At 42.2% G+C, this 144179-nt stretch overlaps 3 protein-coding genes across 10 annotated transcripts; 2 read left to right on the plus strand and 1 right to left on the minus strand.

The window, feature by feature from the left end:
* Window positions 1-379: 379 nt before the first annotated feature.
* cyb5r4 (cytochrome b5 reductase 4) lies at window positions 380-26539 on the plus strand. The gene is made up of 16 exons (XM_018756917.2): window positions 380-445; window positions 3733-3854; window positions 5326-5479; window positions 6916-7016; window positions 10938-11022; window positions 11462-11549; window positions 12984-13041; window positions 13243-13336; window positions 15407-15439; window positions 17644-17766; window positions 18213-18353; window positions 19762-19920; window positions 22326-22476; window positions 23372-23458; window positions 24842-25003; window positions 25355-26539. Exons 2-16 carry the CDS (start codon window positions 3780-3782, stop codon window positions 25407-25409), a joined length of 1566 nt encoding a protein of 521 aa, XP_018612433.1. The 5' UTR covers window positions 380-445; window positions 3733-3779; the 3' UTR covers window positions 25410-26539.
* Window positions 26540-32337: 5798 nt separating this feature from the next.
* Window positions 32338-82847, minus strand: cep162 (centrosomal protein 162). 7 transcript variants are annotated; one of them, XR_001966339.2, is made up of 28 exons: window positions 81903-82847; window positions 81256-81403; window positions 75608-75784; window positions 75006-75189; window positions 73684-73751; window positions 73457-73518; window positions 71901-71931; window positions 71584-71715; window positions 70870-71064; window positions 70459-70540; window positions 69497-69743; window positions 69132-69354; window positions 68906-69061; window positions 68679-68806; window positions 68253-68489; window positions 65489-65626; window positions 64704-64816; window positions 62933-63038; window positions 60593-60719; window positions 60197-60360; window positions 58574-58678; window positions 47139-47357; window positions 45623-46302; window positions 44665-44806; window positions 42666-42764; window positions 42193-42327; window positions 41428-41704; window positions 32338-32513 (listed from the first exon to the last, which is right to left on the minus strand). XR_001966339.2 is itself a non-coding variant. In XM_018757210.2 (28 exons), the coding sequence occupies exons 2-28, from the start codon at window positions 81960-81962 to the stop codon at window positions 41489-41491; spliced, it is 4374 nt and encodes a 1457-aa protein (XP_018612726.2). In that variant the 5' UTR covers window positions 81963-82039; window positions 82711-82847; the 3' UTR covers window positions 41097-41488. The 7 variants fall into 7 exon arrangements, 5 of the variants coding, with proteins under 5 accessions (XP_018612726.2, XP_029109813.1, XP_018612727.2 ...); XR_001966340.2 differs by lacking the exon at window positions 32338-32513 and adding an exon at window positions 41097-41200; XM_018757210.2 differs by lacking the exon at window positions 32338-32513 and having other exon boundaries at window positions 41097-41704; window positions 81903-82039; window positions 82711-82847.
* mrap2a (melanocortin 2 receptor accessory protein 2a) lies at window positions 34520-40682 on the plus strand. Of its 2 annotated transcripts, XM_018757213.2 has the most exons (4): window positions 34520-35894; window positions 36415-36462; window positions 37346-37445; window positions 38700-40682. In XM_018757213.2, exons 1-4 carry the CDS (start codon window positions 35771-35773, stop codon window positions 39094-39096), a joined length of 669 nt encoding a protein of 222 aa, XP_018612729.1. In that variant the 5' UTR covers window positions 34520-35770; the 3' UTR covers window positions 39097-40682. The 2 variants fall into 2 exon arrangements, with proteins under 2 accessions (XP_018612729.1, XP_018612730.1); XM_018757214.2 differs by lacking the exon at window positions 36415-36462 and having other exon boundaries at window positions 35079-35894.
* Window positions 82848-144179: the final 61332 nt, after the last annotated feature.

Genomic DNA, 144179 nt, shown 5'->3' on the forward strand with positions numbered 1-144179 from the left:
TACTGCACTTATTTAGAGCAATACTGAAGAGACACGGCAGCAGGGATTCTGTGGCTGGAAAGACTTTTACTGTGAAGCGACCTGGTGTCCGCAGCTCTGCCTCCCGGGACATTTGCCTTAAGAGGATTATACCCTGTGATTCGGGTCAGGGCGCCATCCCACTCTCCCTGGTGTAACGGAATCAGACCGCATATTATACCGATGACATCCTTTTTCCACTGATTAGACTCAATTATAAATATAAACACATTATTTTCACACACATTCATGTAAATATTAACATTTCCATGTAATAAGTTTGCCTCGTAATTTCTAATAATTACGGCAATACTTTGCAGAATGCTAGAAGATGAAAAGGAAGAAGAAGAAGAAGAAGAAGAAGAGTTTGAAAGATGGAGTGAATACCTGTCTGCTGCGGCCGACTTTTTCTCTAGCTTTGTTCCAGGTACGGCTGCTGCTTTTCATTTATAATACAAGTTGTGATACAATGACATACTGTAATGATGTAATTGTATGTTTATATAATGCTCAATTTTAAACAAAACACTTTTTGTCTTCAATTAAAAAGGCACAATGTTGTCTTGGAAAAAGGAACAGATTGATGGGGGACAGATTATCTCAGGTTTCTCGCAGTGTTTTACTCGGGTGAGGCCTGACACCTGTCACCTGGTGTTCCTTGAAGTTGGCCTAGTGATTTCAGGGAGGTCCGTCTTACATAAAAAAGACCTTCAGAATAAGTGTTTGGTGCGTCTGAGCTGTCGCAGCAGGAGAAACAACAATTTAATTAAAATATAAAAAAAATCCTGCCACAAAAAATTATGAATTGTTTCAGTTAAAAGCAGTTTTAGATTTCTAAAAACCCTTTCAGCACTTTGTGGCATGTTTACCACATTTACAATATGTGAACACAGCAGCAAAGAGTTTCGTGCACTCACTTTTTCATCAGGCTGTTTGCAGAGTCATGTGTATAGTAACATGAATTGTCAATTTCACTTATATTGACATTTTGCTTAGATATCGCAAAACATTGGCCATGTTATTTCACTGTTTATTTTTACATGTCAGCCTTTTTCTTTCTGTTCTTAGTATCATCTTTGTCGTCATAATTAATTTATTTGGAACACCTGTACACCTGCTCGTTCATGCGATTATCCATTCAGTCAATTCTGTGGGAGCAGCTCAATGCATTAAATCATGCAGACACGGGTCAAGAGCTTCAGTTAGTGTTCAGTTCAAGCATTATAAATGGGAAAACTGTGATCTAAGTGACTTTGACAATAGCAAGCAAGCATCATTTGAATACCAGAGCCTATTTGCATCTCCTTTTGGCGACAATTTACACATCTTCTAATGGCTGCTTCCAGCAGGATAATGTGTCATGCCACAAAGCGCAAGTCATCTCAAACTGGTTCCATGAACATGACAACTAGATCAGTATACTTCAGTGGTCTCCCCAGTCGCCAGATCTCAATTCAATAGAGCACCTTTGGGATGTGGAAGAACAGGAAGATTCACAGCATGAATGTGCACGAAATCTGCAGCAAATATGTGATGCAATCTTGTCAACATAAACCAGAATCTTTAAGAAATGTTTCCAGCACCTTGCTGAATCCATGCCACCAAGAATTCAGGCTGTTCTGGTCCGGCCCAGTATTAAAATAGTGTTCTTATTCAAGTGGCCTGTGAGAGTATGATGTAGCAAAAGTATTTTTCACAAAAATAAACCTGTTTCACCAGCTGTCTATATACAGAGCACATACCATGACTGAATTTATTGTTTGGGGCTGGCACCCATATAGTCATCATATTAAAAAAAGAACTGGGAAGTACCTATATCACAGGATGTCAGGTTAAATTAGCACCATGCAGCGGTTTCCAGCAGAAGTAACAGTGCAGTTATGTGCTTGTAATTAATCACGTGAAAAAATGATGTAACTCGTAAAGTCCCTGCAAGTGGCCTGTCAGCATGGAGCCCTGATGGGGAATCAATCACAGCACTTCAAAGGTGTGAGAGCATCAGTCTGGGGGATGCTCTGGGCATGTCTTCCTCATCTCTGCCAAACACAAAGAGCCAAATAATAAGGGCAATTTATGGACACTGTCATAAAATGACTTTAATGTTTGATAAATTTCGGCTGAGGCCGCTACACCAAACGCACATGGCCTCCACCTGTTGAGAAACAAAGTAGTTAAGGCATCTCCAGTAATGTCAAGCAAGGATTATTTTCTCAAATTAAAAACAAAGAAAATGACTGCAAGGAAAAATAAAACAAATAAATAATATAACTACAAATTAAAATAAAGTGTTTCATGAATTGAATGTAAACTTGCTATGAAAGTGAATGACATAAAAAACCGGCAATTTGCTTCTCAGATCAGGACACTTCCACATACTCAGCTGCTGCTATTATTATTATTATTGCTGCTGCAAAACCTTTAAACATAATTTTTCTTCAGACATGTACAAAATTATATTTGCAGTAAAAATAATAAATTTGTGTTTTATGACCAGGTTAAAGGAATAAAAATTCTGTGGGACATTCAGTGTAGAACTGCACAGTGCTTTCAGCCTTAAATGATCCATGTAACAACGACAGCAATGATAACAAACCGTCTTGGTAGTTGTGGGATTCATATTTTTTGGCCTGTTTCAGTTTTAATGTTTTCCCAGTGCTGCCTTCTAAAACACACACACACACACACACACACACACACACACACACACACACACACACACACACACTGGCATTTTCCAGGAAACTGAACTTAGATTTCTTTAGTAGAAATAAGCAGCTATTTGAATTTTACCTTCAAGTGGTAACCTGGTAAAGTCAGATACATGAAACCTTAATTTGAAATGTAGAAACTGTTAATTTATTAATAACTTTCAGGTATACATGCACAAGTTACAGCAGGTGGCGAAGTGTTTAGGGCTGAATCTTTACAGTCGGAAGGTTCTTGGGTCAAATCCCACTACTGCTGTAGAACCCACAAACAAGTACTTACCCTAAATGTATAGTCAGAATACCCTGCTGTATAAAACATTATTAATGAACAAATGTTTCGGCTAAATAAAAGTTAATAATAATGAAGCCTGTTAGTAATTCTTGAAATTGACTAAATTTCAACCTCGGTCTTGGGGTCTAGTCTTTACTCAGATGCTTAAAATTATGTTAATTCATTTTAGGCCTGGTCAACTTTTAGACCAAACACTGTTTTGCTAAGTCTGAATAATTTTTTATATTTTATTTACTGATGAAGAGGTGTACGTTACACAGTTCTATTTGCAGCGAGAAAAAAATCAGCATTGAAACTGGAGGAGGACACAAGATGTCGCCGTTGCATGTACTTGGGGTGTGTCGTCATCACTGTGCGACAACAGAGTTGCTTAAGTGAGCACAAGCCGGATTTCCTTTTTCAACCCGGAAGTGCGTTAGTGTCAATATCTTGTTAAAGTTGCTCGTAACTCGTTTACAGGTAGCGCACTTGTCAAGAACAGTTTGACTTGGAGAAGTTCTGTGGCAGCGGATTTTTTTTTTTTCCCCCTCCCCCCCTGCTCTGCACCTGAGAGAGTGCACAGTTTGCGGTGTCATTCGTATGCAGCTGAGCAGTCGCTGCTGCTGGGTAGTTAACTTAACTTAGTGAGTGGCGGTGAAGTGGAGTCGAGAAGCGGTTCCTCACCACAACGAACGAACAAGTTATGGTGGTAACTGACTGAGGCTCACCCTCCAGATTTTCTCCGCGGTTGGAGCTGTCGGAGCTGTCGGAGAGCCGTGGAGATGCTGAATGTTCCGTCCCAGGCGTTCCCTGCGGCTGCCTCGCAGCAGCGCGTTTCCCCAGCCGGCAGGAACAAGGTGAGGACCGCGGGGGCGGGGTACAAATCGTACCGGGCGTCTCTCTGGGGCTTTGCTTTTGTCCACGTGCTCAGCAAATTTTTATATCATTATGCCCATAAGGAGGGACTTATGAGCACAATAAAAAAAAAAAAAAAAAATACAGCACACTGGGTTAGCAATACCAGGCAAGTGTTCATCACCACTCAATAATGCTGGTGAAACAATCAATAACACGTACAATAACCCCACCCATCCTGATCCTCTAGTCTATTATCGCCAATAATAAACAATCTTGTCTTCTTCCCGTTTAAATCAATGCCCTCCCCAAAACCATCCTTATAACACAGCTCATGCTTCAACTCACGCATCATCATGTCATGATGAATTTCCTCAAATTCTATTTGTAGCAATTTTTTTTTGCTCTTTTTCTTTTTAATGATTGTGATGGATTTGTGAAAACTGGATTGTTACAGTGGCAAATCTTGAATTCGGAATTCCTATTGACAGTTTGCAGGGAAAGCTACTTTTACATCATGTATTTGTATAGCTGACACTTTACTTTTCTCCAAAAAGATTTGCGATGTTAGAATACTGGAAGAAGTTTTGCACAAAACCAACGTAATATAAGACAGGAGAAAGGTTCACTAGTGGTATCCTTTACTTTGGCCGAAAGGAGGGTCTCTCGTCGCAGCGGAGATCAGGGCGTCTCTCCGAGCAGCAGAAACTCTTTACGATTTATAACAAACTTCATGCATGTTCAGCGTGTCGTCACCAGTCCGTGGTATTCGTTTCGTTGGCTATAAGGTTGCTTGCTTGTTTTCTAGAGGTTCTTTGTTCACTGCTGTCAAACTTTTCAGAACTGAATGTTCTTTACCAACTAAACAAAAGGTGTTTCCGTATCAGCTGGGTTACAACTTCTTGTTTTCTGCTTTGCATCTCGTTACTATTAGCAACATATTTAGTAACAAGCTGGGCTGTGGAGTTGGTACACAAAACCTCTGACTCCACAACACTGGTAACAACACCCTGTGTCTTGTGTTACCTGCACGTAGAAATTTTGACATACATTAAGGCATCTAAGAACATCCAGTGGTACATTTTCAAACTTTTCCTCCACAGTACCTGCAATTATTTACCTATTTGTAGAGCTGGGCAATTTTTACTGAAACAATTTAAGGAAAGTACCTTGCTCAAGGTACTACAACCGGAGGTGAGTTTCAAACCTATGACCTTTGGGTCCAACGCCAGCGGGTCCAACGCCAGCAGCTCTAACTAATACGCTACCAGCTGTCCCTACAAACCTCACTACAAAATACTTATACTGGAATGCCGAACGGTTTATCGTGTTATTCCACAGCATTTCTGCAAGCACATGCCTTAGTGAGAACTTTGATATTGGTGAGGCCATATCTCATATGGAAGTGATATCTCTGATACTGCTGCTCATGTGTTTACCCCCGTGCTCTGTGGGATGTTGCCTGTGTTGAAGGTTGCGCTGAAGCCAGGCCGCAGCCTTATGGACTGGATCAGGGTGACCAAGAGTGGACGGGACTTGACGGGGCTCAAGGGGAGGCTCATTGAAGTCACAGAAGAGGAGCTGAGAAAGCACAACACGCGTGACGACTGCTGGACCTGCATACGAGGTGAACAATGTACACACCACGTGGAATATTTCCAGTTCACGCGCTTTTCTTGAAACATTCATTTAAACGCACATGTAGACGCAGGCACAGAGATGGATATAGTCATAGAGACTTAAATGCCACAACTCCTCAAGAGTACCTTTTATTCCTTACATTTGAAGATGCGAATGTAGGTCTGACAACACTACTGAGGTGGACAAACTTTTAACTAGAAATTAACTGTACACTGGGTCATAGAAATTGGCTCTGGGAGCATGGAGTAACATCACCGCTCTGGCATAAAAGGAGCCTGAGTTGGTGTGGGAGGTGGCAAAGTATCGTCTAGATATAGTTGGTAGCTTGGGCTCTGGAACCAAACTTCTCAGCCGGAGGTGATCCGTCTCTTACTCTGGAGCCCTCCTCGTGAATGACTCTGGGCAAGTGTACGGATACTCAGTTTTTCTTTAGGAAAGTGAGAAAACCTGGGGAAAATATTCTTCTGTCAGATTTTGAAATTTGAGATGCACTTAAGTGTTTCTATATTATAGCCAGTAGTTGAGAAATTTGCGTTAAAGGTTGACTCGTGTTTCTCCGTGATCTTTTCTTTTCTCTGCTGCTAAACTCTTATTAGTTCTTTGCTTCGTACTGAAAAGTCTTTTTCATTTTTAATTGCTATTAGTTAAAGGTTATGAGAAGGAGAAGTTTAACACCCACCACTGCTGCATGTCTGGTCACTACCCAAACCTGACACACCCATTCGTGCCGCAAGGTTTGCTTTTGCATAAAGCTGTTTGCTTAACAGTGTAACAATAACTCTAATAAGCAGGAAACTGAGTGGTGGATACAAAGGGGAACGTGTATGGGGATGCCATGGTAGCACAGCGAAGAGTGTTGTTGTGGTAGGAGAGGATGTGGGTTCGATCCTTGCTCAATCAGTGTGGATTTTCTGTCTTCTCCCAGTGTCTGTGTGGGGTTCCACCGGATGCTCCGGTTTCCTCCCACAGTCCAAAGACATGCTGTTCAGGTGGATTGGTGACCTTAAAATCTAGACATTGACAACATGACAATAGACCTTGAACTTGAATGTCTGTGAAATTAATAAATGTATACTAGTTGACATTTTATCCTGTTAATAATTGTTACGGATGCAGACTGCTGGGAAGTGTGATTTTGGAAGTTGCTGTTTGTGAAAAGCTGAAATGATGGTTTGCAGATACGTATATTCTTTTTTTTAAAAGGAAGTATGTTCTGTGGGGTATGTCTTGCCAGCAGGGGGCAGAGGTGTTATACACTGTAGAGTCATGGGTGTGTCCCGTCACCCAGCATGAGACAGATGGACTGAGGTCCAGACCTCGGGGAAAAAAAAATTGCAGTGTGTTAAAGATATTACATATATGTAATTGAATATTTACATATAATGCATTTGTGTGTATTATTGAGTTTGTGTCCTCTTGCAGGCATGGTTTACAATGTGAGTCCCTACATGGAATTCCACCCAGGGGGAGAGGACGAGCTCATGAAGGCAGCTGGAGTGGACGGCACTGACTTGTTTGATCAGGTGATCCAGAGATGCACAAACACACACATCTTGGTGTTTTCCTGGAGTCCTCACTACACATCTACGTACTGTTTGAGTGAGTCTTCCTGGTAATATATTAATGACGGTGATTGCTGAAAGTGCCACGTTTGCCACAGCTGCAAACGACCTTTGCAAATTTGTCCAGTGGTGATTAGGGTTAATGGCATAAATGTTGCATTATGCAGTCTGTCCTTCCTATTTGGAAGGTTTTCTATTTGGTTGATTGTCCAGATTTACTCATTGTTTTAACAGTTTTCATTATTCTTATTCTAGTACTCTGGTACACTTAATATATATGAAATGAAAAAATTATAAAAATGATCAAAATGTATAATGCAAAGAAACCACAAAATGGTACGTGCTTGCGTCATTTCTTGCTGCATGAATCCTTCAAGAGATAATTTGTTTAAAAAAAGTATGACAAAAATATCTTAGTTTATTGATGCTAGGCACTTTCAGAGTACACCATATTCAGCATGCACTATTGTATATATTTTTGGCACAGTCTGAATTATCTCTCTGGAATAGAGAAGTCATAAACTCGGAGGACGGACAATATGTGAAAGCCTGCTTTTGAAATGAAGTATCATTAATCCACTGAAATACTGATAAAGTACTGTCTTGCAAAGGTTTTAGTCTTTGTCATTTTTTGATGGCTTAATCACCCTCAAAGGAATTAAAATGGAGGGGGAACATGAAGCTGGTGAAGTTTCTTTTTTTTTTTTTTTTTTTCTTTTTTAAATTTCATATAAATATGGATTTCACTAAATCCACAAATGCTACACTTTGATTAAAAGTAAACATTTTTAGTTTAACGTACAGTAAGGGTTAAAATACTTTTATATCTTAAGTTTGAGTGCATCTGCAGATGATCTCTTTAGGATTTTGAAGTTCCTCCCTTATTTATTAAACAAGAAGACCACTGTTTGCATCACTTAGTTGAAATCAGAGTTTAGCTTAGTTTCAAAAGTTTAATAAAGTAGAAATGTTTTCAGGCTTTTGTAATCTACTGTCATTATCCACTGTGAAAGTTCAGTCCTCAGATGTTCTTCATTAGCAACCACTCTCTGCTTTTAATATAATATCCAGAAGTATTAAAAAGGCTTATTCAGTGAATTAAGTTTTTGCAGTGATGCAGCAAATTGCAGTAATGCCTCACAGCATCTGGGTTTATGCCTTCGGGCATAAGGTGTGGGTTCAGCTTCACTTTTGTCGGTGTAGTTTTCTTGTTCTCCTTGTGTTTGCGTCAGGTGTGATTTATTTCAAGTGAATTCGTGATTCTAAATATCCCTTGCTGTTTGACTGTGTATGTGGGTATGCGTGCATGCGACTACCTTGTGAAGGACTGGCATCCCATCTGAGGTATACGCTGCTTCACGCCTCATGCTTCGTGAGTATATGAGGCGTGAAGCAGTGAATACGTCAGATGGGATGCCCGTCCTTCACAGATGAGTATATGTAATATTATACATTTAAATATGCAATTGTTTTTCATACCACTGTAAAACTGTTTTATTGATCACATAATTTGCATAATGAAACAAATTGTTCTCATGTCCAAAAATAATATTTCTGAGCTATTTATTGGTTATAACACAATTTGCAAGTAGTACTTTATCTTCGTAACAATCATAGGAATGGAACTGATTATTTAACAAGTAGTATTTATTTGGAAAATATGAATGCTTGGCAAGATTGTCATATGCTCATTACTTCATGCATAAGGGTACTGATTATCTGTGACTCAGATCAGACAAATCTGGAAATTTTTCCCACCCCAAAAGAATGTCCGAACAGTTAATAGCTAAAATATTGCTGTGTAAAAGTTGGAGCTCCAGTGTTTCTCCACTTTGCCTCAGTGACTTTCAGTTAGGATTATCTTAAATTAAATATTAGTGTTCTTTCAGTTATTTCTACTTCCTTTACCGGTATAATTTCTTTGCCAATATTTGGCATGTGAGTTTGAATGGTTTGTATGTAGTTTGAGTATATGTTGAAGTGGTTGGGTGGAAATTTGAGTTGGGCACACGTATGTTAGCGTGCATTTTGTGTGAACTTCTTAATGGCTAGAATGGTTGATATATAGTTTGTGCCTGTGTATGTTAAGGTAAGAAGGTGGGGCAGTGTCAGCCTGGACTGCCTGTACTTATCTGCCATCTTGGAAGCGCTTACTTCTCAGTGTCTCATTATTACCTGCTTTAAAGAAGGCTGACATCGTGTATTGTGTCTTCCGTCTCGCACTCAGCCTTCAGGCCCTTACCGAACACATACCTCCTTGGTGCTCTGCCAATTAGTCCTTCTGCCACACTCCTCACATCTGGAGGTACAGATTTGCTTGTCTCTCATCATCAATGGGCTTTTTCAGTTCACTCCTTTAACAGTCTTTATGTTGCCTCATTTCAATTCCATGCCATCTCTCATACTGCATTTTCTGCTGTTTTCCTCTACTGCCCTCCCGGTCCTTTTGGCTGATTCTTGGATGACCTTGACATTTTGTTGAGCTCCCTGCAGAAGGGCAACTTTCTACTGATTGTCCGTGGTGACATAAATTTACATCTTTAGGACATTTATTTTTATAGTCTGTTCACCTCTCTTTGTCCCAGTCCTCTGCCATCTACAAGGCAGGCAACAATTCTGACCTTGTCTTCACTAGAAATTGTAGGTCAGTGTTTCTCTCTGCATGATAATCTCCTTGTTACCAGGTTAGGCTCCAGCTTGCCGCGACCCCACTCGGGACAAGCGATTGTAGACGTGTGTGTGTGTGTGTGTGTGTGTGTGAGAGAGAGAACACAAAAGGACAAACTCAATTTTCTCTTTAATTTTACATTTCCAGTTATTGCCATTCCATCATAATTATTTCTTTGTGTCTGGAGGGACGTTACGATGATGTACGAGTAATATCCTGTTGTCAAATATTCAGTGTTTTGTTCCAGTTTTTCCATAATTCTGTTCAAGGGAAAGTAAAGCTGGCAAATTGTTGCAAATTATTTGTGCAATGCATATTTACTTTTTGTACTTATCACAAAAGCCGTTTCTGTCTCTGAACTGAGGACACAGCAACCAGAGGGCCCAACATCCAGCGTAAAGGACTTTTGGTTGTGGGGAAAAAAGGGACAATCAACACTGAACTGTGTATACTGACATCCAGTCGTATTTCAGAAACTTCTTTTTCTCTTTGGATGACACAGTGACACAGCAGGTAGCTCTGCTCATAAGCTGTTGGTTTAGACCAACTGCAGTCAGTGGAATTTTCATAGTCTCCCTGTGTTCACATAAGTTCTTCCTGGTGCTTTGGTCTCCTCACACATGTCAAGGATCTCTTTCATTGGAATTGGTGAATCTACACTGCTTTGTGTGTGTATGCATGGATGAATGAGTGTGTGATTGGTCTTTGACCTTGCTGTACCACTGTGACTACATTGGACAAATGGTTATCGATAACTGATGAATTATCGTTCAGTGCCGCGTTTCTTATTTTATAAAATTAATTTGCTGGGTTTATGTGTTGGTCTTAACTATTCCTTATTTTTTGCAGGCAGTCATATATAGTGAATGACATGCTTATGTTACTTTTGGCATGTGCAGATAGCAGTAATTCAGTCATGATGGTGATACTTGTTGTGTTGGGTAGTTTGCCTGAATGTGAAGACAGTAATACTTTATAAATCTAATGATGATGATATTTAAATAAAGTATCACAGGTGCTAATATTTAGTTGTGCCTTAGCTCCAGGTTCAGCCACTGATGGTTTTTATAGATGATTGTGCATAATGAAGAATGATGGATGTTAATGCGTCCTTGTGATTCCTCTGCCTGCAGATACAGTTATTGTGTCTGCTTATAGACAGTCCTGCATAATGAATGTCAGTATATTCATAATTGTATTTTTACTGTGTGCAGGTCCACCGCTGGGTAAACTACGAGTCCATCTTGAAGGAGTGCCTAGTGGGTAGGATGGCAGTCAAAGGCAGCACAGTTATTAATGGTACAGATCCAGTATGTTCATGTCCTTGTGTGTGTGTGTGTGTGTGTACTACTTTGTGTTACTGCGCATATGTCGATACTTGTTTTAGTTGTACAGCGATTTCCACTTTTGCACACCTAGATACTTATAGGCACAGTCGCACACAGATTTAAATGTTGCCGTAATTTACTCCATTACTTATGCTGAAAATATTGGTACTGAAATTACTCTCATACTTTACAGAAGAACCTTGACTTAAGCGTCATCTTGCCATTACTACAAAGTCTTTGTGGATAAGCATGTAATAGATCATTGTCATGTGATGCATTAGTGTGTAATCACATTGTCTTGGTCTTCCGTTACTTCAGACTCCCCAAGAGTACATGAATTATTTTTATTATATGAGCTTGTGTGCTGTTGCACATTAATTACTGTTTCTGATGCTGTTTGTGTTTGTCAGGTTTATCCCCTGCTTCCTCTGCCAAAGGTCTTGAACCAACACCATCAGCTTCCCTGCTCCCACCTCTACCCAAAGATCCTCATCCTAGGTGAGGATATTTACATCTTAACCAACCCAAAAAGGTATTCATACACTTCATTTAAGTAACTTGTCTAACAGCAGATGTGAGGTGTGTGTGTGTGTGTGTGTGTGTGTGTCATTCAGTACATTTTCTCTAAAGGGATGTACAAGTAAAAGTGCATTTAACCAACAGACAGAGAGATGAATGCAGATGGCAATCCCGAACTGTGAGATGTTGAGTTACTACATTTGACAGAACTCAAATGGCACATGCGATTTGTTCAGATCGCCCGTGAAGCCAGTAGGTAAACTCTGTCTCAAAAGGAGGCAAATTGAGTGACAGCCCCACCCAGGAACACAGTTCATCCTACAGAAATTGAGGTATTTTCCCATCAGTGTTCTCAGGCAGTCCCATGATTTTCAAATTATTATAGCAGTTTTTATATTCCACTTTATCCAGTTTTGCTTGCTGTGAATCCACTCTATCAGAGGAGCTTGTGATTTATCAGTCTCCTCCAAATCCAGGTCTGGGATTCTGTCCCAGCATTACAAATTTCAAAGCTATTCATGTGAACAGTTAAATTAGTGAGTTTTATTTATTAACAGTAGAGGAGCGTTTCTTTAGTTCAGCTCTGAAATCAAGGAGCACTGTGAATTTAGCTTACGTACACCTTACCATAGCTTCCGTAACACATAGCTTCCATATCCCCCATTCGGTTGAACAGATCTTTCATAATACTCATGAGCTTTGTCTGACTAGATGCCATTTTGCCATTTACCTTTCACATGCCATCTCGCAAGTCTTTCATCAAAGCTATTAAATCTACTCCTGAAGATGAACTGGTATGACTGGCAATAGAATAGGAGGCAATCTCTTCTTTATCAGAGAATTCAGACGCGTCCTGACTACCTTTGTTGAGTGCGTACTCTGTCTTGTGTCTTGGGTCTCTATTTTAGAGCTTTTCTCTTTCTGAGAGTGTGTTGGAGAAAAATCTGATAATCTTTGACATTTTTGCAATGAGACATATTGAAATCTGTCATTTGTAGTAGCTGGAAACCAATAATGGGGGGGAGGCACCTCTTCACTCTAAGCCCCAGCCTTGCCCCTTTGATGATGACAGAACATGTCAAATATCATAGCTGCAGTCCACAAGCAGCTGCATTTCTTATGGTTTTATGGGTAGATCTTGTGGCTGTTATCTGTTTTATCTACTTGCACTGCATGTATGACACATGGATGGTTGACAAGTTATCACAGTTTGCCATTGCATTAATTAACCAGCTCCTAAATTGCCTCTCTGATGTTTTGTGATATGTTCTGGTGCTATGCGAAAACCTGAAGAGTTGGATGGTGTCTTTTAGGAGTTTGAGATCTTTCAATTAAAGATGTTGATTCCCTTTGTATCGATCACCTTTGGGTGCTGTGCCTAAATTAAGTAATGGGTTTTGATTTTGGTTTCAGATTTGACTGGTTCCAGACTGATTCAACAGTCAATATTGTTGTGTACACCAAACGTAAGGTAAATGATTAATCCTTCCACATCGTGACAACTTTTTTTTTTTTAATAAAACTTTGCACTCTTCATACTGATCACGTTGTTATAGTGGCCATTTCATTAATTGTTATATGCTTTGGACAAGCTATCTATGTCATCAGTCACCAGTGATATATGCTGTTAATGGCTCCATATTAAAGTGAGTATGATTTATCGCTCATCCAGATTACTAACTCGGGTATCACTGTTGTTGACCTGGTTGGTGGTGCCCTACGAGTTGAGGTGATCTTGGGAAAGATGTCCTATGTGCTCCACCTCCGTGAGTTCCCTCATCTTTTAATAATTTTTTTTTTTTTTTTTTTTTTTGCCAGAATACTGTATACTTTTCCTTCAGTTCAATTTTAAAGCAGTGCCCTCATCAAGATGCAGTTTGCCACATACTGTCATCAAGTCAGGCAACCTTGCCAAGAAGACTTGTATATATGTACAATATCTCTGTTCACTGAAGTAATGCTGGCCTGCAGGGTGAAGGAAAGCTAGTTTCTTAAATTGTTAGCAATAATAAAGGAAGGTCTTCACCCTACAAAGTCTATAAATTATTTAAAATGTAATAGCATACTCTTCTGGTTATGGAGATATACGTACAATTCCTAAGGGTGTAATAGGTCTTCCTGGGAGGTGAATTGACAGGCATCAAGTTCCAATTTTGTCCACTTGCTGCCGACAATTAGAGTTCATTTAGGAGTGAAAATGTCATTACTGACAACTTCGATAAAATCTAATAGCAAAGCTGTGCTGAGGGATAAGTGTATGTATGGCAAAAAGTCTGCGTTTTGGTCTTGGAACGTTCACTAATCAAAGTCTCATTTTCTATAGTGCTTTTTAACGTAAAAGTTGCTGAATGTGTCTAGTGTTTTGAGGAGGGGCGTCAAAAGGTGAACTGAAAATGATTCCGTGACTCGTTAGAAAAGGCAATGGACTAAATCTCACTGACTACATGTTTCACAGTGTAGCTTGTACTCAACAAATTCATGCATTTACAGTTTTCTGTAATACAAATGTGTAGATAGTCATGTTTTTCAAGACAGTTGTCCATCTATTCATTTACACAATGTAATATAGCTGACGTTGCATGAGTGTGTAGACTGGGCTTTGCCTTCAGTCTTCCTGCCATTATTTAAAATTATAGTAAACATTGTAAATGTTTTGTGGACAGATGCCCTTGTGTGAATTGTAATATTTATGTGCTTACTGCCATGTATTAAGAAAAACAGTAGTATGATTTCAGTTCAGGAGTTTGAACAGGGAAAGGGAGGTGGAGAGGTTGTTTGTCGGCAGTTTTTGTTGCTTGTTCTGTTTACTGCTTTTTTACTCTTGATTTTAAATATATGTTGGTACTAACAAATTTTCTATTTTTTTTAATATGTTCAAAGCATAAAATAGTGATGATTTTGCCAGTTGGTAATTTTTATGAGACATACTGTCACTGCAAGTAAGTTTCTTTGCAATAATTTATTCCAAACAAGGAAATGCAAAGCAGAGCCAATTATAAGGATACCCTGTGGAGATGCTCAGCTAGCCTGTAAACCTCATGAAAGTTCATGTGGTGGCGTTTGTGGCAGAAGGTGGCCGTGATGTTAGGGACCCCTTTAGGATTGTTTCCTGTTGAATTTGGTTACTAGGAATCCTGACGAGAGGATATTTCCAAGGAATGCAATTCCAGTTCATTGGAGCATATGGTATAAATGCATTATGCATATATGTTATATATTGTTTATGATTATGTGTCCAAGCATTTACTTAAACACTGGATCCTCACCTTGGAGCAGAATTGAGACCAGCAATCAGTTCGTATTTGATTTGTTCTTAAATCCAATCACTGTGTTACAATCAATAAAAGCATGGTTAAACGGATGTCTCTCTGTTGAAGGGTTCTGTAGAACCCTCAGATAAAGCTATGATGAATTAAAATTTCTATTAAGACTGTATTCAGTCAATTTTCAGCAATTGCTTGTCTGATGTAGGGATGCTGGGTACAAGAGCCTGTCCTGGAAGCATAGGATGTGAACCACGGTCCAACACAGGACCTCCGTTAACTTAAAACAACATGCGCAACATTTTTGAGCTTCTGGTCACTTTCAGTTTACTTTATTAACGGTACAGTGCACGTTCTTCCTGCAACAAACTCTATTTTGAAAATGGACAACAAAAATATAAACCGAAAAATACATCTTTGAAAATTTATACCTCAAACATTTGTAATACAAGGACTTAGTATACATATATTTGTATGTATTTCTATTTATTTTTCCATCATTACAAAACATATGTATCATTTGTTCTTACTAATTTGATTTGTTCTTACGGCAGCATATCATTCCTTTCACAGAACTGTCTCATGAAGTACAAGAGCTCGTTTCTGGTAAGTAGGAGTGTGTGAATTAGGAAGAAAATGACAGTCATTATTTCCTTTTATTTTTTTTTTTATTTTTTTTTTTGTTCAGGTCATCGTTATGTGTTTCTTTGTGTTGGTGTCACATACACGATTCCTTTTTTCAACCGAGAGCTTGTTTAATTTGAAGTGGCACCAATGCCTCAACTGATGCTACTCCACATACTGCTAAGGTTGAACAGCCTGCTGAGTTCGGCAATTGTTGTTTACATTAATGACCTTCTAAAGTGCTGTTTAAACCTCTTCTGTCTAGGAAACTATCTAGAGTATTAATTGAAGTATAATACATGATGTATGAAAATATGTACACATAATGCGCACATTTGGTAACCCACATGTGACCGCTTACCTCTTCATCAAAGAGGGTCTCTAGATCTAAATTGGTTTCAAACATTTGTTCATTACCTTCAGCCCCACTTAGTTGCATATACTCACCCCCCCCATTTGTTACCCCTAGTTGTCCTTACAGTGAGTGTGTTTGCCTGTGTGGGAGTAATGATTCCTGTGGATGTGTGGCATATACAAGACGTGACCCCACAACCTGACAATACCTGGCTGCACAAGCACTGCCCAAAGGTCACAGCTGAACTGCAGTCTTCTCGCTCGCTCTCTCTCTCTTTTGCAGTGTTGAGATCAGTTTCCCTTTGTGTTCTGCCCATCTGCGAGCATGCCCAGTGTGCTTTTTTAATTTCAGCTTAATTTTCACCACTGTTTTTCATCATCTTATGCTGAAAGGAAAATGGAATACATTGTTCAAAACTTAGTGTTAATTTTTTCAAAGAAGTTTTGATATTATGTGTTTTGCATTAATTGCTCCTTAAATTTGATATGAAAATGTGAATACCAAATTTTTTTCCTCTTGAGGTTCCTGTAGTGCAACACCTAAGACGATGGCACCATTGTGTATCAGACCATTATCAAACACCTTTTTAGCTTGTATTTTAAGTTATTTAAATGCTTTAGTAAATAAATCTTGTTTGATAGGTTCTGCTTTTTGCATTTTCTCCCTTTTCTATTGGCTATAATTCTACACAGTTATACAATTCTTTATTTTCCTAATGAAGCAGGACCCCTGTGCCAGTTTGGGAGGTGGGAGCAAACACCTCATCCAGGGACTGATTCAAGCCACATGCTTGTTCTGCATTTACGTTTATTCGCTCAGCAGACACTTGCAATGAAAACACTGTTGTAGTATAAGGCCACACCTTCTCACCCAAGGTGAACCAATGTTCAATATACTGCTTGCAATGAGTCACTCATTCATAGACTGGTGGAAAAACTCCTTGCACGCACATTTTGGAATCACCAGTTCCTGTTAGAGCGTGTCTTTAGACTGTTGGAAGAAACCAGAGTATCCGGAGGAAATCCAAGTAAGGATGAGGAGGACATACAAACTCCACGCATACTGAACTGGGATCGAACCCACGTCCTCTCACACCTCCCAGACTGCCATCTGTCTTGTGCTTTCCGAACGCATTTATTCAGATGTTGGTAGCTCTAACTGAACTTCCAACTTGCCAGAATCTCTGTGAAATTTATGTTGCATGACATGTAATATGGTTTCAAATACATCACTGGTTCTCTTTCTGTGCAGCTGATTCGCTGTATATTTGTGAGCACCTTGTATTCAGAAGACATTAAGTACAGCTAAGGCCAATATACAGTAATTCACTTGTGTTCTAGCCTTTTTTTTTTTTTTTTTTTTATTTTATTTTAATTATTTCAGAGTTTTTCTTTGTTTTGCCAATTCCCCCCCCCACCTAAGGTTGATTGAGGTTGAATTTGTAAATTTACATGGCCAATTCTAGGATAGGCTGTCAGTCCACTGGAACCCTCCTCAGGACAAACACTTATTGAAATTGGATGGATGGATATATTTTCAAAATAGCATTTACTTACACTGTGTCACAAATTCTCACGTGTTAATCCAGTAACACTAGAGAGAGTGTGTTCTGCTGATGTATGGATGAGTAACCCAGTGTAAATAGTGTAAGTCACCGCGGTGAATAAGGTGTGTGGGCTGATAACACTACATAGAGTTCATTGGAAGTCGCTTTGGAGAAAAGCGTCTGCTAAATAAATAAATGTAAATAATTAAGCAGCAGTTTTTCACAGTTACTGGAGGTTTTGTGTCCATAATTGAAAGTACAGAATTATGTGCTCCTTTATTTCAGTTCTTACTTCCTGCGCTGTTGGAAAAGTGCAAGTATGTGTGCACAAGGCGTCCAGTGGCAAGTGGGCCGAACTGGGTCAGCCCCTGGAGTCCCATGATTCCTTTCTGCGCAGGAAGAACCGTGGTGAGCCATTAGCCCTTGCATTTAGAAGCGCTCCTTTCCCTACCTTACTGTCCCTTTTCCCAATGACTTATTCATGTGCTATAAACATCATCCAGTGGTCATATTTTTGTTATTCTAAATTCATTTTGTTAAAATGCACTTTATGAACTGTTTTTTAAAACATAAGAAAGGTATGCAAGTAATGGACTGTACAAAGAAAATTGATAAATTGGTACACTGGGTTACTGAACACCTTAATGAATACGCTTTATTCTCAGTCATTTTTCTATTTTATGATGTTAGATGTTTTGTATCAGAAAATAAAATGTTCCATTAATTTAGAGATGCCAGCATATCATTCTTTTTTAAAGAACTTTGTATGTTTGCTTCTGGTATAATTTTTACACCTCTCATTTGTCTCCTAATTAATGTATTTTAGTACTTTTCTTATGCCCTGCTGTTTTTAGTGGTCTTCTACAGAGAATGTGTGTTGAAATCCAGAACGGAAGTCACGCACGACACCAGCCTATTTTGCTTCAAACTGCCACCTGCAACCCACATGCAGATGCCTGTTGGTAAACATGTCTACCTCAAAGCTCTGGTACAAGGTAACAAGCTGACTTCATGTTTGTCTTGCTTCACTTGCAGTTTTGCGTCAGGTCTCATGCAGATTGCTTATCCTTACCATCTCCAGTGTTCTGATAAATAGCATCACACTCACCATTATGCTTGACACGTGGCATGAGGGTCTTCAGCTCAGAAGCAGCAGGCATTGACTCAACTGTCCTGAAAACATTGCTGCAGAATACTGAATCATCTCTGTGCTTTGGCAGTGTGACAGTATTCTAATTTTTTGAAAGCAACAGTGTTGTCAGTGCCACCCTTCCATAAACACCATTTTGTTCAGTCTTTCTTTGTTGGCCTGAGTCATGAAAATTGCCATATGCTACTGAGATAGTGGTCTGTTGTGGTGAAACAATGGAATTTTCATCATTGGGTTTTTGTAGGCATTTCACTGAAAATGAATATTTAGTAAATGATTTGATCTGTACTCTTGTACCTGTGGGGGGGGGGGGTGCGTTCCTCTGCTTCACAGACATGCCTAAATATTTCCAGAAACAGTAACAAAAACAGTATCAATAAATGGTAATATATTAAAAAATAATCGAGAGGGAAAGTAACAGACTAAATTAGGGTAGACATTTTGTTTTAATAAAATACTGTATAGTGAGTACATGTAAACACAATAACAGACACTTCTCTTCAAAGCAACGTACATCTGAGAACAATACAAAGTGCATTACATCCACCGGAGGAGAGATTTGGATTCAGTTTGTCACATTCCACCATATGAGCCAGTGTATATTATACATAATATCTGCAGGATCCGCCCCCATCTCACAAGAGACTATGCAACTCCTGGTCTGGGTCATGCTGTTATCCCACTTGGACTACTGTTACTCTCTCTTGTCTGGCCTTCCAGCCTTTGCTAGCAAACCTTTCCAGTTGGTACAGAACGCTGCTGCATGAGTTGCGTTTGACTCGCCGAAGCACTGCCATATTTCATCCCTTCTCGTTTCTCCGCACTGGCTGCCCCGATCATGTTCAAGACTCTGGTTATGGTCTAAAAAATCATGAACAGTTCTGTTCCTAAACATCTGCAAGTTCCGATCACTCGTTAGACCCCAACCAGACTGCTGCGCTCCATCCACCTCTGTCCTCTTAGTGGTACCACACAAAAGAGGTCCAAAATCAAAAGCACAAAGGTTTCCTCTCACTCAGAAGTGCTGAATCATTGGGTACAATTTTTCTAGGGCCTTTTATACCGGAAATCTGGAAACTGCGAGTCCGTATACCTATTTAGTAAAAACTTTATGTAATTTATAATTGAGGCTTAGCGGGAGCTTTTACCCAGAATGAATTACATACTTGTGGTTTTACAAGTTACCCATTTACGGTATCTGGTGAAGGGTGCCTTTTGTTGCCCTAAATAAAGACTTATTGTCACCTATACAGGTAGTGAGGTTGTAAAACCCTACACACCAGTGGAGAGGACGTTAATGCCTGAATTGCCTGAGTCTAAGCCCGTGGAGGGTAGCAGCAACGAAGTCTTCCTCATGGTAAAGGTGTACCCTAACGGAGTGTTCACGCCTCACCTCAACAGCCTGAACATTGGTAAGCATACAAGTTTTAATGCTTTACTGGATGAGCCCCCTTAATTCCTATGTTCATGATGCTCTCAAGTGGAAGAAATGGAATCCTGTCTGGGTTCCACTCCCTAGATTTTCAAATGAATCTGAAGTAACCAGTTTTTCTCCTCACTTAAGGTAAAAGGAGAATTGATTTTAAGAACATACTCTTGTGTCCATACCCAAATCCAATGTTTTCACAAACCTCGTGTTTGCGTTAAGAGCCACGTAGGCCAGAATCTCTGTGAAACTTAATTATGTTGCATGGCATGTAGTATGGTTTAAAATGCATCACAGGCTCCCTCTCTGTTCAGCTGAATTGCTGTATATTTATGAGCTCATTGTATTTAAGAGAAAAATGGTAGAGCTAAAGCCAAGTCCCTGTATGAAAGGTACAAGGGAGCATTTTGTTCACAGCTTCGTGTCCTTAACAAAAATGCTACCCCCAGACCTTCGTTGTCTCCTGTTTCACTTTGGCCATTCTGTTTTTGTATTATTTTAATGTCTTTCTCTACCCTCTGTCTCTTCTCCATTCCCTTTCTTCCTCCAAACACACACCACCCACAAACAGCTTGATTATTTTGCTGCACACATCTAGTCTCTCTGCACATCATCTTTAAAGATGAGGTGTTCGCTGGGACATAGCAAAATGCCAGCTGCGGGGTTTGGTTTTCTTTTTTCCCTCTCTTCTCCTCCCCCTCCCTCTCTGAATTGGCGGAATTAACCAGTACCTCTGCTTTTCTGCCATTATTCTGTTAGGAACAGCTCCTTCCATTTCGTTGGACCCAGGGGATGTTATTAGGCCTGTTGGGAACACTTTGATTACTGCAGCTGTGCTTTCCACCATCACTTCTTGTCTATTCTTTTGGCTGTTTGTCACCTGTTGTTCTGAGGGTGCATTTTGCTCCACTGTAGCTTTTTTTTCACCACTTCCCTGTTCTGCACCCTCAATTATAGACTTCTGCGATCAGAGCCAGTCACACATTTGTTTGAGACGTAACATTTGTGCTGTTAGTCAGTGATGTCAGGTTGAGCTGAGTGCAGTTCATGTATGAAGTTGCCTTATCTTGCATGTGTGAGGTTAGTGGCTCACGTCACTGAGGTCATAGACAAGGACGGAACTGTGGATGAATGAGATCCGGGTGTCCCTCTCCGTCCTAACCCTCTCCTTCCCAGACATTCCGGAGTTCACTGTCCGTTCTGTGTTACCTGGACAGTTTATGTCTGTGCCTAAGGTTTGTGAGCCAAAGGCTTTGCCAAACATGCAGTGTTAATGACCATGCAATCAGGACTTGTTTTCTTCATTTCACGAAGAGACATTTTGTAGCACTCATCCCAAATCAATAGCTCATTTCTTTCGAAAAAGACGAGCAGATGAGCAGACCAGCACAATCAGATGTATATGGATATGTGAACATGATGTGGATAACTTGAAAATTTAGAGAGATTCTACAATGTGCTGCATTTTTCTACTTCAATAAGCAGACAATTTTTGTTCACGCAGCTCCTGTGGTTTTGTAGCCTAACGGAATACATTGTACAAAAAATGTGTGAAATGACTTATACTGTATGAATTAATCTGTCACACATGAATTTCTGTAAAAGTTTGTGGTTGAATTGTATTTAAATGGACACGGTTTTTTGCATGCATGACATTATCTTAGAGCCTTCCTCTGCCTTATGAAGGTTTCATTTTGGAAAAACCGTTTCTAAGGTAGATTGTCACAGATGTAATTAACATTAGTTTCAATGAATTTTTTTGTGTTTCTGACCTGCAAAATTGACACCCATTTATGCTTAAAAAAAAAAAAAAAAAACTAACCTCAAATCCCATTTAAATGGACACTATATAGTTGACATAATATTGCTTTGTCTACCTGCACTTGTTCAGCTATTTCATACTGTATGCTGAACAAACACTCAAAAACAAAATACATGTATATACAAAGTGTTTATCTAATAATCGAACCTTTAATTCAAAAAAACGATGCAAATGAATTCATACTCGCTGAACAAGTTGTGCTTTGGACAGTCCACCTTGAGGTTATGAATTATCACTAATAGAGGTCCAGAATCCAAGTCTTAACCTGTGTGTGAAAAGACCACATGGTGAATCTGGTGTTAGACGCACGCAGCTGTTAGAAGGCACGGATCTTAATGTGGTTGTTGTAAATCTGTTGAAATGCTTTGTAAACCACAGCAGGGTTAGTAAATGAAAGTCTTTGCAAGTTCTTGTAACCTTAACAGGCATATCTCAGGGTGTGATTGTACCTTGTCTTTTGCTTGTTATGTAAAGTATTGTAAGGCATATTGGCATTTGAGATGCGGGAACCAGGTCTGTAACCGGCTTGCAGCGTTCGAACATACTCTTTTCTGTCCCCGGACAATCAGGTGATTCCTTATTGATGAGCAGTCCAGAGGGTTCCTTTAGTCTCCGCCCTCTCCATGACATCACTCACCTGTACCTGTTAGCTGCTGGAACTGGCTTCACGCCCATGGCCAGGCTCATTAAATTTGCCCTGCAGAACCTCGGGACTCTCAGGTGAGACACGTTTTGAGCAAAGCCAAGGAAATCCAAATGTCTTCCTGTACTATGTCTTCTACACAGTTTTCTTTTATTTAGATTTACACGTATACATCCCTTTAAATAATTGTATAATTTCTTTAGTATCTGTTTTGTTTTCGTTAGATGTTAATCTCTTTTGGACCTTTTGAATTGGGGGGGAGACAGCACTCTGTTTTCAGCTGCACTCTTAAGTTTTTATTGTAAATCTTAACTGGTGTAAATGAAGGTTGGTTATTAAGTCAGGCGCCAGTCGGTCTTTCCTTCATGTTTAACTGTGTGATCCTTTTACGGTAAAAGGGGGGGAACTGTGTGTGGAACGATTGTTTTTGAATTATTTCTGTTTCCATGGCTGTTGATGTATCTGGTCATTATGGGGCCTAACAGAACTGACGGTGGAAAATAAGTGACGACAGCAGGAGTGCGCTGTGGAAGAAAGGGGGAGAGGCTATGTGCTCAGTAGCTGTGTACTGAGAAGTTTAGTGGTTAATTAGGGGCAGCTGGTAGCGTAGTGGTTAGCGCTACTGCCTTTGCATCCAAAGGTCACGAGTTTCATCCCCACCTCAAGCTGTAGTATCCTTGAGCAAGGTACTTACCCTAAATTGCCACAGGAAAATTACCCATCTGTATAAATGGGTGAATAATTGGAAGCTTGTGATAATTGTAACCTTAACATTGTAAGTCGCTTTGGAGAAAAGCATCAGCTAAATGAATACATTGTAGTTGGAAAATGCAGACTAGCCTGACCTGAATGGAGTGGTGGCTTTAAGCCCCTCTCACTTTGGCACGTGTCATTTTTGGTTGTAGTCTTCTGTGAGGGGAAGAACAGACACAGACCAAAGGCTTACCATTTTTGCACATGCCCTTTTCACAGAAAGGTCAGGTTGATGTTCTTCAACCGGCAGGAGAAGGATATCCTGTGGCACTTCGACCTGGATCGACTCGCTGCCCAGGAGGAGAGGTAATGGATGGGAGGACTCATTCGGAGCGTGCGTGTGTATGTTTCTCGGCCTCTGCATACATGAGTTTGTGCAAGCGTGCCTGAACGGCTTGTGCATGTATGCAGGTGTGCGTAAGTAGATGTTCGAAACCCTGTCGTCAAAGCCTTTTACCGTTAACCAGGTCCATCTCATCTCGCTCTCCCCACAAGGACAGTAAATCCTAAACAACACATTTCAACAAGAGTAAAGGCTTTTTCAAGTTTCTGAGGAAGCAAAATGCACAAAATGTTTTAAAAAATGAATTAGCTTTTTTTAATGTGAGAATTTTGGCCTTTGTTCCTTTGAATTTACTGGATTGAAACACTGGTTTTAATCAGTGGTGTGTTTTTTTTTTTTTTAAATAAATCATTTATTTTTAGTTTGCTCTCAGGCTGTATTATTAGTAGTACAGTCATGTCAAGCCTAAGGTCTTGTGAATCATTGGACTGGAAAACAAAGTACATTGTTTTCATCAGTTTATCAACATAAGCAGACCATTCTCTGGATTTATTAACTTTGCAGGTTTTATTGGCACGTACTTTTTTCTTTAAAAATTGACTTATGAAGAGCACAACAGATGTCGAGGCGTTTTTTCTGAATTCTTAGAAAAGTTGTCAAAGTGGTAGTGGAAGTTTTTCCATAGTCTGTCTCTCTCCTTTCAGGTTAGAGATGCGGTTCTTCAGCTTCAGCAAACGTTACAAGAATTGTAAAATTGTTTTGTCTACAAATTTATTTGCCTTAACAGAGCTTTTGGATGTGAATTCCTGGGTGTGTATAAATCATAGCAGACTATTTGTATTCACACCTAAGATGACTCAGAAGGAGTGAATTTATTAATAGATTAGTGTTTGACCTTCATGCAGATGCTGGTCTTTCTGCCTTCATAGCATCTCACTAACGTGTATTAAGGCTTTAAAGTTTATTCTTTGCAGGGAACTATGACAAGTTATCATGATACTTTGCAATTGTTTAGCTCATTGTTTTGTGGTGTTGAGGCCAGCCACTGGTGTAACTCAGGGATATCAGTGCAGTCAGTATAAACCCTGACCCTTATACAGAGGTGGGTAGTCAAAAATAATACTCAAGTACTGACACTTGTATATAAGCTATAACCTATACACTTTATTCATGAAATTGTTCATTTCCAATTAAAATGCAGATACACATCCAGCATGTACCAAGAGACGAGAAAAAGTGAAAAATGTACTACTGAGCTCACAAAAAGTAAAAGGGTATTTGTATATGTGATATTTGATGTCAAAGTCATTGTTTGCAGGGACAGAGATTCTATATTACGAATTTTTCACTTTTACGGTTTATATTTTTTGCACTATAGCATACTGTGGTTTTACCCTTATTCCCAGGTTTGAAGTAGACTACGTCCTCTCTGAGCCATCTGATGACTGGCCAGGCAGGCGCGGTCAAATCGAAGCATCCTTGCTGTCAGACTTCTTAACTAAGCAGGAGGAATCAAAGTGCTTTGTGTGCATCTGCGGTCCCACGGCATTCACAGAACTGGCTTTAAGGTCAGTAGCTGTCTCCACTTATTGTTTTCCCCCCCCTCAAGATGTGTGGATTTGCAGAAACTTCAAATAACTCTAAAGTCCTGTGGTATTTTATTTAATGGAATGCATTTTTGCCAGCTCTATTCAGACTGCTCCAGGTGCTTTTAAACCTGACACTCGTGTGTGGTTTTTTGTATGACTGAAGAAGCTGTGGTTATGTTGTCAGACTGGGAACTGTAGGTAGAATGTGTAATAGAAGCGGTAGGTGTGCTTGTGTTGTGAACCTGACGAGTGTTCAGTTGTAGACTTCAGTCATGGCGTGGGACAGGTGAAGAATGTGTCTTTACCAGGTCTTCTCTCGTTGCTTTCCAGGCTTGTGCAACAGATGGGTTACCTTAATGAGGAGGTCCATGCTTTTCAAGGATGAAAGACAGAAGTGCAGGAGATGTCTTCAGCCCTGTCTTCACTCTTAGAGAGGTCCCTGTTTGAGTGTGGTTTCAGTCTCTTTGAACCACTTCTTCGCTATGCACTCTGCAGGATGCCTTGACTTGCCGTCTTCGACAGCAGTGGAAGCCGGCCTGTGCGGAACGGTGGAAGAGCAGCAACAGCGGCAATCTGACTCTCTTAACAATTCAGGTTAATGTTGCTGAAACCAGCAATATGAATGCACAGGCCTAACCAGTATGCCTGGGAAAATCTTTAACTTGTTCATAACTAGAGTGACACATGCGAGATATGCATTTGTCTAAATGCAAGACCTCTAGGATAGGATATCAAGACTATAAAGACCTTACAAAGATATAAGGTACATTTCTCAAAACACAGGTGCTCATTCACGTGATCTTTTCATTGACTTACACCTCTGCTTCAAAATATATTGTTTTGACTTTACTTCCATGTATACAGAAAAATTGTAATACCCTCTGCTGTTAGTCTATGCAGAAGAAGAGAGTAAGGTGCATTTCCCTTACAGACATAATCTACTGTTACCACACAGCCCCTATCCAACTTAGTTTATGCAGTACAGTCAGGTACGAGAAGGAGTTAAGTTCAACCTTGAATATGGCCCAGTATGCAAGCTTCATGAAAACACAATCTACAAATGAATGGCACTGGTGTTCATTATTGAGAGAATGAAAAGGTATTCATCAGAGGAGCTCCGTGGACTCTCTTGCCAGCGAGTTGGGAACTCAGTTTTAGAAGCCCTAACCCTGACCTGGGTGAACATCTCGTAGGATCGCAGCGTCTTGGAAAAACATGCCGCTGCTTTTACACTGGAGGATCTTTCAAAAAGTCACTGAAAACAGGGTAGGGCACTAGGTAGACAAAGGAAATTCAGCTCAAGCAAAACTGCTTGGGTTTTCTTACCCTGTTGTCAGAAATGTTGTCATGTGTTTTTTTCAGAATTATCCACCTCAGTAAATGTCAGATTTATGCAATGTTTGCTCTTGCAATAACTCAAGCCAGCCTGTTCTCACTGCCAGAATTTGTTCTGCCCTGGAGATTGGTATACTGTAAAGAAATAAAGAAGAGCTTGAGTGACAACATTCATGAAAAGTTGTGTCTAACCACAGTTAAGTGTCAAATACTTACCTTTGTTCGTACTTTGTTTTGCTAGAACAGGTTTAAGAAAAAGATTTTGCTGCAGCCTTTTGAAAATGATTCCTCAGTTAAAAATGATTGTTCACATATGTAAGTGATTGAGGAACCCAAACTTCTGATTAGAAATCTCATGGTGTGCTTTCCTGCTATTAGGGTATAAAATTATAACTTTGATAAAGTGTCTGAAAAATAGCTTAATGATAACAGTTCCAAAGGAAATCTTAGACTTTTGGACATGCCTTATGAAAACCGTGTATTAGGCTAAATCTGAGGCTGACGGGTTGTACCACAAGGCATGCTGAGGACAGCTTTCATTCCATGAAATGAGTTCCAGATGTCACCCACATTTAGTTCAGGAGATCATACTATAGTGCGATATAGTAAAAGGAGCGTGGAGCACAGTCCGGAAAGACGGCCTGCTATTCATGGATGTCAAGGATGGCACTCTGCTCTGTGAATGGCGTTTTTAAGAAGTGACCAACTTGGTTCACTTTACTTGCCTGAAGCATCATGGAGACTGCTCTGCTCAGCTCAGCTCATCACCTAGCAACCCATCTAATCGTGTGAGGGGCTTCAAGAAAACAACATAAGCCTGGCCCTCCTGGTTGTGCATTACCAGAGGGCTGTGTCTGGCCTGTGACACAGCTAAATGACATAAATGACTGTAACTCTTACCTTCCCATTTTCAGTGCAGGAGATGTTTCTAGAAGATTAGGAGGCTGGAGTAGGAACCCAGACTCGAGCGCGAGTGTGAGAGCGAGACGGTTTTGATTTTTGGACTTCCTAGTGTTCTGCTCGCATTGATTTCAAGTCTTCTAAAGTTTGCATTTAGTAATAAAACAACTTTGTTTTTTTTTCTATTACAGATTTTCTGATATTTGTTATAATGAACATGTTTGTGTATTATGCTACACATTTTTTTGTTTGTTTCTGAATATAATCAAGTTTGGGAATGGAATGTGTCTGTCAAAGAACTGTGTGCAGAAGACAGAAGAATGGTGCGTTCTCACTATCATTGGCCTTCTCTTCCCTAACAGAATTGCGGGTGTTCTGGTCCTGGGACGAGACAACCCGGGGGAGTAGGTTACCTTTGCTAACTCAGGAAACAAGAAGAAGCTGTTGAAGTGTGTTGAGCTCATTCTGATGGACAGAGGGCAAGAATTACTAGATGTTAATTTTTATTTAGCAGATACCTTTGTCTAAGGTGGCTTAAAATGCACAATACACTGCAGTATCCTGCTTCCAAGTGTCTGGTCTACACAACAGATTATCGTAACAGTCCCACAGTAAGGACAATTTCAAGTGACCAAGTCATCAAAAACGTCTTCGGGAACAAACGCTCAGGGATAACCTGCACAAACAGCAGGAGAACATGCAAACTTCACACAGCGACAGATTTGAACTCGCCTGCTCTGCCGCCATATAGTATGTTAAAGAACAGGAATGTGATCTGGGGTAACTGCAAAATTCAACATTGTCAGCCAATTATGTCCATATTGCTTAATTACACAACCGCTTAAAGGACTGAATGGTGCGATTAAAGATGTTTGAACCAGTATGGATCAGCGGGTAGTGTAGGAGTAATCGGCACGGTCAAAGGACCAAGGGTCAAATCCCACCACCTGCTGTAATACATTTCAGCAAGAATTTTTCACTGGTACCCAGAGAACAAATCTGCAGGCACCAGCAGTACTGCTCAAATGTTTGGCTTAATTGTAATGTACATAGTAATTCAAACTTGATGAAATCCATTTCTGAAATTGTGGTTGAACAACTGCGGACTGGTTTTTTCGTCATGTGTGTTTTATTGCTCTGGTGAAGTAAGGAAGCAGATAATGAAACAACATTCAGCGCGGTATTCGGTATGGCCGATACGTGGAAGGGGCGAATCTTCAAGCACATCCACATCTGGTTTTGGTAATTTAGATGAGAGCAGGAAAGGAGTTTACTGCTTGAACCGCAGGCTTTATTAAGTCTAAAAGCTCCATGTAATTGGAGAAGCATGGAGTAGTTGTTGAGTGCTGACCTCATTTCGTAGGTATGGATTGCGTGCATGATGGAGTAGCGGTACTTTGCTGAAGTCTTGCTGGATACCATTTCGTTTGCTTACCTTCAGACGAGTCCGAAGTACATCTGTTATGCTACCCGTGGCAGCATAAGGAGAGAGCCCCCCCCCCCCAAGAAAAAAATGTTTTAACAGTCTCCAAAGTATTGTTTAACAAGCTTCATGTCATTATCAGCCAAAGAATATTTTGGTTTCTACTGTCAACTTCCCAACAGTCACAGGAGACCAGACAGTTTGAGAGCAAATGAGGTCTCTGCCATCTTCACTCACGAACCCCCAACTTTTTCTTCTTGTTCCTTCGCTCATTTGACATATTTAATAATGCATGATTGTTGCTTTCTGTGGTGTTTCAATAGAAAACTGCTGCTCTTGAGCTCTCAGTCTCCTTGTAAATCAAGAGCCCTGTTGCGTGCCGTGTCCGTCTGTCCGTCCCTCCCTCCATGGACACCCGATATTCTGCTATCGAATAATAATTATGAAAATAAATTAATGACGCATCTGACATTTTCCTTTTGTATGGTTTGGTTTTATGTCGTGTTTCTTCCTTCATATAAATGAGTGTAATTTCCATCATGTTTACCATCAGTACACTGTTTTTACTGTCACTTCAATGAATGTTTTTGTCTCCACAATTTCCTGCCATGTTCTTTCTATATTTGTATGGGTGGCCTCTGTACTCCTGACCTGCACTCCAAACACGCTGTTCAGGAACACTGGGGATTGTAAAGTGCTCTTCGTGTGTGTGTGTCCTGTATTAATCCATGAACTATCACTGGAGCATTTTTTTTAATGTGAACTATTCGGTCACCCATATGTGCCCTGTAGTTGTACAGTATAGAAGCACAAGGCAACCATCAGCACACTTAAACACCTCCTTTTTAGATTTTTTTCCCCCCGCTTAGGTCCCCTGTTATAGCATTCTTCCTAATGTCTGGATGAGTTCTATTTCTCCACAGCGCCAGTTTTCCCTGAAGTGTGAGTAGATAATGACAGCGGCTCCCTGACTCCACAGCCGCCTCCTGCTTGTGTCATCAGCTCCTCCTCTGAAAGGCAAGTGGCTTATTTTTTTTTCTTTCTTCAACATTTTACTGTTTTTATGTCTTTTTGAAGCTGCCTTTTTAGTGGTTAAAGATGTTTGTACTTTTTAATATCACTCAAAACCATAAGAGGGTCATGACAACATAGATATGTAATTTATGTTTATTCATTCAGCAAACGCTTTTCTCCACACAACAGAAGGACAGATTTGCAGATGTGATACTCGAGTCTGGTTAGTTTGTCACATAGCACCATAAAAACCAGCATACATTGCAGTAGCCCCATATAGGGTTTAATTTTTTTTTTTTTTTATTTAAATTATTAAACATAACACAGTACATGTTTTCACACATAGGGGTTGTAAGAAGTGAATCTGAAAGATGAGTTTTGAGACCCTTCTTGAATGTAGAGAGAGATTCTGCAGTTCTGAACGAGAGGGGGAGGTCATTCCACCACATCGGAGCCAGAACCGAAAACCTTCGTGCTTTTGGTTTCGTTCCTCTTTTATGCGGGATCACCAAGTGGGCAGAGGTGGAGAAGCGTAGCAGTCTGGCTGCGGTGTAGCGAGTGATCGGATCTTGTAGATGCCAGCAGCGGATCCGTCGATGGTTTTGTAGGCTGTAACCTGGGTGTTGAATTTGATTGGGGCAGCTACGGAAAGCCGGTGGGTGGAGAGAGACGAGCCGGGGGATACTTGGGCAGGTCGGACAGAACTCGGCCCTGAGTCTCCGTGCTAAGCGGCGAGTGGGTATCGAACGCGAGTCGAAGGGTTCGCCGTGCGCCGCACGCTCTTACCTGCCGAGCCGCCCAAGAGTCGAGCGGAGTGGGAAGGAGGGAAAGACGCGGCTGCGACCCGATACCCTCGCGGTGCTCAGAGCCTCTCGTTCTTTATTTGAATTACAACTGGCGAACGTGGCTGGAAAAGCACACGAACTCTTAGTTGGAAATTGCTGCCCAAGTGCTCTTTATTATATACAATGTAACTTTTATATAACTCAGTTTTCATGCTAGGTTGTGGCCATAATTACGTTAAGTGATGCAGAACTTAGCTATGTAAGAGTTGACTTTGAGAACAGCTGGTAGCTGAGCTGCCTGTAGGTGCGAAGGTTGCGGGTTCGAATGTTGAGCACACTTTGGCTGGTGAGTGTGTCCTCGTGTGAGTCGTAACCGAAAGTACTGTGGGATCCTCCGGCGCAATTGCAATGTACAGCGAGTTATGTCTTAGGGTAATTATGGGGTGAACTTCAGGTGGCTTTGGAACACATCTGAATTTTACATCTAGCAAATAGTTGTGCGAGGAAACCGTAGTGTCTCCATTTTCCAGATTGAATTATGATAAGAGTAATTAGTATTGGTAACTGGTATTTTTTGTTTATTCACTATTGCTGGGGTAGGTGAATGTAACTTCTGTGTTGAGAGTACTTTGTGTTCATCTACCTTGGGATTTGTACAGTTTATTAAATTGTGTTGTTCAGATTCTTTTAAGGTCCGTCTTCCTGAGTCTTTAATTTGATGAAGGTCGCTTTTTGGACGTGGAACAGTATTTATAACAGTATATTTTCCCCATGATAAATGATGGGAAAAGCTTATTTTGTTTACGGGGAATTCACCAGCACACACATTCAGGAACAAATCACGTCCGCTTTTAGGGGGAAGGGTGTATTGAGTTGTGAAATAAGCTTTTCTTTTCAATAACAAACCACTGAAGTGATATATTATGATGTACTGATGTAAAATAAGCCATCTAATGACCTCTGATGGTTTCAGAATTTTTGTTATTTTGCCATCATGGAGAAAAAATCACATCCCACGGGCTGTTTAAATCAGTTCTACGGTTGGCTGCACCCAGTACGGGTTTGCATGCGACAGCAGATGAATAGCAAACCTGAACAGACGAACTCAAGTGGCATTTTTTTGTTTCACTCATTTCAGCTCTACATTTACTCTCCTCTTGCCCCCATGTGAAAGTGGCGTTGTTAGATTGTTCCAATTTTGTCAGCTGTGGTAACAGCTGTTTTTCAGCAGGACTGCAGCAAAAGCAATTTTTAGGGATACTGATTTTTTTTTAATGATTAAATGCACTTCATGCTTTGGACTCACATTCTCTTATTGCTCTAGCCCAGGTGTTGGAAGCAAGTATTTCTGTAATATTATTTGTGAGAGCATGAAAATGTGAGGAAATGCTTTGTATACTTTTCCATGGTGCCTTTGCAGGATTCCTGTTTCATTTATATAATTCGCTATTACAATTTAGTTGATGCTTTGCGCCAAGGCAGCTTACAGTGCTTTGCTACTCTTTGCAATAATGTATCCATTCATATAGCTGGGCCTTCTTTTTCTTTTCTCTATGGGGGAGGATAAGTACCTTGTTCAGGGGTAAACAACAATGTGAAAATGCTTTGTGACCGTCCTGATTGGTGGATGGCTCAGTGGAGGCTGTTTTTACTTACCTAAGTTTGTAATGTCGGGGAATTCTATTAGCACTTAACACCACCCAGCAAATAACAGGAATAAAGTTTTATTCAGCAGATCACTGGACAGCAATTCAGCACTCAACCCTGCCTCCCCAGCTCTGGTTTCCCTGAACAAAAACATTACACACACAGTACACTCCTGTGACACACGACGCAAGAGACTGCCGGTGTGTGCTCATGTTTCTTTTATTTACAAATGTCGCAGACAGTGGATCGGGTCACGGGGGGAAAAGGGGGGACCGGGAAATGGTACAGAAAGGGGGGATCTTGTTGGGTGTGCGGGGCTGGGCAAGGTTTCATTTTTGCAGTGTGGGCGTCGTGCGTCCGTCTCTTCTTCCTTCTCCTTCGTTCACTGTCGGGCACAGAGGTTGAAATAGAGGTCGTTATTAGCCCCAGGTAGGGCGAGTCCCTCCTTCTGTCCTCCCTCCTCTGTATCAGCCCAGGCGTGCTGCAACTCCTTAAACACATTATGAGCTGGGTGTAAGCTACTAACGACATCTCACTGGTCAAATTTATATGCTTACATAACATGATTTAGTTATGAAAATAAAGCTAGTAGATCCCAAAACATGGTGCTCAGTATGAGGACATGGCATATTTATGAGGATAGAATAAAGATAAAATATGGACGTATTGAAAGGGAGAGGGATATTGCCGGGGGGGGGGTATGGAACCTGAGCGTCTGGCGGATGTACGTGACCGCGGTAGTCTGCAACATCAGGCATGTACATTATTCTCTTGCAGCAATTGCTGTATTATAATTACCTTGTATGATGTTTTGGGTATAAATCAATAGTCAAAAACTGATGATGAGTCCTGTAAAAAAAAAAAAAAAAAAAAAAAAACTAGGATTTTGTTTGTCCAGTACCACCATCAGAGCACTGATGTAGCTGATGCAAAAGACTGCGGTAGAGCAGCGGTCCTTGACATTGTACGGAATACATAATTATCCACCAGAAACAGCAGAAGGTGATATTGCCCATATAACAAGTTTAGTAACGCCAGTCTTAGCAGTGCAATCGCTCTGGTGGACTGACATTGGCATCCTTTTGAAGTGCCATGACAAGTGCGATACAAAACCTCCCAGCTTGAAACTAAGCCTTGCATCATGGGCTTAAAAAAGAGAAAGCAGCAATGGCTGTGCTCTTATCAGGAGAGTCCTGCAGGTTGTAGGAGATATTTTATTTAGTGTGTGATTCCCACTGGTAACACCAGTTGAGGCGTATAGCAAATGATGACTTAAATGGAACAGTTAAGAAGCGGTGGTAGAACAAAGCAGCACAAGCAACTGCAATGTTGAGGAGCTGGACTTCTGCAAGTTCTACAGTATAAAAAACCTCAGAAACACCAATGTACTTCAGTTGTCTATTTCAGTTTGATTCCTTAAGGGTGCAGAAAAATGCTTAACTTTGTTTACATTCTGAGGTGTTGATGATTCAAACATTGATATACATCATCAAATCAATGTTGGCTCTTAGCGACCATTGTGTGCTGTGACGGTTCATCACCTTCGGTGTTCTCCACGTACCGTCGTCATTAGTGATCTTTCTAATTTCATCCCAAAGATCTTCCCCTTCTTTATTATTCAGCCTCTCTGTCAATAACTGCTCATGTTCATATTTTAGAAGCTGGATGAATTTGTCTTAGCAGTTCAAATGGAATGCTTTAAGCTCTTGATTGCTAGGTCAGTATTGTTTCTTTGTGCTCCATGAGGTGATGCACAAAAGCTGCTTAAGATGTTAAGAAACCAATACCAGAAAATATGTTGTCAGGTTCACGTTGTTTTTTGGTTTTTTCTGGCACCCCTTACATGTTGCCAGGTTCAAGGAATCCTTCAGTTCCTCCTTCCATTCCATTCTAGTGTTTTGTTAGTAAAAGCTTGTGTAGCATACACAATCTGTCACTTTTGGCCTGAATGTCATGAAATCGGTTTATATCTTCATCAGCATCAGTTATGGATGCAATAACTGTCATGTTGATGCTGCAAGGCTGTCCATGTCATTATAAGAAATATGGACCGAGTCGATCGGATAGCCAGAAGCATTAGGCTCAGGATCCACCCTAACAAGTCCAAACTAATGAAGCTGTGAACAGTGAACAACAAGAAAACGATTGTCAATGGAACTGCTAGAAGAGTAAAGGACTAAGTATCTTGGCAGCTACATCTTGACTGATAGTGACATCGAGGAGGAGACTGCTTCAAGAATTGCTCCGACACTGCAAAATTTCAGTTGAATTAACATCTGGAAGTTGTCTTTGCTGCAGACCAGGACCAAACTGAAGATCTACAGGTCAAACGTGTTCTCAGTTCTGCTGTATGTTGCAGAGACTTGGAGGACCAACAAGAAGATTGACAGCAGGGTCAGAGGTTTTAAAAAACAATGCCTTCAGTGTATCCTCAGAGTCCACTGGGAGCAACAGAGAAGTGAACAGACGCACCGGTATCGACATCATCGTCGTGGAAGCGAAGTAGAGATGTTGGAGGTGTCGGGGTCGCATGCAGCGCATGAACAAAATCGGACACCTCCCGGCAAGCAAATACGGACCTGGAGGAGGACTCCGGAGGATGAGATGAAGATGGGCAAGACCTGGGATAAAGTCAGCTGGCTTGCCCAAGACCGCGAGGGCTGGAGGAGACTCATTGGCGCCTTATGCTCCACCTGGAGCGAAGAGGATTAAGCTAAGTACGTATAGCTCGTATATATAGGCAGAATGACAAAGTTGGCTTGCATTTATTCATGTGGCTGAAGCTTTTCTCCAAAGCAACTACCAACTTTTCACCGGTTAGGGTAAGTACACTGGTATATATTAGGTTATTAGGGTAAGTAGGTTGCGCCAGAGTACTAGAGCTGAAGGTGGGACGCCAACCACCAACTTCTGGCTCCAAAGGCAACAGCTCTAACTATGCTACCAATGGTCCCTATACACCCCCTCGCTCTCTCTCTCATATATATGTATAATATATATGTGCGTGTGTGTGTGTTTATTTAAATGAAGACTCCCTGAAATCGCTGTTTCGTGGCACAGACTCACTGAGCTGCACAGTTAGCTTGTCCGCGTTTACTGGGGCCATTTTGTGAAGCCAGGAGATGTAAAGACCTTGTCAGAGCCGTGTCGCAAGCCTACTTACGTCACATTTTGTCACTTAACTTCACGGTTCTCTACTAAGTTAAACAGCACACCGCATCGCTGTACCTCGCACCCGCCACCGACGTAGGGGAGCGCGTGCCCCCCCCTCACCAACGCCCAAACTCCACCCCCGTCGCGCAGTCCACGCGCCAAAGCGGTGATGTCAACGCGAGCGAGCGAGCGAGCGAGAGAGAGACCGTGCGTTTCTCTCTAGAACCGCCGGGAAAGTGGCACGAGCTCCCCGCGGAAGGGGGGAGGCAGACTCGCTTTTCCGCGATGAAAGCATGATCCTCTCCGCGCGCTGCCATACATAGATAGATATAATATTCTCAAGCCGAAACATCGGCGTCCTGCGTCTTTTCTTTCCATTCCATTCTTTTTGTGTCGGAAGTTACGTTGAGCAACAGGCGCGCTCCGTTCCTCCACCAGCTCCTCCGTCCCGGCGAAGGGGCCGCTTCGCATTGCTGTCCACGGACGGAGATGTCCCGTCTGAGCGCTGCCAACGGGAGCGCGCCCGCGGGCCGCGGTCCCGACTACGTGTGGGAGTACGAGTACTACGACGACGACGAGCCCGTGTCCTTCGAAGGACTCAAAGCTCATAGATGTGAGTTGGAACATTTTTCACTCTTTCTCTTCTGCGAGAGAAACTAAGCAAAGCGCGTTCGTTGTTGTTCTTAATGCCAGCAAGGCTTGCGCTCCTCTTTTTTACACAGTTACGAGTATAATACTGTAACTGTATGTATCGCTACTCTCTCGTCACTCGTGCTGCGAGACGGACGATGAGCGTTTGCTCGAGTTGCGTTCGGTGTTGAGCGGGACGCGCTGTGGCACAAGCCGTTAGTGGAACATGGATTCGCGGCAATTCGTAGCCTTTCGTTTCTCTCTCACACACACACTACGAAAACGCTGCAAAGTTCGCACTCGATAGCCTGCATGCGCCCTGAGAAGAACTGCTGCGTTTCTGCCAGCTCTGTGGAAACTTGTCTCGAGGAGGAGCCAAAAAATAGATACTGCACAATATGGCGCTATAAACAAATACTGGAGGAGGGGGGGGTGTTAACATTTGAGAGTTAAACGCTTTAGTGACTTCTCATCACTACTTTGTTTTGTCGTTCTGTTTGCAGTGAATGTTTCCGAAGGAAATACCCACCTGGAGTCACTGACTTACACAGGTGAACGATCGCGGTGATGTGATTTTGGGAAACATTCCTTGCTGTTAGGGGTTGAACTGTCTGCTGCAGCTCTCACTCGCTGCTCTTGTTCCTAAATGCCTTGCAAACTGTACGCGCCGCTGTTTAAAGCGCGGCTTTCCGACGGCCCCGCGAGCAGGAGGAAGCGCTGGAGAAGAGTTAGGAAGCGGAGGAAATGAGGTGCAAACCAGAGAAAGGAGCCGTCCGGAGACTTTGGCAAGGCTGAGTACCGGGATTGGAAGGTGCTGTTGCTGAAGTGTGACGTACCGGAGCCCGTGCTTGCGAGCACAGTTGTTTCGTTGCATGTGGTCCGACTGGCACTGTAGCAGGAGGCCGTGCTCCAGGCCGGAGCAGAGGTGGGGCGAAGAGAAGCTCAAATTAGGGAGGTGTTCGGTACAGCTGCGCCCTTCCTTTCCCCCGGCCGGCGCGGCGAGTCGTGCGCCGATGAATCCGCAGCTCATTATGTCCAGGCTCCGCTGGCTCTTCCAGCTCCTGGGCATCAATTATCCAGTGCTGCCGGGCTTTTGATTGCAAACCGGCCTTTTTTCTCTCTCTTGCTACAGCCCTCCGTTCACAGATGAACGTGGCCCGTTTTAATGATACGGCCTTTGCGAATCGGCGACTTGCAGCGCTCAAGTGAAGCATCATGTTGTTCTTTATATGTTTATAGCTCCTTTGGTCCTGTGAAGTGCACTTTTTTTTTTGAACGAATTAGCACTACTCTGATATCTTAAATCCATTCAGTGCTCTTCTACGATATGCATTAATCTGAAGTAATTAATCTGCCTTAACTGTAACTCAACAGAGGAAAACTGAAAGGGTGCCATCTTTGGGTCATCTGGGCTTAATTTCTGGTGTGTTTCAGATTCGATCGTGATTGGCTTCTGGGTCGGCCTAGCGGTGTTTGTCATCTTCATGTTCTTCGTTCTGACGCTGCTGACGAAGACTGGAGCGCCGCATCAGGAGTAGGAAACCTCGTTGTTGCCTGTCGAACCATGTTTTTCATGCTTCCATTCATAAGCATTACTGCCAGTAAGAAGGAAGGAGCATTTGCTGAAAAGACCAATCTCTCTTAGAGGCCTCTTGATATTTTGTAAACATTTCATATGTAGGAGACCTTTTGTAAAACTATAATGAGCACTTTGATGCACAGTCTGTGCCAAGAATGATCTTATTGTGAACAAGCTAAAATCCCCCTTTCTGTCTCTGACACCCACTGTCTTGTAGCTGTTCAATCTCAGTGCCAGTTTATTTTCATATCACATGTTTGGCAGCTTCTCCTTATGCTTTTTCCAACTCTTGGTGTTCCTGTACACTTAAGGCCTGCAATTTTAGCGGTTTTGCTATGACTATATTGAAGTTGTTAAATCAGTGTGGTTTTTTTTTTTTTTTGTAAATAATGGTGTTAAGCAAACCCAGGGCCTTTCCTACTCGATGGAGAATATTCCTCCTAATCTTAGTATGCATAACAGTAACAGTTGAAGCTTCAGTCTGTGCTAGCAAGTAAGAGCAGGGTGACCTGCTACGTGCTCTCCTGATGTTTTCGGTGCTAAGGTTTCAGCAGTGCAGGAAAACGTATTATGGCCAAACAAGCGGTTCGCTCAGTTCAGCACCAAAGACAGCTCATATATCTGACCGTGCTGATCAACCTGTTAAATGCAGCACAGCTCAGGGGAGTCAGCAACAGCCAACTGGTGACTTTGATAGTGTGTAATATGCAAAATAGAATCCAAGATTTTTTTTATAGTCCTGTTTCCACAGCCATCAGTTTCTCTTTATATTTTTACCCTGTCTAAACCACTCATGATTTGTGTGAATTGAAGGTTCATCATTAGTCAGGCACCTGACAGTTAATGTATTGCTTTACTTTAACATGAGAATGTCATCCACCATACTGGTGATAACTTAGAGTAACAACTGATGTGGGCCTCCAGGTAGGTTTACAGTAGCAATGAACAATCACTGAGTCACAGGACCTGGGTACATTCGAGCTGCTATTTTAGAATTTAAGAGACAAGGTAATCTTCGCTATAGAGTTGACTGACTTGTATTTATTATGAAATAGGAAGGTGTAACAATATTAGTTTGTGGAGGCTTTGTGAGTACTGAAGACATTCTAAAAGGTAAAATCAATTTCATAATAAATGCTGTAGACCTATATGGTAAAAGGTGAACTTTTTTCATTTGCCCCTCTCACTTGTCCCCCTTCTTGATGGCAGGAACCCAGAGCCCTGTGAAAAGCGCCCACGCCTGACTAGCTGCATGGTGGACATTGGCATTAACAAAAACCTGGGCAATAAGGTGTGCTCACAGCCCCTGATTGATGAATCTCGCTCCATTTTTCAATGCTACATCAACGAGAAGGAGCAGTGTGCAGGCAGGGTCAGCCAGGACGAGCAAGGGTGGCTAAGCAGCAGGAACTCTAGCAGCCTCCAAGTGGAGCAAACAGACCACAAAAAGGAAAAAGATGCCAACTTCCTGTCACACTTCAATATTCCTAATTTTGTGAACTCTGAGCACAGCTCCATGCTGGATGATGACGACCTGTTGCTGTGTGAGCCGCCGCTCATCGTGGACAGCGAGTCTCGGCCCAGTATCTCTCGCATCGTCAGCTGAAGCCCCTCCGTCGTCATTCTGCAGCTCAGGCCCTTCATACTTTCAAACTGATCTCCTGTTCACGTAGTGTGCGCATTCTTTCTACTGGAAATTCAAAGATATTAACACCCAAAGTGTTCCTTTTAATCTCCTCTGGTAAGTTGTCACTTGGTGAAATATTACCAGTAGAGATGTACCAAAATTTAAATCTTAAAAGGACACATGAACAATATATCAAGTATAGGTAAATGAATACAGGCTATACTTGATATATTGAGTGCCTTACTACTTAAGTCAAATGTTTCCTAGCAACCACCTTTCTGGAGATCTAAAACAAGACCCTACAGTCTACAATGCATCATTAGAGAAGAGTGAACTTTTAACCTTAAATTGAACATTCACTTTCCACAATAATCATTGTTACACGTAGTTAGTCCCTAATTCACTACACCTTTTGCTGACTTGTGTCTGATATAGAAGCAGCCTCTCTGGAGTTCAAGGAACCCATTCATCAGCTACAGTGTCTGCCCCACAGCAATGACCATGAATGCTTCCTCATCCCAGTGAACTTGATCAGCTAAATGTGCTGCTCTCCTGCCCTCCGGAGTGTAGATGACATCATTTGAGCCTGTGCCCTTCTAGGCACTTTATTAAAGCAGCACACCGCAGTGTCGTGATGTTCTTAGTGGAAAAGTCATTTTTCAAAGACTGCTACAGAAGCCTGTAAAACACTTTTAAAGCCTTTCTAGAGCATAAGCTACCTGCTCAAGAAACTTAGAAGTACACAAAATACCTTCATTTGTTTCAAACTACAGCAATGAAAGTTGGGCGATTCAAGGGGAGAAGACTAGGAAGTACCGGGGAGTCAACATTGGAGTGAGCTAACAGGAGACATGCAAGACAATAATGCTGTGCTGTGGCTGCTCCAGCCTTACTAAAAAAAATACTGGTGAACATAGTACATAACAAGCAGAAATATAGAAAGGCCTCAATTACATTTCAATGGGACCAGCTCAAAATTTCCACTAGGCAGAATAACTCACTGGCCCCCAGGGAATCCTTTCCCAGAGCAGTACTCAATCACTCTGAGAAAAGATGTAGAAGGAATTTAAGGAAAAGTACACAGCAGGTTTTTGTGATCAAGTCTCAGATTGCTGCTCATGTATCTGTGGGCAGCAGTTACCCACTTAAACATTGTTCTACACTAAACTTTCTATTATAAGCGCACACCTACTGTAAAATACCCACATTACATACGCATTAAGAGCTGGTCCAATACAACATGACTTTTGGATTTGAAATGGAAAGATAAACTAGTCCAAGTGTTGCATTTTGTTTCTTGGTATTTTTGCTTGTAACATACAATCAGATCAGCAACTTTTGTTAATACCCCAATATAAGATGAGCCTATAAAATTCACGCTGCCCTGTGTATCATGCACAGTACATGTAATAACAGCCATACTGTTTATGCCACAATCCTCTCAAGTTTTTGTAATTTAATTCAGGTCTCTAAATGTATATACCAGTCATGTGATGTACTCTAACCTTGTAAGGAAAAAATTAAACTGTCCATCTGCAACATTAATAAATGTGGCAAAACATACAGTGAAATGTCCTACTTATTGTAAATTTGAATGTGAGAGCAGAATTCCTCACTGTAATGGCTCATAACCACAGGGAGTTACAAGCTTTTATATATCTGAACAGAAGCTACAGGGAACATCTACCTTTACAGGTACGATGGCACTCTAGAAGGCAGCACAGCAGTGCAGGAGGTAGCACTAGGGCTGATGCCTGTGCTCCAGTTTTGGATACAGGTTCAAATTCCACTGCTGCCCTGCACTGGACAATGGATAAGTGAATGTTACTTTGGAGCTTAGAGACTATGATTAATTATTAAAGCATCAATACCTCCTTAGCTGAGAGCTTTCCAGTAACACGTTACCAGTTCCCGCAGGGGTTTCAACCAACGTAGCATCGTTAACCCAGACATACGGGAAACTGAACATTTATGTGGCTGTATCTCTTAATCTTTGCCTCACCAAGAGAATGATTCTATCTTGAAATAAGACAGGGTGGGGGAAAGGTTGGCGTGCACCGTGTTCCAGAACATCCCACAGGGCCTGGAAGTTGCACGATGACAATGAAAACACAAAAAGTAACCTTAACCTTTACTACAGCAACCATTCTGCTTTAATCAAACTTAAAAACAGTATCACAGCATAAACTCAGGTACTGATTGAACCCCGTAACAGTTCAATAATAATACATTTTAAAAATAAATACAACTTACTAAAAGAGAAAAATCAAGAATTTTCATGTGAAAAACTCTCCCACCCCTGTGACTTACAGCGTTCAGATGTGAAGTACCTAGATTTCTTGCACGGTACAGCAATGATGGAGGGGCCTCTTCAGGACTTTTGGGCAAAGGTAGCCGTGTGTGCAGTGCCAGGGGCGGGCAGGACCACATTTTGCCTCTGCAGCTCCCTTAGGACCTCTAGGATGGAGTCCAGCTCCACACGGAAGGCCTCCAGCTCCTGGGTTTTGGCCTGGGCCAGCCTGCGCCAAGCCTCCACTTCGTTCTGATGCTGCTCCTCGTCTGTCGCGAGCCACGTCCGAGTGATCACCTGAGAGGCAGGGACGGGCTTGGCTCCACATGTTCACCAGAAACACTTTCTGAAAAAACCTTAAGCTCTACATTTTGTCCCTGGTGCATGCAGAGGGAAAACATCCCCGATACTCTGGAACAGTCTGTTCTACTGCTACGCTATGGAACACAACCCCAGAGAGCGCCGTGTGCAGTTAATGACCCCATTAGTTAATGTTGTCACTGACATCCTGGATGGTTTCTCACCTGCAGTCATGCACTGATGCAAACGGGACTAAAGTGATGGGAACTGTGTGAGCCTCCTGCTCTGGCGTGTGTACCTTCAGTATGTGTTTGCATTTTTCACAAAATTTTATGAATCGTTTATGAATGCATGAATGCATTTTTGCGGATTATACTCTTGCCTTCTGCGTGGGTATGTGAGAGTGCCATTTAGCATGGCTTTGCTTGCATCAGCACTATGTGTGTGTTTGAAGAGGGGGGGGGGGGGTGTGTATTCCAGTTTACCTGCTGCAGCTCCCTCTCCCTCTGCATGTGCCTCAGCTCCATGTTCTTGATCTTCTTCTCCAGTGCAGTGAAATGTTTCAGGGTTGGACTGTGTTGCTCCTTGGCCTCCTTTAGCTCCTCTAGAAGTTTTGACATCTGTAACATTGCAAAAATCTCTTCAGCCAAACAGACACACATGAAGCCTGGTGTATCCCAGCACTCCCTGTAAACAATGAAATCACTACATAGGAACAGCAGGGTAAATATGGAAATGTATAATCATCTTGAAAAGAGGATGCCACTGGTTCTACATCTTGATGCGCTCATTCTGCACAGCACCCAGAAAGATTACACATAGTAAACGTGGATATATGGAACAGGAGAGAGGGATTGTGGTGTAGGTGTGGACAAACTGAGGAGAGGATGGAGAATGGTACAGACAGCTATGCCAGAGAGGTGGGTGTGGGGCAGGCAGGGAGCCAGCATGGACACACCTCATTCTGCAGTGTCTCTTCTCGCACCTGAGACACTACAAGGGCCTCCTTGCACCCCTGCAGCTCCTTCACCTGGTCCCGCAAGTGTCTCACCATGATCTGTATAGAAAACAGCAGCTCACCTTTCTGCCTACTACATATATATATATCTACATATATGAAATATATTATAGAAAAGTCACGCACTCTAATATTTTGTTGGAGCACCTTTTGCTTTGATTACGGCACGCATTCGCCATGGCATCGTTTCGATAAGCTTATGCAATGTCACAACATTTATTTCCGTCCAGAGTTGCATTAATTTCTCGCCAAGATCTCGTATTGATGGGAGAGTTGGACCGCTGCGTAAAATCTTCTCCAGCACATCCCAAAGATTCTCAATGGGGTTAAGGTCTGGACTCTGTGCTGGCCAATTCATGTGTGAAAATGTCATCTCACGCTCCCTAAATCACTTTCACAATTTGAGCCCGATGAATCCTGGCATTGTCATCTTGGAATATGCCCGTGTCATCAGGGAAGAAAAAAAATCCATTGATGGAAAAACCTGGTCATTCTGGAAGTCAGCTGACCTCATTTTTTGGGCACGTAACATTGCTGAACCTAGACCTGACCAACTGAAGCAACCCTAGATCATAACACTGCCCCCACAGGCTTGTACAGTAGGCACTAGGCATGATGGGTGCATCACTTCATCCACCTCTTTTCTTACCCTGATGCACCCATCGCTCTGGAACTGGGTAAATCTAGACTCAGACCACCTTACCTTTTTCCATTGCTCCAGACTCCAAACTTTATGCTCCCTAGCAAATTGAAGCCTTTTTTTTTTTTTTTAAAACCCTGATTAGCCTCACTGATAAATGGTTTTCTTAAGACTACAAAACTGTTTAGGCCCAATCGCTTGAGTTCTCTTTGCATTGTGCATGTGGAAATGCTCTTATTTTCACTATTAAACATAGCCGTGAGTTCTACTGTTTTTTTACGAACTGATTTCACCAAATCGTTAAGTGATCTCCAATCACGATCATTTAAGATTTTTTTTCCGACGGCATTTGTTCCTCAAAGATGATGGTTTGCCACTTTCTTTCCAGGTTTTAATAATGCGTTGGACAGTTCTCAACCCAATTTTAGTAGTTTCAGCAATCTTAGTTGTTTTCTTTGCTTGATACAGACCAATAATTTCACCCTTCTGAAACAGAGTAACAGCTTTTCCATGACCACAGGATATGTCTTCTGACATGGTTGTTTAAGAAATAAAGAGCTACTCACTGCATCAGTTAGGGTTAAATAACTTGTTGCCAGCTGAAACATATTAATCACTGCAGTAATTATCCAATGGAAGGCTCTTACCTATTTGCTTAGTTAAATCCAGGTGGTGACTTTTTTTTTTTTTTTTTTTTGCCAGGCAGTGTATAAGGCTACTTTTCTGTAGCATGTTTGAAGTATAACATGAACTTTATTTGGTTTTTAAGCTATTTATTTATTTATTTGTTTAAAAAAAAAAAAAAAAAAAAAAAAAAAGTTCTTCAGGACAATGTTTCAGTTGCAATTTGAGGCAGGTGTGGGTGTTTGAACCACAGCACTGCAAACACACTGATGAGAGGAGCTTAAATTTGGCAATATACACGAGAAGTGAGTTTACATCTTACTTTCATTTGATATAGAGTCAGAGGTTCCAGTTTGGATATTTTTAACTGCTGCCCACATTCATATCAGAGGATTTTCTTAGGTGAATTATGTTGTAACATCCCTAAATTTGAATGCCTGTAGCAATGTACTAATTAGAAAGGAGCATCTTCTCTCCCTAGGAAGGAGGTCAAAGAGATCTGAAGTGAAACACTTTTAAGTTAAGACCTCAACATGAGAACTACCTTTTATCTCCTGAAGTAACAGACTGGGCACATTTGTCATATGTGCTCCAGCTACAACATAATTAGTGAAACCAGATGTCAAACAACAGCAAAAATGTCACCTGAATGGTGGCCATGCTGTGAGCCATTACCTCCTGTGCAGACAGCTGATTGGTCAGTTCAGCCACTTTAGAGGAAGAGTGTTCCAGCGCATGGCGGGTGAGAATGTTCTCCAGCTCTCTCTGATGTTTAGTCCTCAGCGATGAAAGCTGCTCTGCAAGACTCTCTTGAACCCTGTGGGTACAACCTGAGTTACGGCACTGTCACGTATCACATGTGCCGATGAGCCTCCGCTCCACTCATTAGTATTACAGATAAGCTTCAACATTACTATCCACCACTTCTCTCGATGTAACCCTCACCACCCAAACATACCGATGAGCATCTTCGCTGTACAATCCTACTGCCGAGTCTAACGTTCAGCCACCATGGCTACTCGGAAAAAAGATGAACATTTCTTCAGTCAAAGCGCCAACTAACAGCAGCCACCTTCATTTGCCACAGGGACTGGAACATAAGCGAGACTTATCAAACTTTGCCTTACGAGCCTTTGAAGCACTCCTTGACTGAGTCCTGCAGTGGTGCATGACTAACGCAGCGGCTGATCTCTTCACCAGCCAACTGGAATTTTACAGAGGAAATAAGCTCCTCTGCTTGCTCAGATATATAAACCCTAAAGCATTCAGCTATAGGGAGACTGCTGGTGAAAAGTGGTTTCCTTGGCTACTACAGCATGAAATCAGACTCAGTCAGTGAACCTTGATACTGTCCTCCTCTCCTCGATCCTGCTTTAAGTTCCCATCAACAAACTTTTTCAGTTCTAAGGGAAACAGTTTTAAGGAAGTGCTTTTAAATTATAACAAATGCTAAGGGGGTAAATACTTTTCAAAACTGGAATTTTTCCTTTTTTTTTTAAAACAAAAAAAACAAGTGATTATGGCTCATTAGAACGGTAGGTATGTTTTGTTAACTATGAAAAAATTCCGATTCAAATATATAAAACGGTCTTAATGCAAGCAGTAGATAATTTATAAATATGCTGTAATATACCTTCGGAGCTCCCCCTCTGCTTGCGCAGTTGCTGCCTGCAGTGTCACTCTTTCATGCTCTGCCTCCAGCTCCACTTGTTCCAAACGTGCTCTCAGCTGCTCATTTTCCTGCAGCACTTCTGAGATGTGGGACCCTGAGAATTCTGATGGCTGGTAGTTCTTTTCATCCAATGTTGGAGGGAAGGTTTCAGCCACCGCCTCGCTCTTCGCCCCAATCTTTTCCCCACCCTGGAGCACAGGGGTTCCCCTAGCTGCTACTCCCTGTTTTTTGGTGTCCCCGTTACGCCCCTGAAGAGGTGGGGCTAAGAGCAGTGAGCGGCGCTCCTTCTGTAGCCGTTCTACCACACGGGTCAGCTCTTGGATTGTCTTGCTCTTTGCGGTGAGCTCTTGAGTCATCCTGTCAATTCGGACACCCTGCGCCTCTTCTGCTTGGCGTTCGTGCCGACTCGGGCTCTTCTGTGGCTTCTCCTTACACCGAGCCTGCTGAAGCTGCCCCTGGAGGGCTGTGATCTCTGCCAGCAGCTCATCCTCCCGATTTCTCTGGGTCTCTTGGAGGTGTAGCAGCTCTTTCTCCAGGGACTGAGCCTTGGACTCCCAGGCCTGGGGTGACACAGCCTGCGTCCGCTCAGCTTTCATAGCCAGCTGCTGCTCTAGCTGAGAAATCTGTTGCTCATACTGGATCTTGTGTCACAGAAACATCAAACACATACAAAATTAAATTAATTACAGCACAGCCTTAGCGTTCCCTGCCTCGCTTGCCCTGACCAGGGTTTCTGGTTATCCGAAGACTATCACAGAAGCATTGGACGAAAGACTGAGTACAGCCTGTATGGGATGCCGGTCCATTGCAGGGTAGCCACTCACACACAGTCCTTCACCCATGCACTCACTAAAGGCAATTTAGGAAAGCAGAGAATCCTGTAGGAAGACCAGGCAAACTCCGCAGAGACTGAATGGGGATCAAATCTGCGTTCTCTTGCACCACCCAGGCGCTGTGAGGGAACAGTGGTACTCACTTCAGCATTCCAATAAACTAGGATAAATCATGTTTAGACTTAGAGAAAAGGGGGTTTAAAATTTTTACTTGCAAATTTCCTGAATTTTTCATTGAGGGTCAAAGCAGGGTACACAAATATGATCAACAGGTAGCTACTTAGCATGTACAATTGAGCATGTTTATTTTTATTCTAAAAAAAACTTTCATAAAACCTTTCAAGAAGAAATTCAAGGACTTCAAGCAAACCCCTAGATTCATATTAAGAATGAGTCATCTGAAATGCTGGAACAACATAACATCCTTTATGACAATATGAATACCAAAGGTTTTCACATTCACGTAACACTTGTTTTATTTCAGAGCTATTTTCAATAACTCTGCAAAGATTGTGTGACAAAAACATATTAACATGAGTTATGAAATTACCAGGACTTCTTTTGTAGACCAACTAAAAGCAACGTATTTAATCTGTTAGAAATGTGTGAAATATACTACACCAGAGTAAACCATTTCCATTTACCTTGATCTTATGGTACTGTTGCTCCATGGCCCTCAGACTCCGTTTGGCCTCCTCATCCCGTCCCTCTAGCTCCGCTTCCAGCCTCTGCACACGGCGCTCCAAGAAAGCCACTGTCCCGGCACACTCGGGAGTCACGGGCTCCGCTGCCGCTGCAGCCAGCATCAGGGAAGGCAGGGAATTGGGATGTCTGCGCCGCAGGATCTCCTCCATCTCCTTCACCTGGGAAAGGAGGCAGATGTTGCTTTATCATGCCTGCACTGCTCTCAATAAGTGCTCTTTTGATGATTTTACACATGTATAATTTCACATTAAGTACACAATCTCTCTCCCTCCTCCTGCTCTTCTATGTTACAAGCCAAAACAAAAGATTCAATCAGCCACTACTTCTCTGCATCTACCTACTCACACCCTTGTTTTGCTCTCACTGTGGGATTTCATACTGCCTTCCACTTTAATGCAATAAATGTTCGTGATCCCCAATCCAATGGTACTTAAAAATGTTTGAAAGTTCACAACAAACACAAATGATTCAGACTGAGTTTAAACATAACTTCTTTAACTTGTTTTGTGGCAACACACTGTGATTAACTGGTGTCCTATCCAAAGACATTGCACCCTGTACTTCTGGGATAGGATCCGAACCACCCTGACCCCGATGTGGATGAACAGTCACTGACAATTAGGTCCTACACGCATTTATACAAATAAATAAACTGTATATGCAGCTACTCATGTAATGTATACTGGTTTATGTGGCGTTATGCCACAACTTAACTGCACTCCCGTTGGTGTGACGTGCTTTTTGTATTTTTCTCTGAGACGAACGTCACTTTAGAGAAAAACGTCTGGTGAATAAATAAATGGAAATGTAAATGAGAAGAACCGGGGCACCAATTTCCAACTGACAGAAGAAGCAACGCGCTTTCCAGCCATGTCCACTTGTAATTCAAAGAATAAAAAACAGAGATATCGGATCGCACCCGTGTCTTTTTCTCTCTCCTCGCTCCACTGGGCTCTCGGTCTCTTGGGTGTCTCAGGTGGTCAAAGGGCGGGGCGCATGACAAGCTCTACGCCTCAGGTTTGACACCTGGGCTGTGTCACGTGCCAACAAAATCATGGGGTCAGGAACCGCAGGGATTCTCAGCGGGGGGAGTCGGCACCTCCCAGGCAACTCGGAGAGACCTGTGTTGCCGCCCCAGTGACCTACCTCGCGAATTAACGCGGCACGCCAGCGCAGGTCAACTTCTAAGTGCAACTGGGACTGGGGGGTTTTGTACCCTAGTAAGAAGTAAATATAAGACTCTGAACAATCGTAGGGCTGCCATGAGTCAACAGCACACAGAAGGTAATCCATGAACAACATCTGCATTATAAGCGGGACTGGGGAGGTTTCGTATCGCTACCGGACACTGTGAAATGTACCCTGTGGGGACGAGGTAAGGACTCCTAAATACATATAAGAATGATGGGAAACACAAATGGTCACTAGCCGCTTTACTTAAACACGCCATAATGACAGTCCACAGCCCATATCCAGATGACACGGGGAACACTAATTATCAAAATGCAAAAAATAAACAAAAAACAAAAACTTTCCTATGATAGCATATTTGAAGATGGGTCTAAAATTGAACTGAACAAGTATTCTTTGCTAAAACAAATGCAACCTTTCATACACAAGATACAATATAAAGTATTTCACACAGAGATGTTTGTGTTCACATTTCCTGATGAGGGACTAAAGAAAAACACAGCAAATGAGGATGAACAGTACCCTTGATCAAGGCTACTGCAACAGCGGCATTTGAACTCATATTACACCAGCAACCCATCTGTAGGAACACACATTCAGACAACCTCACACACTCAGTCCATCGTGATTCAAAACACTCTTTTCAAAGAAAGAATTGTAGCATGCCTGTGCAGCAGGATGAAATGGCCTAAGTGACTTCTCACATAAAGCATCTAATTCACGCTACATGTTCAAATCACATAGCACTGCCCAGGTGCCCATCCATCACACTGCCAAGAATTAGTCTCTCTGTGCCAAGTGGAAGTCTTGCATGATAAAATGTTTTAATACAAGAGGAGGAACTGTTCATTTTTTCAAGAAATATAAACGTGGAAACTCCCTCCACAGCACTCTGTATATCTAATTCAAAAGAAACAACGCTCTGATCGTGGAACATGACACAATGCATATAATCTTAGTTCACTGAATGTTGGGATTAAAATCAGATCCAAAATAACCTGGGCTTAAAGCAAACCTTAAACATTATTCAGAGAAAAAAAGAAACACAACACTGATATACTGATAAATGATCCTGCTCCTGCCAATTTAACTCACTTTAACATCTTTTTTCCCCACAAGGAGGAGGACCTCATTTCCTGCTTTATCACTACTGCAGCACTTCCCACATATTTTCAATATCATTTTTAATTCTATTTGCTCTGCTTAGATGTATGGCTATCTCTGTGTTCTCATTGTTTGCAGCACCCCCTCAATGGCAAGAAAGTAATCTATGGCAGAACCTAGATATAAGTTCCTAAGATGGAATATAGAATAAAATGCTTACACAAAATTAAAAAAATATTTATCTTAGACAATCTGTTACACTGATTAAAATTAAATGCATAAGAACTTGATTAAGTAAAAGAGGAAAGAAATTGCTACTAATCAGCAGGGTTCAAAACATGACATGAAAAATATAACAGAAGGTATCACCACTAATCTGCCATGTATTTTTTTTTGTCTCTTTATTTCCTGTTTCCTTTAGGCTTGTGACCTACCTGTCTCTAGTTGAATTGTGGGTAAAATAGAATTAAGTGTTCAACCGCTGTGGGATCTCACAGGGAGTATAAGGGGGTGAGTGTGTTGGCTGGAAAAAGGGGCAAAAAAACAACCCCTGGGGAGTGCTCAGTATGCTAGTAAGGTTGCCTTGAGATTTAGCTGTTTCATAAAATGGGGACCTTGAACAAACAGTAGGGGTTCTTTGTATTGCTATCTAATAAACATTTGTAATAAGTGCTGTCCATACATCATAAATATGAATACAGTGCATCAGTATTTAAATGATTAAGAAACTAACCATCATTAATATTACTACAGTTATAAGACCATCAGTAAGCAAGGAGCACACCTATTAAGTTGATACCAAAAGGAGTGCCACTCTCTTTTAACTGATGGGAGGTTTCCTTTGTGTTTTTACATCATTTGTGCCTCATTATATATTTTTTTTTTATAAGTTTCCAGTAACCTGTTCACTCGTGAGAATGAAATGTAAGTAAAGTGTTGGAAAAACACTGCAAATCTGCAATGAGATTTTTCAAGTTGGGCGTTAATAGCAGTAGTTTAGGCGCTGCTTTTGCGCTACAAAACTGTGCCAATTCAGCTGGTGCCTTCAGCACTGTGTAGTATTAGTCAGTGCCTTAATAATACTTCACAAAGAGCAGCAGTTGAAGTGTTGGCTGTGTTGTGCAGCTGTTATAAAGTAGTATGTTCAAGTATAGGAGACCTGCTTGACTTCCAATACATATGAACTGAGGTGTTATAAACAGGGCTTCTTGGGTGGTACAATGGTTTTAGTATTAGTCTTGTGATCAAGAAGTCTTGGGTTTGAGCCCTTAGTATAGCTGTTTTGGAATTGCCAACAGAAAATTAGTCACTTCTTCAAATACATGAGTTGCACTTTCAGGTCTAAAAACTTAAGTGCCCCTCTGGTCAAGTGGTTGCAGAAGTAGTGTTGTGTTAAAGAAGTCAGCGGTTCAAGCCTGTTTTGTGTGGGGTGGTCTCATTTTGGCTTCCATGAAACTAAGGTCTGTCAAAGGTACATCAGATGTTTGAAGGCCTCTCTGTTTCAGTGCCAGGGAGATGGCTGAGTGGTTAGTGAGGTGCTCTTTGGGTCTGTGCACCTGCATATTGAATCCCATGTGAGCGATAGCACTCCTTTTCAAGAGCCCTGCAAAAGAGCTGTATTTCATAAAACAAGTGCTAAAAAAAAAAGCTATAAGGTACAGTTGCTTCCATGGTACATGTGTTAAAGCAGTGCCCTTTGGTGAAGCAGATGCAGTGTTCAAGTCCCAGACTGACCAACCAACCAGGAAGGAGTGGAAAATTTAAGGTAAGTGGAACAAAGAAGTTCTACCAACACATGCCTGAGGGACCTGTGCCAGGTGTGTAGCCCCAAGTCTGTGATGCATGCAGACTCTGAAGAATTAAAAACAATATCAAACTAAGACTACTAAAATATTAGTTTTGGTGAAAGAAACATGAACAAAGGGCCCCACTGGGGGCATTTTTTTTTGTCGACACATTCATTCTAAAACACCCACATACCTCCATCACTCACACCAATGGATCCTTAAGCGCTGGTACCATGGGCAGTGGCAGGCTCAGGCATATGGTCCATACTTACCTCCTTCTGGGGAACCGAACCAGGGACCTCCTGGTTAAGAGCCAAGCTCCTTACCTGTTATGCCACACCACTACCCAGAAACAACTCCTTCTAACACCTCTGTTGTTCCTACACAGCTTGATGTGTCAAACAAAAAGAAAGGTTAAGGATTAAAGAGCTCCCCTCCCAAGGCTTGAACCAGCAACTCTAGAAACTGACACACATGCACATACACACAACTCCACAGAGCTTCTCATGTTATTTTCTCTAACTTTGCACCTATTTCCAAAGGCAAGAGCCACATGACTCAAGCACTTGTTCCTTGGGTCACTGTAAAGCACATGCACTTTGACACACTGCCAGAGAGGTTATAGCTTAGTATGACACTCAGACACAAGGGTAGGTACCATACTACTTAAAAAATACCAACACCTTAAGTTGCTAAAAGAAACAAACACTACAGACTTAGCCATGAGGTCCTGAACCAGTGACATCAGCAGTACAAACATGTGCATTTTGACATCCTACTACAGGGTTTACAGCTTGGCCTAGCCCCCCCCACCCAAGGGTGGAGTCTGAAGTACTTTGTGCCACTTTGTGGACACGACCTAAGCCGTACCCATCTTTAGGAATACAAAACTTTACATTTGGGTTAAAGTTACTAAAAAGCAGGAGCCTATTAAAGCATCTATTACCAGATTCGAGCACCAGAGATTGCAAGTCATTGATCAGTAGAATGGAGATATCAGCCTCACTCAGTCTATTCAACTGCAGAGGGCCATGGGAGGAATTTTTATTCGTAAGGAGAATGATGCTGTTGGGGTAGGCCAGTTTAGGCCTATAACCCTTCTCAATGTTGAAAGGAAAATTTTGTTTAGCGTTGTGACAAGGAGGTTGATAGCATACTTGACAGAAGGTACAGGAGCATCCGTGCCACCACCAGCAGACTCTGCAACAGTTTCTTCCCTGAAGCAGTCAGATTACTCAACACCCTACTGCCTCCCAATACCTACCTGGCACAAACAGCTAACCCAGCATGACTCCATACACTATGAACTGCCTACAGTTGACAGCCCATTTTTTTGTCCTGTGTATTTATTGTTGTGTACTCCTGTTCTGTGTTGCACCATGGTCTCTGGAAAAACAACATTTTGTTCCACTGTATACAAGCTATATAGAGGAATGACAATAAAAACAACTTGAACTTGGAAAGAGAGCAGAGTAGTTAGGGTTACAGGTTGGAGATAGGTGTGTAGTGGTGGAAAATTAGTGGCAGGTGGCTGGTAATGGGAGGCAGCTGGTGGTAATTAAGGAGGTGTGGCCTTGTTAATTAAGGTAGGTGAAGTTTGTGGAGAGGGGCATTTGCAGTTCCTGTTGGCAGGTATGGAGATAATCCATGATTTGAGTTTGTGGGGGTGATGTGGTCTAAAGGTATGTATAGAGCTGTGGTTTAACTGGTTGTGGAATTACAGTATTTGTTGAGAATGAAAGGCCCCTAATGTGTGTGGGATGTTAGACTGCACTGTTGAACCTTCTGGAGGTGGTGTGGGCCTAATTCAATGAAACATTAAAGAATGGAGGTGCCCACTTGACAGCCTCCATGAAATATGTGTGTTGGTTTGGTTTGAAAAGGTGGTTAAGCTTCTTGGTCTTTACTAATGGAGATATGTTGACTATGCTGCATGTTGTTCTTGTTGGTTGGCCTGAGTCTTTATGTACAGCCACTGTATTATATACATTGGGTATGATTGTTTTTTTTCCTGTGTATCTTGAATCTCTTGTCTAGTTAAGCTAGTGGCTGGTGTGAAAAGGGCAGTTGGTAACATGGAAAAGATCATGTGACCACAGGGAAAGCTAGTTGAGAAGAGAGAACAGACCCCATCTGGGGCTGCTGTGGGCTAGCAACTCAAGGCAGCAGCATTGCTGATTGTGGAAGCCAGATGGCTTTCCCATTATGGCTACAAATGAATTGAATAGTGTGATACCCCACAAGTCAATGAGAGCAGAGGTGGCAGATGGCTCACAGGTGGATTTTATGGCTTCGAGCAGAGTTGTATGGGGGTAATCCATTTGGATAGGGATGGAAGGCACCTGCAGGTTTGTCTGCAGGTGGAGGAAAGTAACAGAGGCAAGAGGCCTGAGGATTGACCAGTGAAGGAAAAGATGCCTGGATGTGGGAGAACAGGGACCCTGCATTGATAGCTACTATGTGAGTAGTTCAAGTCCAACAGCAGGTTTCACACCAAAGTCCTCAGGATATCAGTATTCCCTGCCACTAAGGCAGAAGGACTGGGTGCTGGGTTACAGGATGATGAAAGCCAGACAGGTGAGGATGTGCAAACAGGAGGGATTAACTTGAAGAAGTCAAGGGGGCAACAGTCAAAGCTTAAGTGGCCAGTAGGTAGAGAAGCTGGGATATGGGATACTGTAATGACTTGGTTGGAATCTTTAAGTTTAAGGGGTCAGCAGAGGGTAAGTTGGATAGATTGGGGTAGATTTTATAGCTACAGGGTAGAGCAATTTGGAATAATACAGGTGAAGAATAAGGAAAAGCTGGGTGTTGTGAAGTCAAGGCAGCAGGTAGAGATACAGGCTCTTCTTGGAGAGAAGGCAGCTTAAAAGATGAGTGGTGAGCTGAGGAGGGGGGGGGGGAGGAGGGTAGTTTTACCCACAGTGTTTCACTGATGTATGAATGAGTAACCCATTGTAAGCAGTGTATTGAGCAGTGTAAGTTGCCTTGTTACCTCATGAAGATGTGAGCTAAGTGTGAAATGAAGCTTTGATTGTAAAGCTTAGCTATGCCTATATGCTTTTGTATTAGAAGTCCTAACTAGTGAAACAGCTTATGCAAGAAAGCACCACATTCCAGGCAGCAGTTTGTCATTCTGTCCATTTTTGGTGTCACGATATCCAAGGAATGCAGAGTTATGTAAAAACCCAGAGGGCTATTTCCTGTAAGAAAGGAGATAAGTTGCCAGTTTATTGCATTTTGGAAGGGATTTATGATTATTGGAATTTTTTTTTTGAGAGGATGGGAGATTAAAGGGGCACAGCTACATGGCTCGAATGTTGAAACAAACCATGTATCTTACCTATGCTTGCGAAGAGCCGCCCTAGAATGTGTATAAATATCTGCTTGCTTAGTGGTGTGACTCTAGGTGGCTCACCTGTGTGTGCCCATGAATAAATGAACTCTTCTGCAATCTGAGTGTTTTTGTGAACTGAGTCTTTTCTTCCTACCACATAAGACTAGACTACACACTTTGCTGAAAGTGGCTTTGGAAAAAAGTGTCTGCTAAATGTTTTTTTTCAGGTGGGTATAAAGAATACTAACTATGAGGAGGATGGAAGCTCTTAGGAAGAATGAGTGGGCCAGAGTGGCATTTTGCAGAGATCCTTAAGTTTTGGCAAGAAGTCTGGGTTGTTAACCATCCAGCTCCTGCTTCTCTACCTTTATCTGTAGTCTGGTCAAGAGCATGATGGTGGATATCTCCCCTGTAGGGGAAATAGAGTGGGAAATGGTTAAGTGCCCCCAAGGTGGCTAGAGGTGCAAGATGTTGTGTGGCAGGCAAGGGCCTCCTTGACAGCCGCCCTTAATGGAGTACCATACCAGGTGTACTAATCTTTGTGGAGGCTGTCTGTGTGGAAGAAGAGGGTCATTGCCAAGTTGTGGCAGAGAGTAGGAGGAATCCTTCCTAAGGAGAAGGATGGTGCTGGGGTAGGCCAGCTCAGGCCTATTCCCTTAACATTAAAGGGACTTCAGTGTTGTAGCAAGGAGGCTGGTAGTGTACTGGTAGGCTAAGAAGCTGATACCTCTATGCAGAAGGCAGGGCTTCCAGGATGCTTGGGTGCTTGAGCACACAGTATGATTTGGCATCAGATTGAGACTGCCAAGATCATCTGTGTGGTATTCTTGGAGTTGGCAAATGCTTATGGGTGGGTTCAGCACAGTTTGCTATAGGAGGAGCTCAGGTTTTTAAGGTCCCCGAAAGTGTTGCAATGCAAATATTCAGTTTTGCTTTTGTACAGAAAGCGATAAGTTTTGGCATCGGTTGGAGGTTGAAATCAAGGCTGGATGTACAATTTTGCCCTTGGCTTTCACAATGGCAATGGAAGCTATAAGGACTTCCAAATGGGATGTTGGTGGTGAGAGGCTGTAGGATAGGATGCACCAACCCCCTATTAGAGCACTTATGGATGACAAGTTATGGCTATGGCTCATTGTACTTGCCATTTGTTGTTGAAGGTTAAGCTGAGTCGATTGAGTCTTGATCGTTAGTGGGAAGGTGGTGCAGAAGTTTTATATTGAGTAATTCCACTTATTCTGGAGAAGCCAGTTAACCACTTGGGTAGGTAATAACTCCATGTTAAGTGATAAGGAGCAGGTTGTGGCACTAAGGGAGGTGGTTGTGGAAGGCTTAAAAAGCACTGTGTCCTTCCTCCAGGAGAAGTTGCATGTGGTATCTGCAGGTTGGGCTGTTGCCATGTATTAAGTGGCCACTTGTGGTATGAGTTTTCTGTCCAGGAGGTGGAAAAGCTCAAGCAGGTTTAGCTCAGTAATAAGATGGCTGGGTGTGCCATGCTATTTAACACAACCTTATGTAATGCATAAATTGTATTTTTGCTGAGATCTGTCACTTTGGACAGAAGCATCTGCCAATGAATAAATGTAAATATGGCAAAGACATGTTGGAGCTGCCAGTAACAAGTATGGTGGAGGAGTAAGTGTGTGAAGGTGGGTTTGGAGCTGACTCTAGCGGAGTCAAGATACCTTTGTGGAAAAAGGTGGTGCCTTCAGTGAGGACGGATAAGGGGTGGAACCCTGGAGATGTGGTCCAGAGTGCAAAAGGGCTGGTGATGCTGTCAGATGTGGTTAGACACATGTAGAGGGGGAAGGTATTTGGCTCTGGCCATATGTGGTGGTTGTTGAGCAGGACCAGAGGAAGGAAGAGGTGAGGTGTGCAAAGGTGGTTGCACTGGTTAAGCAGGGTCAGTGAATAAACTGGGAAGGCATGGAGAAGAGCAAGTTATGCTGACAAGATCTATGGGTTATGGAGACAAGTTGCCTTAAGTTCATTGTTGCAGCAACTTATGACGCGCTGCCAATGCCGCAGAATGTTAAGCAGTGGGCACGTGGTAATCGTTCTTGTAAATGGTGTGGTGGTGCTGAGGCACACTTTGTCAGGGTGTAAGGTTAGTTTGGGGCAAGGGTGCTATACTTGGCACTATAATCAAGTTCTTGGATGTTTAGCAGGAATTTGAGAGCAAGTGGTGAATTCTTTGTTGGCAGTAGAGCTAAAACAGTTTTGTGCAGGCAGTTGCGCTATGCAAGAATGGACGTGCCCTGGTAGATGCAGTAAAGCACGGGACTGGATGCTGTTGGCTGATGAGGGCAAACAGCTACAGGTTTCGCAGGTTATTGCAGTTACTTCATTGCGTCCAGACACGGTGTTCACAATCTGCTCACATTTTGTACTTTGTAGCGTTAAGTGCCATTCGAGGATGCTATTGCGGAAGCATATGAGCAGAAACTGTTGAAGTATGGAGAGGCAAGAGATCATTGATGGTGGGTTCCTTGCTCTCTGGTAGAGGTACGTGTTAGGGGGTTCGGCTTAATCGGCTACATTTCTGGAGGAATTCGATATTAGAGGCCGATCATTAAGGGTGGTGGTAAAGGAATTGTCTGAGGCAGCTGAGAAGGCAAGCCAGTAGCTATGGTTGAAAAGAGCAGAGTAGTTGGGGTTACAGGTTGGAAGGAGGTGTGTAATAGTGGAAAATTAGTGGCTGGTAATGGGAGGCAGTGGGTAAGGAGGTGTGGCCTTGTTAATAGGGGAGGTTAAGTTTGTGGAGTGGGGAATTTGCAGTTCCTGTCAGCAGGTAAGGAGGTAATCCATGATTTGAGTTTTGTGAAGATGGTGTTTTGAAGGCACATATGGCACTGTGGTTTAACTTATTGTAGGGTTGCAGTATTTCTTGAGGGTGAAAGGCATCTAACGGGTGGGTCTGGTGCACCGTTGAGTCTTCTGGAGGTGTCGTGGGCCTAAGTCAATGAAACACTGACAAAGGGAGGTGCCCACTTGACAACCTCAATAATATACATGTGTTGCTTTGGTTTAAAGAGGCAGTTAAGCTTCTTGGTCTTGAGTCATGGAGTGGGTAAACTGGAAGGGCCTTTTTCTGTAAGCGGATATGGCTGGAAAGTGTGATTCTTCCGATCAGTTGGAAATCGGTGCTTCTCATATTTCATCATGCTTTTTTTTTTTCTAAAGTGCAATGGCCTGCACTCATTCAAGTCTTTTAAAAGAATTGTAGCATGCTTGTGCAGCAAGATGAAATGGAAGTACCTAGATTGCCTAAGTGATCACATAAAGCATCTAATCCACACTACATGTTCAAATCGCATAGCACTGCCCAGGTGCCCATCTGCCTCACTGTGCCAAGTGGAAGTCTTGCATGACAATCTTTTAATACAAGAGGAGGAATTTATAATTTTTTCATGAAATATAAAGGTGGCAATGCCCTCCCATGGCACTCTGTATATCTAATTCAAAAAACAATTTTCTGATTGGGGAACATGACACAATGCATAGTTTTAATTCACTGAATGTTAGGAATAAAATCAGATCCCAAATAACCAGGATTTAAAGCAAACAAACATTATTCAAACACTGTACTGAAATTGGCAGGAGCCAGATCATTTAACTTTGTCTCATTAAGACATTAGGACCTCATTTCCTGCTTTATCACTACTGCAGCACTGCCCACATTTTCAATATCACTTTTAATTCCATTTGCTCTACTCAGATCTGTTACACTTTCATTGTTTGCAGAACCCAGAAGTTCCTAAGATGAATATAGAATATAATGCTTACAGAACATTCAAAAAGATTTAAGCTGCTACACATAGATGCATAACTTGATTAAGGAAAAGAAGTTGCTACTAAACAGCAGGGTTCAAAACCATGACATGAGAAATATAACAGAAGGAAACACCACTAACCTGTGGATATCCTCCCTGTTTCCTTTTGACTTGTGACCTACCTGCCTTTCAAGATCCAGAATTCTTTTGGCATCCCCTATTCTCATCTTGACTTTGTTCTGCTGTTGCCCATTTTTGTTTTTAATCTCACTTTTCAGTTTCTCCACCTGCCCAGAGAAATGAGGACATTTCATGAGTTCAGCCTGAACACTACCCCTCTCACATGGTAGCCACCTCTCGTAAGCGCTTCTCTTGACCTGAGGTGTGTAGTGTCCCTACAGTTTAGTGCCCAAGTAGAATGAGGATGGATTTCTTGAACTACAAAACAAGGTCACAAGAAGCAGAAAGAGGATGGTGAGAATGTTATGTATACAGGTATCACAGCTCAAGGGTAACAGATTACGATACTCCGCAGTTGTGGTCATGTAGCATCATGTATGACAAATTCCAAAAATGAGGCAAGTCTTTCCTAATTATGCAGATCAAATGCAAAAGTCAAATAGGACAGCCAATAGCATAGAGGTTAGCTACTGCCTTTGGCTTCAAAGGTTGCAGGTTCAATCCCCACCCTCTACCTGTAGCACCCTTACTTAAGCAAAGTACTTACCCTAAAATTGTTCCTGTAAAAATGGGTAAATGCTTATCTTAACATTGCAAGTTGCTTTGAAGAAAATCAGCTAAAAGATTCATTTACTCTTTCTCAGTAAGATGAAAGGTACATACTTGCATTGGCTAGAAATAAAATACATTCCCTTGACCCAGTGGGAAAAATAATGAACCAAGATTCCATAGCTTCAACAAGTCTAGGTTGTGGCTTAATGTGAATACAGAGGACAAATCAAACTCTTCGGAAACATTATTCTGAACAGGTGAATGGGCCAAAAAGCTCCAGTGACATTTATTCTGTAAATTTGAAAGTGCCTGCAGCTGCCTTAAAAGGACTTGGAATGCAGCAGAATATCTCTGGAAATATCTCAGATGTTCTAGAGTGAGGTGAATTAACTTCTGTCGGGATTGAGGATCAAATCTCAGAAGTACAGATGGAAAATGGAGTGACAACCGCAAAAAAAATTGAACATGCAGGGAGGATTCCTCAATTGTGCCCAATTTAAAATATAAGGGGGAAAAAACACTAAAGATCTCACTTGGCTTTTGAAAAGGATAACACTGCAGACTATTTAGTAGGCCAAAAAAGTAAAGCCTGCTTACTCTACCCATTTGTTAAGCAGTTTCAAGGTGTTTTTTGGCCCATTGCAGTTTAAAGACAGACTTTCTGCCACAGTGAAGACATTCATTCTCTCCTTAATGAGCACCTCATTACCGCTGCTTCTGTGTATACTGCCTTAAGAACATTGCAGCAACTTCAGAGTTTTGGCAGACAGATTCTTTTCCAGAATCTGCCTGCACTGCATTTGCCCTCCTCAGTCTTAAACATCTATATTGCCAAGCATCCCAAAAAACATGCTGTCCCTCCTGTGTATTGCAGGGACAGTATTGATAGTGGCAGTTTAAACCAAGACCAAAGAGATCCAATTTTGTTTAATCGGACCACAATTGAAACGCTGTCCTCATTCCTACACTCCCCAGCTAGAGTAACTTTGCCCAAAGAGGATGACTGGGGCAGGGTGGGATGCTGCGTGCCATACTGACTATGGGGTGTACCTCATGTTTATGTATCCACCCACCTGCTCCTTGAGCCTTTGGGCTTCGTCGGTGGCAGCACGGAGCCGAGCAGCATCCCTGTCCAGCAGCTCCTGGTTCTCTGCATACCACTGCAGCTTTTTGTTGAGGGCCAACAACTCCTCTTTGTGGCGCTCCTCCAGCATCTTTATCGCAAAGCTCTTCTCTCCTGAGAGTCACAAATGTACGGGCTGGGATAATCTCTCCCGATCTCCATTTTCACCTCGCATCTAAAGACAAACTGTGTAAAGGAGGGCTTTCTACTGCTGGAATGAGGGGTGTACTATGAATGCTGGTTCCCACCTGTTATCTAAACTGATGATGCTTAGGATAGAAATAATGAATTTTGGCTACTTCATAAATGTTTAATTTCTATAAATTCATCTCGAGTGCAGTCTAACCGGACGTGTGGTTGGCCTGTGCCTTTGCAAGGTCTCTTTCCTTCTTCATGACTTCCAGGTCCACCTCCAGGGCCTGTTTCTCCTGTTTCAGTCTTCTGATTTCCTCCATCAGCCTCACTTCATTCTTCTGTCAGACACAACCAAGACATACATTCGTATGACCACCTGACTGATAGTGAGGGAGACCCCCCCCCACCCCACACAGGGACATTACTGCGCATTAAATTTTATTTAGCAGATGCTTTTATCCAAAGCAACATGTACATTTCAGAAATACGTCTGCATTACATTAGCAGAAAGGCAGTTGCAAATATGTGATTCTTATGTTAGTTTCTTTCCACTGTATGCACCAATGTTAATCACGAGTAGCTGCGTAAAACTCAGAATGGATTCCTGATCACCTTTCAACTTTTTTGTTTTTGATGCACAAACAAATACAATACAGGAGTAGTGGCTGTGTAAAGGCTTATCTGGGCATGATCATAAAGTTATGGTGCATGCTCATTTACACATAAGCTTAAGAGATCATAGGCTAAGTAATTCTGGAAAAGATGAATTTTTAAGACCCTTTTTAAATGTGGACAGAGATTCAGCAGTTCTGAGTGAGAGGGGCAAGGTGTTCCACCACAACTGAACAAGAACCGAGAACCTGCGTGCTTGGGACCACCAAGTGGGTAGAAATAGAAGAGCGAAGCGGTCTGGCTGGGGTGTAGTAGTTGATAGTGGAACTGTTCCTAGCTATTTAGGAGACTAATGCATTTGTAGTCAACAACCAGGGTCTTAAATCTGATCTGGGTAAGTATAGGAAGACGGTGCAGAGGAAAAGAGTAGATACATTTGACTTGCTGAAACATTCCTTGTAACTCAGGCAGCAGTGCTCTGTATCGGATATAGAGGTTTGATGGCAATAGCGTGAAGGCCACATGAGAGTTGCAGTAGTCAAGATGGGATGTCACCATGGTGTGGAAAAGTAGTTGGGCAGAGTCAGTCAACTTTGAATCCAGACTGAAATCCATCAAGGAGATGGTTTTGGGTGGGGAATTCAGAGAGTTGATCACAGGCTGCCTGTTCTACAGTTTGACAGGAAGGAGAGGAGGGAGACTGGTTTGTAGCTTTGGCATGAGTTGGGATCCAGGGAGGTTTTTTTTTTTTTTTTTTTTTTTTTTTCTCCTCCTCTTTAAGAGCTGAAATGGGATCATTTTTGAAGGCAGATGGGGAAACAGGACCCTGACTTTGCTTCAAATTGTGTTTTATCTTTTAAAATATCAATCTGTCCATTGTCGAGGCATTATTTGAAGAACAGTATTCAACTTCTCAAAACACAATCTCATAAGAGTGAAATGTTCAATTTAGGATATGAATCCACATAAAATTTCTAGGTAAATCTTTGTACCAATTTTTATCTGTATGCATATAAACATAAAACTTTAAAGGAAAACTTTGCCATATATGGTAGGTTAACAAGTCTCTGACAATGTGTCAATTACATGAGTCAGGAATGAAAATTAAGAAACTTAAAAGTACATGCTTTATTACCTCTGCCATAAATGAACATAAGGGGTATTCCTTTTCTTTTTCCCCAACTATCTTTGCATGTTTTTTCAATCCTATTGACTTTTCAACATGAAAGTGCCCTGTACCATTCCTGATTTACATAATTATGAATATACTTTTATACAAAAGCCTCCATCTGCAGCCTTTGCTGTTTCAAATAATATGGTGGTAGTATGCTATTCAATTTCAGATCAACCGCTGCATTACCATAAAATAAAGATTTGCTGACACCCTTGGGATCAGCTGTCATGATGGACTAGTTGGGGGGGGGGGGGGGGGGGGGTGGATGGACAGGGGACAAACATCGCTCTTTGTGCCAGCATAGTGATGCAGTGAGTAGTGCTGTTGTCTCTCAGTGCCACGGTGGTGGGAGAGGATGTGGATTTGATCCCCACTCAGTCTGCGTGGAGTTTAAGTTCTCCTTGTGTGGGTTTGTTCTGGGTGCTCTGATTTCTTCCCACAGTCCAAAGACATGCTGTTCAGGTTCACGTGTGTGTGTGTGTGAGTGAGAGAGAGAGAGAGACCGAGTGTTCCACCAATGTATAGATGGGTGACCTGTTGTAAGTAGTGTGTGTATATAACAGTATGTCACCTTGGGTGAATAAGGTGTGGGTTCATGGGTGTTCACTGGAAGTCACTATGGAGAAATGTGCTTGCTAAATGAAGTAACTAAATGTAAAATATTTCAGAACTGTTTTGTATTATTAGTTTGGTGCATTTTCATCATTTTGAAGCAACTTCTTTATGCCTATTGCTTAGTGTTTTTGACACTTAATCCAGACTCACCTGTGCAGCCTTTACCTGAGCTAGCAAGACTGACAGGGCCTGGCTGTGGTCAGGCTCAAGGACATTTCCCACGACCTGCTGCCCAATATTCCTGCTGACCTCTTCCCTGTATAAAGACAAGATGTATATGTTAACACTAAGACGAACAGCTGAAGGTATGTTCCAAGCACATATCAGACACAATTGTAAACATGTTCACAAGGGTCAGTTACTTTGATGCTGAGACAAACCATGTGCACATTTCCCTCCACAGCAACAATGGTAACATCTGAACTGCATAACCATTATTCCTTCAAACATGCACAGCTGTATTCAAGCCAGCAGCATGCTCTGTGTGCTTAGCAAACATCCAGCTCTAGAAAAATGTTTGGTGGAATCCAATCCCCCAGAGGCACAGTGGGGGGGACATCTTTAAACAACAGAATTAAAGCAGCTATTGTGTATATGAAAACTAACTGGCATGTGCAAGCTATAGCAACCAGCTGTTTTTGGACACATAAGACAAACACTGCTCTTGGGAGAGAAGGGTGAACAAAATTTAAAGGTAAGCCTTCACTGGTGTCAGTGATGTGACAGGAAGGTAATAAGCAACTCTAAGAGTATGCACCAAGAAGAAAAGGGAAAGTATGACATATCTTAACACAACTTAATTGTATCACCTCTTCCTCCTGGACTGAAATAATCAGTAATGTGAAAAATCCATTCAATAAAAACTGAACATAAGGGCATCTATGTGGGTTCCAAAAGAGCAGCTCTATGAGCAGCACTAATCAGGGCCATTTTAACTATTCACCACTATGGTGCACAGTGAGCTGGGAAAAGGCCTTGCACATTAGTTTAATTGGGATAATGACTGTCATAAAAAGGTCATTTCATCATTCTTAGCTTAAATTATCTTTTAACTAAACTGAGAAATTTGAATAAGGTTCAACAGTACTTCATTGTTTTGCTTCAGCTCTACAGCTGAAGGCAGCCCAACTGGCACCTGTAGAGTTCTTAGAGACACAAAGTGAAAAGTCTTTGATTCATGCTGTTCTTTCAATGTCTCACTCACTGAAGACAAATTATCAAAGAACTAACTGACTTACTTCACTAATTTCTCCTGTTTAGAGGTGCCATTTTATATGTATCACAATGCCAGTGATGACTGTTAGGGAGGACTGAGTCCAGACAAACAAAATGCTATGAATATTTTGTCCTGTTGTATAAGTTACAGAATATTAAATTCAACCATATTCATACAAATCAGCAGGTAGTGGTTACAACTCAATGGAGCTGGGTTTTAATTCCACCTCTGCCCAGGATTGATATGGGGGGGGGGGAGGGAAATCACCTGCACCTTAAAACTAAGTCCCTGTGGAGGAAAAACTCTGCTGAATGACTAAGTAATGCCGTTGCATGTAATTGCATCCTTAGTGATGCCCCTGCAAGGTAACAAGTTTTATAGGTAAACTTTGTACAATTTTATTATCCATTCATTACTTTGACAAGTTGTGCTAAATAAAAGGATTGAGCAGTAAATGAGAGTGGCTGAAAGAACAGGCTGGCCCCACGAAGAATGCGTCTTACTACAGAAGTGCATATTCCTTACTTCAACAGGGCAAAGATAACACTGAAAGCCCTGTGGCTTGTGGGTGAAGAGAGCTGCATTTGCTGGTTCTGTTTCACAGAAATCTTGCAAGCCAGCAAAACTGTTGAGGGCATTCCCTAACTGAGTGATGCTGCCAGTGTTGGACATGGGAATACTGAAGGGGCAGGAGAGCATACTCACCTACATGTAGCCAGTTCAGTCTGCAGCCTCTGGTTCTCCTTGAACATAGCCTCCTCGCTGGCCTTGCTCTGGGCCTGCAGAGCCTTGACCTGCCTGTACAGCTTCTCGTTCTCCTGCAAAGAGGGTCCAGCAAGCATTGAGCAACACTAGCAGCAGACTCAACGAGGTGCAACACCCTCATGTTCATCTTTGTCCAATTCAAATTTTTACTAAAGTTCAGAGAGAGAGAACGGTCCCATGTTAATAATACATGAGTAATCTTTTTTGCCACAGCTCCTGCTAGAAAGTTTAAGAACTACAAGCATGTATTAACAACAACTGCCTTCTAGGAATGTAGATAATTTTAATTAGAGGTATGAATCACATTTTGAACAGCATCTAAATGTACCCCCTAAAGAAAAACAGAGCACCAGAGCTAAGAATCCTCTAGTTTCCATGGAGGATTATTAATTTACAAGTTTCTTTAAATCACTGAGGGAGAAAGGCAGCTGCAATAAACTTGCAGATCAAGGACATTAATTAATGCATAAATATGGAGCTGGCTAAATAGAAATTACCAGCCAGCCTCACTTCACAGGGGATGAAATGACTCACCATTTAACACTAATCATCTTGTAGGGGGGGGGGGGGGGGGAGTAATACTTTTTTTGCAGTGTAACCTTTTATTAAAGATAACACAGATGGATAAGTAGTTAGCAAAGGTCCAATGGATAGTCATCACCACAGCACAAGGCCACTACACCCAGGGAGAGGATCACTCCAGTTCAGTAAGCAGGGCTACTAACCTGCTGGTAGCCCTGAATGATGGTCTCCTGCTCCTTCACCTCCTTTTCAATAAGTTGGAGTTTCTCTTCCGTGATGGGGTCCAAGGACTCCCCGAGGCTCCACCTCCTCTTCCTCCTGGCTTCTTCTAGGCTGTGCAACTGTGAAGGTTAAACAGTGGACAGCGCCCGTTAAAATTATCTTATCAGCAGGGACTCCCAGAAAACATGCGCACACAAACACTGAAGCACCGCAAAAAGGCCATATGACTGTATGTACAACTCCAACACCTGGCTTATACATGTCTGCCGCATACCGCACTGTACAGAGCCAAAACTTGCCCTAAGAACACTAGTGCTATTTAATTTTAGATCCAAGAAATTTTAAAAAAGAAAAAAAAAAATCTAAAAACAGGGAAGTTTCAGACTTTCAATGTGTGATAATGAGAACAAAAGCACATTACACTAGGATGCTATAAATTTGCAATACACTCTCTTTGATGTGTATGCTGAGAGTGTGTACATGAACTCCACATGAACAGCAAAATAGACAAAAGTCACAATGCAATTGGTATAAGTATTATAAAGAGTCATTTTCAATGCTGCCTGCACTTTTAGTTTTGATATTCTAGTGTAAAGAATACTGTTTCAAATCTTAGGTGAGCAGATAATTTGAGCCTGTAAATCTCCCCCATATTTTTCGTTCATATTTCATCCTGTTTATTGGTGCCATTTGAAAACGAGGAAAAAGGTGTTTGATCTGTGACACAGTGGCTAATACCAGTGCCTCACAGCACCTGATCTGTGGTTTCAGATCTAGGGATTGATCCTTGCTTGGTCTGTGTAAAGACTGCATGTTCTCCCAATGTTTGCACAGGTTTCCTTCCACAACCCGAAGACGCATGCCAACGAAGACACTGGTAGACCACTTCTGCATTCACACAAACCATGTGAGTAGTAACCATGAGTTGAATTGGCTAATACTCAGCTGCATAAATGGGTAAATAATTTTAAGCTTGTAATAATTGTAACCATAACACTGTAAGTCACTTTGAAGAAAAGCATCAGCTAAATGAATAAATGTAAATGTAAATTAGACTTAACAGCACTTACTTTACTGAACACACTGATCTGAAAATAAAAAATTTCAATATTAAAGAGCCCTGAATACACACATTAGATATCAATACACTCCCCTTAGACAGAAAAAATGTTAAAAATTCTAAAACCCTGAATAACCAGGGCAGATACAAAGCACTGAAGTTCCACACATAAAACCAGTAATATGTCATTAAATGGAGCTTAGCAAAAACATCCCCAAACAAAGTCCATCATCTGCCCAAGGCTGCTGTTGGCGGACGTTCTTAGTATCTATACCTTGCTTACGCAGCTATTGAGTGTCTGCTAAAAAACGGGTAACAAGCCATTACTGGCTACTGGGCTAACACACCTTGAATGCGGATGAGCCCATTAGCACAAAGGAATCATTAGAGGCTTTAACCAACGCACTCTGGAAGCTCTCAGGCACCTATAATCTGATGTCCAAATCACAAAAATAGCTTCTGTGCATCATACTCCCCATTCAGTACTTTAGAACATGGAACGGGATATCTAAACTTGGAAAGCTAGATTCAACTGATACATAACATTTCAACAGCGTTCCAGGAGGTTCACAAGTTTCTAAGACAGAAGGACACATCTGACAACAATCTAGCCAGCCTAGTCAGTCAGATATTTCAAGGTACAGTGTTTAATATTTTTTTTTTTTTTTTTTAAATTGTGCCTTATGTTTATAAAGTCAGTTCTTTTCACTTCAGTGTGATACAGTATCATTCATTCATAGCATTGCAAAAAAACAAAGTTCTGGAATGAGTGGCTTATGCAAAAGGAAGCGAGTGCCTGTTTGAATGTAAAAAGGAGAGACGGGGAACATAATAGCCTGAATATCAGCGAGGCATAGCAACCACAGATGATGCTCGATCACCCACTCTCATTAGAAAACATTTTTCTCTGCACTCGGAGGTAGGTTAGCCATAAATCCTGCAGCAACACATCTTTGCTTAAACCAAATCAACAGACAGTTTCACGAAATTGCACACATCATTATGAATTACATATAGCATTTACTACAGTTCCCCAAAACCAGGTGCCTCTGGTTCCTTAAGCTCATGGGGAGGCACATAGCAATCCATCAAAAAATTCCACTAGGCCTTTTGTTCAGCACAGTAAGAGTTACTTTTCTGCTTCAGATAAGATTTGCATGGCAAACAGAGAAGCAACTAGCAAGCTGAGGTGCAGAAGGGTATGAGACAGAACTCTCCTGCCACTGTGGGGCCAACCCTGGCACTTCACTCCACTGTTAGACTTTCAGAGAGGGACCATTAGTTGGATCATTAAAAACATTTAAAATGTCTATGAATTTAGCAGATGTTAGTTTTATGGAAAAATATTACAGCAGACTGAGTAAATTTACACCAATTTCATAGAGAAGAGCTCCACCATAGCTGAGAAAATTTTGTCATTTCTGTGTAGTAGGGTGCTTGCCTTCTGCAGCATATAAGTTTTAAGTATGGAATAACACAAAAGTGTCAGCACTACAGACAAACTGCATTAGGGGTATCTGGAGAAGACCTCCATCTCACACCTGCTGTGTTTTACAACTGCCCTCACTGTTAGAAAATACTCAAAAGTGGACCAAGGAAACTGATAAATGCACATGTGCACTTAAATCTATCAAAACAGAGTGACCTTTGGGATGGGATTGAGGTAAGGGGTTGGTAATGACTACCTTGGCTTGCAGAACATAGTTCTCCTGCTTGAGTATTGTGACCTCTCTGCTCAAGGTGTGCAGCAGCTCCTGGTCCTCGCGAGCCAGATGCTCGTCTTGCACGTCCACCAAAATCTGGTTCTGAGCACCTTCCTCGCGCTCTGGAGAGGCTGTATCTCTACTCTTGTGTTGCGGGCCCCTTGGGAAGGCTGCATCACTTGGGGTGCTTTCAGGCAAGGACATTTTGTTGATCTCTGGCTGCAACCACAACCAAATTAAATTAACTCATAACTAGTAGGATTATGAACAGGACCCTTTCCACAACTCTGATTAGACATAATTACACAAAACTGCTATAAATTAAGGTAAAATTACTGTATTTTTGACTGATAGAAAACTAAGCCAGATAATGTTGTATCACGCAGTGAATGCAGCAAAATCACTCACCCATGCCCTGGCTGGACCACGTAGCCCTGTTCCTTCTGTGTGTTGTTGCAGGAATGTGGGAAAGGACTGTGATGAGGCCATCAGTTCACTGCTCACCCTCAGCTCTGCATCAGCCTGTGACTTTGGCTCTGGATATACAAAAAGCATGAACCACAGATGCAATCCTGACCCCGTCTGTGAAATTATAAGAATGTCCACAAGTAATGACACAATGAATCAGATATTACCTGCATTTTTAGCTGTCATTGAATCTGCAGTTTTATCTCCCTTTCCTGCTGTCACTGAAACCAGGGTTTTACCCCTTTTTCCTCCTATCTGTGAGCCTGGGCTTTTACCTCCCTTTCCAGCTGTCAGTGAACCAGGTATGTTACCTCCTTTTCCTCCTGTTAGTGAACCAAAGGATGTTACCTCCCTTTGCCCTGTCAGTAGACTAGGCATATTATTTTCTTGTACCTTTCTGCAAAGCTTCAGGAGTGGTGTGTTTTTTTGGCCCCTGGTTCACAGGATTCCTCTTTTTGAGGGAGGAGGGAAGCTTGACTGCTGGGCTTGTCCTACTCATTCCAGGAAGCCTGGCAGACAGGACTCTCTTACTCTTCACCACAGGGGGATTGCTTTTCTTCTGGGAGACGGAGAAAGGGGCACTCTGACCACTCAAGCTGGAAGGTTGCTCAGAGACCTACAAAAATAACAATAATCATAGCGCTATCATCAAAATTCTATAAGACCTGTCTCCAAACCTTTCTCTCTGGGTGTAATTTACGTCTTCATTGTCATTTGTCATTCTTTTTTCCCCACCTTTAACCAGCTGCATTTTTTACCTGTTTTTTCAAGTCTCTGGAAAGCAGAGGTTGGGACTGAAGAGAACTGTTGTCCTTGTACTGCATCAGTCGCTCCACCTCCTCCAAGACCTTCCTGGCCCTTTCATCTCCTGCGTCTTCATTCGCCTCAGCTGCTGTCGGCACTCCTATTCCACCCTCCGATGATACCGCAGGAACTGTCTTGGGGGTGCTGCTCGACCTGTCTCCTAACAGCCCCTCAGGTGGCTTTTGGCTTGCCTCTGCCTCACTGTGGCCAAACATCCAAGTTGGCACAAGTTTTAGGCTACCACTGGAAACCAACACTGAACTGCCATGGTTTTCATCTGGCTGTTTAAAGCCATGGCGTTAAATCTAAATTTTTGCTAAAAACAAAACTGAGCAGAAAAATGATAGCATTTGAAGACATAAACAATTTAAACAATTTCTTGTTTTAGTAACTAGGTCACTTCCTGAACCGAGAGAGTGAGTTTCATATTCCTAAGAAAAAGAAGTTTTGGAAAAAAGAAGGACTGGGTGAGAATAGTGCACTTGTTTGGAGTCTACAACTACACAAGGCATTTAAACTCTTCACATGTAAGGGGTTTACTTTCTGTGTGGTACATACCAGACCCACCTACAAGATTTGTGGCCAGATTTCTCAAATTATACTCAATTCTTTGTAGCGTGCGCTAGTGAGAGAGACACTAACAGATATCAATCAGGTCGATCCACCACTTGACCTCACCCTGGGAGCTGTGACCAGAAAAGCTCAGATGATATTAACGTGCCAATTATAATGATTTGTGATAAGTGCAGTTCAGTTATACACATTAAGCTTTTCCTATATCTTAAATGTATGGAAAATATGTCAAGTAAATGACCAGTTTAACCTGCCCTCTTAAAATTGTCGTCCTGTGCTCCATGGAGAAGGGAGGCCATGTTTAAACAATTAGTCATTGTGAAGCATATTTTGATTGTTTTACCTGTCTGACTGGAGGGCAAATCGCTGGCTGAACCCTAACTCAGGTCTTATTGGTTGCATCAGCTCTTCTGCTGTTGGCAAGTCTGAAACAAAGACAGCGTCCATTCGTGAAGGCACATCATACATGATCAGGCAAATGCTGCACATACTATGAAAAATTTCATACACTAGAAGAAGCAATTATATATCTTACTGTACTGCAGTACTATATTCACTAATCAAAAACAAAATAAACACAAATCATCCCCTTGTTCATTATAGTTGAAAGATTCCTTGCAGGCAGTTTTTAGACATAAGACCTTTTCTGATCCTGAAAGTAAGTTTTAAATTTTGCTGATTAGCTTAAAGAAGGCAATGCCGCCTAACTAAGGGTATGTTTGGATTCAGGGCTGATGACTGGGCAAAGTCTCACCTGACCCTGTGCTGACAGTTGTCTTTAATGTGCCCTTTGAGTGTTCCAGTGCAGGTGGGCTACTTTTCTGCTCATCCGCAGGGGGTGTGGTGCTGCGTGGGTAGCCAGCCGAGTCACCCGTAGAGAGACTAATCTGGCGATAGGCCTCTTGCACTGCCTCCATTTCACTGCTGCCACTCTGGCCATGTGACTGAGCTGTGCCAAGAATTCACTCATCAACCCAGAAGCACACACTAAGCTAAGCAAGAGCCCAAAAAAGAATATTTTCCATTAACATTTCAAGAAACTGCTAATCACGCTGTAAAAGGTTTCATAATTAGATATGCTTGTAAATGTGTGTGAGTGCTGACAGACACAGTAAGCTCTCAAAGAGGAGGATGCAGGCTTTCACTCCAATCCATTACCCTGACTTCAATGATCCAATTAGATGTTAATAACTACCATTTTTGTAGAAGAACTTGTTCCGAGCTACTAAAAAGGCCAAACACAGTGAGAACATGCAAAGTCCACACGGATCGAGTCGAATTCAAACTCACAGCCCGAAAGCTGAGAGACTAGTTTTACCCACTGCCCAGAAATGTCAAAATGGTTGACCTAATCAAATAAATAAGAGTGGAGCAAAACATACACATACACTCAGAGATGGGAGTTTCACCGACATATGAGCAGTGACAAAGTTCTGCCTGCTTTGTCAGTGACCCGATCCAGGCCTACCTGTTGCAGCAGGGGTCTCCAAGTTTCCAGGCCCTGCCCACTCTTCCTTCATCACCATTGCATCTGCCCTCTCCTGCCTTAACCTGCATTGTTCAGCTCTGCCAGATGAGTCAAGGGAGTCATCCAGGGACACTATGAATCAAGAATGCAGCTTAGGTCAGAAATAAAATACAAAGTCAAACTGCAAAACCTCAGAGAAAAGAAAAAAAAAAAAAAAAAAAAGATACAAGACACACGATGCGTAGTTAAAAATCAGACAGAAAAACAAAGGGGGAGGGAGGAGGGGGGGGGGAAAAAAAAAAAAAAAAAAAAATCACCTTTTTCTAGCATGGCAGGCCCACTGCGTTCCTAAAACACATACAAAGAAGCCAAGAACAATTTGTTAAAACTTTTCCTTGTTTCAAATGTTGCATTGTTGCTGAATAATTAGCAGGCATATCACTGACACTGTTAGCCTTTGCCATAAAGGAAGTTAAAGCACATATGAGCAAAAGCAAGCAACTGAACTGTGAGTTTGTCTGAGTGGGCTGAATCCCACCCACACAATGGAAAGAGGGAAGCAATGTGCAAACACAGCTTTGATGACCTTTCTCTCCTCCAACTCTTTTCATGGCCTCTTATTTTAGTGGAGCGCATGGCATCTTAAGTAAGAGGCCAGTTACTGTCTTTACCAATCACTGACCGCCCACAAATGACAGATACAGGCCATGATGAAAAGTCTATCACTTCCCGATACAAGCCTGATCTCAGTCCAAAGTTCATTAATCTAGGGAACAAGACACTGACCTTTTTCTGCCTGACCACCTGCAATGCATTATGGAGTCTTGAATGACACACTTGCTTGTGAACAGACATGCTATATTAGATTAGGCATTAAACAAGCATTGAAGCTAAGATACAGATTCTTTTTTTTTTTTTTTTTTGTCTAAGGCTGCTTATGAATTTAGATAAGCAACTTTGGATTTATTTACCTACTTATATTGCAGGTTATTATTATTGTATCAGCTATATGAGAGTAAGTACCTTCATCAAAGATTCTTTAGCAGAAGCACGGTTTAAACTGGGAACCTTCCTACAGCTCTAACCACTGCACAACCTAATGATCCTAGATACTTCCAAGGTGAGCCACAAAGCTGTGTTGTCTGACAAGACTGAGGTGAACAGTCTTTGCATAAACCGCTAATTAATATATATGTTTCCTGCACACCAGGCAGGAAACATCACCCCTTCAAAGTCAGGAAGGGGTATCGTCATGTTATTGTGAAACTTTACGTTCACACTGTGGTGCAGGAGAAATGTTACTTCACTCCTATGTATGTCCTAAACATATTGTGGGAATGGCAATAAAGTTGACTTTGACTTTTCAGAAGCACCCGCAATCTTGTCAGGATCATGGAGAAATCCTGCATTGAAATTTTAAACTAGGAAGAAAATTTGTCTTTCAGCAGCAAAATGTTCCAAACCACATAGCAAGAGGATGCTGTAGAGACCTCAGATGAGGAAAATACTGGAACTAAATACTTTCTAAGCAACTGTCACAGAAAAAAATGAGTTAATACGAGTTTGCCGTTGCTTTCATTGGTGTGCATAATTAAGCAGAAAGATTTCAGCAGTTGCTCTATAATTTCTTTGCCTTTCTCATGAGCTGTATGTTCTTTTGTCAGCATCTTGTAATTCTAAAAACAGTAAAACCCATCAATAATTCACACATATACGTACTTGAAACGCCTTAGCATACTGCAGGAAATGTTAAGATGAAATCAGACCTACAGGAGGCTTCGAAGCACACACTCTTTAAAGGGCTTCCATGGGCAATTTTTCAAGAAGCAAAAATAAAATAAAAAGAGAACTGCTGCCAGAGGCTGTTACATACCTCTTCGCCTTCCTCTTTCCCACTCATTTCATCTTCAAAATCCTCGCTGTAGTTCAAAGAAACTGTAAAAAACACGTGGCACGTTTAAATTAACGCACACGATAGTTCAGAATTTAACAACTATCCACTTCTGAGACTGGATTGCTGACCTCTTCTCGCTGAGGATGCTCTTTGATAAATAAACAAGGAAAATGAAAGTAAAGCCAAATGGTGTCTACATTTCTCACCTGGAGAACTTCTGGACTCTGGAAACTTCTCCTTCTGTTCCAGCTCAGTCATTATCTCTTCTGCACGTCTGGAAGTTATATTCACACACGCAGAGTACCAGTCAAAAAGTTTGGACTCAGCTGATCAAATGTGCGAATCTTAAAGACATTTTCATATAAAGCCTTATGTCTAGATGCTTGAAATTTGTTTCTAAAAAAATATTTTTTGTAATGCAGCACCCTCAACAGTAGTTTCATTTAGAATTTTAGTGAAATTTAGAGTTGGTAAATGTTGAACCATATTCATTATATCATCCTAATTACTATGTGTGCCCCTTGTAGAGTTCATTTGTGGAATTTCTATCTTTGTTAGTGCATTTGAGCCAGCTGGTTGTATTGTACCAAGGTAAGGCTGGACAAAAAAAAAAAGCCCAATTTGGGAGAAAGTCATTACTTCTGGTTCTGATAATCAGTAATATGGCGAGAAGAGCCCAACAGAGCAAGAGAAGTGACAGTCCATCATTACTTTGAGAACTGAAGGTCAGACAATCTGGAAATTTTCAAGAACTTCAAGTGCAGTTGCAAAAACTATCAAGCGCTACGATGAAGCCGGTTCTCATGAGGATCATCACAGGAATGGCAGTCCAAGAGTTACCTCTGCTGCAGAGGACAAGTTTATTACAGTCACCAGTCTCAGAAACCGCCAATTAACTGTGCTTCAGATAAGACCAAATAAATGCTTCACGGAGTTTAAGCAGTAGACACATCTCAACATCAACTGTTCAAAGGAGACTATGTGACTCAAGCCTTTATGTTAGAACTGCTGTAAAGAAACCAGTGTTGAAGGACACAGATAACAAAAGACTTGCTTGGGCCGAGAAACACGCAGTAAACATTACACCAGTAGAAATATGTCCTTTGGTCTAATGAGTTGAAATGAGAAATTTTTGGCCCATGCCACAGTGTCTCTGTGAGATGCGAAGAAGGTGAATGAATTATGTCTGCATGTGTGATTTCCACCATGAAGCATGACGGAGGAAGTGTTTTGCTGGTGACACTGTCACTGATTTAGTTCAAACTGAAGGCACATTTAAACAGCATGGCTAAACTTCTGTGCTGTATTAATATATAGTTGGGGACACTACAGATGAACTGAGCTACAGAGAACATAACACACATATGTATATAGATATTTATATGATACAGAGAACAGCTTTGTAGATACACATTACCCCGATAACCCTCACTTGTATAGTAGCCTTCAAACTGAAACTAGCTTACGCAGAGCAAGACACAACTGTAAGCGGTATCATATAGAAGCAAACAGGAGTACACAAGAGTACCTAAGGGTGGTAGCTAGAGTTGACCCAGTTGAATCAAGCTCCCGGTTTAATCTAGAGTAGTCAATGGTTGATGAGGCTCCTCTCTCCAAGTTGGCAAAAAACTGAGCCTTCTCCTCTTCTTCATCCAAGGTGTTTGATCCAAATCCTGTAAAGTTCAACCCTGGTCCAGATGCCATCACAGACTCTGGGACCAGAGAAAGAGAGAGCGAGACATCCCAAAGAATGTGCAATTTAGTCCAGAGAGAACTCTATGAGATTTAAAACAGGATTTATAATGGTGCACAGGAATCAGTTGCATGATAATGACACTTCCTGCTATTGTGTTCAAAGCCTTAATTTTGCCCAAAACTAACAAGCTAAAGAGACAGTCCTTAGAAGAAGACCACTAAAAATACAGTCAACAATGGATTTCTTCATTCCAGAAAAACTCGATGTAAATCCCTTAATGAATGGTTGCTATCAGTTTTTAAATTCAGCAAACCAAACAGGAAATACAGTAGATATAAAGACTTTCATTTGACCAGCTCTATAAACCATAAGCACATTAAAGCAAGAGCAATATTCCAGCTACAGTTCATATCTAGAGACAAACAGTGTAGTACCCTCTGGTTCCAAGCTATCTCTGCAGAAGAGGGCAGACTCCGCCCCCTGCTCCTCTTCTTCATCTTGCTTCTCTTGTTCTTCACAGTGCCTATGTTTTGCCATATCATCATCCTCCTCTTTGATGGGCTGCGATTTTCTCAGAGGCTTACGGAATGTCTTCCCAGATAACGACAATCCTGTGATGCACAACAGTAGTCAGGAGTGATGATTACCTGTTGGTGGTTAGTTTGTGGCAATGCTAAACAGCACTATAGAACAGGAGTCTATGAGGATTAACAACCACAGAAGCAGCAATCTAGGCAACAGTGGGTAGTAGCAATCAGAGCACAGTGATTTCACCATCACATTTTATTTTCCACTCAAAATAAGTAACAGTGGCGTCGTCAGAACCGTGCCAGACTCCAAGCTACAAACATCCGCTTTCCGGGAACAGCTGAACGTGGGGAGGAGCTTCACAATAAACTCGTGTCCAGTTTTATTCAGACTGGTGACTGCCATTTATATATTTTTCCAAAGGCTTAACTGTGGTTCTCTACTCAAAGAGGGGAGCGGAGGAAAGTTAGCATTCGAGTGTCAGAATGCCTTTGCAGAACCCAAAGAAAGATCAGGCACTGAAAAGGACAATCTAAATGCGAATTACAGATACTGTTTATGAGAACAAAAAAATCATTTTAAATGTGATCATGTGTATGCGAGGTCACCATAGCAACAATCAAAAATACACCTGAGAGCCCCCTGAAAACATACATCACATTAACGGTTCTTGATCCTGAAAAAGCTTAAAGGCTTAAGAGCTCAAAAACTCAAGTTAACCAAACAAGTTTTTTTTTTCTCTCCCTTCTTTAAAATTTGTGTGTTCTATTAAAGGGACACATCAATGAGAACACCACACCACAGGTCTTATGGCTGTAAATTCACTCAAAGTTCTACCAGGAAGTAGCAAAGCAGGGAACGGTTGGATTGCTCCACGACAGACTGAAGCACAAGATGTTACCATCATCAATGATGTGCAAATCGCTATCACTGGTCGCCAGCAGGGCAAAACTGGAGTCTTCCAGTGCAGAACTCTTCTCTTCCACAGCTTCAGGGAAGTGCTTCTCCTTGAGTTTAGCCCCTCCAAGGACATCATGAGATGCCTCCCATTTAGCTCTATAGCGTTCCTCCAGCTGACTGAACCTTTCCAGAGCCTTGCAACGGGGTCTGGGGATGGGCCGTGTAGGTGCTGCCACGCAAATGTTAGAGATATATGTGAAATACAAAGCCCTTGTGTAGGTGAACTCATAATTAAGCAGAAAGAAAAATGGCAGGAAAAAGGCATCTAGTGGGGCTGCTTCATCATATTTATCCATCTTTTTCATCTGTGTTTATGGAAGTTGTTTACATTTTTAAATGCGTAAAAATACTTTGCACAGCACATCACTTAGCATGGAAACTGACAAAAACTTGCCCATGAACAGCAGCTGGAGGAGTACAAAGAGGGCATGGGGGTTACGAAGCTAGGCCCAAGCACACAAGCCATACCACAGGGGGGACTTTGACTGGGCTCATTCTCTTTCTGTTCCCCCACTTGCAGGTTAGAACCCAGGGTGGTCTCAGCCCCAGCCTGGGCATTTCTCACTTTGGTGAACCTGGCTCTTCCATCAACATCTACCACAAACAGAACGAGACTGAGAGAGGTGGAACAAAAGCTAGAGAGAAAAATTAACACAAACAAACTGAGGAATGAAACAGAAATGCTCACAGGCTGCTGGACAGCAACACCCATAAACAAAGACACATTATCAGGTAAAACGTCATGACCAAATATTAGCAGCTGAGACCTGTGCTACGCTCACAAAGAACTGCACACAATACAAGGCAAAGACCTTGACCTGACCAAAAAATCTTAATGAGAGACTACAGCATTCGAGTCAAAACCACCGATAAGCAATGGTGTTTTGGGTTATGAATCATTTTTGACAACTGATAAAGAAAAGATATAATACAAAAAAGCCAAAACAAGAGATTACAGGAGAAAACTCCACAAATTACACTGAGGAAATTATGAAGGTTAACAGTCGTCCATAATTGCCTGAAACGTTGCCTTTGGAAATTAAACATGCAACTATGTTATCAAGAAAATTCTGGGATTATTAATCATCGTGAAGTATAATTTACACATTCAAATGATGTCCTCTCTGTTTATTCCTTCAAACAAATTCCTTCCTCCTCTACTCACTTGTCCTTACTGTAATGAAATGCAATACTATGGAGCTGTGACCATCTTTGATTCAAAAGGAATAAATGTGTTATAAAAGGCATCTGAATACATTTATTTACAACAATATTAACAATAACTTGTGTGGCCTAAAGGCTGGCATTTCAGACACCTTGTCTGTTTTACACATAAGCAAACATGAAAGACATTTTTATCATTTTAAAATGTGTAAGTTCAGCTTGGCTAAAATTCTTCAGCAGTTGCAGCAAGACTTCTTAAAATAATATCCTTTGTGTCACAAATGAATAACCACCTAGCTGACAGCAAGTTAAATGGAAATGGCACACACTGAAGATTTTGGTTGAAAGACCTCCTTAACCATTTTGCTACCGTAGTACAGTGTACTGATTGAAGTCCCATATACTGATATTGTCAAATGACTAGCTTTAGCACCTGATGAAAGCAAGCAGAGGGGCAGGGACAGAGGCGATCACAACTAAAGCCGTATGGCTCCCTGCTGCCTGGAGACACTCAATAGGACAGCAGAACTGACTGACAGGGAGCTAATGAGTAAACGCTGCACAATCATCTCCATATTTCCACCCCGCTCCCTTGTCACCAGACTTCCAGACAGGTCTGTCTACTTGCATTTTAATATCCTGTCAAATGCTCCTTTTAACTGGTGATGACAGTTCAAGCTTTCACTTGCACCGTTTAACCTTATCCGCGAGTCAGACATGTCCCTCAAGTGCTTCAGGGTCATAAATAACCCTTCAACGACCCCAGCACTGGACTTACGCTCTGTAGCTAACAAAAACAAAGGAGCAATTGAACGGACACTGCTGCTGACCACAGAAGCTGAGAAAACAAGGGGCTCGCAAGTAAAGGATTTCTCTTTTCTAAGAATCACTGGTATTCACAGCAGTTTAACGCACAAATGTCACAACTCAGACATGTCCGCAGTATATGTGCATTTTAGAATTATACACACTGCTGCCACTGAGGTGTCTGAACACTAGACAGGTGCACGCGTGCACACACACACACACAGACACACACATAGGTTCCCAATGGAAAACGTACTCGCCAACAGAGAAACATCCTCTAATGCCCTCTGGTGTATAAACAACGGCTGAACACATTTCTGCAGTTGCATTGCATTTTTTTAATATTTGTATGTCAAATAGAGATTTGAGATTGAAATGAATAAATGTAAATTATATATATCATTCTAGAGGATGTTTACATCTAGACTGACCCTTCTTTTTACACAGAACACTGCTGCCTGAGTTGTGTTTGACTTGTCGAAGCGTTCACAAGTATCTCCTCTACTCGTTTTTCTGCACTGGCTTCCCATAGCTGCCCAGATCAAATTTAAGACCCTGGTTGTGGGCAGCTATGGGAAGCCAGTGGGCTACAAATGCATAAACAGAACTGCTCCCAGGTATCTACAAGACTAGATCAACTGCTACACCCCAACCAGACCATTACGCTCTTACATCTGCCCCCTTGGTGGTCCCACGTATGAAAGGTAAAGCATGACGATTCTCGGTTCCGTTGTGGTGGAACGACCTCCCCCTCTCGCTCAGAACTGCTCAATCTTTGTCCACATTTAAAAAGGGTCTTAAAACTCATCTCTTCCGGACTCACTTCGCCCATGATCTCTTAAGTTCATGTAAAGTATAAATGTTCATGATCATGGTCAGCTCAGTTCTTTACTCAGCTACGTAAACGTTTACATGTATCTCAAAAAAAAAAAAAAAAAAAATACTAGGAAGGTAATTAGGAATTGTCAATATTCTGGTAAAGTTTTATGCAGCTACTTGTGTGATAAACCGGTGCATATGGTGAAGGAAACTAACTGTACTTAAGAATCACACATCTGCAGCTACGTCTCTTTCTCCTAATATAATGCACAAATTGTATTTTCTATGAGATGTACGTCGCTTTGGAGAAAAGGTAAATAAATTCACTAAACATCTCCATAACTGTTAGGCTAAAACAATAGAAAACACTGGATATCATTCTCCCTTGCTGACAAACTAAAGGACAAAATTGCCAGTTTTACCAATAAAAGCAATAATCTTTCAGCATACTGAAATAAGTTTTAAAAATCAACTATTTCATGATGACCTGTCCAAATACCCCATAAAAGTCTCAAGACATTAAATGTAAAACTAATAATAGTATGTGACCAGGCTGGGGTGTTATTACTTTACAGTAAGAGAGAAAATAGAAAAAGGACACATAATTTCACTGAACAAAACAAGATACAATGGCTACTCATGTTAAAATTTTTTTCCATTTGTTTAATTTATTTTTCTTTAATGTTTTGTTGTCAAAAATTACAGTGTGTTTTGAAGAAAAAACAAGCCACATTTCCACATCCAGTCATTATTTGGCACTAAAAGACACCGCAATAAAGTAGGAGTGCAGGAATGGATTAATCCAACTCACTTCCAGTGTTTACAGACTGTATCAGTGATGATGATGATAATAATAAAGTGACAATAACAAGATGAGAAACATTCCTCATGCTTATGAGATGAAATGGTCAACAAAATCGAATTTGTGGAGGAAAGGTATTTTTCCAGTTATTTTAAACTTCAATTTTAAAAGGGAGGTCTGTATTAGTAAGCTTTTAATGACTGTAACTTAATGGTAAAGTAACTGTAGTTACTAACAAATAAAGGCAATAACAAACTGCCTGCCCCAATTGTTTTCATAAGTTGAGGAACCTGTTTATTAGCACTTTAAATCCATCTCTCCATACATCTTTTCGGTTTCTGTAAACCACAGCGTCTGTATCCATTTCTGACTGAGAAAATATCCATATACCGCCTGGAAGCAGAACAAGTATACGCCTGGACTCCAAAGCGCAGTACCATCCAGTTCACCCCAGCTCAATCACACACCAAGACTCCATGCAACAGTAGCTCCATACTGCCACCCCCGAGAGGAAAGCTGCAAGGACGGACAAACTGGAAAAAGCCCAAAAGGGGTCTCCAGTGGCTTGAATATGCCTCAAAAAAAAATGACAGGCACTAATCTCAGGCTAAGGTCAGCAACTGGCTACTAAAAGCTTAAGCTGCAGTATGAAAAAATAACACAACCCTGTGACAATGTAATTTGATGGCAAATGTTGATCAGCACATCCTCACATGGTCTCTAAGTATCTTTTTAGTTTCCCCTCTTTTATTCTCTCACAGCAATGATGACCCATGGGAACTCAAAGAAAAGATATAAGAATAAAATAAGTGCAGTCACTTTTTTAGCTCATGTGGATGAACCATCTGAATACTGTCATTTCTTTTCAGCACAGGTAAGACTATTGATAGTCTGAGGCATATGGAAATAAGGTGCTCATAAAATAAAGAACTATGTTTTAGTCATACCATTAATGCAAATTAATTTGACTTCTAACACCTAAATCCAGGTCTGGAAACATACCCCTTCCCACAGAGTCTTCACTGTCTTCGCTACACCAAGGCTGGGAGGCAGCGGTTGTTTCGACAGGCTCCTTAACTGCCTTTCCCAAACTGTCGAGCACACTTGGACGCTTAGCGCTGCCCAAATCCACAGAGTCATCAGAGACGGACTGCAGAAGAAAAGGAGTCATACTGCAGTATGCTGTGTGCGCACACAGAGTACAATAGGCCATATAGGCTGAATATTTTCACAATTCCTCATCTCCAGTTTCCAAAACTGACTGTGCAAGATGTTCATGCATCATTAAATTGACCCAATAGTGTTAAAATCTTGGTGTCTCCTCCCCTGGCAACAATCAAGGCAGTGATTCTGTTCCAGTAAAATAACTACAAAGATGCCAATAACATGACACTTATTAAACAAAAAAGACAGCTTCACTCTTTTTTTTTTTTGGGGGGGGGGCAGACCATGTTATAATAATAGTTTCCTCAACTTAGAGAATAAAATGTAGACCTAGTTGACTGACAAAGATAAAAAAAAAAAGGCAGTATGAAGTAAGAGTTCTAAGAGCGTTAAATATATTTCCACATTTCAGTAATTGATATTTACACCACAGTAGTGGACAGCTACAGGGCAGCTGGATGTCTGGTGGACGGCTGGTTACCTACCTCCTTTAAAAACTGCTCAAACTGCTCATCGAGCTCTTCCTTGGTAAGCCTCCGGGACATCGTTCCTGGGAGACGCACACCTCCGATTGCCAAGGAAGTGCCCTACCGCACACTTACCCTGCTCTTTCGACCTTACGCTGTCAGTTAAGCCACACAAAGAGGATTTCTTCAGTGCGGACAACTCACACTGTTAGCTGACTTTTGCTTTATCCTCATTTACCTTAATTTAGATGACGCTTCTGAAAGTTTTGTCCAAGATTCCTTTCAATACCACGTTTGTATGCTAAGCATTATCACCCATTCAGAGATTATAATTCTTAATGTATCAATTCACTTATTATATAATATTAATGTGCACCAAGAATCCTATAAATCATTATTACTACTACTGCTGCTACTATTATTACTACTCTATTACTAAGCGTCACAGTGGCCCAGTTGCACCCCAATACATGATCATGTACCTTGTTCTATTTGTACTAACTAGGGATTCCAGAGCAGGGGACCTAGAAAGACAGGGCTAAAAACACTACGCCACCTGCTGACACCCTACACACACTACACAAGTTATGTACAACGACGTAAATATCTCACAGTTCTACTATTACATAATTAATTAATTAAACCGCACTGCTGACGACCCTGTCTGTCAACAGCGCGAGACGCGTCACACCATGACGTTCGGTTTGATGATGTTGTTGTTGAAATAACCAAAAAAAAGCGCTCATAGCTAGTCGGCTAATGAACAGCAGTGTGTCCCAGTAATTATAAAGCGAGAAAAAAAGCAAATACAGAGCGACTGTCTCACAGAAACGTGTGAACTTTTACACTAAAGAGTCTCAGCTCAGCCGCAACTCCATCCTCCCGCCGCTCCTCGCGCGTTTCATAGTCGCGCGCACTTCCCGCAACAGTAACCGCTGGTCTATCTCCAAGGCCATTGGCTCGTTCGACTCGTCCTTCTTCTTCTGTGGTTTGAACACATAAGCGACGTGAAGGCGCACAGCGACACCTGCTGGCCAGGAAGGTGTATTGCGCACGTTCATGCGCCTTAGACGAGCATCTGGCAAAGTCAAATCTCAGAACCCCTGGGGCCATCTGAGGACATAGGCAAGAAGATATGTGTCTGATATACACATTCTTCTTCTTATTATTGTTCCTTGATTTTATACTGTTATGCAACAATATTTTGTTTAACTTTAACATTTTCAAATCTTAATTTTGAGAATTTACTTTCTGGATGCTTAACAATAAATATTAATAAATTGCACAATGATAAGATGAGATACTTTATTGTCGCTGCATGCAAGACAATGAAATTCCATATGGCAACCCTCAGAAGAACAGCAGCAGAAAGAGCACTTGATACAAACAATGAAATAAGTAGCAAGTAAGTAAATAAATAAATAAGAATTGGAATGGAATAAATAAGGATTGCACTGAGAAGCTTTAGAGTCCTCAGTCCTTAGCAGCCTTCGGGGGGTGGATGCAGGGGGAGTAATGGAGGCGGCAACTGGCTTTGTGATCAGCTTCCTCTGGGCGGGCAAGGAGGGTGTGATGGAGGCCACAGCGCTGGGAAAGACGCTGTTCCTCAGTCTGTTGGTGCAGGCTTTTATTGTCCCGAACCGTTTGCCAGACGGCAGAGGGTCAAACAGGGGGTGACCGCAGTGAGCGGTGTCCTTGATGATACCGCCAGCCTTCTTTCTCGGTCGGCTAGCGTAGACGGTGTCCAAGTTGGGGAGCTCCATCCCGACGATGCGCTGGGCCGCCTTCGCCGCACGATGCGGATCCTTCGCGCTCGGCAGCTGCGCAGCTGGCATGCCACACAACGGCGCGGTTGGTCGGGATGCTCTCAGTGGCGGGCCTGTACAAATTTAGCGGGAGTTTCTGTGGGAGCTGGGCTTGTTGATGGTGCTAAAGCGGTGCCTTTGCAGGTATTTGAACAAGCAGTTTACCCTGAACTTCTCCAGTAAAACCTCTCCCAGCTGTAGAAATGGGTAAATGCCCAAGCACAGCTTGTGACCGTACGTCACTTCGGACAATGAGCGTCAGCTAACTAAACAAGTGCCCTTTTGAATAATCAATGATCGATGTAAGTGCTGGTTCCAGAGGTACTACCTACAGGGGGCAGTGTTGTTCTGCGTCAGACCGCCATCCCCACACCCCTCTTCTCCGATGTGTGTTTGCTCTCAGGTCACTGCAGCAGGAGATCCGTGGTAATCTAATCAACGCTCGTCTCCCTGGAAGGTTAAAGCGCATCCATTTAAACAGTCACTGTTCTGCTGTCTCCTCTCTCCTTCACCCTTTCCCTCCGTGTTCACCCTCCTGATAAAGTGGACATTCTGCCGTTGTGCATTAGCGCTCCGTAGTGCATCACCCACCCGCCCCTCCTTAGAAGGAAGCGAAGCTCCAAGAACTGGACGGCAGAGCGCCGGCTGACTCGACACCGCTGACCTTAAGGGTTCCCACCGCCCTGGCAACCCTTTTGGTACATGCAATGATCATTAATAATGAATTGGAACAGTAAAAATAAATAAATAAATAAATAAATAAAGGCAGGTATTGTGAAGCTCCTGCACCTTTTCTCAGAATGTAACACAAGCTGACCCTCTTTTCATTCGTGCTCGTATTTCACCATACATCCTCACCTTAGCTGCTAGGTCGAAGAATGAGAATAATGCATTTGGGATGTCCTCTGAAATGTGGGGCCAGTTCCTTGGCATGTCTACATTCTGGAAACATCTGCCACCAATACTAAAGACGGTTACGTAAGTGAAACCACGGAAAAAAAGCTGTCTGGTTTCACGTGATCGTCCTGGTGAATGGATCTAAAATAATTTTAGCAGTATTAAAGAGAGAGTCCAAATAATTTGCTGGATTCATCCCATCTGTGAAAATTTATAGGAAACCAATGAAAGGGCACGCAGACACTCAGGGCACCTAATAAACCGCGTACGGGACAATAATGTTTCCAGAGAAGAGTTAAATACAAACCTGCACTTTTGAGAAGGGGGTCCTGGAGACCAGCAGCATGGTGTCTTGCCCTCAGATGAAAAGCTCATTTTTAATTTGAGAATTCACAGTGAGGTAAAACACACCTATCACAGTGCAACACACCACGCCTGTTGCCTTGTATGCAGAATACATTGTGGGAATAAATGAGATTAATAATATCTGCCTGCCTTGCTCTGGCCATAATACATGGCTTCATTCTTATTAAAACCACGTATGCTAGTTATATATTTCACACAATTATACAGACTGTATATTTAATAATCCTATAATCGTATTATCTAAATATCTATATCTACAAAAATGTAACCACATGCATAGACAGCTGGTATTGTAGGGGCTAGAGGCGCTTCCTTTGGACCCAAAGGTCGCAGGTTCGAATCTCACCTCTAGCTGTAGTATCCTTGAGACAAGGTACTTACCGTAAAAAATGGCTTCACTACAAGCATCCAGCTGTATAAATGGGTAAGTAATTGTAGATCGATTACCTCTGTAAGTCGCTTTGGAGGAAAGTGTCAGCTAAATTAATAAATATCTCTGTATTAATCTGTTCTGTATTTCTATTCTGCAGCTGTGAAGGAAATACTTTGAAGAGAGAAGTAAAATATACACGCAGGGTAAGAAATCAGACACAGGCATACTTAATTTATCCAATGAACAACGCAAGGGCAGCATTTTACCAGGGACATTTATTTGTCAGAGCGCCCTCACGCTCAGCTATCGTAATTAATTCAATGTAAGCTTTACTTTACTGTCCTTTGCGGTACGGTACTCGCACCACATAAAAGTATCAAATGAATCTGACGAATGATGTTTTTCTTGAAAGCCGATGTTTAACTTTCCTGTGCGGGCAGATAAATGAAAACTAACTCGAACACATCGAGGGAGCATTTCTGAGCCAGTGCCCAAAATAAGGCACACATTACGTGGCAGAATCACGCCAGACGTCAGAAGAATCAATATGTTTGCATCACGTGCTTTGATTGCTTACTTATTATGGGTATTAAGGTTAAGCACAACATACATTTGAGGAATATTTTTGCATGGAAATGCATGTTTTGAAAAGTATTTCTTTGGTGTAATATATGGTTAAACAAAACACCTGGACAGGTATGTTTTGGCAGCGAAGAACATCAAAGAGCCTCTTCTGAGCTCATTTTAACATTTACAGTTTTTTTTCTTTCTTTTTTAAACGCTAAAAAAATGCCCTGACACTTTGTAAGTAAACTGATGCATGGCTGAGCGACCCAGTGTAAGTAGTGTATCTAACAGTGTAAGTCACCGCGGTGAATAAGGTGTGTGGGCTGGAAACACTACGTAGAGTTCAGTGGAAGTCGCTTTGGAGAAAAGAATCTGCTAAACAAATAAAATGTAAACATACAGAGTACGTGGGATCTGTCCCCCTACTAATCTGCGTGCGTGTCGACATTTGTACTCATTAAAGCGTGGTGCAAAAACACTCACGAAGGGGTCTCAAGGGGCAACAAGTGACGTAGTGCTGTTGAGCTGTGGACGACCACCAGAAGGACTCAGGTGCTCTATTGTAGTGCCCTTGATGAAGCTGCTTACTTTGAGTTGACACAATAAAAATTACCTAGCTGCATAAATCACCGTAAGTAGTTTAACATAAGTCATTTTGGAGAAAAGGGTCAAATAAATGAATGAGCAACTATATGCATGTATATTTGCCATTGCTGTGCTTGTAGAGGAATCCATAAATATAGAGATAGAAGTTCTAGATTTGCCACAGTAGTTTTGGAGAAACCCTCCTCGCTGAACCAGGGGGAATTTCCATCTCTTCAATCGGTATCCCTGCTGTACCAAGTTATTTCCTCTAGTTCTGGAACTACTAATTTACCCTATGTATACAGCCAAGTAATTTTTACCATGTTGACTCAGCGTCGGTTCTTCGATCAACACCGCTGCAGGTGGGATCCGAACCAATGTTCTTCACTTGCAAGGCAGGAACGCTAACCGCTACCCCGCCCCGCTCGATTCAAGTTCATCAAAGTTTATCAAACTTTACAGTTCAAACCAATAACCTAAAGTGGCCGCGCTCATTTATTCCGAGTTTAGAAGATTGATACAGCCTGTCAGAGAATTAGATTATTGTTTTAACTTCTAGATAGTCCCTCCTCGGTTTTGCATGCGACAAATAACGGATAGCAGTCCGCGGAAACTAATCCTGGATTTAGCCTCAAGATAAAAGAGAATCACAGCCATAATTTGTGGAAGTAACTATGAAGCTGGTCTTTAAAGTGTCCATTTGGTAAAAGCACTGGGCAACAAAGAAGCCCCCTTTCCTGTGCTTGTTTTTGATTTACGGCCAGTGACTGATACTTGGGTGAGTAAAGAAATTACGAATATTTCTAACATCTGTTGTTATTTCGTTGAACCAGGGTTTATTCCTCCTTACCTGGAGTTGCCAGACAACAAATGTGGCCAGAATCACTATGGTTTCTGCGAAAGCTCCTACTTGGGGGTGTCGTTGTGCAGCCCCTCCGCTATTTTTCTGTCTCATCGGAGGTGTATTTTTGAGGCTGGGACACAGCAGGAAAGATACTCTGATGTCTGCTTAGTGAAGAAGAGCGGTGTGAAAAATGGAGTAAATACGCCATTTAGATTTTGAAACAATTTTTTTCCGAGGAGGCGTCTCTACTGCTGTCTAAACCGGTCACTTGCATAACTAACCTCCTGTAACCCCATCCCGCTAAGTGGATAATTTCTTTTCTTCACTTTTTTAAAATAGCTTTTATTTATTTATTTATTTATTTATTTATTTATTTATTTATTATTCTTGAGCAGGAGAGGGCAGGCCCAGAGCCATCTGGTTCCCTGGCTGAAATGTCAGCGCTCAGCTTGGCCCCTTCTGGCCCCCCTCCGCCGCTGTCTTCAGGGGTGCGCCCAACCCCCCGGGATCACCTGTCGCTCGTGTGAGACCTGCAGGCACATGCCCCTCTGCTGAACGCTGCTCTAATGCGACGCTTCATAAATGTCAAGAGCCATAAAGAGTCTGGCAGATGAGATTTGAAAACAGCCCAAATCCCAAAGATCAACCCAGGTACAAGGGGACGAGTGATGGGCAGATGCATCGTGTGTCCACTCAAGTGATCAACCCACTAAATTTGTCTGAAGTTCTCATGTATAGAACAGAAAGTATCATTTATATACTAACAGAATAATAATAGGAAAATTGTTAATGTCTTCTAATAGTGGATATGCAGTGCTGCTTGAAACTATGTGAACCCTACAAGGGATGGTCATAATTCCTGAATAAAGTATTAAAATAAACTTATACAATCTAAACTGTATATTGTGGGCGGTACGGTGGCACAGCAAATAGCGCTGCTTTCTCACGGCACCTGGGTGGTGTGAGAGAATGTGGGTTTGATCCCCGCTCAGTCTGTGTGGAGTTTGCATGTTCTCCCTGTGTCTGTGTGGGTTTCCTCTGGGTGCTCTGGTTTCCTCCCCCAGTCCGAAGACATGCTGTTCAGGTTCCCCCATAGTGTGTGAATGACAGAGAGAGTGTGTTCCACTGATGTATGGATGAGTGAGCCCGTGTAAGTAGTGTATCTGGCAGTGTAAGTCACCTCGGCGAATAAGGTGTGTGGGCTGATAACACTACATAGAGTTCGTTGGAAGTTGCTTTGGAGGAAAGTTTCTGCTAAATAAATAAATGTAAATCTTAACATAAACATGGGGTTCACTTATTTCTTCACCTGCCCTACTTCTGTTTTTCTACTACACACAAGATTTCCTCCGAACCAACACATGGCATTGCTAATTACACACCGATTATGTCAGATGAGAAAGAATGCTTGTAATCGAACAAGAATTTTGTGGTAGAACTCAATTACACAAGGGGTTCACATACTTTCAGGCAGCACCGTAAAGCAGGATATTTAATTATACCAGTATACCTTAAGATTTTTTTTTGTTGTCTTGGCACGAACACAAAAAGAAATCTGAACAGATTTGTGTTTATGTGGGTGTCCCAGCGAGGGGCTGATGCAAATGACATTGATTATTCCACTGTGGAAGATGGACCCAGAAGAAATGAGTTTTTGATATTCCAAGTGCTGTGCAGTAATGTTTCAAGCTTATCTGCGCTTTGAACAACCGCTCCCTCTACTCAGAAGCGGCAGTTGGCTATTGATTTTTTTTTTAGGTCGACACTTGCCTGGGAACTTGTTTAAATGTTTTTAACTATTTTTTTTCTTCTTTTGCGATACACATAGCATTGTGAAACAGCTTTTCCCGTAACAGCGTGTCAGATGCCCGCTACGGTTGCTCAATCAATGTCATTTCCAGCTAAGGCAACCTCAATCTGGTTTACGCCGGATATGCTTTTGCACCACCCGTGCAGTCCGGCATCCTCGGAGAATGGTACCACTCGTACGATTCAGGCACTGATCTGGAATCGGGTAACCCAGTCTCATCCACGAAATCGGCCATACTGTGGAAATATAGAACACGAACTGAAGTGGGCGGCCGGTTGCCGTGACAACCCGCAGCCCTGGCGATGCTCGGGAATGCCCGCGGGCACGGTGGCACATGCTGCCGCCACCGAAGGATGCTGGCATTCTGACGAGCAAAAGTCAGGTCACAGATGACTCTGAATTCATAATGCACTCTAATAGTACACCCGAATGAAGGGAGGTCGCACCCCACCCTTCGAGGAAATCACATTAAAGGGAGAATGATCGAGAGTAGGTGGGGTGTTCCCTACCACCCCAACCGCATCATATACCTCATGTAAATGTAGCCATCTCTAATGAAGGCAGCGTCCTCTTCTGTCGCTATGACATTGGGAAGCTCGTCTCCTCGGCGATGACCTAGCAGCCTGTCTGAAACCCACCCCGACACTCCCCACTACTCGATACATATTCATTGCAAATATTGTTGATTGCAGTTCCTTTCTGAAGCAAGCTGGGCATGTGAAGAGGACGTATTTGAGATGGGCGGGGCATTCTCCCGGATAGCGCAAGTGACCTTGTCTAACTCGTACCTATCACGGTTTCAAGTTGTGCTCCATGACTTGTTTTGACTTACAGAATGGAAATTTGTATCAGACGCACCCTGACGACACATGACATTTCTGGCGATAGCGCGGCCTAGAACACTTTAAAAGCACTTTGGCTAAATTGGATCATGGAATTCCGGAATGGAAATCGCTTCCCTCTCCATGCGGCAGAAAGCGGAGGAGCCGTGACGAAAAAAAGTGATGAGTCGTGCAACGCGGTGTGGACGTCAGGGCAAGAAAACGTGGCAGGAGGTGCAGCATTACGGGATACAATGATGGTTCACAGCTGAGAGCAGAGGAACGGTGGTTAACAGCACGTAATCGTAGCTACATGTGTGAGCGCGTGTGGTCTGGCGTCTCAGGAATCTCTGACCTGTTGTCCTGAACATACTGAATAAACTATGCGAATATGATATCAAGCATAGATTACTGAGTGGAGTTTAATAAAAATATTTATTATTATTATTATTATTATTATGTTTTGTTCTCTTAGCAAATGCTTTTCTCCAAAGTTACATACAATGAGTTTTAACAAGTATTTATGTGACACTTTTACCCTTGGCAACTTAGAGCGCCAGATGCACCCCATACAGTCGTTCACAGAGCACCGAAACGCACGCACTGTACGTGTCGAAGGTCGGACCGGAAAAGGCAATACTGGAACGATTCACCCATGTTTCAGTAGCCCGCTTTCTTCAGTGCTCTTTTCCTATATCGCCTTAGAATGTTAAAAATAGAATCTGCAGGGTCATTTGCAATATTAATGTGACAGAGCAGAATGTGCGAGCAATTGGGGCATATATGTTATTTATGTTGTCTGGCGAAACATACTGCGAAATGACAAAAGACGTCAGCAAACATCATTCTCCCAAACGGGCGGCGAGGGTTCAGGGCACTTGGATCGATTATGGACACTCCATTCACCCCGCACTGGCGGCGATGAGGGGCGGCCGCTGTCTCCGGCAGTCCTCTGATGAATGCATAGCTCCCAGCATTGGAGCAGTCCATGGCACGGATGCACGTGGAACCCAACTCCTGTCCACCCCCCACCCCCCACCCCCGTCCCCGATGGCAGGCGCACATTTTTTTTTAAAGGGGTTTGGCGGAGCTGAAAGCTTAGGCTGTTAGCCAAATGCCACATCAGGCATATTCCCTGTACCCTCCCCGTCCCCAAATCCAAAAGAGAGCCCCAGATGATCCCAACAGCAACCGTGGCATTTACAGGAGGGCAAGAACAGATGGAGGCCATATTAACCCAAGGGAAGTGAGAGCAAACACTTGACGAAGTTTTGCCCTGCTGGGCACTGTGTTGATTTTCCCGAACTTCAAAAGCTGTGCAAGATGCTTGAATGATGCAATGCAAGCACAAGTGACATAAAGTTCCTAGCAACAGGAAGCATTATAGTTGTAATAAGAAGGTTGCCTTCTGAAGCCCTTCTTACCGCAGCTGCTTAGGAGGGTGACTTATGCAGTACTGCTCCAGCAAACATACCCAGCTGTATTAATAAGTCAGCTACTGTTTGTTGCCTTGGATATGTGTCAACTTGTCCAGGTCGGGGCTGTGGAGCCTATCCCACTGTCACCGGGTTCGAAGCAAGGGTGGTACGCTCCGGATGGGACGCCACTCCACCGCAGGGTAGCGACACACTCACATTCACACAGTACGGGCAATTTAGAGCGTTCGACTATAACCCGAACTGCATGTCTTTAGACTGTGGGAGGGAACCAGAGCACATTGAGGAAGCAGACATGCGGAGAACATGCAAACTCTGCACAGACTGAGGCAGATTTAAACCTACACCCAAGCAACCCATGTACTGTCAAGTGGCAGCACTACGTACTGCACCACCTTGCCGGCAGCCAATCAAGCAATAAATTAAAAATACCAAGAAGAGAACTTTTTTGGGACAACACGGTTACAGTTCAACATACTGATACATTGGAAAACAACTGGCTCATAAATCTAATTTTACCCCTATAGGGAATATGTTAGCAACTATAACTTATATCTGAAATGGGTTAAAAATATACGTTTATTCATTCGGCCGATGCTTTTCTCTAACGCAACTTACAGTGTTAAGTTACCGACGGATATTTACCCATTTATACAGCCAGGCAATTTGACTTGAGCAATTTAGGAACGGTACCTCTCTCAAAGGCGAGATTTGATCAGAATTAAAGGCAGCAGCTACACTATCACCTGCCCCCAAATTGAGGTATTAGATACAGTAAGTAAGTTCTGCGTCACTTAATAGGATTATGGCCACAGTAATGAAAACTTACTTTGACTCTTGTTGATTCTTACACTGATGTAGCATGTACAAGTTTTGAAGCACACCCGAGGCTGGGGATACCCCATGTTTTACCCAGCAATCTTAAACTCTGTTAAACAAGAAACCGAGTTCGGCCGGGCAAAACCGCTGTTCTTATTTCATCCTCAGATGATTTATTGTCTCGACAATTCCAGAACACGTTTAGCGGGCAGTCCAGCTGCAGAATCACCTCTGCTGCCCCTTGCTGTCCCACACCATGCCATGTCCCTGTCTACACGCCATCCTGCTAACAAGACATCGCGCTGTTTTGCCTGTGGGATCGAGAGAAAACAAACGGGCTGTTTGTTCGAGAGCGGACAGGTTGTTGGAGATGGGAGTATGCTCCACGACAAGAGCAAGAGGCACAAACAAAGGAAAAAACACAGATCCATCCACTGGCAGCTGCATCTGACAAATTGAGCTGGCTTTATAACCAGCGTCATGGAGAAAAGTTTGGCTACAGAAGCCCTCGGCAATCAAACAACCACATATTTGTGGACCGAGCAGAAACAACTTCAGTCTAACAAGTTTTGCAAATTTTACAATACACAGGATCCTCATGTGTCATCGGAGCTGGATTTGTAGGCGACAATCAATAAAAAGCTTAATACACACGTCGCCGGATTGACTCATAGATTACTTCCTTTCCAAAACCACGGGGGATGTATTAACAAGTGTTTGTCCTCAAGTACTGACTACGTCTGCTGATACGTGACTGACAAGACCCGAAACAAACTTTTGAAAGTAGAGAAGAGACAAAAATTAAATAAAAAATAAATTAAACGAAAAATGTGCGAATCTTTAAACATTTGTAACTTGTAACATTTGTAAAATGGGGACCCGATATACACCGTAAATAGTGTAGGAACGTTAGTATAGTCACATGTAGCAACAATTATAAATACGCACATGATTAGCGGCTAACATTCATGACACCCGGACCAGTTAGATGCTCTATCGCGTGGCACGATGCTCCTTTCTCACTGCTGGAAACTAGCAACGGGGTGTTCGGAATCAGAGGTGGTATTTGAACTCACGAAACCATGTTCGTACAGCTAAGCCCCCAGCACGACAGCATAACTGAACGCCTGCATAAGATTTTTCTGCTCTCATGCGAACAAAACAACATCAAAGTTGCAAAAGGTCCCTCGCAACTCTGGCGCGGACCTTTGAAATGCGTACTCAGCCACAGGACATCTCAGAGAGACGAGACCCCGGCGTGCCTGTCTGCAGGGATCAACCGTTGCCTGTATTTAACATTAAAAACGGTTTGTACGGTGTAATTGCGACGGAAAGCAAATCAGAATGCACATCTTCCTGGAACGCCATTTCTGCCCCAGTTCATACAACAAATCAGCGCTTTCTCTCGATAAGCGCTCTTTTGATGATTTTACACATGCATAATTTCACATTAAGTACATAATCTCTCTCTCTGTTCCTGCTCCTCTCTTTGTTGCAAATAATTTGATTGGACGCTGGGGAGTGTGTGGAAGGAAAGTAGGCCAGAACTGCGCAGAATTCCAAGAGTCGCTTCTAGGGCCTGCTTTGTGCCCCCTGGGAATTGCGGCGTGGCAAAACACACCGAAACAAAAGATTCAATCAGCCACTACTTCTCTAATGCGTCTACCTACTCGCACCTTTGTCTCGCTCTCACTGTGGGGATTTCACACTGCCTTCCGCTTTAATGCAATAAATGTTCCTTATCCCCACTCCAACGGTACTTGAAAATGTATCACAGTTGACAATAAACCCAAATGGTTCTGCTTTTTATTGTTCTTCAAACCCGATTAACTGGCATCCCGTCCAGGGGGTACCCTTCGCCAGCCTCGCGTCCTGTATTTCCGGGATAGGATCCGGACGAATGCGAGCCTGACTCGGACAAGCGGTTACTGATAGCGAGAGATTTGGTGGTGCGATGAGCTTTTTGTATTGTTCTCGGAGCCGAATATCGCTTTGGAGAAAAGCGTCTCATAAATGAATGAACGGAAGAGAAAATGAGAAGCGCCGGGGCACCAATTTCCAACTGGCAGAAGAATCAACGTGCTTTTTCAGCCATGTTCACCGGTTTTAATTTAAATAAAAAAAACTGAGAAACTCTGAGCGCCATGAGTGTATCAAATCGGACCCATGCCTTTTCTCTGCTCAAGTTTCGGGCGGCTCAGCTGGTAAAAGAACGTAGCACGCAGCGATCCCTACGACTTGGGTTCGGTACCCCGACTGAGCCACGTGCCGACTGCGGTCGGGAGCCGCTAGGGTGCAGAGTGCCGTATGACGGGCTCGGAGCCACAGGGATTCTCAGTGGGGGGGAGTCGGTACCTTACGCTTAGGGAGAGTTGCTTCGCCCTTGCCGCTTTGGGGACCTACTTCGCCACTTAGCAGGGACGCCCTGGGATAGAGAGGGCTTGACCCCGATGCGGCTCGAGGGGACAGGAGAACTGGTGGCGGCGCAACCAGGAGCGGGGGGTTTTGCTCCATAGTGGAAAAAGTAAGTATGAGATTCCAACCTCCGAAGAATCCTGGGGCTTCGATGAGACAGCAGCGAAGTGTCATAAATTTAATAATTATTTATTTCTCGTAAGTTATCATAATGATAATTTTTGTAATTCAGTAGTAACTTAATTACATAATGTGGGTACTAATTTAACAAATATTGTAATGTAGCAATACATTACACCATAATATAACGAATAATATATTAAAAAATAATTTTAAAATGAGCTGAAAAACTGCACAGAACCTTACCCATGTACGATCTGAGACCGGGGTTGTGCACTATCACACGTACCACTCGGCGATCATACATGTTCACGATGACTGTTAAACATCGATGACATAACAGTAATGAGGAACTTTTCCATTTGCAGTAGATGGTTTTGGGACTTGTTGATTCAGAGCGGAAACTAATCTTCTGGGAAGAAGTACTAGATCTCTGGGAACTAAGTCTGTGAGAAGTGGGATTCACTGCTACCAACACTGGCGTGCAACATCATTTTTCCATCCAGAGAAAGCTTCACGGCGGAGAGCGCCGAACTTGTTGTCCATCTGAACGCGTGTCTACGGCCTGCTCGGTTTATTGGCCCACGCAGAGAACCTCCTTCCAGCCCCCCTCTCGCCCCAGTTCCATCCGCTGAAAAAAGCAGCAAGAAGCAAGAAAATCCTACATCCTGCATCGCTCGCTTCCCATCCTTCTACAGGGTTTACGCGTGACTAACTGGGGTGACTTCCCGCTGGGGCTGGCTCAAGGATCCGACCGCAATGAAAGCGAGCGACATGCTAACGACATTTTTCATTAACCATCACCCAGAGCTGGAGAGTAGCCTCAAATTGGATTTGTGTCCTTCAGGCAACTATGGTGGCTTTTAAACAGCAGAAGCGCACCGCCCGCTTCCTGCCGCTTGCCTCACGGCGGTTTCTGGGGTCCGGTGTTGCCCGCGTTATGAGTGCTTTGATGCTTTCTTTCCCAAGGGTCTGGAGAGCGACCGCAGAAAGTGGCTGTGAATCTAAACGGGGGCAGCGATGTCCAGAAGCAGGCTAATCCGATCAGGGTTCGAGGCCTGTGTCAGTATTTCATACTCTATGACACTAACGCAATATTGGGTCAATTACCATTAACCACAGGGACACGAAATTGAAAGGGAATGATGGAAAAGCTTTGGAGAGGAATGTTAATGCCCGCTATGTGTTTGTATGAGCACGCGTGCATATCCATCTACACGTGATAGTGAGACTGCCTTTTTTTTTTAACGCCTATCCCATCATTCGCCTTGTCTGGGTTAACGTTTGCAGAAATATTCTCCATTTAACACTATATTTCTATTAAATATTAAAACCAATTTAAACACAAAATTGCGGTATGAAATATTAACAGGGATGTTCATATTTAATGCAGGTCCTTCAGCATTGTAGGCTCCATATTCATGCCCTTACAAGATCACATTCTAATGGACTCTTTGGGATGTAAGTTATTTTTGCCAGGGATGTAGGGCGTGACCACTGTGCCCCTTGAGGGATTTAGAGATCCCAGTGGGGATTTCTCTCTGGGTTCCTGTCATAACACAATTCCTACAGAGAAAATGGCCCAGAGCAGAAGGGACAGAGGAGGATGGAGACCACTGATTTCGACTGAAAGAAGGGCTTAAAGTGAAAATTGAGCAGACTGCAGAGATCGGTGCGGAGCAGTAGCCAGTGCGCACGAGTGGTCAGTACATGCAGTGGTCAGCGTGGAACTCCGATGCACTTGGCCTGGGAGTTTTTTTGTTTTCCTTTCCTCGGTTGCCCTATCGCGAACCCTCACCCTAGCTTCACTGTCATTCATTAGCTACTGTGATTTGTACCTTTTTCCTGCCTGCCTTCTATCACTCTGCTAACTCTGTGCTCGGGGTGTAGATATTTATTTCTGTGCTATATTGATTGTGTACGTACACACACACACACACACACACACAAGCATTCTAAAGTTTGGAATCACCCAGAAATTTTCATGTTTTTAATAGAACCGGAGACTTTTATTGACTAAGCTAGCATTAAATTGATCAGAAATCATTTATAGTACGCTGACAATGTCATTACACTATTTCTATTTCATGTAACTGTTCTACTGCATCAAACTTTACTTTCTTCAAAGAGTCCTCCATCAACAGGACAGTAATCCAGCTTCCCGTTTCTTCACCAAACAGGTTTTACATAGCATAGAAGCATGCTTCGGATCACTGTCCTGCTGCATGATGAAATGTGCGCCAATCAAGTGCTGACCACAGGGGACGGCATGACGTTGTAAAACAGAGTAGTAAGCGTTCTAGTTAATTATTCCTTGCAATCTGCGTAAATCTCCCACCTTACCAGCGCCAAAGCAGCCACATTCCGTTACATTTCCTCTGCCATGCTTGACAGAAGGCGTCAATTTCACTTGCCCTATGTCTCATATATGTTCTCCTCCTTGACTGAAACACCTCAAAAATAAACTCATCTATCCATAACACTCTTTTCTAGTCTTCTACCATCCAACGTCTACGTTCTTTTCCCCATTTCAACCGTTTCTTTTATTTGCCAGTTTTAGGTATGGCTTTTGCTTTGAAACACTGCCACTGAGGCCAACGTTCTGGAGTCATCTTTTCGCTGTTGCGGACGACACTGGTATTTGGCACATGCTATTTAAGGGAGCAACCAACTAAGGAGCTCTAACGCCTTCGTTTCTCAAACTACGGAACCTGAGAAACTCATCGTCTCGCGCAGATGTGCATCTGGGCCTTCTGCTTCTTCTTCTGTCCTGATGAGGCCCAGTTTTCTCGCTTCTCTCTAGACAGTAGTGGAAACATTTGTATAAAATCTTAAGCTTTTTGGCAATCTGACACATTAAGTAGTAATGGCCTTTTAAAAATTAGTAATGCTTTCTTGGCCATATTTTTAAATCAATTTAATGGTACCTTCAATAAAAAATGCAGTAATTCTTTTAAAAACAAGACCATTTCTGGGCAATTGTAAACTTTTGAATGCTAGTTTTTGTTTCATATATGTATGTATATATTTATAAACATCTTTTGCCTTATATCCTCTTGTATAAGATGGCAAAGGAAAAAGATCACACTCAGAGGAAATATTAAAAAGTGTTTGCCCTAAAATATCGACTACGTATGATTTGCAACTGAGGACACCACAGAACTAGAAATTACTATAGGATCAATTCATCACATAAATATGTGCAATGTTCTTCATCAAGCCCTCACCTTCGGTTTGCTTCATTATCCGTACAGAAAGAAAATGTATAATAAACATGTGCTTTCATTTATTATGGGGCAGTTGCTGTAAAAGTCTCTGATAAAGCTACAGTATGTAAGAACATGCCAAAATACTTATTTTACTGTTCCTTAAAGTTTGAGCTACATTAAATGAATGAAAATAAAAATTGATAGTTTCCACAAACTTCTGCTCACTGAAGACTATTGTCCAGGAATGAGCAGTGCTGAACAGTGTTCAGTGAGTAGTTATAGTCAGTGCAAGAGCACATTAATCCATATGCCTTAATATGCATAGCGCTGTTTGTTCTAGAAGGAAAGAATTGAAGACGTATAAGTCCGTTTCGCCGCCTCCATTCATCACTACAAATACCCCAGCAGGCTTTACTTCCCCTTTTACCTTAGCGCTGCTGAGGACGGTTGGTGGGTGTGGGAAGCTGAGTGGACTGCAGATTCTCCAGCAAACCTTGCAAGGAGACCCCCTACTACTTTGTTACTGTGTGGCCATCCATAAGTGCATGCTCAGGCAGCAGTCATCCCACCATCCAAAAATAGCAGCAGACGGTCTGCGGAGCACCCGACTACATGCCCCAATGGCACAACGAACCATTCCTCCCTCAGACAAACACCCAACAGCTTGCTGAACAACAGATTGTTTATGATCTACCCTACATATTTAATAAATATTATTGAGACATTGGGGTTATTTGTCTCCTTTTATGCCCAGCTGATCATTTTTTGACCGGCAAAGATCATTTTGGGGTAGAACAGTTTGTGTACAGTTTGGTGTAGGCTCAGTTCCATTTAAGTTGAGTTTGTGTAGGTTTCCTGTGAGTGTTCTGATCTCCTCCCACAGTCCAAAGACGCTTAGATTACATTAATTCATCTAGCTGACACTTTTCTCCAAAGTTACGTACATCTCGCAGAAAAAATGCATGGAGCGCATTACATCAACAGTTTGGATGCAGACTCATGATTCTACAGTACAGTCCATTTGTCACATTCCACCACATGAATCAGTATTCATTACATGAGTAGCTGGATAAAAGTTTAAACATTGTTAAAAAGTTAAAAGTTTAAACATTGTTCTTAAGAATTTATTAAACAAACACACATTTATCACACACAGTTATCATGGGAGAAGTGATTCTGAAAAACATGACTTTTGAGACCCTCTCTGAATATAGAGAGGGATTCAGCAGTTCTGAGTGAAAGAGGGAGGTCATTCCACCAGATCGGCGCCAGGATGAGAAGCCTTTGTGCTTTTGATTTTGGACCTTTGGTACGTCAGCCACCAAGTGAGAAGAGGTGGAGGAGCGTAGCTGTCTGGTTAGGGTATAGCGAGTGATCAGGTCTTGTAGATATAGGGGAGCAGATTTTTACACATTGTACACGATGTTGGATGACTTTTGGTAATCCACATAATTATTAATAAATGTAGAAATGTAAATGTAATAAATAGAGTGACATTGCTTGTAGACATTTTGTTGCACTCTAAGGAGCCAAGTTTCTCACCTTCCGCTGTACTACCCTTGATCAAAGTACTTAACCAGCACTGATGAAGTAAAAATTGCCCAATGGTATAAATAAGTAAATCGTTTTAAGTAGCTTAGCATTGCAATCTGCATTGGAGAGAATAAATAAATAAATGAAAACGACAAATATCCAGCCATAATTTCAAGGCAAGTTACTTGTACCTTGGCTATCCATACGTCATTATGTTCATGTTATCAGTGAAATACGCATTGGGCTTCCTTACAGGGTTGCCATAGAGACCACATGAGGGGGATCCAGGGTGCGCCTACAACCGCTTTAAAGGCCTCGCCTATGAGTACATATTCTCGGCGTACAAACAAAGCTGGGCAACAGCAGAAGAGCATTTGGATTTGATATATGCCCCATCCTAATTGGTCTTTGCTGACCACAACTCCAGACAGGCCAACAGGGCTGCTTAAGACAAGGCCATGCCCCATGACTTGCAGAGAGTGCGGCGTAAAGCTGGAGTTCAACTCTGCTGTACCTCCCAGTGGCCTTTTGCTGACACTTGGCACTCGTCTCCCTGCTCCTTGTGACAAAAGGGCATATTACGTTTATTTCCACAAAGCAGAGATATGCTGCGGTGAGTCCCAGCTCCCCGAGCTCATCGTTAAGGCACAGTTATAAACTTCTGGACCATAAGGTAAACAGGCAGGCTTGCAGCCTCGAAGAAGAATTCAGCATCAGGTTTGGTTTTCTTTTTTAATTTATTTAACGGAATCCATACCCTTGAGCTCTGGGTCTGTGCGTGCATGCGTGCGTGTATATGTTTGTGTTTGTGTGTCATTCTGCAGATGCTAAAGGGGCTCTTTCGGATGCATTTCAGAAAATTAAGTAATGATGGATAATACACAATGCAGCAGACTTGTCTCATCCTCAGACAGAAATCATCGCTGCTGCCCACCCCCGGTCCTCAAAAAACTATGCTCTCCCATATGTCTCTGTTCTTACTGGACCCTACCAACCAAACAATGTGTAACAGTAGGGCATATTCAGAACACAGCTAAGGAATGAAAATGGGAATTTCATACAGTTTCATTCTTCAAAAACAATACCCAATAATATTAACGATAAAAGTAATTATATATATATATATATATATATATATATATATATATATATATTTTTAAATTATTCTGTTCTTGCCCTTGCCCAGCCAATGCATTTTGCTGAACTGACTTACATAACAGAAAATAAATAAACTCTGCAGTGTTTTCCATCACTCCAACATCCACTCTTCATTAACAATCAAAATGTGACTCATATAAATGTCAAGCACTTTTAGGTCTCAATATGTCCAATTACACACACAGTCTGAAACCACTCGCCCCATACAGGGTCACGGTGAGCCGGAGCCTCATCTGGCAACACAGGGCATAAGGCGGGAGGGGGAGGGGACGCACCCAGGATGGGACGCCAGTCCATCACAAGGCACCCCAAGCAGGGCTCGAACCCCAAACCCACTGGGGGGCAGAACTTCGTCCAACCTACTGCGCCACTGCACCCCTCTATGGCTGATCCTATGACACAGTAATTCAAAAAAGATACGCTGGTAGACACCCACACATCCACACCGGCAAACCAAACACTGCTTTCCATTTTATGACATAAAACCACAGAAAAGTAATTAGACAAACCCATATATGTAAGGACTTTAAAATGTGTGATTTATCCGAAATTCATCAATAATGAAGTTCCGTGAAGTGTCCTCCCTCCGATGATGAGTCAATAGGGGTCAGTATTGCGCTGCCGCTGTCTGCAATATTCTCTTCATCTCGTCTATCCCTGAGAAAAACTGTCCCTATTTTCTGCAACCTCCTCTTCTTGGGGGTCTGCCGCCTAATAATCTTCTGTACACGCAGCTCCCCATTCCAACATTAGCCCTCCCCCACAGCTGTCCAGCTGCTTCCAGCCCCACTGGAGGCCATCTCCCCTGCCTGTTTCCCGGGTAGTGATCAATACCGCGCTCCCTTCAGTGCGCCGCTGTTCCGACGTGCTCCCTTGAGAGCTGTGGCTGTCGGCTCGCGCCCCTCCCAAACCTCTCCTGCTGCCGCCTTACTGAGTACGGGAAAAACTGAAGCAAAAGAAAACTCAATGTTTTACTGTCGAAAATAATGAGACCTTTGACTCGCTTGGACACAGTCTCGAAGGCGGAATGGCTTCAGGTAGAGCAATTTTGAGAACAAAGTAATCGAGTTATTTTAATTAATCCAAATGGAATTAAGAGCCTTAATCCAGCACTTTCATTTTAATAGGAATTATGGGCCCGAGTGAGAGACAAAACTTGACCACATCTCTTTGGAATTACGTGCGGTGAAAAATGGAAACGAACTGGGGTGAGGGGTCTGTGAGGCAAATAGCAGGGAAAGAGGTCACAGTGAATAGTAGGAACTACTTGTAAAAAAGAGGTCCAAATGTAACAACAGGAAACAAGTGTACTGGGTTATGGGACAAGACGGTGTTGGGGTGAAGCCAGTGAAGACAGTCCTGGTCTCTAGTCCTTCTCCGTCTCTCACTCCAGTCGAGTCCTTTATTTCTGTCAAGAAGGGTCTTGAATAGGGGAGTCATGGCAACTAGGTGTTTTTTAATGGTAACGAAATCTGTTTATATCGTATGCCTGTATGCTCTGTATTCATGTGAGCTCTGTCTTCTTAAGTGCCACACGTGGATATTGGATGGAGTGAGTGAGTTAAAGAGATGCTGTAAGAATATCTGGTGTACAGAGCGCCACAGAATTTTAAATAACTGCAGTAAGGGGCTTGAGGAAGGACATTACAATGGCTAATCAGTATTGTATGTGACAAATGGCTAAGTAGAGTATAGGCCACAGTAAGAGGTGGGAATTCAGTGGAGTTTAGGGTAGTTTGAAGGATGGGAGAAAAGTGGAGCTTGGGATATTGGCAAGAATGGGAAAGATCTGTGATATGGTGTCTTATGAATGATGGGTAACAAATGGAGTTTAGGTCTATGTTAAGAATGGAAAAGAGCTGGGGTCTGGTGTCCTGAAATAACGGCAAAGAATGGACGTCTGAGATAGGAAATGACGTAGTAAAAGCTTGCATGGCAAAACCTTGTGTAAGATCTCCATGACGCCCGAGCCCTTTATTCCTTGCAAACTGACGCTCCGGACCAGGGATCCCCATTCATTGTCAGGAGACGCCTCTTTGTTTTGCTACTCGAGACTTTCATCAACCCTTTCCCCGCAACTCGCAAAACCACGCACGCCACGCATCCTCGAGGAAGCCAACAACTGTGGCACACAAAGTGACAGATCCAAACGGTTCTCCCACAAGCGCTTGATTTTTTAAGTGAATTCGTTCTCGCTGAGAAACAAGCACAAAGAACAGACACGACTGAGCGAGCGGAGAACATGTTCCATCACGCGCACTGGAGCCTCGCCACCGGGACGGAAAATGAACTTGTCTGATGCTGAGGGAGACTGACGACGGTTACCGGTGACACCAGTTGAGAATCGTGAAGCATCGGCAAATGATCAAATGGTCTAACGTAGCTCCCAGCATCTACAAGAGACACTTAAGGTTTGTGTTCTAAATATTAAAAGGGCGAGGGAAGATGTTGGGTTAGAAATTCTGAGGTTATTAGATGTTTTTCGATATGACCCTTAGTGCCCCATGCAGCTACTCCGTTCCTCATGATAGCATGTTCTCATGTTCTATTACTTATTAATTACTTAATAATTACTATTATTAAGTTTTATTACTTTAATGTCCCTCGCTATCGTTAAATGCTTGTCCATGTAAAGTTGTGATGGTCCATAACCTATCCCTGTGCTGGGCTAGAAGGGATATATCCTGGATGGGGTACCACTTGATCACAGTATTTTTAGACATTTTACTTTACTATTATTCTCGTTCACCTATCACATATTCTTCATTTTATTGTTACCCCATTACATATTTTCCAGTCTTAAATACATTTCCACTTATCAATTTACCTAACACTTTTTTCCAAAGTGACTCACGATGTTGAGCCTACCGACTGTTTTTTGTCCACTTAGACAGCTGGGTAATTTTTACTACAGCAATTGAGAGAATGTACCTTTCTCAATGGCAGTACAAAAGAAGGTGGTACTTGCAGAATTCGTGTCTAAAGGCAGCAGCTCCAACCACTATGCTACCTGCTACAAAATTTTAGACAGGAAGCACCTCTGTAATTTAAAAAAAAAAAAAAAAAAAAAATCCACAGAATTTTATAGATATTATAAAGAGTATAGGTGTGGGAACAGGGTACAGAAGTGATGAGTTGGAACAATGATAGGAAATGGTCAAGAGTAATTGCACGTGTTCTCGGTGACTCAGCAAGAACGTCCCAGACCTTGTTAAAGTGCCTTACCGAGGAAGACTTTTGTCATGTGATTTTGGAAAATTCAAGTTGTTTAAATATGAAAATAAGATGGTTAAAAAAACACTTGTGATATTTTACATTTGAAACAATTCTCAAGGGAAATTGACTAGAACTTTACTTTCAATCTAGGAAGGACAATGTCTTAAATGTCATCATCACTACAGATTTTCTGATTCAAAATGGAATGAAATTGAGCAATTGGAAAAAAACCATTGCGGCATTTCAAAGAAGACTGAACTACCCATTTTGTATAACTTTTCTCACATATCTAAAGGACATTAGATCAAAAGCAAGTCTCACTGAGTCAGTTACTAACAAGTGATCGCTATTCAGCATGACCACGTCAACCACTTTACTCATATTGACTTTTCAAATCTTTTGTCTTCTGTGCTTTTGTAACAGCAGCAAGAAGAGGGGTGACTAATTTTCAAAACCTAAGACGTGCTGTGGTTTGTAGGTCTCCAAGGAGCTGAAGATCTTTGGTGAGGGTGGTGGTTGGGTATCATGGGTTGGGTAATATTGTAGATGGTTCTTACAGTAGTAGTATAATTGTCTGGCCAGTTAGTACCTGCAAAATACATAACTCTGCTCTTTGTCTTTCATCTAGCTACAAAAGTGTCCATAAAAAGGCTGAATGCAGATGTTTTTTTAGTGGTTGGAGGTACCATTTGGACTAATTACGATCACCGGACTATGCTACTATTTCCAATAGGTGCAATTATTCTCATAAACTGAATTAAGCATGGGGGCAGGGTGGCGTGCCTGGGGTTCGAGTCCTGCTTGGGGTGCCTTGTGATGGACTGGCCTCCCATCCTGGGTGTGTCCCCTCCTCCTCCAGCCTTGCACCCTGTGTTGTAGGGTTAGGCTCCAGCTTGCCGAGACCCTGCTCGGGACGTGGTTTCAGACAGTGTGTGTGTGCGTGTGCGTGTGTGTGTGTGTGTGTGCGTGTGTGTGTGTGTGTGTGTGTGTGTGTGTGTGTGTGTGTGTGTGTGTGTGTTAAGCATGGTTGTTCCAAAAGGAAATAGCGTTGCACTGAAAGATGGTCTAGCTGCTGGGTAAAGCACAGCTGTAGCCTTTCCTTGTGACATGACAGGCATTGAGATCGACATGACCTTACTTTCTGACAGAGCTGTTGCCATCAGGAAATGGTTGAAATTTTCATTGCTTGTGCATGAACAAAGACACACCACTGCTCTCCAACATAACTGCTTTCAAAATGCTGTCCAGGTATGATGTAATAGAAAGTAAAACAATCATAGCCTTCATTGCGAGGACCAAAAGTAAGGATAAACCCTCGGCAACTAGGGATGCTGCTCTGGCCAGGGGTCAGTGACCTGCTGAAAGGGAACAGGTGACGCCCTTCTGTCAAGCCTGCTCCCAAACATTGGGTCCGCCGGCTCCAAATTTGAGACGCTACTGCACACACCTCCCTCGGAATATTAAATACAGTGATTAAAGGAATCACGCTCCGCTTGTGCTTATCTGCCCCCCCCCACCCTTTCTCTTTCTTGCTATGAATAAAACATCTCTGGTCTGTCTCTATTACTGTATTTGATAAAGTAAGCATGAGTATCTCCAGGGGGAGATGCTCTGACTCCCAATCCTCTGCCCTGAAAAACACCGAACTCTGCCTTTGCTCGCCTGTCAGCTTACTCCGACTCGTGGTCCCGCATTAAAGCGTTCCCACTTCATTACCAATAAATTATACTTTTAAATCATCCCAGTAGTAAGAGGATGCCTTGTGTGCGTTTGAGGACTAGGGGAAGAGTGACAGGAATTTGCATTTCATTTGCAAGATTTAACAGCAAATTATGTTTCATTTTGTGGCTTTTTGATGTGCCCCCCCCTCCCCTTTTCTGCAGCTTGTTGAACTGACTCGCACAAGGCAGCTCTCCCGTGTGGGTAATCCCGCTGCAGTCGATCCAATGTCAGCGCCACGGCTTCCAGTCTCCATTCCCACGCGCTCCCGTCACTCCAAGGTCACTCTCTAACCACACCGATGTCATTGGGATTCAGTTTTTTTTCCTTGCTTTCTTACTGATGCTGTGAGGAAGCACAGCTGACGGCTGTAATTCTTTCTCTGTAATTCCCCTGCTGGGCTGCAAGACAGACGGATAGAAGTGTCTGGCGTGGGCTGGCGTTCAAATGTATCACATCATCCCACATCACACTACTAACAACAGACCTGCATGTACAGCCAGCCTCCCCATGAGCTTACAAAAGGAGAACTGTCAATCTGTTTATTCTCTGTGAAACACATCTTAAGGTTGTATATACTTGCAACAAAGAGCCTAGCATGACAATAAGTTTAATATTTTAAAAATCCATTTAAAATGTTGCCTTCCTGTAGATTCTTGATAGCCTCTATGCAGATTCTCAGGATTTGCCCAGTTAAATGGATAAAAATCAGCTGAAGCAATTCACGTGAATGGGTATAGCAATCTGGGGGAAAAAAAACTGTTGACCCTTTTAAAAACATGAATTTTTAGCTAACTGGAATTATTCCTTGTTCTTTCTTTGGCTAATACCCTTTCCCAAGTTCACTTGGGTAGTAAGCCACTTACAGTGATTTACCCATTTATACAACATAATATTCACATTGCACCAGTTGAGGCACATCAATCAGGAACAGAAGAGCAGGACAGGGATTTAAACCTTCCGATTCCAATGCAGTGGCATTAAACACACTGCCCCAGTTATATATATTCACAAAGTTTATTAAAAACAATGTTTAACTACATTAACTTACACAGTATAATGATTTTGCTGTAGGGAAGAGATAGCGAGATTTGGTGGAGTTTGAATCCTGTGAAATGGCACGACAAAATCAAAAAAACTTACATTGTTTGTCTAATTGCAGAGGAATGGTGTAGGAATGTCTCTGCAGAAATCATGCTGAAAAGTGCAAATAATGTACTGTGCAACAGCAAATGTCATTCTTCAAATACAGGATTATCTGGCTCAGTTGAATCCTTACTTCTGAGAAAAAAAGCAAAGTGGCTTATTTTAAAAACTTTCTACCAAACATTTATAGTTTTCATGCTAAGAAAATGCATGAGGCAAAAATATTAAATTAAATCATCTGCTTAAATTAAAAATTATATTATTGTATAAAAATGTATAATTATCACTAGAGGGGTGTGGTGGCGCAGTGGGTTGGACCGGGTCCTGCTTTCCAGTAGGTCTGGAGTTCGAGTTCTGCTTGGGGTGCCTTGCGACGGACTGGCGCCCCATCCTAGGTGTGTCCCCTGCCCCTTCGGCCTTATGCCCCGAGTTGCCGGGTTAGGCTTTGGCTCACCGCAACCCTGTACGGGACAAGCGGTTTCAGACAGCGTGTGTGTATAATGATCAATATATAACCTGTCAACTTCTAAACTAATTTTGGCTGTTATAGGGTGAAGTCTTTTGTCAAAATTGCTCTTAGTTGTTGTCAAACTCGTGCCACTCTTTTTCCCTGCCCAGAGTGTGAGCTTGTGTCACGTGTTGCAGTACTAAAGGTTGCCGTCTGACCTTATATCTCATCGTCTGTGATGGCTGTCAGCTGTGACACATACGCTATCTGCAAATATTCAATAATTATAATCAGGTAATATCAATTTCCTGTCGTATATGGCATAGCCGGTAAGATTACATGCTTATTGAACAGGTTAAGCCAAGTGAAGACACTGAAATGAAAACGTGCAAATTAACATCATACATTCTGATTGACTTCTTTGGTCAGCGGGTGTAGCAGCTGGGCATGGAAGCGTAACTTCGGCAGGTATGCAAAATAGCTCTTAGTGCAGCATCGCACTAAAACTATTGCAAGCAGAGATGAAACATGAGTTAAAATACGTTTCCTAGCCCAATGCAGGCTAAGGACATGTTTTACAAAACACACACATCTGTATAAAAAAAGCAACAAAAAAAAAGTGAATGAATAAATAATCTGCACGTTAATGCATTTAAAAGTAATTGATTTCTGTTACTATTTGTTCTGTTTTTGTTATGTTTTATTATTGCACTTTTCACCCCACAGTGTCATGCAGGAGACAAAAGAAGAAAAAAGAACACTGTGTGAAGAGTGAATGAGCAGCGCCCTGTTTGCAAGAGGTTTTATGCACTGTTTTATTGGAGGTACTGAGGTTCTTTTCCAAGATCATTATTGGTTTTGGCGTTTGCTGTTTTTAATTACTTATGTTATTGATCTCAGTGTTAGTAGACGTCCAGGTTTGCCTGAAATTACCATAGCGTTTCTGATATAACACAGAGACATGCAATAATTAGTAAAAAACTATCGACAGGTCACAATGACTGTGGGAGAAAAAAGACAGAAGGCAATGGAGCGAAAAAATTGAACCTTTTATATCTTTTAAAGGAGGTTTAAATAAAATAAAAAAAAAAAAAAAAACTGAGCAGCCCTCCATGGAAAAATAACAGCACACAGTTAGCGTAGAAAAGTTTAGGGTTCTGGGTCCAGATATGAATGTATTGATAGAAGTGGCTTCCTGACTACTGAAAGGTAGGGTCACACAGATTAGGAGCCCTACTGCTGAATGATTTACTACCAACAGATAATTAATTCATTATAGATATTACAAAAATGCCTGCATCCTGTAATCAAAGAAGGCCCTTTGCCTTGTACCTTGCCTTGCACATACTAATAAGTTCTGATAAATAAGTACAAACCAAGCCTTTAGGAGCCTTTTAAGTATGTAGTTACATCTTAAACTATATAACAGTCAAGTCTATCCAGGGGAGTGTCACACAAATAAATTTACCTTAGCTAAAGTGTGAATTTGACAGATATAGTTGGATAAGATTCCTTGGTTAGGAGTTGGTTTTAATCAGGGAATGACTAAAAATGTATGAAGATTTTACATTTTTGCTGGAGATGTCAAGCAATTTAATGCTTGGAATTTGACATTTAGAAATGTGATACTGTCACTTCTAAAAATTGAGTCACTCATGATGAATATGAACAAGAGAGTCACATTAAACAAATATAAGCGGTAAATTTTTCACTAGTATTGAGTTTCATTCACACACCTACGCACTTCACAATTAAATTAAAAAGGTTTTAAGAGCAAAAGCATAAAACAAATGTTATTTCCCATCACTACACTTCAAATGTAAGTTTTATGCATGTTTCTGTTTCCAGTGTGATGCCAATAATTAGACGACATTAGCAGATGACACTGAGTGATTAGGAAACTTCGATAAACTGATTTCACAAATGCTCTCCAAAGGATTAATTTCCTGTCATTCACTTAAGTCATAACGATTCACATCACTAGACTGGGACTATTAGCATAATATAAATGATGCATTTTTGATACTCCTCTTTTTATACCTGAGCTCATTGCTTACAGACTGTGAACAGGTGGCCAGGAGGCAAATTTTCTGATGGCATGGTGTGTGCAGGAACCGTACACTGCCTAAGGTGTTCAGAACATTGTGCAGTTCTACGTTCACAGACCGTAAATACACGGATAATTCACAAGGACATACTAATCACTGACGAAAAGGAAAAAAGAAATTAAATTTTCATTCATTATCCTTAAAACAGGGTTTTATTTCTCGTTTGCCGCTATGAATCATCAGAAATTTCTTTTATTAGTTGGTAATACTTTGCTCCATGGTGACACAGTGGGTAGCACTGGGGCCCCACAGCTTCTTGGCAGTGAGTTTAGACTTAAGCTCAAATCCTGCTCTTTTCTTCAGTAATACACCCTCGCAATGTCTCTGATGGAAACGTTTTAAATCAGCCACAATATCTTTGGAGACATCTGATGGAAGCAAGGCATTTACTTAAATGTCTCTTGAAGGACGCTTTGAGAACACCACCCACCCATCCACATGTGTATGACACCAGACGTGCGGCGTTTGACCGACCTTGACGAAACAGTAAAAGCTTAAGTTATGAAAAGCATTTCCAGCGGTATTTACAAAGTGTTTTACAAAACAGCAAAAGCCCAAAGGTAACCTACTGTTGGAATAATATTTTTGCGATATAGTGCATTTTGTTTATGTGCTTGATGCTCATAATTTACAGAAGCTTTACTCGGGTCACCACCATAATTATCATTTATAATTTATTATTATTGTTCAGCTGCTTAGCTGTGGCTTTTATCCAAACGGAAAATTGCATCCATTTATAGCTGGGTAATTTAATGGAGCAAATACTGTCACACAAAAACTTTTAAAAATGCTTTAACCGCAGATTTATATTCCAGTAAGGCTGCATGTTTGTGGAATCTGCAGAACGTCACTGCATTCCACGGGTGAAAAAAGGCATATGCAACTGAAGATATTTAAGTGAACAACTACTGTACATTTCATTCCCTTTCATGTGTTTCATGCCGCCTCTTCTCTTTACAAAGTCCTGGGTTATTTATATCTTTTCATTTAGCTGATGCTTTTCTCCAAAGCGACTTATAATGTCAGACTACCAACAGTTATTTACCCGTTTGTGCAGCTGGGTAATATTTACTGGAGGAATTTAAGGTAAGTACCTCTATCAATGGTCCTACATCAGTAGGTGAGATTCAAACTGGCAACCTTCAGACCAAAAGGTAGTCATCCTAACCACTAGGCTATTAGCTGCAGTTTGGGAAGATGAAGGGGAAAAAAATCTGATTTCAGTAGTAACAAAACAGGATTTACACCCATGAACAAAGCTGTGGCTGGCATCTACACAACAAGCAGAGGAGATGTATGTATGGTCACTGATGAATTGACCAATTATTTCAAGCATCTGGTTGGTTTGACTTTAATCTCTGGTATAATTTTTGTTTATTAAGTCTATATGTTGGATTATCCGGGGGTGCGGTGGCGCAGTGGGTTGGACCGCAGTCCTTCTCTCCGGTGGGTCTGGGGTTCAAGTCCCGCTTGGGGTGCCTTGTGGCGGACTGGCGTCCCGTCCTGGGTGTGTCCCCTTCCCCCTCCGGCCTTACGCCCTGTGTTGCCGGGTAGGCTCCGGTTCCCCGTGACCCCGTAAGGGACGAGCGGTTCTGAAAATGTGTGTGTGTGTGTTGGATTATCCCGTTAAAGTGGTCACATGCAGAATTAGCAGTTATAATAGGGATACAGTATTCTCTTTAATTTCACTTGTACCATCTACAGTCCAATTTTATGAGCGTGAGGACTGAAAAAAGCAGCTAATGCAAATAATAATTAACAGAAAAATGCTTCCAGCTGCAGAAGAATGTGTTCTTCCAGTCTAGACATAAAGAGAAAGGGTGAATGTGACATTTACAGGAACAGGTCTCATTATTCGTACTGAATTTGCTTCTACTTAAATATTTGCTATTTGAGTCTTATTATTTGACTCTGGGGGGGGGGGTGCAGTAGCGCAGTAGTGCAGTGGGTTGGACCGGGTCCTGCTCTTCAGTGGGCCTGGGGTTCAAGTCCCACTAGGGGTGCCTTGCGGCATCCCGGCATGGGTGTGTCCCCTCCCCCTCCGGCCTTACGCCCTGAGTTGCCGGGTAGGCTCCGGTTCCCCGCGACCCCGTATGGGACAAGCAGCTCTGAAAATGTGTGTGTGTATTTGACTCTGTATAAAATAAAAGCACAGATGGCAACAAGTAAGCTTTTTTAATAAATGTGTTTATTAATTGAAAGAAAAATGCTTATGGGTAAAATGGAGCCTGTTAGAAAATATGAATAAACATTGTGCTCCAGATGCGAGTGATTTGGTGCAAAAGCAAATCCCTTGTACAGAAAAAGTGGCAGAAGAACAGGGCTGATGGCTTTACAGTGCATTGCCTCCTCTTTTTCACTGTCTCTGGTATGTATTGATTCAGATAATGTCTGTTCTACAGGTATACCTGAAGGCAACTTCTGTGAAAGCTTTTTTACAACGCTGAAACGGGAGAAAAAAAACCAATGTTTTCATAACTTTGAGTTTAGAGGCCAAACCTAGACACCAGGGCCCATTGGAGACTCAGAGGTGACATTTACAGTTCCTGTAAAGAGAAAAGACAACAGCCCTCATGACTCAGCTGAAAGTCTTGATGCTTTTGTCTCTGATCCAGTCTCAACCCCATAAGGCAACTTGAAATCCAGACCTCGGCGATAGCCGGGTTCACCCAAGGATTCAATCCTACTTGGAGGGTCTCCATGCATTCAGAGGTGGAGTGGATCTGTCAAACCCCCTCCCGATGCTGACATCTCGCTGCAAAGCGACTGCCGTGCACCCACAAGCAAGGAAAGTCCACAACATCTCTCCCATTAGCAGGCAGGTGTAGAATCTGCCCTTTGACTTGAGTACTTAGAGCCTCGTGCGCCGGCCTGCTGAGTTTAAACAGCCTGCGGTCTGCGCTCTCCCGGCTGCGGCGGCACAAAGCTTATCTTGTAATCACATCGCTCACGGCAACTGAAGTGACACACGGCTCCGCTTATTTCATTATTTCCCAGCCTCTCTGTTGCTTCCTCGTTCCTTCTTCTTCTTTATTAAGTGTAAAATGTTATATTTTTCCAGGCGTGTCGGAAATAAATGGACTGTCTGCACTTCTCACGCTGCCTGGGCAGTTTTTCTTTATGGATTGTCTTTTGTGACGAGGGATCATTATCGGCACGCCTTTGCAATATTCATGCTCGACTATTGTTATTCACATACTTTACTGTGCAATAAACGTGATTGATGTGATTACTGGCCGAAGAGACGGGGCAACAGGGGAACTTGATACAGCGACACACAACAGGGATATTGATGCACTCGGGAGACAACATACAGATACCCGCGGGGATGTCAGGTGTACAGGTGCACAGTGGAGATGCTGATCTGGAATCACTAAGTTACAATTTACCTTGGAGCCTGCGACAGAGACGTGTCTATTATAAATACCTTGTTACTTGAAGGAGGGACATTGCTTCTTGAAGTTTCCTGATAGAATATTTTCATTTATTGATTTAGCTGATGCTTTTCCCCAAAATGCCTTAGAAAGATAATCAACCTACAGCTATTTACCCATTTGGTTAATAGTACCCTTGGTTAAAGGTATGGAGAGGAATCTCAAACCACCATTTGGCTAACTTTGGCCCAAAGAGAGCAGCTAACCAGTACGCTATTGAATGGAGCAGAGATTCTGTTGGCAGAAAAGGAGCCCTTGTTACTTGGAGAAGCGTTGCTCTGAAAGACAACTGCAGATGAGACTAATGATGAAGATTAGTCCCCACATCATTGTTGAAAAAGAAGCTATGCCTGCCAGCAGTCTCTGACGAAAATAATAATAATAATGAAAAAAATAATTCCGTAATTTCTTATGAACTCTTCATACACATCAGTATTGACACTGACAGTGCTGAGTTACTGTGTGAAATACCCACTGAACAGATTCGCAGAAAAACAAGTTCTTTAGCATATGACCAATAGGCAGCATGGCAGCTAAGGACACAAAATTGCCTTCCAGCCTAATAAAGTGATATTAAATCAGCAAAGATACACATGAAACGCAGAAAGGAAAATATGCAACACATTTTCTCTGACTGAACTAAAATGTCATGCTAATCCATCCTCGTTTCCAGGAAAGAAAGTGTAGTTCTGCAGAAGTCAAGCCTTTAGGTTCCGAACAAGTTTAATTAGCTTTGAAAGCATTGTCGAACTGAATAAAACATTATCTGGAGGCCAAAAGAGGCTGTAGAATTTATTGCATGTTTTGTTCCCTGGTGAGGGGGTGCGGTGGTGCAGTGGGTTGGACCAGGTTCTGCTCTCCAGCGGGTCTGGGGTTCGATTCCCGCTTGGGGTGCCTTGCTATGGACTGGCGTCCCGTCCTGGATGTGTCCCCTCCCCCTCTGGCCTTACGCCCTGTGTTACCGGGTAGGCTCCGGTTCCCCGAGACCCCGTATGGGACAAGTGGTTCTGAAAGTGTGTGTGTGTGTGTGTGTTTTGTTCCCTCAAGAAATGGGGCTCTTTCGATATTTGTCCCAGGAGACGCACCTATCGGTTTGGTCAGGCTGGGGAGTTTTTCCGGGGCCTGGAATTTGGCCTGGGTTCATTAGTACAGGGGGTGGAAGCGCTTCTCATCAGTGCATCGTGGTCGAGTCCCCTTGCACCCGCAATTTCATCTTCGGAATGCGCTGCATGGAGACTGTTGCACTTTTTCCCTCGGGCAGTCCCGCACATGCTACTACATTCCATTAACGGGCTGTGAATTCCAGCCAGGCACCCTTGCTCCTATTTTCTCTTTGCCCACTCTTGTGGAATTGCACTCTTGGGGCGCCTTGACAGTGTCCAATCGCTTCTCACTGCACCCGGTTCCCTTTCACCGTACGCAAACTGTCCAAATCAACCATAATGCATTGCCTCGCGCGGCGAGAACGGATGAGTGTTCACCGTCAGGCCATCTGCGGTTGTTGGTTGTTGCCTAAACTGTCATTTATGACCCGCATATTCTTTTCCCACAGCTAATTATGAATTGAATTCTATCAGGAAAATGGACAAAGGTACTCAAGATGAATCTCATAGCATTACGTCCAGATCCCTTTCGCTGAGCAGTTCAACACTTGCAAAGAATTATCAAGGACGATTCGGTCAAAAGTATTACTTCGCTGTATGATCTACATAAAATATATTCCGCATATAATTATAATGTACAATGGTACCATTTACCTTGGGGGTTGGGTTTAACTATGTGTGTTAGGTTTTATTATTTTTAACAACAAAACAAAAAACAAGAGTGGAAAAAGAATTTGCATTGTATCTTCTCCATTAGATAAATACACGAATTAGATAAATGTGCAAAACCACAAATTTTGTCAGTATATCTTTTAGATTTTTTAAAAAAAAGAGGCACACGCACACGCACACACAAACATTCATTAAATAACGGGATCAATTTGTTCCGTGAAATCACCCTATTAAGTCATTTTCCCTTGTGAGGAGAACAAATTAGCATTATTTCTTTCAGAAAAAAATTGGTTTCTGGATGAAAAATATGTCACCTAAAATTAATTAAAATACCAAAACAGGAAAATTACCCTGCTGTATAAATGGGTAAATCACTGTAAGTTGCTCAGGTAAACAAATTAATGATAATAGTATCATATCTGGTATCTGTGGTATATTTACTTTAGTTGAGGGCTGTGATAGGTCTACAGTGTCACTGTCATAGTAAGTGGGAGGTATTTATAGTAATAGGTTTTGTTATGGAAGTACCGTTGTGGCTGTGTGCTTTGCGAGGTGAAAGACAGTATGTAGTGAATGAAATAGCTGTTGTGGAAAAATGTCATTATAGTGAACAATAAGCCTGTTGTATGAAAAACGGGTGAGACTATCATAAACCATCGAGGTGGTTTTTCAATTTATGGGACCTGATATATGAGGGCCGAGAGGATGTATATTTAAATGGTAGTTACTCTAAGCGGACTGACTAGTTAAATGACAAATAGCAGAACTAATGGCACCTGTGTGTACCGATCATTTCACCGTGATGCTTTCCTGGGAATAAATGCCTTTTGTCCAAGGGTCCTTAAAACCTACAACTGCGTACTGCTGTTCAGTATGTGGACCCCCAGTCTGCTGGATCCCTCATACACTGTTTAATTGATGGGATGTGTCTTACCATATTTCAACACAAATATGAGCTGGTTTCAAAAAGGAAGAGAAAACAGCTTAAAAAGAGCACTGAGCCTTACTTCCCCATTGACAAATACAAGCAAGAGCAAGCTGTATTTAATAGATGAAAGCTGTTTTGTTGAAAAAAAAAAGGAAAAAAAGAAAAAGTGTCTTAAAACCTCACTAATAATGGCGACTGTGCGGCAGGAGCAGCAGATGGTGTTTGGAAACACCACAGAAATATTTATGAAATATGCATTATATATTTGCATGCATAAAAAAAAACTGAGCCACCACCAACACTCAGTGCAGACACCCAATGTCACTGATAAATTCTGATAAATTAAGGCTACATTAATAACAAATACGATGAAAAAGTATCGACGTACGCTCATGCATCGTTTGCGCTGATGCTACACGTACGCTTTTCATCGGGACTTCCTATTTTAGCAAAGTTTGGATTTTTTAAACCTATTTCAAGCGTAAGGTCATGTCAAGGCCATCTGATAATTGAGCTGCCACAGTAATTGGCTGATCCGACGGGAGATGCGGAGAACCCGGCATCTTCTGTTTGCCAGTGGTGGCCAAAACTAATGGGGTACTCTCAACCGCCCGCCTTACACAATTCATGCCTTGTCGACAGTCTCATTTAACTTCTACCTTAGAGGCGCGGGAGATAAGCTCTTGTAGATGGTTTTAGTTTCCTGACAGACAGAATTTAATATCCCATCACTTCTAGACATAAATCCTTAACTGCTTACTTATATCATTTTTGTGCAAAGACAAGGTTCTGGAGGAACAAATGGATATGTTCTAAGTTTTGACAGTAAAATCAGACTCGCTTCAGAGAGCAACGACTTAATATAATGTTTAAAAGTGTGTGGAAGGTATTAAAAGAGCCACCAGCGGCTGAACCTCTTAAATGCTGATAGAATTTTTACACCATTAAACTTCCATCTTGATTATGGGCTGGAATTGTCTCCTTTCATCACTTTTCATGTTTGCCATATACAGTCACATACATTAAAAATACTCTTTATGTCACAAAATATTACCTGCTGTGCGCACATTTGTTTCTGTTTGCGTGTTCCTGTGTGTTTTTGTTCGTGGCGGGTGCTGGTAGGATGGGCACATAATTTTGTGTGTGTGTGTGTGTGTGTGTGGTAGGGGAGGTAGAATATGTCTGCTTTTGTGCGTATAAATGCCAATCTATGCACCTGGCTAACACAACGCATTCATATCATCACGTAAATGGTTCGGTAACCTCTCTTCCCTCCTCTGTTCTTACCTACCAAGTGGGGATTACAAGAATTCGGGATTGTCGCAACACCCCACTAACATATATAGCAATATTCCAATATGTTTGAACCACTGCCAGCATTAAATTGTGACTAAGTAACTCAGCTCATATTATAAATGAATCAGCAAATATGAATAATTCATTTTAAGCAGACCTGATACATAATACATAAATCAAGACAGTAGACTCCACACACGGTGCAGATTATAATGCAAGAATTGTGCTTGGCCAGGATGAAATAAGTGTATACATGGCATATTTATATTCTGCTTTTCACAAATATTGTTTGCTCACTTTTGACTCTGGGAAATGTTGTCACAAGAATTGTCCAGTCAAGCAATAACGCATTATGAAAAGTCTTTTTTTCTGTTTTAAGATAATTTATTTAGAAAAAGAGACTTAGGGGAAATGCCACTTTGCCATTATAACTGTGCCAGATTATGAGGGGTCAGATGCAAATATTACCGTGGGACAATGCGCCTGCACACGCTATTGCTTAGTATTCTCTTCATGTTGATTTTTCCTGACACTGTTTCTGCCGCATAGACTGATACTGGAGTTCACTTGATATAGCAATAAATATTATGTCTCTACATGTGGCCTGGGTCCAGACACTGGGCTTGGATTACAGTCGTCGTACGTCACTGTACTACTGCCCCTGGGGGGGGGGGAAATCACAGTGCTGTTCACAAAACACCAAAATCAAGGGCCAGGCCAACTCTAACAGAACGTTTGTATGTATGTGTGCGTGATTCAGGAGCGCACATTCACAAAATGCAATGCAAGAAGCCATAAAATGTGTAGCAATTTCGGAAGCCTTTTATTTGTAATGAGGTGAAATTCCATAAACGAGCGCTCGGTTTCACAAAACGAGTGCAATGAACCCATAATGCCGTTCGGATTCGGAGCGACCGCGGAGCGGCCCGCGGGCACGTCTTACTGACGACGTATCACGATGTAATAAAGAACGCATTTGCCTCTTTGTCATCACCCATCTTACAAGCGAGGAGGGTCAGGTGGGTGTCGCTACTTAAGGCACAGCTCCTTCAACCTGCCCTCCGTCCTCGGCGCGTGGCCTCCCTAAATTCTTGCTGCTGCACCTTTCCGTAAAGACGTGAAGTGAAGCGGTCTCTAATTAGCAATTCATAAATCCGTGAGGGTCCATGGGAATTACTGTAAAATCTCTGATATAAATCGTTTTGAAATGATGAAATAAGAGGGCTCGATGTATTAGTACATACCGTATTCCCGCTTGCGCTTTTAATAACGCTGCACGCCTAAAGTTGTCCTGTCATTTCCTGCAATCATTCCATAGCACCATAAAATTATATCATTTTTTAATACCGCAGCTTTCAGCTAGCGGTATGCCGAGAAATTGCATTTTGCCTCTTTGTTGAATTAATTTGTTGTTTTCACGTATTGGTTTTGCGGTCGTCGGGGCCATTCGGGCAACGCAGATGCCATCGAGCTAAATGCTTTCAGAAACCCACTGAACGTGAAGTGTTGTATTGTCACCTTAATGCTCCGACGGTCCCGGCTGCTCTTTTGTTTTTGCTTTTTTTTTCTTCTTTTGCCAGCAGAGCTGTTGAAGCTCCACGCTTTTTGTCAGCATCATCTCCCGCTTCAGCTGGACAGAGGAGTTGAGCCCCAGCGGCCCTCTTCGCCTTAACGTGCACGCCGCCTCCTCTTCGGCGCTGTTTAAAAGTTCTGCGCGCCAATCCACGGCTCACGCCTCTCCCTGTCGTTTAAAAGTGGGGCATTTTCACGCGGCGAGCAATTAAAACACGGTCTAAAAAGAGAAGAGACAAACATCCAAATTGCAGGGCTCTTAAAAATTTAATTTCAGGGGTTTTCAAGTGACTCGGTGCTTGACGAACTCACGGAGTGGTTGTTTTTGGAGGGCTGTTGCTGTAAAGGATTTGAAGTAACCCCGCAGCAACAGGGTCATTCCATTCCGTCGTATCTTTTTTTACGCATTTCCGTAGATGGCATCAGCCGCAGAGACTCCACTAGATACCAAACTGGATAGCAGACATTATATACAGAAATTAATTCATTATTCTGCACTAAGTATTTTCATAACATTATTATTAAATAAATGGGGGTGTTTTGCTTCTTATCTGATGTATTTGTTTTTCTTGCCTGTGTCAAAACGCTCTGTGTCACTGCGTGAGAAGAGCACTCTATAAAAATAAATTGAATCGAATTGTGGTGGTGCAGCGGGTTTGGCCTGCGCGTGCTCTCTGGTGGGTCTGGGGTTCGAGTCCCACTGGTGTCTTGCCCTGGGTGCGTCCCATCCCCCTCCAGCCTTATGCCCTGTGTTGCTGGGTTAGGCTCCGGTTTGCCACGACCCTGCTTGGAGCAAGTGGTTTCAGGGTGTGTGTGTGTGTGTATATTATTAAATATAATGAACTAATATACAGTAGAGGCATAATATAATGTAAATTAGTACTGCCACAAAACCAAAATGAAACCAAAAACAGCTGGGGTCCTATGTGGTTTTTCTCCTATGTTCTTGTGTTTTTCATGCGGTCAAAACATGGATCCCCGAAACGTGAACTTTTCTAGCTCTGACCGGCTTAGACTATGTGACAAAGTATCACATAAATCCTGCTCAAATCCCACAGACAGAAAAGCAGAGACTTACAAACACTTGCTTTCGAGTCCGGGTTCAAATGTAAGCACCAGCCACATTTATCTCTCTTTAAAAGCCCTTCTACCCTTCACCATAGCACAAATAACATTTGCATATGCAAATTTATTCCACATTGTTGAGAGCGTTAGCATTAACAAAGCTCCCCTCGTATAAGGGCACTTGCTGTGATATGCCAGAACATTCTGCGGTCAAATCCTCCATAATTGAATCTCTTACATCAGTAAGTGAGTGAAAAGTGATTTCAGTGTACTGTGCACCGATGATAAAAAAAAGAAAAAAAAAATTTAAAATGTTGTTCTCTGTGCGCCTGCCACATTTTGGCTTGAGAGTGCAAATGTCTAGAAGTGGTTTTCAGTTATGAAATTTAGCTTTCCTGTCGTTCAAAATTGTAAGATGAAGGAATAAGATAACTGGTGGTCCTATGATCACAGAATTACTATTACTTGTCATGTCTCATGTCTTCATTTTCTATCCCTGTGTAGGTTGCTTAACCTTTTGGAAATACCCTTACAAACATCCAAAGCCAAAGAAAGCTATGTGAGCCATGGCAGTTGGCTATTGTTTCAAGTCCCAAGATCCCCTCATTAAATTCCTGGGCAAGGAACAAAAATTTTTCAGAGTAACTAAATAAAATGGATATGAAAAACAAAATGACCATAGGAACGGTTATTTAAGTGCAGAACCACAAAGTGATTAACTACTTAATAGAGGGGACCTGGATAGTTCCTTTTTCCAAATGAGTTATCATTTCCTTTTGAGGTCTCATTCAAATTCCATGAGGAATTTAAAATAATGACTCTTTGTTTTTGTTAGACTTTGACTGAACTTAAGGTTGTGTCTGTTTGCGGTTTCTGATCAAACCGTGGGATACAGTTTCTTCCAACTTGTTGTTCTGCAGGAGCGGGTCGTTTGGCCAAAGGGATGTTCAGTCCTCGGGCCTCGATCAGACGCCCCCATCAGTCACTGTCCTGCACCCCACGCTTGACTTAATGGCCCTTCATTTGTTTCCCCTGCCGCCAGCCTATCATATCCTCATTATTTTTCATTTATCTCTTTATGGCTCACTCCTGCTCGCCCCAATGATCTCCTGCGCTCATTTTCCTCCCATTGGATTAATCTAGAGAATCGACAGGCTGGCAGAGTTCCAGGCCTCTCTTTCTCCTCCAGACCCCGTCAATTACTTACACCCCTTCCGCGCACACACTCACACACTCGCACACACAGCAGTTCAGCAGGGTGACAACGGTCCTCCTCAACTCCTTTCGCAAACCTAGATGCAACCTTAGAGGACATAACTTGTGTGAATGCTTTGACAGAAGTTTTCCAAACCAGCACTACCACATGATACAGGTTCATTTCCCCATTTACTAATTTTATAAAAAAATGAAACTGACGCCAAAATTTGCTCCCATTTTCAGAATCCAAGTTATTATGTCTTATGTAGCTATTATTTTTATATGGAACCAAAAAAAGAGAGAATATTTTATGAAACATTTAGAAAACCTTCCATACTGTCCATCCATAACTATTTGCCAAACAGCAGCCCATGTAATTTTCCCTACTAGGTATGATACTGCTAAGTGGAATTGTGGCCATATTGTAGATTTCCAACTCAATGGCCCAGGCATATTATTTAATTTTTACACCTGGAAATACAGACAAATCTTAACCCTTTCCTTCTCCATCTTTCCCTGATATGTTAAACCTGATGTTGAAAGCAAATAAACTGACATATTTGGCAAACTTGTCTCAGTGACCAAAAGCAATAAAATAAACAGAGCAAAAGAGCGAGATTTACAGCACCTTTTGGTTATTGATTAAAGCAACGGGCAACATCCTGCCATTAGCCTCCCTTTATATGAAATACCATTGATCTGATGGGTGATGCATTTGTAAAGCTCTTAACCTTCCAATATATAAAGTATGGACATTGAGTTACTCTTTGCTCTTTTTGCTGCTTCTGGTAATGGAAAAATACCTTTTTCATTCAGCGAAATGAATAAATGTAAATGTAACTGTAAAATGTAAAACCTTGTATATGTAAGGTGTTACATGCAATAGGTCTGCTGACTGTGGGCAGTGAACAGAAACTCTTCCGACTAATGGAAGACAAATAATCCAGATGCAGCAGGACAGCTGCATAACAAAAGTGAAACCCAAATGTTCAGCAGGAGCTGATTGTGCACCACAAAGCCCTCCTTGCCCTCTTTCTTTTGTCTCTTTTGCTAGTCTGCCCCCTTTCCTCAATTTACTCCTCCCGTTTTGCTTTGGAAATAGTGCGGCCAAACCACATCGAACCCTGCTTCTCTTTTCTGTGTTATTCCCAATGTTTGCATTCGCAGTTTGAATGTCCGGCCTCCTCCGTGTCTCTCGTCAGCCGGATAAAAAGCCTGAAATCTCATCATTTTGTTCATCTGCTTACCTCCTATAATCTCCTGAATTCCACGTGTCAGGACCAATTGGCCAGAATTAACCTATTACCACCTTTTCACACAATCCTCCAGCCAACAGTTTTTCAGTTTCCTCGGGATCTAAGACCATTTCTGTCGTTTGCACTTTCCTTTTTCTTTGGTTCATCCCTTAAAGCTGTAAAATCTAAATTGCTCCAAGGGTCTAGACATCCGTGACACTGTCCATCATTTAGAATTAAAATACATTTTTCCACCTTGAAAGAATCACAGTTTCTTTCTCCTTTGTCGACCATCACATTAACACATTGGCCTTGAAGCCAGAGATGACACTCAGGTGCTATAGGGCTAGATTATCAGAGCCTGTCCATTTTTTTGCATTTAGACTCCTCATCCTGTAACCGTGCTTACACAATAATTAAACATCACACATTTCTCCTGTCCCGTGTGGTATAACTCACATCCCTCAGTTCCTACGAGAGGGCTGCATCTCCTGATTACTACGAGGTTCATGATATGGTTGTAAAGCATCTCCTGAGAATCCAAGTCTTCAGAAAAACACTGAATTCAGCATTATTTCCTTGTAGTGTAGCTCAGTTACATGTCTTAGCAGTTCCATGTCTGGGTCATATTTGCTGATCCAGTTCCAAGTCCTTCTTTGACAATTGCGTCCCCATTTTATCGGTGTAAATAAAACTCGACTTCAGTGTCCATTAGGTTTCAGTAACGTTACTCCCCAGTACTAATAGTATACTGTGACAACGCAAAAAATTTTGAATGCAGCTTCTCCATCATTCCAATGCTCTTACACAAATCTAATCTGCAGACTTTTAAACTACATTCCATGTAAAAAAAAAAAAAAAAAAACATTTCACACAATTTCCAAACAGTTCATACAATAAGTTTCTTTATTTAAAGTCTTTACCCTCTAAGTGGACAGTAAATATAAACAGTAACTACCTCTTCTATAAACTATGTAACATGCTTCAATCTTTTGCAAGAATGTGAATCTGGGCTTCTCTCTGTAAACTACCATTCAACCTGATAACGAATACAATGTCTGAAAAAGACTGAATAATTTTAGTTTTTTTTCTTTTGCATTTACTGTTAAATTCCCTCGTATCACTTTGCAAAGAATAATTACACAGTTTTTTCCCCTTACAATCAAGCAGTCCCATTTAATATAATGTGATATTATTATCTGGGGAGGTGGACTGTGATGATAATAAGCATTTTCATTAAAACAGCAAAGACTATGTTCCAGGGGTCCTTCAAACAATCATGAAAAGTATTTAGCAAAAAAAAAAAGGCAAAATACTCAAGGCAACACAATCTGACTTTGGACAAACATCTTGTGTGCTGGCAGTACCGGAACACTTCCCCATCCCCCTCAGAAAAGATAGGAGGCCATTCTTAGAGGTGTAGATGAGTAACTGACTGGCAATGAGAGACAAACTACACAGAGGTGGGCCCACACACACCAAATTCTGTGTGTCATGAAGACCAACACAAACAAGATGAACCCCGTCAACATTTTCTCCTGCATGAGCTAAAAATTTTGGATTGGAAAGGCTGGCCACCTGCAGTAAATGTTTTCAGCCCTAACCCATTTTCTGCATTATTTTGTGTCTCTGATTTTATTTGAGCAGGTTTAGATGTAGTCCAAATAAAATCAATATAGTTCTGGGGCTTGTGTCATGAAATCTGGAACATGCGAATAAAGAACTCTTAAATGCAATATTTTTCTTACTCTGTTTTGTGTACAGCAAATGCATATACCCATGCATGTTCATGTAGCTTCCCACATGTCAAATACTCTAGAAATAAATCATTAGGTAACAATTTTGTTGGTGGAAAAATATCGTTATAATGCTGAAAATTAGCCTCTGGATTTTATTAAGCAGCCTGCTTAACTATTAGATTACAAGCTTTTTGTTGTTTTTTTTTTTAAGCAAAGCGAAAAAATCGACAACTATGTAATGTATTCTGAATGATGGTGAGAGGTTAACGCATTTCAGAATCTACTAAAAAATCTGACAAGACAGTTTATTGTGAAAGCTTATTGGGCAGAACTGTAGTCCACACAAACATCCGTATATCAATATTAATATTTCCTTCTGATGGAAAGGCACACGCCAATATAATCCTCAGAGCAAATACTGATTAATGGTCACCATTAAATTATACAAAGCACATATGCATTATTGATGAGTTATAAGCAGTCTTAAATCTGTGAAAAGGGTAAGCCAAAGTTTACTGTCGAGATCAATTTTTTTAAATGAGGTTTTCAAAGAAAATGTTCTACTGAATCAGTGGTGGGAAAAATAAATACTGGTAATGAATTACCCAAGATATGTTCAGCATTTATTAAATGCTTTTTTACTTTCAGTAGTACTAGAATAAAGCACGGATGTACGGTTTCAGCCTTATTTAAAGCACACGTTAATGACAAGCCCTGTATTCTGAACCATACAGATGCTTGTACATGTTTCATATATGTGTCTTTTGCATCTCCCAGGAAGTATTGGCTTCACAATACTGTGTATATGAAAGTACGTGACGATGATTTCTGTGATTTAGAGCCATAATATTTCATTTACTATAAGAAGACAGGAAATTTCTTGAGCCCAAAGTGTTGACAAAATAAATGCTAACGGGGCATTTGAAAACTCTGAAACCCTTGTCAGTCTCACCTGTCGAATCTTAGGAAATCGTGTAAAACCATATAACTGGGAGCAGATGGAAATAATAGCTAGAGCTGCCACGTTCATTGTGAACCTTCCCAGTTTTGATCCAACTCCTACTGTAATACCATCAACGGGGCAGCTGGTAGCGTAGTGGTTAGAGGTGCTGCCTTTGTTGCCTGATTGTAGTACCCTTGAGGAAGGTACTTACACTAAATTGCTCCAGTAAAACCACCCAGTTCTATGAATAACTGTAAGATGCTTTGGAGAAAAGTGTCCGATAAATGAGTAAATGGAAGTCTGACCATTGATCAAGATCCTTACCTTGAATTGAAAATTAAAAGCACATTGCTGTGTAAAACTGTAAATGTGCAAGTTTTCCTCGACCAGAATGTTACTTCAAATAATGGTTAAGAATAATACTAACCTGGAGAAGAGTGCTTGGACATAAGGGGAGAACTAAAGTCTTTATGCACACCAATTGTTAAGACTAAACAAAATGCTATTGGATAGCAGGCTCCTTGTTGTCCCTTACTTCTAAAGCACTATAATCAACAAACAAGGTTCTGGATAAAAACATTGCATCAGCATGAAGTTAATCTGTCAGCTAATTCTTGAAAAGCAATTGAAAAATTACCTTTCGTATTTCAGTCAATGAAACACTTGAAAAAGCACCATTTGCTTATTCATTTCAGGGTCGCATAAATCTCTGCGTATTTTATTGCCTGCTTCTGTGTGAATAATCAAATCCACTGGCAGGCTGTAATAAGCACATTCTGAAGCTCCTCGGTGCAGGACTACAGCCCGTAAAGCTGCAAAATAATCCTTTGGTTCAGGCTACATCACGGTTTGTGAAAACACAGTAAAACAAGCTCTGTTCTTTTTTGCAGTGAACAGTCTTTCAAGGTTGAAGCATTGCACAGGTCCTAGGACCAGTTTTGCTTAAGATTCCATCAGTTGCTGCCAGTATTGCCAAGGTCAAATCAGGGTGGTAAGCAGGGAAAGGACTGTGATTACCAGGGGTCACATTCCTAACCAGATTAAAGATGACGTGCTGCACCACAATCCCTCCTCATGCAACAAGGGAACAACCTACATTAAGTTCAAGGCCAGATGGCTCGTCTCTGTGGACCTGGGCCTTTATGCCCTGTAACTTGGTCATAGAAACAGCTAGTGTTGAATACTGCCTGTGGTAAAAATATAGCCACAATTGGCCTCACTCAGTGCTGCTGGATAGAGTAAATGCTCATTTGTTGTAAGATTGTCTAGGACCCGTGACTGGATGTCGATAAATCTCAGTGATGCCGGTGAACGAAGTGCTTGTTCGCGCTCTCCTGAATGGATTCCCCACTCCCTGCCGTGGACGCTATCGGTCAGGCTAAGCGCCCCGTGCTCAGGCTCCAATGTGTGGCTGTCATCCATCATCCTTATGAGCAAATGCAAATGGGACTGCAGGAATTGGGATCCCATTAGCAAACTGATGGAACAACAAATTGCACAACAATTTCAAATGTATTAAGGAGAGTCAGTGCTCTTGGTTTAATTTTTTTGGGAACCGATTACCGTTCTGCTGGGTTACACTTACAAGACAGCAAAGGTTGACTTCCGTAACTTTTGCAGTCATCTGCTAGGTGAATCACTCATTGTGCTGTATGCAGAGTGTGCATTCTTCACCAAAAGTGACTGGATCCTAGAGCCTGTAGTCCCCTCCAGAGACGGTGCTGGATCATCGCCACACAAACCCACCACAACCAGCCAAAGAATCCAAAAGCTAATGATATCTCAGCACAGTGTAGATTACCCAAGAGTTCAGATGGCTACAAACAAAACTCCCTTTCTCACCCTCCTGAACAATCCTACTGTATCTGTATCTCTCCATCCCAACTTGGATGGCCAGCAGGGTTGGGGGATTGTAAGTCTCTCCTTCCAAGCTCAACCATCTGTCTGAAGCAGCCCGCCAGAGTTGGTGTTGACTCCAGAAAGTCTCTCTGGGATCCTAATGGGTTTTAAAGAATGATAATTGTTGCTTGGAGGCACAGGGTGGGTTGGACTAAGCATGGGGACTTCAGTAATGAGGAGGGGTCTGGACTACTGTGAGGAATGGAGCAGCAAGGATTTGCTGCCAGATCAATTTGCAGTGTAGCACACACCTTCATTCTCACTCACCATCTTCTGGGGCATACATCATATGTTGCATTTGTGCGCTAACTTTTTCTGTCCCAAGGTATCATGCGAAAGGGGAAAAACTCTCCAACAGTTGTACCAAACTTTATTGCCTAAAGCAAAGCAACAGAAAATAGAGACCTCTTGAAAACAAACATCATCCTAAATTTTCTTTCCCTAATATACTTACAAAGCAATATCAGTAAAGTGCCTTGTCCAATTTTTGAAACATAGCTCTCTACTAGCACTATTGTAAATAAAACATCTCGGTCCAGTAGATAACCGAAAAAGATCACCAGGTCCATTTTAACTTCATGACAGAAATCATATTATCAACCCGTCTGTCAGAGTCAGTTTACATCGCATTAGCAGCTACTACTTTGCGCCGGTCCGACAACAACCCGACCTCCTTTCATTAAAACTCGGTTCAGCGAGCCGTCCTGTAATACGAAGGAAACAGCGTAAAGGGAAAACACGGCGGAGGCACCACCTATTAGGACCATCCGCTACGGCCTCCGACCCCGTCCCTGCCCATAAATACACCCACCCTCGTCAAACACTCCATTTCAAATTTAACCTCAACAAGATGTGGTCACATCCTGACGATGCTTCCAACAAGAGAAGCGAAATGTTGGAACCAATGTCCCATGCGTGGTTTTAATCCAGAAGAACAAAACCTCCAGTCAGTTAGCAGATACTACATTAGTGATGTTCAGAGGATATATCATAATGCTTTACAAGATGATCCTGTAGAGTCTATAGAGAACTTAGACCAATATTACTTCACTGCAGAGAAACGGGCGTCATCCAGAGGCAGTCCGGTTCCAGCAACCAGGCCCATATTTCTGGCCTCCCAACAAGTTTCTGATTAGAGGCTCTTTGCCCTCAAATCAGCATGGGTACAAGCTCAAGCCAGTAGCCCAGTAGATGCTGTGGGTTTACAGCCCCCAGAGGAACTTTCTCAGCAAAGCAACAAGACAAGTGCAAGGAAAAAGTCACAGTGGAGAATCTTTGGCAGCACATTGCGACTGGGGTTTCTCAAGCCAAGTTGAGCTGCATGAATGAGGAGCTGGGAATTTAAACGGTGCCAGTGCTTCCAGTCCAGATTTAGATGCAATTAAACTGAAATTATTCCTGAAACAATTACAGCAAACTCCAAACATAGCTGTTTTTCAATTTTAGGACACTGTACAAATAAAAAAAAAAAAAACATTTAGCTTGAGTAACAGTCAGCACAGTTCTTTACCCTGGACAGGACACTATCCAGCAGTAGAGTGAAACCACTGGCTGATAAAGTCACATTATGATGGAGGTTGATATTCAGCAGTTCAGCTGGATTATAAATATTGCAAAGTGAACACAGAAGTTATACCCACAATCCTGGAGTTGTGACGTAACCACACCACCCAATGAGCTTCAAGGCTGCTCCATTTTGTTGCTTATCATATAAACTTAGGGGGCACGGTGGAGCAGCAGGTTTGGCCGGGTCTGGCTCTCTGCTGGGTCTGGGGTTCGAGCCCTGCTTGGGGTGCCCTTCAACACTTCCAGACAGTGTGTGTGTGCCTGGTTCTTCGCACAAGAGAAACTGGAGACAACAGCTCTGAATTCAATTAGGCTTTATTGTCAAGACTCCTAAAGCTGGGATGAGGGTGTCAGGGAGAGGAGGAATCCAGACATCTTATAGCAGGTCATACTGGTGAGGGGGATGCATTGTATGAGCTGCTGGCTTGTGAAAATGAGAAGTCCTGTTGAGATATGTATGCGTGAGCATGTGTGTATATGCTATGTATGGATAATATTTTGAGTGTGCTATTCACTACCTCACTTATTACCCCTGCATACTAAAATTCCTTTTAATTTTCCAAAACTATAAAAGTGATGTGGAAAAACATTAACACCCACCCCTGAAAACCCACCACCTGTCCCACAGTACATTTCAATAGCACTGGTGCATCACTGGCCACAGCTTTTGCTCATCTTCTCCCCAGGTGTTGCTAGTCTAAGGGGTTGGGGTGTCTACTTCATATGGATTGTTGTTTTTCTGGTTAATTAATCTGTCCAACGATACAGTGCAGTAAAAGTTTGGCAATTTAACAAACTTAAAAAAATGCTTTCTGATTCATGCCCAATGTGGCATTCAGAATGCTGCTGCTGTCTAGGAGGTGGCCACAGAGTGGTCCAAAGGTGCCCAGCTGGGACCAAACATGGCCACGGGGCTGTGATTTGGTCCTACAGCTGAAGGTGAGCAGGACAGGCAGTGTCAGTGTAGCCAGGGATTATTTCAAAAGGTACCTGAGAAGACTTTATATAAAAGTCTTATCAGTGCAGAGAGTGGCGGGCAGCGAGCGGATGTCCTTTTCAGCCTAAAGCAGACTGACGCCTCAGACAATCCGCAGGGGGTCAAGTTTAGTTCACAGGTCAGGCAAGTTTCTGCGACCCCCAATTCAATTTAAAGGGTGCGGGGTCATGAGAGCATTGCGTGACAGTAATTTGCTTGATAATCATTTGAAACCTCCATGCCACTGTTGCCAGGCAACGCAGGCAGAGGACAGCCAAGGTCGTCCTGCAGAGAGACATCTTTGTTGTTTGTGGAGACGCGTTCGGACGGTGCGCCTGAGGGCTTCGGAAAGCCTCACTCAGACTGTAGCAGAGTTCCGCACTGAAAATCCCCTTCACCTAGTTTCACGGTAACAAACCATTACTAATAGTGTAGAAGAAGTTCTAGGGTAACAAAACTTTTGTTTACAGTACAGCAAAATATACTGCTGACAAACCCTTTCTTTGGCTGTGGTGGAAATTACAAGGTAAAAATACAACCATGCTCTCTGCTGACAAAAATTTAACTTAGACTTTTGCATTGTCCCATTCAAGTTAGGTCATTTTTCGTGGGAGTTTACTCGATGTGAGGCCGACGGTACTATAGCAGCGTCTTCTATAACAGCTTACTAGACTCACCTCCATTACTCAGGCTTGAACGTGGCATAATGGTCATTTGCACAAATACATACCAAGAAAGAGTTTCCCACTGAGGTGCCAGCTTGGCATTTTAGTAGTCTTATGTTTATATGGAGTCTACATACTGTATGCTACTCATATGGATCTTACTTGTGTTACATTTGATGCAGTTGTATCTCACACACACTGTCTGAAACCACTTGTCCCAAGAGGGGTTGTGGCAAACCAGGGCCCAACCCAGCAACACGGGGCGCAAGGCTGGAGGGGGAGGGGACACACCCAGGACGGGACGCCAGTCCATCGAAAGGCACCCGAAGCGGCACCCGAACCCCAGACCCCCCAGAAAGACCACTGCGCCACCGTGTCCCCCACCGCAGTTGCATCAATTACATTTAATTTTTTAAAATTAATGGGCTTTGAAATGTACAGAGCTTTACAGAGGTGGATATTTACTGAGCCAGTTCGGAAAAATTAAAAAAGATGAATGCCCTGGAAACTGAAGTAACGTCATTTTTAACCACATACTAACCTTTTTAGCTGCATGCTGCAGCTACGATTGATCATGCATTACCTCTTAGCAATATTTGCAGAGTTACAACAGCTGCCCCTCCTGAGAATATATTGATGTCTATTGCCTGGTCTCCGGTTGAGATCTTCATCTTTTGGTAAAGTCTAAAGCAGAGCCGCAGAAAGGCATGAGATATATTGGTGTTATGGGCCATGAGCAGCAACTACGGTGAATCTGGATAGGGGTTAGAGGGAGACTCAGCCAAATGGCTTACAGAAGCTGCCAAGACTTGGATTTTCATTTAATTACTTCCCATGTGAACAGGGAACTTCACAGCTCACGATTTTTCCCCTTGATGGAGAACAGGTAAGATCCAACATGCATTTACTGAGACTAATCTCTCAAACTAAGAATCTGAGAAAATGCCAACATCTAAACCACGTTCGCCTCGCTAGAACTGCACATTCGTGTTGATTTGTAAAGACATCATCAGGATTAGGAAAGCAGCAGCCAAAGATAATCTGGTGTTGGTCATTACATCGTGTTGTTGTCCGATCCATCCGTTTTTAGCCAAGATGGCAACGGCTGCTAGTTGTATAGCTGTGTCTGTTTTTAAAATGGAGTTATTTGTGTAAAATCACTGCGTTTGGTATAGAAAGTATTCAAGGCATGAAAGAAAGATAAACCATACAAGGATGAACATTTAAATGTTGTTTTTGCTGTTGGAAATGAAAGTAGTGTGTGTACCACTCAAGCTGGAACTTCACTGTCAAAAGAATAAAGGACAGAATCGTGCCAATTAGGAGTAATGTTTTACTGCACTGCCAGTAATACAATTTAAGCACAACACATTGACGGAAGTAGGGGGAAAAGAATGGGAAGAGGCTGGCAGCCCATACTTATTAATCATATTAGATTAACATTGATGTCTGTTATTAAGCTCACAACATTTCATTTAGCTTATTTTTATGGCCCTCAGAATAAATGATTTACTATGGATTCTGACACCTAATCTTCTCTACTGCAGTCCTCTGTATTTGTCCACTGTAGTGTTAAGGAGAACGCCTCATTTTTTAATTTGCAGTCACTTTATAATTGCATACCACAAAACTTAGAATAGACTATCGACATAAGATGCTCATAAAGCAGCAGTTCATCTCAGAGTGTTATTTACACTCACCAGAAGATTCTCTCCAAAGCAACTTTCAATGAGCTCCATGTAGAGTTATCAGCCCACACACCTTATTCACCGCGGTGACTTACACTGCTAGATACACTACTTACACTTGGTCACTCATCCATACATCAGTGGAACACACTCTCTGCCACTCACATACTATGGGTGAACCTGAACAGCATGTCTGGATGGGGGGAGGAAACCAGAGTACCCCAAGAAAAGCCAAGCAGACAGAGGGAGAACATGCAAACTGCCCACAGACTGAGCAGGGATCGAACCCACATCTTCTTGCACCACACAAGTGCTGTGAGACAGCAGTGCTGCTCACTGTGCCACCATGCCACCCATAAGCATTACAACAGCTAAACATTCTTTACCTGAGATTTACATGGACATAGGTTAAATTTTCAGATCCAAGTTACACATTGCAGGGAAATATTCCTGGGCGGATAATGGGAGGGACATTGTACTTTTGAAATAACTTTTGTATTTTGAAGGGGTTACATGAAATGGGTCAGTTTTAAAGCAGCTTTCATTTTTAATGTCCCAACACTGTTTTCTAGATGAAACCAGTGTCATTCTGATGGTGTAAAAGGACCGTTTTAATTACATCTGCGATGAGACCACATCAGTGTTTCTCCGAGATGTTCCAAAACTCAGTTAGCCTCTGAACGGGGTTGACACTCTATCAGGAGTAGAGAAAGTAATGAAATACTCTGAAGAAGAATGACTTATTTTATGTTTTTTGCCATGAGTTTATTAATTATTTATAGTTTATATTATTATTTAAAGAAGCAGAACTGGAAGAGGCCTCAGCTGCAATGTGGAAGCGTCAGATTCCCAGAGACGACACAACGCAGGATTTCCGTTCAACCTGCCATACGTACAGCCCCTGCCTGAGTGGACTCATCCGTGCCTGGAAACCAAAGAACACGGCCGGAACGAAAGACTGAAGAGAAAGAATTGGTCGAAATCCTGGCCAGATGAAGACCAAAAAGAATTAGTTTTTCTATAAGACGGAAAGCATTACTTGAAAACAGTATTGCGGAAAAACCATGTTATTTTTTAAATAACGTATATTATATGATATTGCAAATATTATAACATTGCTTTTTTTAAAGCAAACTAACTCACTGCTATGTACAGAAATTAAAACTTGGCATCTTTGTTTTGAAATATTCCTACTTGATTTAGTTTACAATGTGAGAATTAAAACTAAAATTCCAAACATCAATTAAGATTAAACCTCAAATTAAAAACAACAATAAAACATATTTATACTTATATTTAGACAAATCAAATTCTAATATAATACTGTGTAAACTATAATCCTGCTCCATCAGTGCTAGAAAATGAACATTTAGAGTGGCAACAGCAGCTGCAAAGACGTTCATAATTGACTCCCATGCTGCAAATCCTATATTTATTTAGTAGCAAAAGAGTGCAAATGCCAGTGTTATAACTTATTCCTGAAATGGGAAATATGTCATCTTCCCTTTTGTATGTGATAGCGTAGTATAACACAGAATATTGCTGTGACAAAGATATGTAACTCTTACTAAAGCAGATGCACTTATTGCAAAACTTCTATTATATATGTATCCATAATATAAATACAATAACTCAGTAATAATAAAAAAAACCAGAAGGTGTCACATCATTTGGGATTCATTTTTGATAGAACCCGCCTTCAATTTAGTGACAATCGTTTATTTTGTTCAATAGCAAGAAAAATTGGCTTCAGCTGGTCCATCAGTGTTATACCGTGCTCTGAATAATATTGTGGACAGATGAACGGGACATGTCAAGCTGTCGCTATAATGGGTTCAGAGTGGAATCATGAGATGTGCCACTGTGCATATCGACCTCCTGTAACCCATTCGAAGATCACTCACTTTTGTCAAGGTGCAGCATGAGGGCAAGAATAAGTTTTTATTAATTTGTACATATTATATATATGTACAGGGGTTGGTCAAGCATGTGCAATAATGCAAATTCTTCTTTATGTATTATGGATACATTTTGAATGAACCTCGTAACAACCAAAGAAAAAAGAAACTTTACAGAATTGAACTGTGGCATTCTCTGACAGTTATCATGGTGACAATTTGAAAGAACACTCATTAGTCCATGACATTAGATCATTATTTTGCTTGAGCAAGAAAGATCATTCTCTCATTTAACCATAAAAAAGGAATCGCTGGAGAACTGGAAATTTCAAAAAGGTGAAAAAAGTCAAAAACGCTGCCTAAAAATTGCAGTCAGAGCTTCTGCAGTACTTTTGCTATTCGTCCTTATCTTGCTTTGTGAAACAGTTTCATGTCTGCTGGATAAAATCCCGCTTGTGTCACATGTCCTCTAGTCTCTGGTGGCACAATTTTTCTTGCTCTAATGCCCTAGAAAGTGTTCAGTGATATTTCTAAGTAGTCATGAGGGAATAAATAGGAAATAGGGAACGAGCTCCTGCAAACACAACCTAGGAGTTTTTGAGCAGTGGAATATATAAGGAACGGAGCAGCTGGGATGGAACTAAAGTCTCCCAAGATATTTGAAATAGATGCCCAGTGAGTATGAGAATGTTATTGCACTTACAGGAAAAAAGGTCATGTTTGTGGATTAAGGGCTGCTTAGAGAAGAACGTATTTGGGTGGCACGGTGGCACAGCGAGTAGGGCTGCTGTCTCACAGCACCTGGGCGGTGCGAGAGGACGTGGGTTTGATCGCCTCTCGGTCTGTGTGGAGTTTGCATGTTCGCCCCGTGTCTGCGTGGGTTTCCTCCGGGTGCTCTGGTTTCCTCTCACAATGCAAACACATGCTGTTCAGGTTCTCCCATAGCGTTGGAGCAACACAGAGAGAGTGTGTTCCACTGATGTATGGATGAGTGACCCATTGTAAGTAGTGTATCTAGCAGTGTAAGTCACCTTGGTGAATAAGGTGTGTGGGCTAGTAACACTACATAGAGTTAATTGGAAGTCGCTTTGGAGAAAAGCATCCGCTAAGTGAGTAAATGTAAATATGGTGGCCGATAGTGTAATGGTTACAGCTGAAGCCTTCGGAATCTAAAGGTCACTGGTTTGAATTTTACCCTTGAGTAAGGTACCCGGTGTCTTACTTATTTAGCTGATGCTTTTCTCCAAGTGACTTACAATGTTAAGCTACCTACACTTATTTACCCATTTATACAGCTGGAAAATGTAACCAGATCAATTTTGGGAAAGTACTTTGCTCAAGGGTGCTACAGCTGGAGGTGTGGGATTTCGATTTCCAACCTTTAGGTCAAAAGGCAGCAGCTCTAACTACTACTGCCCCTACGTACCCAAAAATTTGCTCCAATAAAAATAACCCAGCTGTATAACTAGACCCCTTAGAGGGGACATACCCAGGACAGGACCCCAGTCCATTACAAGGCACCTCAAGCAAGATTTGAACCTCAGACCCACCAGAGAGCAGGACCCAGCCAAACCCACTGCGCCACCACGGCCCCCATCAGCTAAGTAAGTAAATAAGTTTAAATACATACCTTTTTATTATCTTCCAATATCGAGGAGCCACCCCCCCCAAATGGCCATATCCTTTGTCAACCAGCCATGTATCAAACTGGAAAAAAACACGATGTGGTATTTACATCGACAGGACGTGAATAACATTTTTACTTTCAAACATTTCTATGTATCATGCGGTCAGTGGTTGCAGGGAGCGGCTTCTCTTGCATGTTGACTTTTCTTTCCCCTGTACATTCTATTATTTTCACGCGTGCGGATATGAGCGGATGCTGGCCGTCCGCCTGCAGCAGTGGTGTCGCGCTTCTCTGAAGTGTGACAAACACCGTGTGAAAGCGGAGGCTCAAATTTGCTGGCCTGTTTGTCCTGGAAGCGCGCTGGAGTGCGGTACCGCTGTTGCTCCAGGGATGTTATGTTACACTTTGACACTGTGAAACCAACTCCGCTGCCTTACAAGAAAAAGTGAAAAAAAATAAATAAAAAATAAAAGAAACAATAAATTACTTTGCCGATTAAGGGATGCATTCTCAAAACAATGTTTTAAATAAATACATCAAGTGTGGACTTTGGTCATTGAACCGTCTAAATTTTGTTGCAAAAACTAATGTGTTAAATATATACACACACAAACACTGTCTAAGACCACTTGTCCTGAGTGGGGGGTCCTGAGGGTCACAGTGAACCAGAGCCTAACCCAGCAACACAGGGCTGGAGAGGGAGGGGACACACCCAGGATGGGACATCAGCCCGTTGCAGGGCACCCCAAGCAGGGCTCGAACCCCAAACCCACCAGAGAGCAGGACCCGGTCAAACCGCCGTGCCACCGCACCCCCCCCCCCGCAGTAAAAATATGTTTTATCATTATTACTACCTAAAATTTGAAACAGCATATTGACAGCTGTTCACTGGAAATAAAGCCGATCTGAGTTTATTAAAACACCGACACTGAGAGCAGTGAAAAAAGCCCTGCAGGTGAGAAGTTCATCGAAATTTATTTTTCACGCCTCGTGGCTTTTAATCGTTCATGTTCTTTCTTTTCATTCCGCCTTTGAAGTGAATCCCTTCACCTGGTGCATCCAAAAAACACCTTTCCTCTGTCTCTGAAGGAAAGGATGGAAACCGTGGTTCGCCAAGGACTGTTCCCCCAGTATCGGGGTCTATATTTCTGCCGAATGAGGAACGGCTTTCCCTTCACTAATGGGGGAGGATGTGATTTCAAGATGTTGGTGTGATTCTTCCTCTCTAAGCACAGAAGGCCCTGAGAAATTCACACCACACAGCCGGTGAATCCTAGGTGACCTTTACCACCTGCAAACCATTGATCCATTCAGCAGCATGTGTGTATATTTGGATTCGCATAAAGGTCTTAAGTGACAAGTAAATCAAGCGACAGAATAACAACAAATATTTTATTTTTAATCCCTCTCAGGGCTCTGTCTTCCCTGCAAGAAGGTAGCTGCCTGGGGACACTAGTGACCACGAGGGTGATCACCCAACTGCACCTGAGCAGGAAAAGGCCGTTGCCAGGACTGCTTCTTCTCCATAACACGTTGCCTACTTTGGTCCCCTGCAGTGACAAAGACTTAGAGGAGGAAAGTCCTTGCTGGTTTGAACAACTTCTCCAGTGCCTGCAAAGCCCAGCGCTGTTAAAGTAATTACATTGTGTAAACAATATTAGGGCTAATTTTGCTCTGTGGCAATGCACCCGTGTCATTAATTTCACAAAGGCGAGGCCAGTTTGCCCCCCCAGAGGACAATTAGTACCTCTTAAGCCTATAATCATCTGATTGCAAAGTAATTATTCCTACAAATGCTTCAACCTCGCTTCCTTTCTGGACACAAGTGTTTCATTTTCTTTGAAAAAAATGAAAATATTTTCAATACATTTGACACCTCAAGCACACACAAAGAATCTCGAAACCCAAAAAGAGCAGGTTTGATCATGATTATTCTAGTTATGGATCAGAATTTACTTGACGACTGCCGGAAGTGTCTTCTCTAATTTGTTTATCTTGCTTATTCAAAGGACCCAAACCTCAGGAAGACCCCAGGGCAAATGCTGCCGAAATGCACCCTATCGAGTTATAAAATATGAACAAATCTAGCCCGCTCGGAATGCACAAATTCACTTAGCTCTCCACAACAGCCGAGCGCCATTATTTGGAATCCGGGCCCGGAATCTGTCCGAACGCATCCCGCACTAGTCTCCACGTGTCTCCGCTATGGATTCTGACAGCTAAAACATAGACACCTGATGTATATTTCTCATTTGACTCTGCAGATGAGTACAGATTATTCTCTTTGCTCAACCCTGCACGTTGACGTTTCTGCTGATTCTTCAGAGATCCGAGGAGGATTTTCATCCCCGCCACCACACTGCGCTTCCGTCTCTGCTCACCGTGATGGCGAGGGAGTCAAGGTCTTTCAGTCAGAGGGTAACCTTCCCTCTAACCTGCACTCCCCTCTCGCTCCCCTCCTACCCCCACGCTCCTATCTCCTGAGCAACACTGTGGTCAAAACCACCTCCACCCTAACCCTCACCCACCGGCTTGGTTCCTAAACCTCAGTAGCAGATGATCATACTGAATATAATTTCAAAGACATCCACCTACTCCGTTTACCATCTCAACCCCTATGCAGGACTTGAGGTCTGTGAGGTCTGTATTTGACAAAGACATTTGTTTATTCAGCTGGTGTTTGCAACAATTTACACATTTATGCAGCTGGGTAATTTTTTCGTGGAGCAAGTCAGCATAAGCATGTTCCTCAAGTGCACTACGATGGGAGGCAGGGTAAACCCGGGTCCTTTGAGTACGAGGCAGCAGCTGCTACGCTACCTACTGCCGCTTAACACACCCTTTGGTTGTTTTGCAGAATGCTTTAATAATACCTTAATAATGCTTCCTCTTCATTAGTGAACCTATGTATTGTTTCCAAGCACTAGAATTTATGTGATTTAAATGTGTCTGTCCACTGTTTGAAAAGTACACAAATTTTGGACTTCACTATAATTAACGTAAAGGAATAAAAACATGAGTAATTACTATTGCGAGAGAAAGTTTGTGGAAACTGTTGACTTACTGTATGTCATCTCCTGCAGAAACGCCTTCTGAAATGTGATCTAATCTCCATCTATGTGATAGATAGAGTTGTTCTGATAAAACAAATAGCACACACAAATTTCCATGTTACTGTATCTTTACTAAGGGGGTGGAGAGGCGCAGCGGGCTTGGCTGGATCCTGCTGTCTGGTGGGTCTGGGGTTCGAGTTCCGCTTTGGGTGCCCTGCGACGGACTGGCGCCCCGTCCTGGGTGTCCCCCCCCCCTCCCTCCGGCCTCGCACCCTGTGTTGCTGGGTTAGGCTCCGGCTTGCCGCGACCCCGCTTGGGAAAAGCGGCTTCAGCCAGTGTGTGTGTGTGAATTACTGGTCAAAGTCAAAGAGGTAAAAGTACGTGATCACTTGTGATATTGTCCAATCTATGTTGTAATACTGATGTTCCACTTTGGAAATTTGTGACAACTTAGAACTGCTCCTTCAATGATTGTAAGCCCTCCAGACCCTCAGGCAGCAAAGCAGCCCCATGACATTATGCTCCCTCCACCATGCTTTACAGCTGAAATGAGATTTTGGTACTCATAACATAAAGCTCTGAACATTTACCAAGAAAGTTTGACTCATATGTCATCTGTTCAGCTTCGTTGTGGAACATCTAGGTGATCTGTAGGAAGTTGCAGAAGGGCAGCATCTTTTTAAAGAATGTAACCCTGTGCGGCAGCCGACAGTAGAACCACTTTTCCACTGTTTTCTTTCCATAAAATCATACATACACAAATTATTAAGTGCATAAGATCCCTGCAGATCCCTATCTGTCAAATAATGGAGCATTGTGAGGGCATACATTTGCCTTTATCTTTGTAGAACACCTACTATTAGAGAAACCAGGAATGGCATGGAACGTTTTCCATTCAGGCACTTCCTGCCTAACAATGGACTGAGGGAAAAGCTTTATGTCTTCAGAAAAGCTTTTTGTAGCCCTTCCCAGGTTTATGAGCTTCTGTTGTCCTCTAAAATCTCATTTGACCTGCCCGTGTTGAGCTTCAGCAGATCTCTGTTGTGAAGAGCAGATGACCAAAACTGTGGGATACTTTTATATTGAATTCAATTCAATTTATATTTATGGAGCACTCTTCTCACATAGTAATGCAGATCACCAAATAAAGAAACAGAGGCATAATACAAATAAATTTTACTATACTTTACATACATACAGCATACAACTATACATTCAGTTATTACAGTAATTATGTAACTATTAAAGCAGGAAGTAAGCCAGCTAGCTACAGAGGAAAGGAACCAAAAAGAAAAAAAAACCTCAGAAAGGCAAAGGAAAAATCCATCTGGGGTCCAAGTACCAGTGCCTACCCACCCCTTCTAAGCATTCTAGATTTAAAAAAAGACTTTCAAGTCAGTTTACAGCCAATTAGAACATTTTTGTTAAATGCTGATAATAATTAACATTATAGTAATGAAAGTCATAATTACTATATATATAATAATTTTATATCACAATGATCCTCAAAGCAACCTTGTCATCTCACTGCTTAAGAACACTATGCTTAATTATGCTATTACCCCGTGGGTCACATACTTTTTCCATATTTGATCTTGAATATTTTAACACAGATCAGATTGTCTTTTTGTTTTATGATAAAAAATTAGATAACATTTCAGAAGCCCTTCATAAAGAAATCCAATTAACCCACACACACACACACACACACACACACACACACACACACACACACACATTGTCTGAAACCGCTTATCCCAAGTGGGGTTGCGGCGAACCGGGGCCCAACCCGGCAACACAGGGTGCAAGGCTGGAGGGGGACGGGACACACCGAGAACGAGAAGACAGCGCTGCAAGACACCCCCAACAGAACCCGAACCCCAGACCGACCAGAGAGCAGGCACAGGCCAAACCCACTGTGCAACCATACCTCCTCCAATTAACTCGAAAGGGTTAAGCAATGCTTTGCACAATTGTAAGTAAATCGCATTTCCAAATAAAACTGCTCATGGACAATCAAAATTTACCTTCTTTAACGGGTCTGAACCAGTCAGGATTGATCTCAGACTCCAGGGGAAACAATGGCATTTTATTAATGTGTATTAAAGCACATTTCCTGCAATATGATATCTTTGATTCTAAAAGATTCTCTCCGTTCTCTGATAATGTCCCTGATATCAGGAACTCAGAAGCTGATGAGAAGAATGTATTGACATCTTCAGTGACGGCAGAAAGATGAACAGCCTTACCACTACTCTTGTATTTACTTTCATAATTAAGTCAACAGGTGTCCTCAAACTCCAGGAACCAAGGACACTATGATAATGTAGCGGGGAGACTAATGGTTGAGGCTTTGGCCTTCTAACTAATGCTGGTTCAGTTCGCAGAGGAACTTCTGAATGATGACTGATGACCTCTGTTGATTGCAAGGCGCCAATGGATAAAGTCAGACAAAGACGCACAGCATTAGATCTCATTGTCATCCACTTGTGCTCCACTCAACTGAGCGACACGAGCTGAGCAGCCATGTTAATTAACCCAGTAACTGTAGATAAAACACTGACATCAGAGCGACACCAACTCTATCGGCCACGATCAGATTATAGCAGCCCTATAAAATGGCACTGGGGCACAAACAGCTAAATCAATCAGTCAAGTGACAGCGACTACCACACTGAAGTGACTGCACCACAGCTGTCAGCGGGACTGGAGCGACTGCCGCTCCCAGGATTAGAGCTCACCCACAATGCTATCGCTGAAAAATCAATGGCACCATTGTACTCTGCAAGTGTTCGTTCTACTATTGCCCAAGCAGTCCAATAAGAAGGGGAGGGGCCCATAGTGCCGCTGCTTGATGTCCTCCTTCAAGCATGTCCTCCATGAAGGAAGATGCACTTCAGCTTGGCTTTAGTTTTTTTTGGAATGTATAACCTCTTCACTGTAAAAAATAAAAAAAAAAAAAAAAGAAAAACATTTACCAGATTTTTATCTATTTCCGAGGCTGAAAAAATACACACAAAGAAATCAAGGTTGATGGAGAGTACAGCTGGAGAGCACCTTGAACTTGAATGTACAACATGGTTATAAGGTGTCTTGCAACTGCCCTCTATGAAGTCTGTAAGCACATTTACATTCGATCTGGGGATTCAGCCTAATAAAACTGGCTAAATTACCTTCGAACCATGAATCGGATCAAATGGCAATTAAATGATCTCCCTCTCTCTGCTGATTTACACCTTGAAATTATAGGGTTCAGATATTGTTTGTCAAAATAAGTCAAACTGAGTAAAACGCTATGATTATTGCTATGTACTTTTAGGTTACATTAAATGATGACACTAAAAAGTTATAATTGTGAATACAAGTAAATCTGAAGCTTTCAAAGTAAAGTTAAAAATGCCAAAATTATCGACAACAGTCAGCCAGTTAAGGAAGGATGCACCTTCCTTTATGTATAACAATCCACAACAGCCAGTCACTGGTGTGAGGACATTATTGTACATCGTGCAGAGAGTTGCTTTGTACATCAGCTCACAGTCAAATGCAAAATTCTGACTTTTGTTTAAAACATTAATACAGCTTATCTGATTCTTATACAAAAACAGAGATTTTCTATTATAAAGCCTTTATTGATTGTGACTTAATGGTAAAAGTGACTTCAGATTGATTATTTGCATAATAACACACACACGCTCTCTGAAGCTGCCTGTTCTAAGTGGGGTCACGGCGAACGGGAACTTAACCCGGCAACACAGGGTGTGATGCTGGAGGAGGAGGGGACACACCCAGGATGGGACTCCAGTCCACCGCAAGGCACCCCAACCGGGACTTGAACCCCACACCCACTGGAGAGCAGGACCCGGCCAAACCCAACGTGCCACCGCATCCCCCCCCTTGGACAACAAATAATTATGAATAAATATGAACAGGCCTCTGGTTATGGTTTTAAAATGATTAGCCAGTGCACCTTAATTTGGATCACATTCATTCATTCGTTGAACACATTTATTTACAAACGATAGCAGGTACATTTGTCTTAGGGAACAGTATCTAAATATGAGAGCATATTTAATGAAATGGAGCACTTATGGTTTGGCTTTAAGTCCAGCTCCGTAACTGCCATACTAGCGTTTTTTTCCCTGGATGCCATTCTGCTTCTGATATGATTTTTGTTTGCAAAAGTGCAAATTTTTTGCATTTCCCCCTCCAGCCTTACGCCCTGTGTTGCCGGGTTAGGCTCCGGCTCCCCGCGACCCCGTATAGGACAAGCGGTTTCAGATGGTGTATGGTGTGTGTGTGTGTGTGTGTGTGTGTGTGTGTGTGTGTGTGTGTGTGGTCCAATTCCATCACAGGTGTGGCTGAGAAAACAGGACATGTCACCTTGATGAGAGAAGAGAGTGAGCCACACCTGCTACAAAAAGCGAGAGAAAAGCAGGCCTACGGTTCTCCGGCGGCTCAAGAGCATAAGGTCAAGAGGATAAGCGCTGCACATTTGTCTGCTCTCGGCTGCTCTCGACTCCCAATTGAGCGCAGAGACCCTTGACAAAACGGCTTTCTCAGCGGCACGCGTGATCCCCCACACTCCTCGCTCCAGGGAAGGGGGGAAAAAAACAGAACAACAAACACAACAAAGGAAAATACACCGGACCTGCGAGAACCCCGGCCTGCAGTCGACCACCGAGCCGTTCTCTGGACGTATAAAGAAATGTCACTGCGATCTCGCGCGTGCCATAAGGGCGGCGGGGGGGGCAGCCAACCTAAACAAGCATATGTAGAGTTCAACAAGAACTGCCTAGGTCTCAGGTTGGGAAGGAGCGCTGGGAAGGGATGGCTTGGAATGTGAAGCCAACTGTGTGCGGCCCAGATGCCGCTGGCTCCGCCCACTCTGCGGTATTTCGACACAGTCCTCTCGTTCCAGTCTTTTAATCGTGAACTAATTCATTTCCTCCGCCGTTATCTCCGAGATCCATCCCAACGCCACGTTGCAGACAAGACGACACATAGATTGCTTTTGCCTTCGCCTCTCCTCGCCGCGCACAAATCTGCTTTCGGCTCATACTGAGAAATGTGAAAAGCATCATCTTTCTTAGGGATTATGACACTTCTGGATATATGAACTTGACATGGATCGTAATTTTCATTCCATGTAACTCTACCAGGAAGCCTCAGTGCCAGCACAAATAAATTAAGGAAACTTAGTGATAAAATGTTACCATAGTAAATCCATCATTTGCTTACTTTCCAAAAAAAAATAATGCGGTCATTAAAACACCGATGCTGCTGCCACACGTGTTACTTGTTGATATAGATGAAAGCGATCCACGTTATTTCTACACACTCCATTATGTGTGTTACACCTTTGCATAGCGGCCACGTAAGCAAGCTTGAGTATGCGCACGTTCGCAATGATGAAACTGTAAACGTCTTTGTGGCTGTAAACTGAGGAGTGTGTCCGTAGATTTCTCTGCAGAGGGGAGAGAGTTAATGAAAAGGGGCGGCGACTCGTGAAGGGACGTGGATAAATGAGCGGGTGAAACATGCCGAACAAATGGGATTCCGAGCTCACCGCGAAAAAGATTGGCATCTCGTGACATTGATTGATGTGGAAATGATAGGCGCAGGAGATTAGGATCTGCGTGGACGGGGATAAGGACCATTTAGCTTCGTAACCGAGCGTGCCGTGACCGAAGCCCGCTGGCATCAAGATGTCTGAGGCCAACGGGCAAGGTATGCATCTGAACACGCGTGCATTCTCACGTGTGCGCACGATCGTATCTGTACTCTTGCAGACGCTGGTACAAAGCTGTGTGTGCATGCATAATGGCATGCCAGTCTTTGTTTGCATGCTTGGAGAGGCACAGGGACACTTGTTGACATGGTGCATGACAGGATATTTATATGTTACATGAGGCTATTATTAAAGCACCAGAAAATGAGAGATGATCCCATGCTTGTCTGGTCTAAGTTTATATACGGACACACATGCACATACATACATGTATACAGTGTGTATATATATATAGAGAGAGAGAGATAGAGAACATTTAATATAAAATCAACATCATATAGGGGGGTGCGGTGGCGCAGTGGGTTGGACCGCAGTCCTGCTCTCTGGTGGGTCTGGGGTTTGAGTCCCACTTGGGGTGCCTTGTGACGGACTGGTGTCCCGTCCTGGGTGTGTCCCCTCCCCCTCCGGCCTTACGCCCTGTGTTACTGGGTAGGCTCCAGTTCCCCATGACCCTGTATGGGACAAGCGGTTCTGAAAATGTGATGTGATGTGATCAACATCATATATAAATGTAACAAATATATACAGTATACATAGGTATAATGTCAAAGAATCC

Source organism: Scleropages formosus, chromosome 8, assembly GCF_900964775.1.
Source record: "Scleropages formosus chromosome 8, fSclFor1.1, whole genome shotgun sequence".
NCBI classification, from domain to species: Eukaryota; Metazoa; Chordata; class Actinopteri; order Osteoglossiformes; family Osteoglossidae; genus Scleropages; species Scleropages formosus.

What these genes read in the sequence shown, in the direction of transcription:
- cyb5r4 (XM_018756917.2), top strand. Translation starts at nt 3,780, where the DNA reads ATGCTGAATGTTCCGTCCCAGGCGTTCCCTGCGGCTGCCTCGCAGCAG. An exon ending in CCTCAAAGCTCTGGTACAAG is followed by an intron (nt 18,354 to 19,761) that starts GTAACAAGCTGA and finishes TCACCTATACAG; the next exon opens with GTAGTGAGGTTGTAAAACCC. An exon ending in CCTCAACAGCCTGAACATTG is followed by an intron (nt 19,921 to 22,325) that starts GTAAGCATACAA and finishes CCGGACAATCAG; the next exon opens with GTGATTCCTTATTGATGAGC.
- mrap2a (XM_018757213.2), top strand. Translation starts at nt 35,771, where the DNA reads ATGTCCCGTCTGAGCGCTGCCAACGGGAGCGCGCCCGCGGGCCGCGGT. An exon ending in GGAGTCACTGACTTACACAG is followed by an intron (nt 36,463 to 37,345) that starts GTGAACGATCGC and finishes GGTGTGTTTCAG; the next exon opens with ATTCGATCGTGATTGGCTTC. An exon ending in ACTGGAGCGCCGCATCAGGA is followed by an intron (nt 37,446 to 38,699) that starts GTAGGAAACCTC and finishes TCTTGATGGCAG; the next exon opens with GAACCCAGAGCCCTGTGAAA.
- cep162 (XM_018757210.2), bottom strand. Translation starts at nt 81,962, where the DNA reads ATGTCCCGGAGGCTTACCAAGGAAGAGCTCGATGAGCAGTTTGAGCAG. An exon ending in AATGACAGCTAAAAATGCAG is followed by an intron (nt 68,807 to 68,905) that starts GTAATATCTGAT and finishes TTGTATATCCAG; the next exon opens with AGCCAAAGTCACAGGCTGAT. An exon ending in ATCAGCTGTCTGCACAGGAG is followed by an intron (nt 42,765 to 44,664) that starts GTAATGGCTCAC and finishes TTTTCTATACAG; the next exon opens with ATCATGGTGAGACACTTGCG.